Source organism: Phycodurus eques, chromosome 21, assembly GCF_024500275.1.
Source record: "Phycodurus eques isolate BA_2022a chromosome 21, UOR_Pequ_1.1, whole genome shotgun sequence".
Lineage (NCBI taxonomy): Eukaryota > Metazoa > Chordata > Actinopteri > Syngnathiformes > Syngnathidae > Phycodurus > Phycodurus eques.
In genome coordinates this window covers 13,499,750-13,643,928 of record NC_084545.1, presented here as the reverse complement: position 1 = coordinate 13,643,928, position 144,179 = coordinate 13,499,750, and the positions used below count along the sequence as shown (strand labels likewise).

General features: G+C 41.9%; 6 protein-coding genes across 11 annotated transcripts; 4 read left to right on the top strand and 2 right to left on the bottom strand.

The window, feature by feature from the left end:
• The first annotated feature begins 55,852 nt into the window (after nucleotides 1-55,852).
• On the top strand, nucleotides 55,853-66,662 carry LOC133396625 (beta-1,4-galactosyltransferase 1-like). 2 transcript variants are annotated; one of them, XM_061666657.1, is made up of 4 exons: nucleotides 55,853-56,039; nucleotides 57,117-57,212; nucleotides 63,631-63,940; nucleotides 64,176-66,662. In XM_061666657.1, exons 2-4 carry the CDS (start codon nucleotides 57,169-57,171, stop codon nucleotides 64,836-64,838), a joined length of 1,017 nt encoding a protein of 338 aa, XP_061522641.1. In that variant the 5' UTR covers nucleotides 55,853-56,039; nucleotides 57,117-57,168; the 3' UTR covers nucleotides 64,839-66,662. The 2 variants fall into 2 exon arrangements, with proteins under 2 accessions (XP_061522641.1, XP_061522640.1); XM_061666656.1 differs by lacking the exons at nucleotides 55,853-56,039; nucleotides 57,117-57,212 and having other exon boundaries at nucleotides 63,483-63,940.
• Nucleotides 66,663-68,052: 1,390 nt separating this feature from the next.
• On the bottom strand, nucleotides 68,053-72,488 carry amer2 (APC membrane recruitment protein 2). 2 transcript variants are annotated; one of them, XM_061666655.1, is made up of 2 exons: nucleotides 70,406-72,488; nucleotides 68,053-70,271 (listed from the first exon to the last, which is right to left on the bottom strand). In XM_061666655.1, the coding sequence occupies exons 1-2, from the start codon at nucleotides 72,377-72,379 to the stop codon at nucleotides 70,224-70,226; spliced, it is 2,022 nt and encodes a 673-aa protein (XP_061522639.1). In that variant the 5' UTR covers nucleotides 72,380-72,488; the 3' UTR covers nucleotides 68,053-70,223. The 2 variants fall into 2 exon arrangements, with proteins under 2 accessions (XP_061522639.1, XP_061522638.1); XM_061666654.1 differs by lacking the exon at nucleotides 68,053-70,271 and having other exon boundaries at nucleotides 70,282-72,488.
• Nucleotides 72,489-80,355: 7,867 nt separating this feature from the next.
• On the bottom strand, nucleotides 80,356-91,045 carry mtmr6 (myotubularin related protein 6). Its single transcript, XM_061666834.1, has 15 exons — nucleotides 90,678-91,045; nucleotides 88,758-88,889; nucleotides 87,116-87,278; nucleotides 86,110-86,267; nucleotides 85,144-85,272; nucleotides 84,187-84,321; nucleotides 83,525-83,657; nucleotides 83,324-83,433; nucleotides 82,955-83,080; nucleotides 82,814-82,863; nucleotides 82,510-82,603; nucleotides 82,320-82,426; nucleotides 81,870-82,004; nucleotides 81,668-81,794; nucleotides 80,356-81,014 (listed from the first exon to the last, which is right to left on the bottom strand). The coding sequence occupies exons 1-15, from the start codon at nucleotides 90,699-90,701 to the stop codon at nucleotides 80,658-80,660; spliced, it is 1,980 nt and encodes a 659-aa protein (XP_061522818.1). The 5' UTR covers nucleotides 90,702-91,045; the 3' UTR covers nucleotides 80,356-80,657.
• A 118-nt stretch (nucleotides 91,046-91,163) lies between these two features.
• Nucleotides 91,164-111,997, top strand: nup58 (nucleoporin 58). Of its 3 annotated transcripts, XM_061665989.1 has the most exons (14): nucleotides 91,164-91,563; nucleotides 91,817-91,956; nucleotides 93,368-93,403; nucleotides 94,914-95,192; nucleotides 95,272-95,437; nucleotides 97,465-97,530; nucleotides 97,843-98,017; nucleotides 98,209-98,288; nucleotides 98,359-98,477; nucleotides 98,556-98,638; nucleotides 100,482-100,683; nucleotides 107,641-107,724; nucleotides 108,174-108,272; nucleotides 110,893-111,997. In XM_061665989.1, exons 1-14 carry the CDS (start codon nucleotides 91,484-91,486, stop codon nucleotides 111,060-111,062), a joined length of 1,779 nt encoding a protein of 592 aa, XP_061521973.1. In that variant the 5' UTR covers nucleotides 91,164-91,483; the 3' UTR covers nucleotides 111,063-111,997. The 3 variants fall into 3 exon arrangements, with proteins under 3 accessions (XP_061521973.1, XP_061521974.1, XP_061521975.1); XM_061665990.1 differs by lacking the exon at nucleotides 107,641-107,724; XM_061665991.1 differs by lacking the exon at nucleotides 108,174-108,272.
• A 241-nt stretch (nucleotides 111,998-112,238) lies between these two features.
• ropn1l (rhophilin associated tail protein 1-like) lies at nucleotides 112,239-121,697 on the top strand. 2 transcript variants are annotated; one of them, XM_061665993.1, is made up of 7 exons: nucleotides 112,239-112,345; nucleotides 112,658-112,747; nucleotides 112,826-112,958; nucleotides 114,740-114,863; nucleotides 115,945-116,106; nucleotides 116,821-116,990; nucleotides 119,184-121,697. In XM_061665993.1, exons 3-7 carry the CDS (start codon nucleotides 112,828-112,830, stop codon nucleotides 119,263-119,265), a joined length of 669 nt encoding a protein of 222 aa, XP_061521977.1. In that variant the 5' UTR covers nucleotides 112,239-112,345; nucleotides 112,658-112,747; nucleotides 112,826-112,827; the 3' UTR covers nucleotides 119,266-121,697. The 2 variants fall into 2 exon arrangements, with proteins under 2 accessions (XP_061521977.1, XP_061521976.1); XM_061665992.1 differs by having other exon boundaries at nucleotides 112,239-112,747.
• Nucleotides 121,698-124,747: 3,050 nt separating this feature from the next.
• ankrd33ba (ankyrin repeat domain 33ba) lies at nucleotides 124,748-142,187 on the top strand. The gene is made up of 6 exons (XM_061666168.1): nucleotides 124,748-125,482; nucleotides 134,960-135,089; nucleotides 135,369-135,509; nucleotides 136,610-136,751; nucleotides 136,837-137,035; nucleotides 140,090-142,187. The coding sequence occupies exons 1-6, from the start codon at nucleotides 125,108-125,110 to the stop codon at nucleotides 140,630-140,632; spliced, it is 1,530 nt and encodes a 509-aa protein (XP_061522152.1). The 5' UTR covers nucleotides 124,748-125,107; the 3' UTR covers nucleotides 140,633-142,187.
• Nucleotides 142,188-144,179: the final 1,992 nt, after the last annotated feature.

Here is a 144,179-nt window from a genome sequence, read left to right as displayed (position 1 = left end):
TTATTTACATTTTACACAACATCCCAGCTTCATGGGAATTGGGATTTGTATTTTAAAGATGTATGAACATCCGCAGACTCTTTAATCTCCCCCACACTTCTATTATCCTCTACTCATAAAAACTTCCTGTAGGCTTATACCGTATATCTTTTAAACTCTTAAACATACAGTAGTGCAGAGTATACATTCTATTATTTGGAATATGTGTTTTAATGAATTTTCTTTCTTTTTTTTTCTTTTTTTTTTACAGTTTTTTATGTTTTAGGCTAGGAAGCCTTTATTTAATAATAAAAATAAATAAATACAGCATACACTCCAAATCCCACGATATGGGTAGTAATGTCTAATATAAATATGAAAAATATAATCTACAATGTACTGAATCGGCAATAGGTGCACCGTGAGGGAATACTGTATACGATTTTATATCACAGAGATATATTTCTGCTTATGAGAAATAATCCATCTTTTGTTTATATAAAGAACCTCGGCATCACCTTTTTACGACATAATCACTCATTTGTCGAGTAAGAGGAATCGATATGCGGAATCGCTGGGCACGTAAGTAAAAGATTCCTCTCAATCGAATTAGTGAAAAACAGTTCTCAAAATGAACTGTGCTCACAAATTAGCAACATTTCTTTTCTACTGAGTGAATGAAGTGTCCGAACAATAAACCAGAGAGTAAAAAACTGAAATGTGTGCTGCTTTTCACATATCTGTTTTGTGATGAAAAAAAACGTTTTCCTTTTTATATTTTAAAATCTCAGCGGCTGCATTTTATTTTTGTTAATTACCTGTAGCTGAACCGCTGTCTTTTTTTTTTTTATCAACAGGGTCTATATAACAACTTTTTCTAAAATCTTCCACTCCCAAATATCATTTTGAATTAACAAAATAGAAGAAATTTGAAGTTCCATGTTTTGTCATGTTTAATTCAGCTGCTTTTACTGATGTTTTTGTTTTTTTCCATGACATCGTTTCAGTATCAGTCCCGAGGTATAGTATCAAAGTAAGAATTTTGTAATTGTGACACTATTTTCTTTTCAAGTGTTTTGATGGCAAGTGCTTTGACACTGAAATGAATTATTCTAAGTATAATTCATCTCTATGGGAAAATACATTTTTAAAATTGACCAAATCGGAGGTCGGTTAGCATCTTAAAATTGAGGCTTCTGAGGTTCCACGGTATTGGAAAAGCCCTTTGACAAATTCACTCATGCACCTTTTTTCTCTCTGGCAAATGCTGATTGTCTCGGCCTCCCTCGTTGCCCTCAATTCACCCCTCGACTCCTGCAGCGTCTCCTGCCCTCCTCCCCCCTCTGCATTTGGAAACCATCCCTTCTTCATATTTCCTTTCTTTGCCCATCAAATCTCTCCTAATACTGCTGCTCCAATGTGCTATGCTTTATTGCTTTGTATTCAGTATGAAGGTCAGAACATATATGTTTATGCATTTTACCTCTGTATGCGCGCATCTTGTTAATTAATGTTTGAACATGTGCGCTTTTGTGTGCATGTGAGGGTGGCAGGGGGCAGGAGTTCACAGATATTGTGGTGGTGCGTCCCCTGGCTTAATGCTAGGGTAATTAAGGAACAGCTTCAAGGTTGCATGGACACAAGACAATCCGGGCCTAATGAAGTATTGATCGGCCGCATTGGGGCCCATGCAAGACGACATTCATTTACAGCAGGGCCACTACGGGGAGCGCAAACACATGCATGCAGCCCGGACACATCACAAAGGCGCTCTGATGACAATATAAGAGACTCAATAGCGCTGGGTTTTAATCACAAGGGCAACAATGAAAAGACTCATTTAATGCCACCGGGTGGATCTGTGTGCAATGTGTGTGTGCAGTGTGTCTGTGTGTGTGTGTGTGTGTGTGAGCGTGTCCATCTTTCGATCACCTCATGAGTAACTAATAGGAGATTCAAAGCAATCTCCCACTGAAAACAGTACTGAATATGCGAATGGTGATTACGGTGGTGATAATGATGTTCCTGCCAGTCCGGTCATTACTGTCTGCCGCATATGAAGAAAATGTGTCACATTGTACAATCGATGTCATCACCATTTTATTTCAACAGAAGCATAATAGGCCATTTCACACTACCGCCACAGCGGATTAGATTTGCATGTTAATTCTGTCACATTAAAAAAAAAAAATAATAAATAAGTGTGCCAAACTCAATTTATGCTGCAAGAGATGTTTTTAGTTCAAATATACATCTGATATTGGCCGATGTAAATTATTTTTATGATGCCTATGTGACATTATATTGTGTGAATTATCCATCCATCTAGTTTCTCCACCGCTTATCCTCACTAGGGTCGCGGGCCGCTGGAGCCTATCCCAGCTATTTTCGGGAGAGAGGCAGGGTACACCCTGAATCGGTTGCCAGCCAATCGCAGGGCACATAGAAACAAACAACCATTCGCAATTTAGAGTCTTCAACCAACCTACCACGCATGTTTTTACGATGTTGGAGGAAACCGGAGTGCCCGGAGAAAACCCACCCAGTCGCGGGGAGAACATGCAAACTCCACACAGGTGGGGCCAGGATTTGAACCCCGGTCCCCAGAACTTTGAGACAGATGTGCTAACCAGTTGTCCACCGTGCCACCTGGCAGGTCGGAGTACCCGGCAAAAACCCATGCAACCACGACGAGAGCATGCCAACTCCACACAGCAAGCTCAGATTCAAACCCTGAATTTCAGAACTGTGAGGCCTTAGGCCACCATGCTTCCTCCGCAGATCAGATGAGATTGGGTCTTCTCAAGGTAATTCTGCTGTTAGCCATTTTTGAAACTCCTATGAAATCCTCACATGAGTAGTTGAGGATGGTGTCCAATAAATATCTTTGATCAAATCTGATGAAAATTAAAGAAAAATGTATAGGTTGATAGTTCTTTAATACATGTTTTTTGGGACAGGAGAAGTTTTCTCTGAATGTTCTGAACATATTTCCAAGTCAGCACTGTATTGAGCGGATTAATGCTGCCTGGAGGAGCTGTGCCATGGCAGAGGTTGTTGTGACGGTACCTTAACTTCCCATGACTGCAGCTCTTAGAATTACAGTTTTAATTCACTTCCACCGAGGAGCTTTTGTTTTTGCCAGGATTTGTTTTTCGCATGGGTCCATCATTAGCTTAATACATTGCGACGAAATCTTCTACCCACTCCCCAGCTCAAATAGATTCGACACAAACTCAACGGTCAAAAACAAGCATTGCAGACTGTCCTTTGCGTGAAAGGCATCAAAGACCACCCGTTTTATTGTATTTATTGTGTTGTATAAGTGTCACTGAACAGAGGATTCTGTTGCTTCCAACTTACTTGAATATGGTAATAGTAACTAACTAGCATACTGTTTTTGTTGCTCATCTCTTAGGGAAGTAATGTATAATTGGCCTCTGTGAAAAGTTTAGGCACATTTCAGTCTAGACAAGTTGGTCTGGGTGTGTGCGCGTGCGTGTGTATGTATGTGTCCAGCAAGTCCACTATGTCAGTTCCCACCTCAGCCAGGAGCTGGGTGATTATTGCCTCTGATTGACATATGCTCGGATTCACATCTATTGGCCTACTTCTGCACTGACGTCAGATGCACATCATCATCCTCATCTGCATCTTCATCATCACCTTTTCAGAGGCTGTAATGGTCAGATAATCAGAGTGACACATGCAGACGACACAATGAACTGAGTGAGAGACAAAGACGACAAGATGAACATGAATGATCCTGATTGCAATGGCTCTAAGTACACTTTTGCAGATACACTGAGACAAAAACGCACTATAGTCCCTCTTTTGCCTTCTGCTTTCGCACACTGCCTGTAAAAGACAGCATTTACCAGCATTTTTCTATCAACCTAGGATTTTTCCTGCCTTTGGAGGTACAGCAGTACAGTATAAGAGCTGTAAAGTGGCAGGAGTTGTTCGTAACGCCAGGACCAGTGTATGACGTTTAACACTCAGTCACTTCCCCTGCCCTGCTTCGTTGAAAGCAATTGTTGCTGTAAGTATTTTACATCAGTTGTGAGATGCCGTCGAGCTGTGTGAAACTGCACGCAGTCATGGCAATATTCCACCTCGCTGGTTTTCGTATAAAGCAACGAAGGATAAATGGCTGCTCTACTCTTATGGCTTCAATGCACCGGTTTTGCAGGATTTCCGACGGAAGACGCTATTGGCTTTTACATGGTTGTGATGCCAAATATCCTAATCTCTGGAAAGTCGGGCTACGTCTATGTGTCCCAAGTTCACAAGTAGGTTCTAGTCGGAGGTCAAATATTTCCCACTTCACAGTTTTCTGGAATGCGGCAGCCATTTCAGAGACGAATGTGGAGGACCCAACCTTATTCAGTATTTACTGGCTTCTTTGTATCTATTAAGATAGGAGAAGGTAGCACTTGTAGATTGATGTAAAAAGGGCTACAGACACACAAACACAAAGCACTACGAGTTCCAGAAAACTAGGAGCATGACATTCTAATTAAAGCCCTTACTATTGCATAAAACAGCACTCTTTGTACTTTTCGCTCACACTGCAACAGCCATTCATGCTCAGAGTTTGTTATTCCCCTTCCCTTGTAGTTAAATGCATTTAAATGAAAACAGTTCAGACCCACTGTGTTCCGGCAAAAGCCAACTCATGGTAGAAGCTATGCAAAGACGGGGCCAACTTCCATCTGTTACCACAATTCCGAGGGTCTAACTTCACTCTGCAGTGCAAGCAACTTTGAAACCTGCCGTTAAAAGCGCTGACTTCATATTACTATATCAGCCTCCCCCTTTACTCCCGCCATGATCTGACGGCAAACTGTGAATTTTTGAACAGCGCCAAAATGGTCTCATTGGAACCGATCACTCCACTCACATGCAAATGTGGCAGTAAAGGTGGGGGATATTTTCCACTGGTAATTGGCGGCTTTCTCATGGAGACTCCGGGTGTCAGTTGGAAGTATGTTTTAAGCCTTAATGGGGTTTGACGGGTCACATCAGAAAGCGCCTGGCGTGCAACTGTGTATGAATTTGTGTGTGTGCTTCCATGCCAAAACCTGATGCATTTTTAAACAGCGCCAATTACCCCACATAGTGAGCTTTGCTGAAACATTTTTATTGTGTAATACCTGTCACGTATAGAGACATCAGCCAGCTCAAAGGCATCGCCAAGTGATAGCCAAGGTAAGCCTGAACAAAAGGGGAGAGCGGCTCAAAATGGATGCTAAACGCAACTGACTTGTCAGGGTCAAATATAACCTTTCATATGCTAATCACATGCACTCATGCCCAATGCATAACAGTCATTTCAGATGTCTTATGAAAACAAAACAAAAAATAAGGAAATTGGATCTGAGTGTTTTGACAGGTGAATGGGTTTTATGGTTTCAAAAAGATTTATATTGAAAGCAGGTTCAGAGTATGTCTTATGTAACTATCGAAGAATGTGGGTGAAAATATGCAGAAATATACTGTAAATTAATTGTGATACAAGGGTTGGTCTTTATTTCAGTGCCAAAAGTTAAACAGCCATGGCCTTACAATTCTATCACTTTGCCACATGATATTCAGCAATTAATCATTTCACACGGGGAACATTCAGTGTCTCATTACTATGCATGTGTCACTGTCCCCGCAATTTAAAAAGCAACTTATCATTTGGCTCGACAATGAAGGTGCAGCAGAAGCACCAGATAGTGTTGACACTCCAAGTGCTTTTAGATTTATTGTGCATAATAAACACATGAGCAGGTTTTGAATGAAATCGTCCGATGCATCTACATCTAGTTTTACTTTATCTGCAGCCGGCACATTTATAAACCAACGCTTGAGCATACACAGGTGCTTTGGCATGCTGATAGATCATAAATCACGTGAATTATAAATCACGGTTTGTTTGGACGCACAGCGGAGGAGTCAAATTGCTGTCCAGTTTATGAAAAGTTTGCATTTATAAGAAGCGACCCTCCTGGGTGGTCGTAAACAGAAACATGAGGTGGAGGTCTAACTAAGAGACGCTGTCTGCTAATGTTTCTTCAAACGGCATCACTGAATGGAAAACACTCCTGTCTTGGATTCCAAATGATGAAGTGTCCTTTAAGAACATCAACCGTTGTAGGACATTACAAGGTGGCTTAGTAAACTTTAATACCACAGTCAGATTCTCCAAAAGTGGTACAATCTGGAGTACAACCAACATTTTCTGGTAAAAATATGCCTCAAAATTCAAACTAAATATGTAATTCAAACCATCAACATCTGCGATGTCACACGGACACTGAGCTTCTTACGCAGGAGTGTCGTTCTTGTAATTTTGGAGTATAGTAGTGTAGAGTATGTGCAGTATAGTGTATAGTGTCTATTTGTATTTTGTGATTATTTTGCTATCAGTTGGCCTGTTATACTGGTGAAACCACATCGATACAGTATATAATCAGCAGGGGGTAATGGCATGCCCCAACATCACGGTCCACCTTAGTTTTAAGTTTCCGGTTTTGTTCACATGGGTTACAGTCAGTAAACAAAAGGCAACAACAATTACTGATGTTTTGTGTAAACAGGAACAAAAATAAGAACATTGAAAATGAAACAGCAACAGCTAAAATCTTTTATATTTAGAAAAGTGCAACAATAGTTTGGCTTCTTTTTAGGAAATGAAGGATGTAGACACTTGCAACAATAACAGTTTGAACTGTGTAAAATATAGCATACAAATGCAAATAATGGCATTTGTTCCTGCTTTGGCTCCATCTGAAGAGCTGGGGAGAAGCTGTTTAAATGCCTCTTAACAGCGTTTGTACTTTTTGAGCTTTTTATCCTCTTGCCAGAAGCTGCGCTCCGCTCTCTTTGTTTACTGACTACGAGTGTTGCTAGAATGAAGCAATGGTAGTGCAGTGCTACATCCTGCTGCTTTTCACTCAGACCGTTCGGGTTTGATTCCCGGTCGGTGCACCAATACCCAACCACTGCGGGGTCACATGCCTGGAAAGAAAATGGCATAAAAACTGTGCCAAATAAATCAGTGACCCCTGACAGGAAAAAGCTGAAAATCACTTCTGCAGTGTGGTTAGAGTATCAGGTAGTTTCACTTCTTGTCCCTTACCTACAGTAAAATGTTCTGTGCGGGAGCCCTAACACTCGCTCAACTATTATATAATTGGATAAGTTATTCACATTTTTATGGATAGTTTTTAACAGAATTGAATGCAAAAATGTGGCAAGGCTTTTGCAGGCCACATTAAATCATGTGGAGGCCTGGATCTGGCCCTCAGGCCTTGAGTGTGACACCTGTGTTCATCTGTGATTAACCTTGGGCTTTTTTGTTATGCCGCTACAGTGTTACCAGTGATGACAAAGTGGAAAACCGTAATGACAATCAGGAAGATGTAACTTACTGCAAGCAAACCACAAACAACAATGCGTATCTAATATGCTGCTATATGACGCTTTCATGTCCCGTCTCCATTATATGTCTGCCAGACATCTTCGTAGCATGAAACATTTAAATTTTATTGAGTCTTATTTTACAGCGTCTAACTTCTCTTTACAGGTGTATGAAAGTAAGAAATGTTTAAATGTTACTGGCAGAGGTGGGAGGATGGATGGATCTCAAGTCAGAAGCTTCAAGTTTCAAGCAAGTCCCAAGTCACGGTTGGGGGGGGGGGAAGAAAATCAAGCAAGTCGAGTCAAGTCCTTACTATATTCGCAATTCACGTCATACAATCTTGTTCCAGTCGCAACATTTATTGGAAAGGTAATAAAATCTTTTTGGACAATTCCCCCCATATCACAAAAAAAGCAGTTTACACCTTATCACACTTAAAAGAGCAACAACTGAGATTATGATTGATTGAATTGAATGCACTAAATTGTTTTAAAGTTGTATTTCAAACTCGATATAACATCTTTATTTCCGAACAAACTATGCTGTGTACGTTGTGGTGACAGCCTTTTAACTCCTATGGTTCTTAAGAGAACACCATTAAACAAAAGCCAATAATTTTTTTCTGTTGGTCAAATACAATTAGATGTGCACCTAATGGGCTAATGATGAATAAAAGAGATTCATCAGGAAGGGAATAATACATCAAATAAAAATGAACACGTTCAGTAGCACGTTCAATTTGTATTGTACTTACTAATAGTGGAACGCATTTCTTTGTCAACGACTTGTTTATCGCTGTGATCGTAATCCAAAGTGAGGCAGACCTATAACGCGCCTGGTATCTTCTTTCATCATGCCCGCAAATGTCGCCACCATATCCATAACTGACCGCTAGCAACGCCGCTGCACTTCTTCCCCATTCAGCGGTTTGCATAATATTTTAGATGCTACTTTCTGCTCTAGCATGGGCAGCGCTTTGCCTTACTAGTTAAACGAGAGAGAGAAAGAGAGCGGGAGCTTTGCTTGCCTATGAACAGAAACGTAAGGTTTGGACAATTATCATAAACTGTCCCACCCCTAGTTACCTTACTTAGTTGTACTAAAACATTCACAAACACACCATTTTTATTTTTGATCTTCCCAAGCCAGTCTATGTAACTTAATGTTTGACCAGCTAGCTAAACTGTTAAATTATCTTATCTGTCTGTAAGTTCGACGTTGTTGTTGTGTTTTTAATGCGCGAGTTGCAAGCCATACAGGTTGCCATCCTCTTTTTTGCAGACGTCATCGACAACATAATCGCTGAATCCAAATTTTATAATACTTGGAGATCTTTCCATCGTTGGTCATGCAGGTGGTTACGTCACACTCAAGTCCAGTCTCTTGGCTACCAGGTCTAAAGTCAAGTCTTTCTTAAGTATTTGGCAAGCAAGTCGCAAGTCATAAAACTGGCAACTCGAGTCGACTCAAGTCCGCAGTCCTGCCTCTTAATATCGACATTAGAGACTGGCCAGTAATAGGATGCGCTTTAGATACAGCATGTTGTATGGATTTAATGCACAATGTAAAGCAACCACACACAAAAAAAAACATAACATCAAGGCGCTTACTTTAATACAACTTTAATGGCTTCTCAGCAATTTTCAATTTATTTCAAATAATGGATTTGCTGAAATAGCTTCACTGTTGACTTGAAGAGCTTCACCATGACATAGTTGTCGTGATTTGAAAAGTGGCTGTGAATTAATAAAGATTATCAGGAAAGTTGCAGAGGAATGCAAATATCACGGTGTGCCGTGAGCAGCAATCAAGGCTCCATGTATGAAGGAAGAGTTTTAAAAAAGAATATATTTAGCAGTACTTTGCTGAGCAAAAAAAAAAAAAAAAAAGTCCATGTGAATTTATGCCCATTTAGAAAAAGTAGGACAGCATAATCCTGTAGCACAAACCCAATCTCAGAGATCTGAAGAGTACCTGATTAATTCTTTGGTATTAATCATGTAATTCTTTCATATAAAACAAAGCTTAAGCCTTATTTGCTAAGATATTTGACCTTGACAGAGAGTTAAGACATTACAGTTTGGATTTAAAATGCATCTAAAGATTAAAAATGATGGTTCACTATTACCAAGGATTATAAACCCAAGGAAAATTGCTTTTCTATTTTGAAACAAAACTGATTTTAGAAGGGAGCTCCAGGGTCAGGTGGTATATGAGGTGACAATTTGAAAAGGGAAGGATATGACACTTTTCTTTCAGTAAAATGAATTGTGTACCTGCATGTTTTCGTACTTATTTCTCATAGTGTGCACCCCAGATTCTTCCCTTTTACCCAAACACAGAAATTAAAGTAACACCTTTGTCAGAGAAACAAGATTTGTGGTAAATTTATGCTTGGCTGCTTGAAGCTACAAGACACCATAGACACACACAGTTTATTTGATCTCTGCTCGTTGAGGGGGAAAAAATCCTTTATGACTATCAAATGTGTCTCACCCTTTCACCGTGAATCTTGTTTACCACTGCTGCCATATGTTTATCTGTGAATGAAAATGACTCTGGAGACACCATGCACTCATTTGCCCCAACAACAACACATTTTTCTTTCATTTCACAGTCTTTATACAGGAGCGCCCAAAAGTAAAGTGAAAGTACAAGGTTGTTTTCAAAGGTATCAGTACATGCTCGTAAGATGCAGGGTTCTTCCCAAATATTTTATTTAAATTCATTGGTCAAACTCTACAGGCAGGCTTCAATGAGTCCATTATAAACAGATGACACTCATCAAACGCTGTAGATAAATTAATTTCCTCAGCAAAATCATTTGAAAGGCTCTTTTTACTAGCTCATGCAATATTCATTTGTTTCTTTTCAATTCCCTACACATCAATGTGCCAGTCATCAATATTACAATATAGCACGGACACATAAACACACTCAGAAACGACTCCACACACACCTACAGGCAATTTAGAGTCTTCAATTAACCTACCATCCATGTTTTTCTAGGATGTGGGAGGAAACCGGAGTGCCCGGAGAAAATTAGCAATTTTTAGCAATTAGCAGTGTTTAATTTGTTTGACAAGAATGTTTAAAAAAAAAAAAAAAAAGTGGGCTGGGTACCTTTAGAAATGGTGGGAAAGGATGCACTGTAATTCGTAGAAAGCCAACTTTGAGATGATGATCTCAACTTATATATTAACTGTTGCCTGTTTTAACAATGTATCAGTCTAATTGGTCATCATGCAAGTACGTGATCATAGTGGCCTCTCATTATTTATATGTCTATTTTATTGTTACAACTTTAGACAGTGGAGCCTCCAGCAATTTTATATCCGAACGGATTTTTTCTAAAGTAACTTGATGGGCGTTTTGATGTCGTGGCTACAGTTGTGAGCTTCCTCCCTGTTGTTCAGAGCACCTATGCGTAATTATGTGTGGGTTCGGTGCCAGATTAGATCAGTCAGCAACCCAACTACAACTCAGTACCAGTCCATGCTATACTCTGAGCTGACTGCAGGCTTTATTTGACAAGATCAGACATACCTTCCTGCCCACCTCCTGACAGTGGCTCAGCCCAGGCTACTTGACATTTATGACTGTGTGCTTTAAAGCGCCTTCAGCCGCGCAGACGGTCCTTCATCAGCATCAAAGCCTCGCATCGCACCTTCTTTCGCCAGTGAGGCCCTCGCCATCATTCCTGACCACATGCTGACTGTCTCTTAAGGTGTGGTGGCTAATGTAAGTAGAAAACAAAATACTGACCATTACCATGTATACACCGACGACAACAAACAAAGTATGCATGACCAACTTGAATTCGTCTGTTATGGGGGTGAACTCCAAAGAGTTTTGAAACAATCTTTCTGATAGGAAATAATGTATAGTGAATTAATTTGTTTCAAGCTGTCAGACTGTCACCGTTATAACTGTACAGGCAATGTTTTAAGCCGTGTAGTAACTAGAGTAACTAATTACATGAAACAAGATTAGGGAATTTAAATCATTACATTACTGGGAGAAAATGTGTAATTAAATTGCAGTTGCTCCATGATTACAATTTTGGTTAAATTTAAGAAAATAGCCCCAAAACCCCAGCTTTCTTCTCATATCACTTCCTCCTCCGAAAGCTCTCTTTGGTCATGTGCCATTCTGCCATGGTCTCAAACATGACATTATATGATAGTTTCATCTTTATAATTTGGGATTTTTTTTACGGAACATTAACTTATCTGCATTACCATATTAAGTGCTATTGTCTTAATATTGCACATTTGTCATTAGGTCAACATGATATGGTTTGGTGGTTTTCCACCTCCTGTACATTTACAATGCAACAAAAATGTTTTATTTTCCATCCATCCATTTTCTACACCGCTAATCCTCACTATGTTTTTACAATTTGTCATGTTTTGTTATCGGTTTATTATTTGTGTAAAGAAATGATTGGGTATAAAAGGAGCTTCCCTCAATTGCTCAGTCACTCACAAGCAAAGATGGGGCGAAGTTCACCTCTTTGTGAACAAGTGCGTGAGAAAATAGTCGAACAGTTTAAGGACAATGTTCCTCAACGTACAATTGCAAGGAATTTAAGGATTTCATCATCTACGGTCCATAATATCATGAAAAGGTTCAGAGAATCTGGAGAAATTCACTGCATGTAAGCGGCAAGGCCGAAAACCAACATTGAATGCCCGTGACCTTCGATCCCTCAGGCGGCACTGCATCAAAACCCAACATCAATGTGTAAAGGATATCACCACATGGGCTCAGGAACACTTCAGAAAACCAATGTCAGTAAATACAGTTCGGCGCGACATCCGTAAGTGCAACTTGAAACTATACTGTGCAAAGCAAAAGCCATTTATCAACAACACCCAGAAACGGCGCCGGCTTCTCTGGGCCCGAGCTCATCTAAGATGGACTGATGCAAAGTGGAAAAGTGTTCTGTGGACCGACGAGTCCACATTTCAAATTGTTTTTGGAAATTGTGGACGTCGTGTCCTCCGGGCCAAAGAGGAGAAGAATCATCCGGACTGTTATGGACTCAAAGTTCAAAAGCCAGCATCTGTGATGGTATGGGGCTGGGTAACTTACACATCTGTGAAGGCACCATTAATGCTGAAAGGTACATACAGGTTTTGGAGAAACATATGCTGCCATCCAAGCAACGTCTTTTTCATGGAAGCCCCTGCTTATTTCAGCAAGACAATGCCAAACCACATTTGTGTTACAACAGCGTGGCTTCGTAGTAAAAGAGTGCGGGTACTAGACTGGCCTGCCTGCAGTCCAGACCTGTCTCCCAGTGAAAATGTGTGGCGCATTATGAAGAGTAAAATATGACAACTGAGACCCCGGACTGTTGAACAGCTGAAGCTGTACATCAAGCAAGAATGGGAAAGAATTCCACCTACAAAGCTTCAACAATTAGTGTCCTCCGTTCCCAAACGTTTATTGAATGTTGCTAAAAAAAAAGGTGATGTAACACAGTGGTAAACATGACCCTGTCCCAGCTTCTTTGGAACGTGTTGCAGCCATAAAATTCCAAGTTAATGATTATTTGCTAAAAACAATCAAGTTGATCAGTTTGAAGATTAAATATATTGTCTTTGTAGTGTATTCAATTAAATAGAGGTTGAACATGATTTGCAAATCATTGTATTCCGTTTTCATTTCTGTTTAACACAAAGTTCCAACTTCATTGGAATTGGGGTTGTACATTTCCAAAGTAATTTTCCCACCACTGGTTTTTAGTAACATATTACCAATAATTTACTCTGGCATTTTTGTCAACTAATTTCTGCCGACTCGTAACCGCAGCTCTCCAAAGTGTATTCCTCTCAGGTGTTCACTCGGCAGCACGGCAACATTTGCTGTGAGAAAAAGCAGGCGGTGGCCTCTGAAGCAGCTGAGCCCAGGGGACAGCTCGACACGACAGTCACAAACAACTTGTGTTGACCTTGGGGCTCACGGAAAAAGACCTTCAATGTGTATGCAAAAGCTCAAAATGAAGGCTCTACGTTTGAAGTGAAGCATGTGTGTGTTTGTTCGTGTGTGTGCCTGTAGGTGGGATGCGGCATGCATCCTTTTCAAAAGCAACCGAGGATACCCATCGGGCTGACTTCTATGAGGCTCTTTGATACACGTGTTTATAAGTACAAACAAACCCGATCATGGTTAAAACATTGCTGGAGAACAGAGTGGGTGGGTGGATGAGTGTGTGTATGTGTGTGAGTGCATGAACTTGGCATTGCAGAAGCAGCAATAAGGGTGGCCTTAAATCTCCCTTTGACATCATTGGCTGGAATGACATACAATCACACCTGGAAAGCTGACACCAGACATGTCTCGCAGCATGTTTATTATGTGTGTGCGTGTGTGTGTGTGTGTGTGTGTGTGTGTGTGTGTGTGTGTGTGTGTCTGTGTGTGAATGTCCCGGTCATGTTTCAAAGGGAAGACTAATCCTCAGAAATGAGGCATGAGATCAATATTCCCATGTTTAATTGGATGCTGACTGATTTGCTTCTGAAATAGCCAGCACGACATCCCCCTGTCACGGCTATACAGGCGCAACATGTCTGCCAATTTGAGGCAGGAGGAGAGTGTGGAAGGGGGGAAAAAAGGGGGGAAAGGGGGATAAAGGGGGGGCTGGTAGACAGACAGGAAAAGTAAAAAAGAGAGGAATTGGGAGCAGACTTCAAAGTGTGAGGACGTTATGATTGCTATTGCCATTTAAGGGGTGCTTGGGGAAAGAGAAAAACCCTCAGGGGGTCGTCCCATCTTCATATGCCCCACTTGCCCCTGTGATTTTGTGATTTTTGTCCGGAAGCCATGTTTTGAGAGGAACAGGAGGGAGTTTGTGGAGGGTTGGTTGGTTGGTGGTGGTGAGGGAGATGCTCTGATGAGAAAAGAAGGGAGGCAGAAAAGGACAGGAAGAAGATGGGAGGGTGTGATGTAGTGTCCGGGACCACTGTCAAATGGTTGAGGTGTTACCATGGCGACAGTCATGAAGGGTCTCAGGACACCCCGGGGGGATAGGGAAGGAGGAAGCCTGACCAGGGAAGGCAAAGAAAATGGTAAACTGGAGCGCGAGAAAATATAAAAGAGCTGCAGGGTTTATTTCTTATATTCTCGTACAAACAAACTATGTTGACACACATTTACGCTACAATATTGTCACAGAAATGTGCTCTATGCTGTTGACATTCATACATAATTCTGTTTAAACTGTTCACATGAAGCATTACGCTGTATAGCAGCCTAGGACATTTACATAATAACATACTATTTTTCAAACGAGAATGAATAAAGTAATAAATTAAAGGTGTTTCTTGGGTGTTTTTGTTTATAGTACAGAAACGCATATAGTTAGGCTTAATGCTCTAATTTTGCTCTTGAAATATTGTCTACAATCAGAAAACAAGCCTGAAGATAATACACAAACACAAAGATTACAATATCTACAATATGGTACTTATGCATTGTTGCAGGGAACTCTGGCTCCAGAGTTTAAATGGTCCATAATTCAACCCGCATGCCAAGGGTTGGTAATGTGTTTTAATGAGCTTGCTATGCAAAGTGCTGGACTAAACTCCCACTTGGCACGTGGGCTAAAACCTAAAACTAACAGGTGACCCCACATAGGAGCGAATAAAACACTTTCGGCCTATGTGTTAGACTCAGCAGCACATACTGGAAGCTGAAGAAGCGAAACAAAAATACCAGATCGTGGTAGAATCCTCCCAACTATCTTAGCGGCTAGTGCAATACTGTACCTAAGAAAGACGGCACAAATTTGTTCTGCTGTTAATAATAGTCTTAAAATAAACATTTCTGAGACCAGTTGTCAATTTCAACAGTCCTTAACCGTGGCCAGTAATTATGTAACTAACTAACCTACTTCAACTTCATGAACTAAACGAAGAAGACGCCAGGGCTCGAAGTTAACTTTTCAAGTTGGGAAAGTGCCCTAAAATCTTTGCTTGCCTATGGCAAACTTGAGCTTGGCCTGTTTGGTCAAGGTGCACTCAATCGTTTGCTATATCTCACAGTTCGGGTTTATCATGGTATTATAATACGATAATGATTGTGGTATTGTGGGAAAGCTTACGGTATTGCAGGAAGCTTGACACTACAGGTGGCAAAAGAGGTGAAAAGCTGGAATAGCTTTCTGTGTCCTTCTCAATAGGCTTTGGTACTTTCTATGCGTTTTTGTGAAAGACATCTTCACATCATATATTACTGTGCACTTCCATCCCTGTCCAGCCAATGTTGACATTCGTATACAGTACCTCCAAAACCTCTTTTCCTCCGCTTAGTGACATTGTAAAATGATTTATTTTTCTGAGTAGCCTCTGTGATATGTTTTTTATTTAAAATGTAGACATTACATTTAAAGAGAGGGAAGTATGTAAGGTGATTTATTTTTGGAGCGATATGGAGTGGATCTATTTTATTATTTCATTTTTGGGACCAATGGAATGTAATTGCGGAGGTATATGTTTTAGCGGGAGTTAGAATCATTATTTTCTCTCCGTGTGATGTTCATTCACTCATGACTTTCGTTTCACTGGTACACCACTAAAGAGTGATACTGTTACAATATCCTTAAACAATTCGGTAGAGGAGAGGGCATTTATTAACAATCAACAATTATTTTATACCAAGGGAAGGCTCCGACGATATCGAGGCACTTTTAATTTCGCGATATCGGGAATATTGTGACATCCCTACACACGACAATGTTTTTTTTTTTCCGTACGCTTGCCCGATCATTGTATGTTTTGCTTGCTTGCCCGTGACTATTTTTGGCTTGCCCAGGGCAATCGGGAATCGGTAAACTTCAAGCCCTGAGACACAAAGACATCTTCCACGGAATCAGATTTCAACAGTGACAAAAGAAAAAAGTTACTTAGCCGACTCCCATCCCGTTTCAAGGTTTTGTGTAATTATATTTAGTAGGTGCACAATCCTACACAGAAATGAACAGAAACATCCTTCTCACTCAACCGCCTTATTGCAGTTGCATGATTAGTGGATCAAAACACTCTTGATAAACAAAGTGGAATTATATGGCCAATCTCTCATTTTTGGGATGAATAAAATGTTATCAAATCTGGAAGTTCCATCAACATGATATTGATAGTAAAAAAAAAAAACACAAACCAAGCAAATGATGATGCCTATTGATATAAATGCACAACTCTGATTTATATTTCCCACTTTTTTGCACCACCAACTATTGATCCATTGGCCTGTGGATGAGTATTAAAGCTGCTGTCCTTAATAAAGTGACATGCAAGGATCAGTAATATATCAAAGAATATCTGTCCTGGAGATAAATCTACTTTACATGTTTTAAGAACTACATTTCTCTTGGTTTGAGACACAATTGCTTGCAATAATAGCCCATTTTAATTGATCCACTATAACCAGATAGGCATTTAATAGTACCTGTAAAGCCGTCAAAGAGCCAATAATCATACCCCGAAGGTGATCTTTAGCTGAACTTGAGCTCATCTCACTGTAGTCTCAGTGAAAGTCTAAACCCTCTGCAGTCTGAGATCTTTCATTGCTCATCAATAAAGCGATCAATATGCAGGCATGTGCCTATTGACTTGTGTAATGATGATCGCTCTACAGTCACGCAAATATGGAAATGCTGTGAGTCCACACGTGCGGACTGCAGCTCTTAAATGCTTATGCAAATGCACACAATCAACACATATGTTTTCAAAGTGCAAACTGGGAGTTAATCAAAGCACAAGCAAAAGGTCCTTTGCATGCGCATTTGACTTTGCGTGTGCGTGCGAGCATGAATCTACATGTCATAACAAATAAACTGGACTCTTCTTCTCTGTGGTTATTATAGACTTTCCAAGGCAGCGCTTTATTTGCTTGATGGTGAATCTGATACGGCAGTGAGTGTCATCCATCGACTCGGCTGACCCAGACTTAGACTCGCACCATAAGACGACGCACTATTTGACTGTGTCAGTCACTTCTCCCCTGCTGTAAATGTATTTCTAATACATGCATTTATTGTGACAATGTCACATCACTTCAGTTTGGGACAAAAATATAGGTCATGGGGCAGCTTCTGGCAGGTCCCCCACTAGTCGGCATTATAGGCAGTGTTGGAAATATTACTTTGGAAATGTAGCTGCCCCCGCGACCCGACCCCAGATAACTGGAAGAAAATAGATAGATGGATGAAAACTGTTCAAAATGTTCTTTTATATGTTCAAAAGTGTCACTGTGAGTCCTCCCTTAATCTCAGACCGACGAATAGATTGCTCCACGAGGTGGTGCTTTGAGGTCATATTTCAAAATACTCCAGCAGAAAGGCAGACGACCGGACAGCCATTGTTGACTTCAATCTCACCTGTTGGGGCTATTTTTATTGCAATCATGGAAATTTCCAAAAGCAATTACAATTTGACCACACATTTTACCCCAGTAATGTAATGGATTACAATTACATACATTTTGTAATTACATTACATAATCTAGTTACATGCAATTAGTTACTCCCCAACACTGATAGCAGGGCAACCTCCGAAGTGGAACGCCCCCAGAAAAAATATACAGTATCTCACAATAAAAATTTGAGTTGTGTAACGATAACCACAGAGCCAGCGCCATTTTGGAATGACATTTTAAATGAGAATTTTTTTTAGATTTGATCTATGCTAAACCAATATTTCACAAAGCAATGAAAGAAAAAAATAGAGGTAGCTATAAAGAGGTCAATGAGTTGTCTTTGATCATGGTAAAATGTGTCCATAAATAGGACGATGCCCACAAAGTCCAGAGAGAGGCACCTTAATTCATTAAAATAATCTCCGCTTGTCTTGATGTTGCTTTGAGCCGTGACACACATCAAGGCATTGTTCAGGGAGCCTCAATAAAAGCAACACTGACTTAACAGGCAATTGTGTCTGTCTTGCTGCGAGTGCACTCTTAGTCACGGACAGTGAGTTTATTGGGCGGATCAGTGTCAAGAGCACACGCGTGTACGGGCACGGGCGCACACACAAACACACATTCAGCCTTTAATAAGCCCCCACTTTAATTTAGGCCTCGTCACTGCAATGAGGCTTCCAACATCAGACAGCAAATTGTTCTTGTTCAATGGGGGGAAAAAAAAAAAAAAAAAAAATCATGTCTTCTTGTCTGGATGGAAAGGCAGCGGGCAAAACAAAAGGAGGGGGAAGAAGCGAGGGAGAGGAGAAGACAATGTGTGTGCAGCCAAGTGTTGTGTGCCTGTGTGTGCGTATGCGTGTGTGTTCGTGTGTGCGCGCGTGTCCTCGGTTGTATACAGTATATACTTTGTATATGACGGGACACAGACAGGGTTTTGAGCACGTTGGACACCGCGGTAGTGCTGCTACACAATTATGTGCAAATTTCCAAATAGCAGGCAGGTGGGAAAAGGGGGGTCTTGGGGGGGTGCTCAATGTCTCGACAGCCTCTTGAACATGTTGGGTTAAATAAGCCGATTGTTCTTTAAAAGCTTAATCAAACCTTCATTAGCATAGCTGTAATTACACTCGCTTGGTGGCTGTGGCCCATTGACATGAATTCCCATGTTAATTATTGTAATTGCCTTGCTAATGCTATGAATACTTCAAAGTTATGCAAATACTGATGATGCGTAATCCACTAAGTGTTTCAAATGGCCATCATTATGCGCACATGAACACATGCACGTGACAAGCTGATTGTGAATTGCTGAGTGTGTTTCTGATGGGAACACTCATAATTGAGATAAAGACACACACACACTCGCGCGCGCTATCTAACACCTCCCACAGCCAATCGAACTCTCGGATCAAAGTGTTACATCATGAAGATGAGAAGTGCTCAAAGAGTTGAACACTTTACGCAGGGTGGTGGTTGTATCGGCACAAAGAATTAATGAGGGTATGCAAAAACACTTGCACGTACACACATACAGAAGCAGCACACTATTCTATCGTGTAATGACCCTCAGTTCAGCTCTATTTTACACACACACACACACACACACACACGCACGCACGCACACACATCTATGAAGGGCTGTTGACTGCTGTAATCCCATGCTAATACTCCAGGGAGTCAAATCAATGTGACCCCACAGTCTTTGTGCATAAGGCTACACTATAATGAAGTTGGTGTTGGAACACACACAAACAGAAAAGCACTTGTTTTTGCAGAAGGCCGACCTCTCACAAAGTGAGGATTAATGAGACACGAGATGAAGGGTCTATTTCCCAAATGAACAAAGGTGTGCTTGCAAACAGCAAACAAATGCTTTCTGCTGTGTTGAATACATTTGTTATTTTATATTTTTAGAATTTTGCCAGGTGAGGTGTCATGAGAAGCTTCTAAAAGGAATTTTGAAGCACCACAACACACAGAGACAAGTGGCAGAGAGATGGCACCTCTGACACATGCGCCGAGCTACTGTTTGTGATTTTCTTATGTTTTTCCCGTCATTTTAACGCTGGTCTGTATTCCCACTGTTTGTACTTGAGCTCAAGTGAACCAAACTGCCTCAGAATTGATTTGCAAGCAGACACAGACCACCTTTTCAAGCAGTCTCGGTCCGCTTGATGGAGCGCACCAGATTTCAGATGATCACGTTTATACAGACCAATCTCAAAATAATTTTAACCGAGCCAAACAGGACAAGTGTGAACAAAGCCAAAGACATTACAGTACCGTTTTACACATCCAAATCAGCTGTACAATGTAAGAATTACAACCGTTTGTATATATGCCTCATATTTGTGAAGGGAGCAAACATAATGGGACAAATTAAAAGAAAGAAATTATCAAAAGTCAATACTGCGCATTATACATAGGTATAGGGGAAAATGGAGAGAAAAAATCTCACATTTTATAAATGTATCCCGCCATCTAGAGGTTATGAAAAAGCTGTACACTTTCATTCCACTATGACAGGGGTACAGATAACTGCATATATGTACAGTTGTGCTCCTACGTTTACATACCCTGGCACAATTTGTGAAATATTTTTGTTTTTTTAAATATGAATGATCACTGAACAAGAACAACAACCATCATTAATTTCTTTATGGTTATGTTTTGTTTGATGATAAATTAAATTAAACTGTCAAGCATTTTCTGAAATGCTTGACAGTTTAATTTGAAACCCATTCAAATAAAATTAAATATGTTTTGCCTGGCACTTTAAAGAATTGTACCCATCTTACAAATGATGCATGGGTAATCAAACATATGAGCACAACTGTGTGTTTTCTCATTTACTAAATACAAGTAGGGCTGTGAATTTCAAAATAAGAGCACGTAACTAAAAAAGAAAGTATTAAGTGTTCAAATAAAGTACTTAATTTTAGAATAATTCATTGTAAAAAACTAACAAAATACAGATAATACTTCATGTTTCGATCATATGAGTAGAAGCAAAATTATGCATTGTAAAAATGCATTATACATAGGTAGAAGGGTTTTCCAGAATTTTGAGGGCAACTTTGAGGGTGCGTATTATACATGGGTGCACATTACACACCAGAAATTACGGTACATCCAAATTAGGTGAATGGTGTAGGAATTACCACGTTTTCTAAGTGCCTCCCACTTTTTTTTTTTTTTTTTAATGGGACAACTGGCTGTTCATCTGTTCCATGTCCAGGTGGGTTAAAAAAATAACTTTTTTTTCATCCTGTATTTATTAAAACTGTAACTATGACCTAACAGCAGTCGTAAATGAGTAAAATGAGCTGTGAAAAAAGTAAGCCATCTGATTTGATTTGAAAAACAACCAGTCAGAGACAGAAGTCGACTGACTAGGTCTCAATCATTTGCAGTTTACTCGCGGGCACAATCATGGTGGGCACACCTCTGCGGCCTCACACTGACCTCGGGATTTCAGGACCTTTGCTGGAACTACGGCGGAATATCCACCTCTGGAAAATAAAAAAAATGCCCAGCCCTCGTTTGTCAACAACTAGGCATAAGACTAGTAAACAGAAGCAGAGCTAAGGGACCTCAAGCATCGAAGAGGATTCAGAAGCTAGGCGAAATTCCACAATTCTGCTCGATGGATAGGTTTATCACATCTTTTAGATTTGTAATTGATTGCACATTCCAAAAAAGCACAGGTAACATTTAGTGTTATAGTAACACTCCATTATGAATAAGTCATGTAGTAGCTGTGGCTAATATTGGACTTGTGGTATTGCTAGCACTGTTTTTTAACACTGCAGACTCCATTTAATGGCTACATCGAAGACATAACAGGTGATCATGTGTCGGATGGAGGCAAACAATGGTATATATGAGTGCTAAGTGGGAGACTTGTCCCTCGCCCCACCAGTCTTACTGTGAATAAATAGTAGGGCTGATTCTCTTGGTGTATACATATATCAAATAAAATGCATTTACTCATAAATTTAACCACTTCATGTGTATGCATCAAAGTGGACAAAAATCCACACTGAATAAGTGAAAGATGCATGAATTTGCTTTTCCCTTCTACTGAAATCCAGCCTTACTGGTAAAAGGAGAGCTTCCAAGTATAAAAAAAAAAAAAAAAAGGAGAAACAAGCATTCAAGCAACAACACAGTACAGTAAAAAATGGTTTCTTCTTTCGTTATCAACTGACATGATTCACTAGTCAGAGAGTCAGAAATGCAAGTGTGGGCTTTGCTTGTGTAAGTATTGTCACATATTAATGCAGAGAACGAAGAGTGTGCAGACATAAATCTACAATAGACACAATCATATATTCATGGTCACATGCAGTGTGCTTACAGACACACACACACACACACACAGCTCCCAGGAGAGTGCCACTACAACTTCCACCACTTTATTATTGGTCAATTTGGAGGCTTCTTTCACATGGGTGACATGGCTTAGGAGATGTCACAGCCCAACCAATCAATACCACTCTGAAAGCTCGGGACCTTACGTGTGTGCACGGTTGTGTTTTCGTGCACGTGCTGTGTGTGTGTGTGCGTGCGTGTGCGTTTGTGTGTGTGTGTGAGAGTTGTTGAAGGCTGCAGCAGCTGGACTTTACCCTTCTGACCTGTTTACCGGACAGTAATTACATGGGAAGAGACGTCCGTCCAGCTCCTGCAGACCAGCTAATGAATTAACGCACAGGCAGACAAGTCAGGGAAACCTGACAGACGGACAAGACTGACAGATTTAGCAATATAAATGTATTTTCTGACTTAAGCTTGTGCAAAAAGCCTGTGTTTTTTTCCATGCGCACTTAGCGCATTGTCTTGCCGTTGCCTTCGGCAGGATAGGCCTGACTAGTGGATGAGCAAGCCTCACAGCGTGTAAGCAATCCCAAGCGTGAGTTTCCCTGACAAACTTATTGATTCTATGGATTTCCACCCAAAGTTGTGATAATGATACATCATGGGCAGATTTGTCGGGACAGACTGCTGGGGGAAGAGGTGGCAAAGCAATTTGCAGCTGCTCTGATTGCTAATACCCCCAATGAAACAAAGAGAAAGGGAGAAGTATATCCCAACATCTCTTTGCCCATTCCTCCATCCTTCTCTCCTAAGGAGTCTTGTTTCCTGGTGTGTCGATATGGATGTATGAATGTGTTACCGAGGGATCTGGCACAATAGATGGGGTTTGCTGCTTTGTTAAGGATGAGGGTGAGCGCAGGCGCCGTGGACTTTGCCGTGTTTGGCATGTGAGCAGCAAGAATGAAGCTCAAAAGATAAACCTTTTGTATGTGAGCAGTTTTTTTCTCTCCTCCAGGCTCTGAGTATCTTATCTTAGCAGCTGAATCCTGGGGTGTTTTGTAATATTAAAACTATCTTTCACTGTGTGGCTGAAAGGTATTTTAAATAAATGTATGAGTTCTTCTTTTCAGGACAATGCAGCATCACAGATCAGCTGGAAGATTTAAAAGACTATTTGGAGTTGAGATTGCTGAGTGATGCAATATGTTGAGAGTTACAAACAGGCTCCTCGAGGATATTTAGATGAGGGTTTCCAGGTATTACACATGAGCTGCAAGCTCCATGCTGTATTATACCCTTTCTATGCAATGGCTTGGCTAGCTGGCATTTTGGAGACGCAGGCAGCTGTACTACAATTGCAGATGGGTTATTCTGAGATTTGAATGTCACTTTGTAAAAAAAATGTTTGAAGAATAAACCCCACGAGTGAAAGTATACCCCGACCACTTTTAATTCAGCGTTCCGGGACACAAAAAAACAACAACAATTTTTTAAGCCTCTTAAAATTGCAGGAAAAAAATTGATTTGTGACGTGCCTGTGCATAAACACAAGTTTACATGAAAGGCAAAAATGTATGGCCTATATTTCACTCCGATTAAAAACCCAAGCAGTGATTACTGAGACTACTCAGCAATCTTCTCTGACATTAAGGCATGTTTTTGCCCTCATTCTAATCCACTACATTATAATTATCATTTCATGAGGGTAAATAATCATCTTTTAGTTATGTGAATGATTAGGGTAATGAAAAGGCACTCCTTTGGCAGATGGCTGCCATTTAAAATGTTAGGTATGTGGTCATTTGGGGTTTTTCTGTCACGAGACACATCATTGATTTAATGAAATGTGGCTTGGAGGGGCTGTCTTAAGAACATACAATTCAGTAGTTCCACAAATACCAGCTTTAATTAGAGTAATGTATTGTCACTGTGAGATTGTGCGTGTGCTTTATTGAGGCTGGAATTCATCCATGACAAATTGTACATGTCAACACGAGTGCTGTTGTATTTTATTCATCAGCCATAAATATGTTTCATCACATGCTGTTATGTATCTGATTAGAATTATTGATGTTAGATGGAAATCATTCATCTTTCAACATTACCTAACAATGAAGCTGAAGTTATGTAAACAAATCATCATACCCTTTCAAAAAGCTGCGGTAATTAAACTTCATACAATTGAGTTTTTAGTATCCGTCTAAAAGCGACTGATCCTCCCCTGTCAAATTGGTAACACATGTCGAGATTAGGCTTTACACAATCTGGATTTTTGGGGCCGATCACCGAGTTTAAAATAACGATAATTGATCACCGATCCGATCACAAGATGGAGCAATGCGTCTATTTAAATGACGCTCATTTACTTAATTGCTCAAAGAATTCTATTGACAATAAATATATCTTTGTTCATCTATTTATGTCAGTCAGGCATAGTGACAGACAGAACAAATAAATGCTCTTCTATTAGATGGCAGGAAATACATACTGTAATTTCTGTTTGTTGGTGTGCTGTGAGAGTTTTCAATTGTAAAATATGTTCCTTGCCTCCATAAAGGTGGGAAATCACTGCTCGAGTCAGATCGTGTATTCTAATCAGTCAGCTCAAACCAACATTAGAACATGACAGAAATAATGAGTGCTAACTTACTGCAATTAAATTACATTATTGTAATTACATTACTGAACGCACACCGGAACTTTAGAGCATGATCAGACAGAACGCTGGTACAACCGTTAGTGCTAGCACTAGCTTGCTAGGCTACATAACGTTTGTTGCCTGCTTGCAAGCCGTATCGCATTAAAAGTATGTGAACATACCTCAAGCAATCCTTGAATTAAAGTCCCCTCCCGAGCACCGGTGACCACCGACACACATTTTCCCCCATTTAGTTCTTATAATACACATGACGCAATCGATTGTTGTTGTCGTGGCTGTGGTAACGAGTGTATCCGGTCCCGTTTGAGTCGATAAGATAAAGCCCAATGATCATAAAAAACGTGATGCGGTGGTATCGGAATACAAGATTTTATTGCAGTAGTCTGACATAGTGCAATCGTGGAAGATCAAATTTGTCTTGTAGTCTGATCCATGCAATACGTGTTGTCTGCCCTCAGTCTTGTTGTCTGTCCCACACCGCCAACGTTTTTTTTTTTTTCCCAGACGATAATTTTATTCACGAAGGTATAGCACATCAGCTCCAACTCCCTCTCCAACCACTCTCGTCTCCCAAAAAGGCCGAGTCATATCGCCTGTCATCCACCAAACATTACGACTCACCTTGCTTATTTCTGGCAATCACCGCAAACATTTTTTCATTATTCCTGAGACCCCATTAGTCCTCGGAATTCCCTGGCTGAAACAACATAACCTTGCCATAGACTGGACACGCTTATCCATCACTGGATGGAGCCCTCACTGCCATTCACACTGCCTGCTCTCTGGTATACCGCCCTTTGGAAACCCACCACCATCTGCCACACCAGTTGACCTCTGCCGAGTCCCCAAAAAATATCATGATCTCTCTCCAGTGTTCAATAAAGCCCTGGCCATTTCTCCACGTCCCAGAAACTTCATCCCTGTGCCTTTTTCTCCCGTCGCCTGTCCCCTGCCGAGAGGAATTACGACGTCTGTAACCGAGAGCTGCTAGCCATCATATGGGCATTGGAAGACTGGAGGCACTGGCTAGAGGGGACTGAAGTACCGTTTATCATCTGGACTGATCACAAGAACCTCTCTTACCTCCGTTGCGCCAAACGACTTAACCCCGGCCCTCTTCCGAAGCCGATTCAATTTCAGCCTCTCCTTCCAACCTGGATCCAGCAACAGTAAACCTGACGCCCTATCACGCATGTTCTCACCCCCCACCAGCCCTGCTGAACACGAGACTATCCTGCTTCGTTGGTGCTGCCTCATGGAAAATAGAACGAATTGTCAAACGCGCTCAACAGACTCACCCTGACCCCAAGACCGGACTGACGAATCGTCTTTTCGTACCCGATTCCGCACGCTCTGACGTCCTTCAGTAGGCCCACAATTCCAAGCTCACGTGTCATCCCGGTGTCACCCGCACAATCCAATTCATTCAACATTTCTGGTGGCCCAGCCTGGTCAAAAACACCCGGGAATTTGTCCAAGCCTGCTCCGTCTGCACCCACGGGAAGGCATCACACCTGCCTCCAGCTGGTACATACATTTTCTCCAGTCTCAAACTACCATCATCATAAAACCTTTATCAGATGTAAATGCATTATTTTCAGTAACATTTAAACGTTGCTACCTTTCATATAAGTAAAGAGAAGTTAATCACTGTATAGTACAGTAAATCTAAACTGTAGTAAAACGGCTCACCCTTTGATAACACCTGTCAGGTGTAATACAGAGGAAACTATTTGCTGTGCGATATTGTTTTAGTGCATTTTATAGGTTTGTTACTAATAAGGTACCCTGAAATTTAGTACCCTATTTCAAAATTCATTTGTGTATGTAATTGATATCTCATTAATTGTTTTAGATTGATTTTTGTACTGAGTACCTAGATGCTTTCCTTTGTCCGAGTAATTTCCATTTCTAGTTTTATGGTTATTATCACACTTTTCACATCTTCCATGGTACCCGTTTGTGGTAACCAAAACACAAACAGTCCTTGTCCTTGAGATTCTCATGAAGTCACACACAATTTGGTGATATCACACAAAGGATGATGATTTGAAGTCCAGGTTTTGTTTGACTTGACGCATAAATTGTTGGAGGTAAATTGGAGGTTTTCGACGACGGAGTTTTCACTGTACAGTTATAATGTAGCTAAGTAGGTAAGTTGCCAGACAGGCTAATTATGGCGTTCTCCTAACTCATTTGCGCTTGAATAGTAAGTGCATGAATGCGTTTATATATACATATATATAAATATATATGTGTATATATATATATATAGATATAGATATATATACACACACACACACACACACACACACACACATGCACGCACGCACGCACACAGACACATAAGCACGCGCGCACACACACACACAGTGGGGAAAAAAAGTATTTAGTCAGCCACCAATTGTGCAAAGTTCTCCAACTTAAAAAGATGAGAGAGGACTGCAATTTTCATCACAGCTATGAGAGACAAAAAACGTCCAGAAAAACACATTATCTGACTTTTAAAGAATTTATTAGCAAATTATGGTGGAAAATAAGTATTTGGTCAATAACAAAAGTTCATCTCAATACTTTGATATACAGTGTATCTGAGCATTTGGTTGATCCAGAAGAGGACTTTTATACTGATAACGAGTTCAAACAGGGCCCATTAATACAGGTAACGAGTGGAGGACAGAGGAGCCTCTTAAAGAAGAAGTTACAGGTCTGTGAGAGCCAGAAATCTTGATTGTTTCTAGGTAACCAAATACTTATTTTACCGAGGAATTTACCAATGAATCCATTAAAAAAAAATCTGACAATGTGATTTGTCTGGATTTTTATTTTTCATTTTGTCTCCCATAGGTGAGGTATACCTATGATGAAAATTATAGGCCTCTCTCATCTTTTAAAGTGGGAGAACTTGCACAATTGGTGGCTGAGTAAATACTTATATATAAACACACGCACACGTACAAATATAGTTTTGAATGCAACACTTGATACCACCGCATTAGCTCCCCACTCCAGCTATATTGATTCACAACACACATCGATACAGCCTGGCTTCCTCTTAATACGTTTGTACGCTAAAAACAGCAATATGTCAGAGCTACTTGACTGTAATTCTTCAGAGTAAACACTTGGTCTAAAAAAAATAAAATAAAAAATGATGACTGTCTTTTAGCACTCTAGGGTTCGGCTTTATTCGGGCTTGTTGTTAAGTGACCTTTTGCCGAGTCGTATTTAAGTGACATTCATTCTTTGGTCTCATGGTGCACTTTGTTTTTGTTTGCTTGTGTTTTGACTATTTAAATGCCTGCGTTCCACATGCTTCACACGATCCTCGAGCCAATCGAGTCCACGTGCTCTGCGTTAATTTTGAACACAGACTGAGGTACGATCAAGGATCAGATCTGTGCAGATCTGTTCACCTTACAACCGCAAACTTTGTTTTTTTGAATTGAGATTTTATGAGATCAACCAACACTAAGTAGCACATAATTGTAAAGTAGAAGCGAAATTATACGTTTTCAAAATTGGACTGGGCGATCTGGAAAATCAAAACAAACAAAAAAAGAACAATAAATGTTTTTCATATCATCCGATTTTTAAACTTTTTCAAAATGACAGTTTTAATCATCTATACTGAAAACTGAAGAAGCGCCAGAGTAACTCAACATTTCTTTGTACAAGTTAATTTGTATGGCCCTTCATCGAAAAAGTGTCTCAACGGGCTTCACAGGCCCACAGTTGGCAATGATTGAGGACATCCATCCATTTTCAGAATTAGAATCAGAATCAGAATCAGAATTAGAATCATCTTTATTTGCCAAGTATTTCAAAAACACTCAAGGAACTTGTCTCCGGTAGTTGGAGCCGCTCTTGTGCGACAACAGACAGTCCAGAGAATACTTTTGAAACACAAAGACATAAAAAACAGTGATTGAACAATAAAAGGTTACGAGTATTGTGGTAATGCCGGTACAATTTATTAATTTTTTTGTGTGTGAAAATTGTGCAAAAAGATGCGGTCCTCTAGCAATTAGAGCAGTTTGAAATGACTCATTTCTTAATTTCCTCACTAGGGTCACGGGTGTGCTGGCAACTTTAGAGTCTTCAATTAACCTACCTTGTGTGTTTTGGGGATGTGGGAGCAAATCCGAGTAGCCGGCGAAAACACACGCAGGCACGGGCAGAACGTAAACTCCACAGAGGTGAGGCCGGATTTGAACCCAGGTCCTCAGAACTGTGAGGCTGATGTGCTAACCAGTCGCCCACCGTTCCACCTCATTGCCCAGCCCGTTTTCAACATTTTAAACAAATACTAATCACAAAAAGGTGTGCATTTGTATTCAGCCTTCCGTACAGCTGCAGGTCTCTTGGGATCTGTCTCCGCCAGCTTTACACATCCAAACACTGAAATGTTTGCCCATTCGTCTTTGTAAAACAGCTCAAGATTGGATGAAGAGTGTCTGTGAACAGCAATTTTCAAGTCTTGCCACAGATGTTCAATGGGATTTAGGTCTAGATTTTGACTGGGCCATTCTAACGCATGAATATTCCTTGATCTAAAACATTCCATTGTAGCTAACATAAAGGCATAATGTTTCGGTTGTCTGTCTTGCTGGAAGATGAATCTCCTTCCCTGTCTCAAGTCTTTTGCAGCCTACAACCGATTTGTTTTCATTCAACGCCTTCCCATCAACTCTGACCAGCTTCCCTGTCCCCGCTGAAGAAAAGAATCCCCACAGTGTGATGCTGCCACCACCATGTTCCACAGTAGGGATGGTGTGTTCAGGATGATGAGCAATGTTTAGTTTTCCGCCACACACAGCGCTTTGTATTTAGGCCAACAAATTCAACTTTGGTCTCATCTGACCAAAGCACTGTCTTCCACATGTTTGTGGTGTCCCACACATGGCTTGTGGCAAACTGCAAATGCCTTTCTTACAACAACGTCTTTCATCTTCTCGCTCTTCGATAAAGGCCAGATTTGTGTAGCGTACGACTTCTAGTTGTCGTGTCGACAGATTCTTCCACCTGACCTATGGATTTCTGCATCTCCTCCAGAGTGACCACGGGCCTCTTGGCTGCTTCTCTGACCACTGCCCTTCTCGCTCACTCTTGTCAGTTTAGGTGGACAGCCACGCCTTGGTAGGTTTGCAGTTGTGCCATACTTTTGCTATTTTGAGATGATATATATATATATATTTTTTTTTCAACATAATCCTGCTTTAAACTCCTTCCCAAGTTTATCCCTGACCTGTCTGGTGAGTTCCTTGGCCTTCGTGATGCTGTTGTTCTCGAACCAGCCACTGTGGCCTTCACAGAACAGGTGTATTTAAACAGAGTAAATTGCACACAGGTGCACTCCATTTACTAATTTGGTGACTTTTGAAGGCAATTGATTGCACTGGATTGTATTTAGGGGTATGAGAGTACCAAGGGCTCGTTACAAAATACAGATATATAATTGCTTAAAATTTTGAAAACCATGTATCATTTTCGTTCACTTCACAATTATGTGGACTTTGTGCTAGTCTTTCACCTGAAAAAAATCTAAACAAAATCCTTTCAAGTTTGTGATTGTAAGGTCACAAAATGTGAAAACGCTCAAGGGGTATGAATACTTTTTCAAGGCACTGTATATCATGGTGCAATATAAAAACATGTACGATACGGTATAAGCATCTACCGTTTCTAACGTTATTTTGTTCTGTGGGCGTTATTCGGATTCCCACACAGTTTCTAAGCAGGGCACATCCAGCTCCAATATTACTGTCTCCAGGACACATGCTGCTGCACTATGATTGGCTGTTGCGTCCCTGTAGAACACGCCCTACTGCTTCCAGATGGGAAAAGAACTATGCAACTTTTTGTTTCCCATTAACCCTAACCCACCCTAACCCCAACCTTAAACCATCCTGAACCGCCTTAAGCCCCGACACTAGCCCCAAACCTAACCATAAAAACGTCTTTCTTTTTATTTCGTGCAAATGGGATACATGTTTGGGATGGTCATCTCGTTACTTCCGGCGACGCAGGGGCCAATCGTGTTGCAGTGGGGCGTGTCCTGCCCGGAAACGATGTGGAAATCCTAATAACGCAACTGTTGGGTATTGGGTTAGCTCTGCTTACACTAAATGTAGCTTCCTGGACGGTAACACAACAACAGCTGCCTTTCTATTATTTCATCTTTGTGCCTCATTCTCCAGGCATGACTAATCGATTCATGCTCAATCCAACCGTTACAGTCTTGTAACGGAGTCTGTGCAGTGTGCATGCACCCCAAGCAAGTATGAGTTAAGGCGTTTTTGTGTGAAAAGAGTGAGTTTAGACGCCCCGCACCTCGAACGCTACACTGACATTGTACGAACAATGAATGAAGGTTATGTAACTTGAGCAACGTTGCTACTTTTCAGTCGAGGAGCGTGGAGGAAAACAACATTGTGCATTACACTACATTACAATGCACACAACAGCAGTATACATTCCTTGAAAACCAGTTGCTCTACCGGATATTTTGAATGGTATTTTTCCACTGGATGTTTCTCTTTTATTGTATTTATTCACTAATTTCATGTTGTTGTTTTTTTGTTTTTTAAAAAAATATGAAATGTGTTTTATGAATACAAGGAAAAAATGATCAGAGAAAATTGCCAGTAATGTCATGTAATTTTAAGAAAAAACACTCTATTGGGATGTGCAGTATATCGTTATCGGGATATAAAATGACCAAAATCAAGGTATAACATTTTGTCCATATCATACAGAACTACGTTAATTAAGTTGTAAAATAGCGTATACAGTAAGAGCAATGCATCTGTAACATCATGAGCTCATCATAAGAAACATTTGCTCCATGTGTGCTTACATTAAATATGCACATACATCATGAAATGAGAGATGAACATTTCTGCTGCTAAATCTGCCAAATAACTCTTGTTTTGGACAGTGACTATTATTATGGAAATATTTTGAAATAAAAGTGCATTTTTAAAAAATGAAATTATGTAAATTCTTTGACGATTCTAATTTTCAATCTCCACTTGCGTTGATACTACGATGTATCGCGGCTGATGTTCTTCCAAGCGCATAATCACTTTCTCGTGATTTTATCATTGTCGCAAGTTACTTTACGGTTTCCACGCCGACTGAGGACATGGCTCTGTGGATGAGTGTGCGTATGTGTTGCTTTGGGGGCTAGTCTAAACTCTGTCATGTTGATTAGCTCGAGGTGTTAACACACTCGATACTGCCTCATCTCATTCCCTCCACGGCTGATCAATGTCACTCTGTGTCTCTTAGTGCTTCTTTCCCCCCCCCCCCCCCCCCCCCCCCCCCACCACCACTCTTTGTCTCCTAATTTTGCATTTGATATATTCAGCTACTTAATGCTTGGAAATGTGTTAGAACTATGACTGAATGTGATCAAATAAAGAGTAAACCTTTATGTAAGTTCAACAGGATAGTCAGCTTGTTGCTAATTGCTCCTCCATATGTTGCAGGTGGCTTGTCAGCATGCAGCAGCCATCAACAGATTGCGGACTCTCAGCTGCCAGCCTCCAACCAACTGCCTTTGTGCCTCTGCCACTTGACATCTTCATTTGCCATGTTTGATGATGTGAATAATTGCACTCAATTAGCACTTAATTAACAACGCTGAAACAAAAGGACACGTCCCTGGGCGCAGCTCGTCTCTCGCGCGCAGCCCCTCGACACACATCAAGAGGAAACAAAACATGTCAGCTTTTGACAATGTGCCATCTGTCCCCGGGCCAGCAGATAGGCTTAAACGCACGCTCGCACACAGCCCCCCACAGCACTCATAAGACATCCAGCAACACTAATCGGCTCCTTAGGCAAACCATGTTAATTACCTAACAATTAGGAGTTGTATTTACAAAAGGGCCAATCAATGAACTAGCGAATCCCGTGTTAAGTTGCCAGTTGAGCCCTTCCGTTTACACGCCAACACTCTATGCACACATACATATACAGAACATGAGTAATGCATACAGAATAAGTGGATGAATTTACACTTTGCCCCAATGATCTTGTTTTAGAATCCCAAGGTGGACTGTTTCACACTTTTAGCAAAGCGGAGTGGTAAAGAATTTAATTTTCCCGAAATCCTCAGGGCAGCCATTTGAAATACAATGCAAAATAGGCTGAGGGGAAATATTAAAAATATAATCATACTAGCAGAAATTGAACAAAGTGTGTGTCTTGTACTGCTCTTTGTCTTTGTAATTCTCGCTTGTTATTGAATGAATAATGATAATCCTCGCCTACTGTGATGCAAAATATAAATCTTTATGCCAATTTTGATTGGAAACAAATTGGTGAAGCAGGTGCAGTGCTGAGACTAATGATCAATAAAAAAAATCTCATATTTCATCATTTTCAGGAGAAAGCACCCCCCCCCCCCAAAAAGTTAGCAGAATAAATGAAAAATGTGCACCCTTTAGCAGAGAAATCATCCATCACTGCTCCTATTGAATTTTCCATATTAAACCTCCAATATGGAAGTCATATATAGGCTGATAACACAATCAGATTGAAGAATGAGAAAAAAATTCCCTTCCTGCCGATAAATGTATATCACGGATTAGTGCACTTGGATGGTTGCTTCCTAAGGGGAGAAAATGCTTTTTTTTTTTTAATTTTTTTTTTTTTTTTTTATATAAAATCTCTTGCAAGCAACCTTGGACTTGCTCCTGTTGCTTTGAAGCCATGTCAGATAGTAACCACGCGTGACATTACATTATGTATAATTGATCTTATTGATATGTTTACCTCTCTCATTAGTATTTGTAGTAAATCCCATATAATACATAGCTATTATAATAACCTTTCGCTTCTTATATTACGTACATTCATCGTGATGGCTTTCTCTACTTCTGGCCTCACTCAAGGTATGAGTGGCAATGTTAATTTCTAATTAAGGTTAGAAAAAACAGATGACAATCCAAAATGAATAGACTTTCTTTCCAACTTTCTTTCTGCCAGCATCCCCATCACTGACCACTACTCCCATGCAAGTCCTGGCCACAGACAACTCTCTAATAGGCTTGTCTGTCTCCTTCTTAATTTGCTGAAATTGCAAAATCAATAGGTGGAGTCGCAGCCACCCTCTCCCTGTTTTAGTGGGAAAAGATCAAGTCTATGGGAAGGCAATCTTCACTTTCAATTTGCTCCCTGCTCAGCATTGAGGCCAGAGTGCTTATCACTCTACTTAAAGAGGCCGGATGGCTGCCTCATGCAAGCCAAGCTTTCTTTGGTTGAATTTACACTGCAGGTTTAAGTGCTCAATTTCGGTTTCGTGCCTTTTTCCAATTTTTATATTTACATATATGTTCAACAAACAACCCGTATGCGCACACAGGAAAAAAAAAAAAATCAATACAAAACGGAAATAAACTACACAAGTATCAACAGTGGGCGGCATCAACACAGAAATAAATAATAATAAATACATTTTTTTTTAAGAATAAAAGGAACCACCAATATATCGGTTCATCGATCCCACCCCACTATATCGCGAATTTGAAGCGACCTCAGCACTGCAAGAGATGTAGCATAATTCAGAACAAGAAGAGAATGCACTGTCAGTGTAATGCAGTACCACGTGTTGTAATTTTAATATTTGTTTGAAAATGCCACGTCTATCAAATCAGCTTTCGAAACAAATAATACATTTACGGATATGAAGCAAGATCTAGCCTGCTGGCGCCAAGGCGTTCCAATACAGTATAAATTAGGCTTTACACGATCAGGATTTTTGGGGCCGATCAGCGAGTTTAAAAAAAACGATAACCAATCAACGATCAGCGAGTTTAAAAAAACGGTAACCGATCACCGATCCGATCACAAGATGGAGGAATGTGTCTATTTAAATGACCTGTTTATTTACTGTATATACTTGTGTACTTAATTGCCCCAAAAATATATATTTACAATAAATAATGTATCTTTGTTCCTCTATTTATGCGGGTGAGGCATAGTGACAGACAGAACAAATGATAAATGGTCTTCTATTAGATGGCAGGAAGTACATACAGTAATTAATGTATCCACTTTTTGTGACATTTTTGTTTGTTGGTGTGCCGTGAGATTTGTAAAATGTTCTTTTACTAAAATACGATCAGCATAAATTGCTAAATATCGGCCGATACCGATCAGCCCGATAAAATCGGTGTAAAGTCTCGTGTAAATGGTACCTATGTTGTGTTTTACAATAATACTTAACTATTTCTACAACTTTGTACGCACCAGTGGCTAAAAAGCGAAGCGTTTAGAGTCTGTTGCCAAATTCTAATCAAGTTCAGTAAAAAAAAAAAAAAAAAGTATTTGTACTCCATTACAATACAAGACTCAGGAAAGTCACAGTTAGAGTCCCACTGCAGAGAAACGTTGTTAGAGAGTTGCGAGTCTGCTTTCTGACAACTGCCGAGGTGCCCTTGTCAAAAGCAATGACATCCACTGCAACCCTAACTCAAGAGGTGCAGCAGTGTTTGTGCACCTCGCGTACCTGTGCGCAACATAGACTATACAGTGAATTTTTCTATTAATTAAAACTAAAGTCAGTGATCAGCGTCGCACTGATGGCATATACGGTATCTGCAGTCTACTTTGCTTTCTGAGTTGGATCCGTATTTGAAAGTGGCCCGATTCTGAGGATATTAGATAGATTAGATAGTGAAATTCCAGCCTTTAAAACTCATGTGCATGTTCTACCTGTCACGGGCATCAAAATAGTGCATGTTTATGGGAAAAAGAGACGACAGAGCTGCTTTCTGGAAATTGTTTTTTTAAAAAGTACGGTGTGTCTCATTTATATTGTCAGTAAATTTTGCATTTGTGGATACATGTACATACCTCCTCCTACAAAACAGCTGTCAGCATGCGGAACTCAAATACCTATACTGTTAGTAGCTCAAAAACGCACAAGGATTATGTGACAACATCTTGGCTAAATCCTTGCGTCCTGTAGCATTTGTATGCTGCTTTGTCACTGAAGTTTTCCTGAAGAGTGCTAATTCAGGGGCACATCTGGACTATTTTAAGATTGTTTTGATGCATGACTTTTAGGAGGGTATGCCTCAGTGATTTTACACATGCGAGTCCACATTTGCAAATCAGAATGGATTTACATTGTGTGCGCGTGTGTGTGGGGGGGAAAAAAAAAAAGTGTGCTAAGCTGCTCTTGTCAGTTGGATCTTTTGTCTCAGGGAGCCTGTTCGTCCTTTCCTAATCTCCCCTTGATGCTGCTTTTACCCATAATCCTTTCTTTCATTAACTGCCCTCCTTGTACAGCGCCACCTTTATTGCAGTCTTTCACTTTCTAATTGCACAGAGACAAGCACCGGGGAGGTATGTGTGAGTGTTTGCAGGTGTGTTTGTGTGTGTGTGTGTGTGTGTGTGTTCGGGGGTTATTGCGTTCATGCATTTTGCATTAGAAATTGGGTTTGTGGAGGCCAGGCTACAATCGCAGGCAAAGGGGAAGGGCAGCGGAAGTGGGCGGAGCGGTCTTTGTGCTTGTTTGCGCAAATAATTTCACATGTTGAAAAGGGTTTAGAGAAAGACATTTTAATCTGGATATTAAAAACATTATATGACAAAGTTAAATGGGTCATCGCTGCGGATATCCTCAAAAATTATAAACAGGATTTTTTTATTTTTTTTAAAATCTTAAAATGAGAGAAAAAGAGAGTGTGCTGTGCATGTTTACCAACACTGGTCAATAAATTCTGACCAACTCCAGGAATTTTCTAATTACTGTGACTTCAAACCATCTCTTGTGCAACATTGTAACACAGTCATGAAATGTACCCAAAGATGGTGTGGGGTGGATGAGTTGGAGGGGAGAAAATTAGAAATGTTTCCAAAACATCCACTGATGTGTTGAATTTAAAAATGGTTGTTTGTGTTGTTAGCGCAAAGCGAAAAGAAGGAGGGAGAGGAAACAGGGGACAAGTTCAATTAGGAAAACGCTCATAGTGATGCATATGTATGAGCGTGCGTCACAAATGCACTTTATGATGAGGCAAAGAATGCACAGCACACATCACAGACATCAAATTAACATATTCTATAAGCAGAGTTGAACGCCTTGTTTGCCGATGCGATGCCATTCCACAATAACCCATCTGACAATACTCAGACCCACCCTCCTCTTTCCAGCCTCCCCACCTGCCACCCCCCCCCCCCCCCCCCCCCCGTGGTTCCTCCAATAAACGGCAGCCTCAGAGAGGCCGAATACTTTGTTACACACTGGCCCCTATTGGCCGACTTGTCACTTGGTCAAATCAGGATGCACAATTGAATTTCTACAAATAGTTCAGCTTAATTTTCCGTTTCAAATTGATTATTTACAGACGTACTTCAAAATATAAATATATATATTGTAACAGTTTTTTTTCCTGTCAAAGTCCATGTCAAAAAAAGAAAATGACGGACAAATATAACCAAATTATCGCTGTTGCAGAGTTCTTCACAATTATGCATTTGTTTTGTTAAGAGGTGTTAAAACTTCCTTAAATGTTGGAATTGTTTTCCTTTATTTTCTCCCTTATTCATCTTTCTCTCTCTCTCTCCCCTTTGCATCCAGACAGAAACATTTGTTCAGGTCTGAGGGTATGAATATCCCTGTCAGAAACATGGAAATTGACCTCAACAGTAATATCCCTCAATTAATGTCGTGAGTTTTCTTTTTCCAGGGAGAAACAGCCCGCTGGTACATTTTTGCAGCTAAATACATGATTACACATAAGCCCCTGCAGTTAGCTGCATTCAATTTCCACACACTAGCACAAGGTCACACTGAGGAACGGTAAAATGGAGGACAGAGTGAGGGATGAAGGAATTTAGACAGCACAACCACATTTTTGTTACATTTTCAAGAGCAGGGGTGTGTAACCAGGATCCGTTTCAGTTGGTATGTCCTTCGCGGGGCCATACTAAAATTTATGAACAAACAAAAAAAAGTGATGCAATGATTGAATTAATGCTTATTATTATATACGAAGTGCATTTATGGGTTAAATGTTTCTAAAAAAAAAAAAAAAAAAGTTCCGGCAGCTATTTCATTCTAAAAACAATGAAATGGCCACATCACTTGTTGTCATGGGATGTATGGCCCACGGGCCCTAGGTTCCCTAGCCCTCTTCAATAGGCAGGATAGAAGGACGCTTTTAACTGAATAATCGAAATCAATCAAAGATGAACGCATTGTACAAACAAAGTAGACCTTTACCAAGCAAAAGACATAAATGAAGAAGCTTCACAAGACAATGTTCACTGAACTGAAGTAGATTAGTCTTGGTTAAATTCATCGGCACATCGGGGAAAATTCGAAGAAAATTCAGCATGATGCTGAAATGATTTGAGTTGATGTTTTTTTTAAACACTTAAATATCCTGTCATCTTCTAACTCTCTGTCCAAATTGTTCATGTGCGACAAAAGCAAGCAAAGCGGTGAGATTGCATCCGTCGTCATCACCATCAAAATAAAAAAAAATAAAAAATAAACAACCCAAAAAAAACAAAAAACATCAAACGTATACGTCAATGCGGTCATTTATTTGCTTTGCTCTGACAGCTTTTCAGGAGTTACTCTTCCCTATGCAAACGAGCTGACTCTCTCCTCCTCCTGAAGTGATATGAACCGCTGAATATAAATGACGGGGAGTGGGGGGTGATTGATAGACCCTCCCACTTGCCGCCCTGCTAGACAGATTGAGATTCAGACAGACAAATGCATCCCTCTGCCTTATACATTTCTTTTTGTCTGTCTCGCTTGCACACCCGCCACCCCTGTTAAATCTAATCAGCGGTTGATCAGTCATACATTAGAAGCCAATAAAAATTTCAAAATAAAAAAGGGGAAATTTAAGGGCCTCAGGTTAAAGCTTTCAGTATATCAGATTAATAATCTGTGCAAATGTATGAATTGTGTTATGTTCTGTTATTGCAATTTAGAAGTAAAGCCTTGATGACAGCACGCTACCTGATGGACAGAAGGTGACCGCGCTGCATGAATACAACAATTCCAATAAGTTACTCCAGCCATTTTACATTCCTCACGGTGTCAACTCATCTCGACTTCCCAGCCTCAACGCGTGACAAGCGCCTGCAGAAAATTCCGGCTAACCAACAGCCTGTGCAATGTGATGATTGACAGCGCAGCTCACCTCCACGTTAGCGTTGGACTGCGGCACGCGAGGAAGAGACACGAAGAAACACAAGTAAGAGGGCCGTGCTCAAGCAGTGGCGACATATGCCAGAATTACATTGCGTTTGCGCTCAGAAACCAACTAAAAAAACGAATACTAAAAAAGACGTAAAAAAATAGGCACGTCAAGGCAGACAAACAGCAAATGTATACAAAAGAACGTATTTACCGCGCTGATTCCCTCCGTTTGCCTCTCCCCAGTGCCCGTCTGGCCAGGTGTGTGTATGTCAGTGTATGTGAGCTTCTGTGTGCCATTTCTTTCAGACGGGAGACTGGAAATGGGGTAGAAGCCATTACGCTGGGAGAATCACCCAGAGCGCCCCGAAATGAGGGGCAGGGGCCTGTCAGCAAGCAAGGATGTGTGTGTGTGTGTGTGTGTGTGTGTGTGGGTGTAGCAGCAGAAAGGGTCCAGCCGGTGACCTTCTTCCAATGACCCCCCCCCCCCCCATGATTTATTTACTGTGCCCTTATCCAACTTCTCCTTGCACATACACATCCAATAATCAAATGTTTGAGAGATGAGATAGAATCTGCAAAAAGAACTTTTTTTGGTTTGTTTCTTTCTGACTCGGGACAGGAGAGAATGTCGCTTGGTACAAGGCGAACAGATCTGTCACTCCATCTTATTTCCCACTTCATTTCACTGCTCACTTGAGCGCCATCTCCGATACGTCTACCTCGCACCCTCATCCTTGCCTTCCCCTCACACGTCTTGATGCAAGCCACACTGGCGAGGATGGATGCCATCTCCTTTCTCAGTCTTTCCTTCTCTTCCTTGTTTCTCTCTCATTCGGTTGTTTCCTGTCGCCCTCACTTTCCACTCGTGGGGAGGGCGGGGTTTAGTCGCTGTGGAGAGAGATGGATTCCTGATTGCTGTCTGGTAGCGCCCTAAACTCTCATTGGTCAGAGGCAAAATCTTGAGAAACAGAAAGAAAATGATTTTTTTTCCCCCTTCATTGGGTGCATATGACCATAATTGCACCTCTCCTATTTCTCCCCCTTGGTTTGCGTCTCTAAGCAGAGCCGCAGGAGGCTATAATTTGAACCACCGGAGCCAATTATGCAGATTAGCTTGCCCCAGATTGACCAATGACCTTCTCCACCATTTACAATTGCTTACAATATGCACATTACCTCTGGGTTAAAGAAAATGCATTCAGGGGTGTCAAAACAGCACTGTAAAAACCACACAAATGCCTCACCCGTTACTCGCACACGCACACACACACATGAGTGAACACAGGCCCAAACAGCACAGCAGACACTCTTGTGCTCTTAACTTCTGACAACAACCTAACCCTCCAAATGTAAATGAGACACTCGCACCCAATTCTCTACATCCTAGCCTCCACTTTCCCGCCATTCCTATCTCTCTCTCCCTACCACGCATGCCCCCGCCCGCCTCAACTGTTGGTGCAGAGATGGAAGCTGGTCTGTCTAATTAGCCGTGTGGTTTACCTTGGCTCAGTGGGGCCGGGCTGCCTGAGCCGGGTTTAACCAGGGAGCTGGACGCCGTAACCGTAGACTGTAATTAGAGACTGGCTCACTGAGGGCACGGCGCTGCTGACACAGAGCCTCTGTTCCAGCGCGCACGTACACACGCAAATACACACGAGCTCTAAATGCATGATGACAAAAGGTTTGGGCATCAAGTGCTCCCATGCATGTCACTGTCGATGGAATAATGCACACACTTGGCATGGACTCTCCCTTATTCATAGTCACAGTTGTGCGGTTTATTGCAGCAAGATGTCCCCAAAAGAGTAGCAATTATGTCCTTTCCCCTCACCTCATCTATTCTTACTGCCTGCTCTCACAGTCTTTTTTTAAACGCCGCCTCTTGCTTTTATACCATAATGGTGTCCCTTGATTTATTACTTCTTTCTTCGGATTTTAGATCTCCCTTTTCCATTACCATTGTTAGCTTTGTGGCAGGGCCTCTTTCTATTTAGAACACGCCATAAAGCCAACTTGCCAAAGACAACATGCATCGTCGGTGCCACGCACGTCCACAGCTGCAAGTTCAGCTGTTTATTCCCCACAAAGTTAACTTCATCAAAGCAAGAAACAAAGAGATGGAGCCAATCAATGAAATTCATTAATGAAAGCTGAAATGCATTTTATTCTTTTCTAATTACACGCATTGTAGCTCATAATTGAGCGGGGGGAACAGAGATTACTGCGTATTTGTGTGTCAGTACTGTATGTATGTGTGTGTGCGCGCGCGCGCGTGTGTGTGTGTGTGTGTGTGTGTGCATTATTGCACTGTATGTGAATGTGTGAGTGAGCAGAGACAGAGACAAAGAGGCATACAAAGATGGATGGAAAAAATAGAAAGAAAGTAAAAGTGAAGGGATGGTATAGCGCAAATGCATCTTACATGGTATTACACTGCCCCCTTATGGTCATATAGCAAACTTCCTCGACTCTCATTCAGCTGAGCTTGTGTTGAATTTATACCTTTTGTCCCATATCTTTTAAAGGAACTGCATTTGCACATAACCAAACAAGTGAACTGCATCAAGACGACATGCACTACTTTGATTTAAGTTCATAGTTAGATAGTTATGACGAGATTTGTCTGACTTTACTGACATCCCCCCCGGGACAGATTTTGGCAGCGAGTTCAACAGCAAAGACAAGTGTTCTCACTGAAGAGAAACGAGTGAAGCCGAAGCAAAATGGACTTGATGTTTCCTATCTATTTATCTCTTGCTGTTTTATCTGTCAGCAAAAAAAAAAAAAAAAAAAAAAAGTGTTGTTTTGTCATGATTGCATGTCAGCACACCAGTTCTTTTGCGAAACGTCAATTGTAGTTGTTGAGATTAGAGCGGAGCGTGACAAAGAGTGTGTACTTACAGGTGTCAGTGTTATTATCTGTTGTGACAACACTGCCATCAACACTGAGGTTGAACACTGTTCCCCATATGATCAAGTGCACAATCAAAGCTTTAGCTAAGAATGACACTCAGGAGAGCACAGAACTCCACCAAGGCCCAACAATTGGATCTGCACCAGATGTTACACCTTCATAAGCCCCTTAACACTGCCTGTAAAACCTGGCATTTATGTGTGTTGTTTTGTATGAAAGGAATTGGGGGCATCATCCACATCATCATCATCATAATCTGCATTCTGAGTTAGTATCAGAGCCGTAATAGATGCAGAGAGGTGCCAGCGTGCAGTATAAGGGAATGTCAGAAAGGATGAACAGAGGATTGAAGTTTGACATCCAACACCGGGGGCATCACTAGGTTTCATGGACGGAGGAGCGTAGCCCCCGGGAGATGCACAGGGTGTGCGTGAATCCTGGTTAAAATAAGTTCGCTCAAAAGAAAAACTTTTCCGGAGTGAGAGGTGCCAAAATGCACCAACGTGCTCTCTTTCCGGTTCAATAGATGGGTTGAAATCATTGAATTTCAATTCAATTCAATTTAAAAAAAAAAAAAAGATTTTTTTTTTTTTCATTTGTTGGACTATGACGTCTTTATTTCAGAATAGTACTACGGGTAACGAATCGATTCAGATTTGGAAGTCATTCGTTGCTTTCAACACGAATAACAAATCAGGATTTGGAGGGCAAGTCCGAGCCCGAGTTATTAGTTTTCAATGTATTATTTATTCATCAGAAATAAAAAAATGTTTTCATCTATCTATGGCAGCGACGTATAGTGACAGGCAGAGCAATTAAATTGAATCGTACAATAGTGTAGGGGTAATTATTATTATTCTTTTCATCATCATTATCTAGTGACGATAATAAATCGAAGTTCACAATCCAAACTTTTTCAACGTTGATGTAAACAACCAGGAGCTTTGAAGTGCGTTGCACGCTAACTAGCTAGCTAAGTAGCATGGGAGCTGGAGCTAACTAATTGTTACCAGCAGCACTGATGACAACTTACTTTCTCGACAAACGTTCGCACGTTCATCCTTCGCGTTCTTCCCATGTCGCTTTTGGCTGCGCGCTACGTATTGCGGCACACACGTTGCGTCGACGCGGCAGCTCCCGGTGCAAGCTAGGTCGCAGACAAAAGCGTGGACTGGAAATTCAGTAAGAATGATTATTTATTTAAACTCATATTCTGGCCAATTTCTTCAGTATAAGTTATTTTTTTTTTTTTTTTTTGATTGTATTTTAAATTGTATTGTTGTAAGGAACGGTTGCTAAGCTATCCTACAAGTATTTGACGATTGACACGAGACACTGATGCCACGCATCTAATTATTTGATTGCGGGGTGGCAATTTCGTGGGCTCCCTGTGCAAGAGAGGCACATTGACACATTTTGATCCAATATAAAATGTCAACAGAAGTTTTATATTATATATATATATATATATATATATATATATGTATATATACCCTAGGCCCAACACAACCTGGAGACAAGTGTTTTTGCATCATCTTGCTAACCAAAACATGATGTGTAAAGAAATAAAAAAACGAAATGAATAATAATAATAAATAAATAACCTCCTCAGCGGAAGGAGTGATTGCAGAAAGGAAGCGTGCGTGTTCGAGTGAGCGCGCGATTGCCAGTGTGCGTGAGCAAGAGGGAATGGCATCTCATCTAGCTAACCTGAGCTAACTGCCCTGCAGTAACAAATGTTCCAGCTCTCTGATAGGGCAATTAAAAGCAGCAGGGGCACTGCGCTGACGGGCGACTGTGCGACATCCATCATGTGAAACAATCGGCCCCAGTGACAGTATGTCTGCGTTTGCGTGTGCGTGTGCGTGTGTGCACGAGCGCGTGTATTTGTGCATGCAAGCCAAGGCTGCTTAGTACACTGAACTCCTGCGACTCTTTAATAACTTCTTGACATCTGAACATACAGACATGGTGAAGAGGCAACGATTACATTCAGCTGTCACTTGTGAGCTGATGCATGTAAGTTGTGACACAAAAGTACAGGCTACATCACCAAAACTGTTAGGTTCACATTGAATCTGGTTGTTGCTGAAATATACATTCATATATTCGTTTGCCCCCCAAAAATTAACTACCTTCCTGCAATGATCCTGATCAAGAAAAGTGGCTCAATTTATCCCGCTCTCCCCTTACATAATTACATGTGAGAGTTTACCAGCTCGTCTTCCTATCGCTCAACCTGTGAATGAAAATATTAAAAAGCAGAAACAGTTTTCATCTCGTGTCAGAACAGGCTGACAAACCCATGTTCTCAAAATGCAACCTCACGAACAAAATGTTCATTTATGAGCATGTTTACTGGTTAAACAGTAGGCATGCACTACTGAAATTTTACTTGAAGCACTTTGTTCATGTTAGGGTACATATCTATTGCATTCCCTGAAATCAGTTGTACGCCAGATATTTTGATTGGTATTTATTTGGCCACTGGATAAGTGTGTTTTATTTATCTTTTTTGTTGAATTTGTTTTCATTTTATTGTGTTTTCTACATAAAATGTGTTTAATAAATATGTGGAGAGAATATATTTGATAGTTGATATTTCTATATCGCACAGCACTACCCGACAGGCAAATAATTTGAGAGCCCACCATTTGATGAGCTACTGTAAATTACGTGAAATGCATCGTAGAATAAACAGTTATTCATCCATCTTTTGTGGGCAACACATAAACGTTTCAACTAGGGATAGGCAGACATTCAACACTTAGCTACACAGTACACAACCGGGGTTCATTTCAATTGTGTAAACTGATTGTCGATTAATCGTGTCTTTTAAAGCGATTATGGAAAATGGAGTGCACAACTTGGCTGCAATTGGTAGAGTTGCTGGTGACTCACTCTCAACTAGTTTGCTGTCTAAAAAATGACATGAGCTATATCATTTATGACACAGACATTTGACCTATCATTCAATCAATCGTTTCCTATACCGCTTGACCTCATTCGGGTCGCGGGTGAGCTATAGCCTGTCCCAGCTAACTGTGGTCCAGAGTACACTCTTGACTGGTTGCCAGCCAAGACAACAACAACTTTTTTGGAAACAAATAAAAAAAAAAAAATTCAAAGTCAATACAATATACAATATATATATATATATATATATATATATATATATATATATATATATATATATATATATATAATTATTATTCCTTGCTGAAACAAGAATAGTGCGACAAGGACAAAATATTACGTGTATGCTATAACAGCACCTTCGCCATCAGGTTCAGAGTATCAATGACCTGTCAAGCATGCACACCATTCTGGATGGAAAATACATCAGGAACACTCACAAATAGCAAGGTGTGTTGCTTTAAACCAAATTGAATTATTGACAGATCCTGTCAAAAGAAGCCCAGCAGAGATAACCCCACCATCCCCCATGAATAAAAGCTGACCGCGCGGTTTATGAGTGACAGTCGTTGGTCACTAGAGTGACAGGGTGACATTGAAGAATGTCTGACAAATAATTGACATTCAGCAGTTAACTACGCGGTACACAAATGGAGTTCATTCGATATTAGGTTATCCATCAACTTGGAAAGTAGCCGACTCAAACTTTGAAAATGTCCTTCTCTCTTCTCTTGCCATTTATTTAGTTCATAGTGCTAGGTGTTGTTATGGCTTAATGCAAATTACTGAAGGAATTTTGATCAAATATGTTTATTTCCGGGCATTCAATTTTATTTCAACAGTCATAGATTGATAGAACGTGACAAGATAAACTGAAGTAAATGAGAAAGCACAGCTCCACATGAGAGCGAGCCGAACTCAAGCCAAAGTTATATACATTTAGTTGTTGTTCTCTTTATTTAAAAACAAAACAAAAAACATTTTAAACAGACATTTGTGAGCTATACATACAGATTTGCAGAAAATTCAATGTTGCCTTCAACACCGTCCACAGAGAGAATGATGAAGAATCTGAAATCAGTGCACTTGCTCACCCAAACTACTTTGACCCAAAAAAAAAAAACAGAAAAGGTCACTGCAAGTGGATGAGTCCTTATTATAGGACTTGTGCATGAAGAGAATTTGTTTCAAGAAAAAATAAACAGAAAGCCATGATATAAGGCTATACTACTAATTTGACAAGTTTTACATCTCTTTGGTATGCAAAATATATACTATATTTAAATTTGAAAAAAAATGTTTTCCAGATATGACGTTCGGCATCAAAGTGGAGCCTTATTCTTAGCTGTTGATTGTCTAAGCGCATAATTAATACTGCAGCTAATCCAACATGCCATCTAGCAACCCAGAAACGTCCAATCAAATTTAACGTTTCCACAGTGTCCACAGCTGAGCAGCTTTGAGACCGCGGAATGTGCCACCAACCATGACACTATTAACTCGAAAAACACTTGGAGTTAGTCACAAGAGGGAAAAGTTGTGATTTTTTTTTTTCACAGCGCTTTTGTTTAGTTAATTCCCAGTTGACAGCAAAGTGCTCCACTTGCCCAGAGAAACTTCCTGGTGCGAGAAAGATTACTTTTTATCCCTAATTAAAGCAGCATATTTGCATAGCTCACCAAGTCATAATATATGCTAATGTACATTTACATTGGAGATTGCTGCATGGGCACCTAATGTGGCCTAAATATGTCCATAAATACACGCTAATGGTATTTTAAGCCCCGATCGTCCATTTTTTAGTCTGTTCAATTTGACCAGCGTGGGTGTGTGTGTGCTCGCGTGCGTGCGTGCGTTCATGCATGTGAGATTATTAGACAACCTCTCAGGCCAATTGACCACTAAACAATTGAGTTTGAAATGGCACAATGAAATGAGAGCGATAATATGACACCATTTCTATAATGACAAAATGCTAATGTGATGCAAGGTTCCCCCCCCCCCCCCCCCCCCCCCCGAAAACTTGGCCAAGACAACAGGTTTGCAAGTTTGTTCATATTCATAATTCCATACAGACTCTCCCCATTTTGACTCAATCAGTGAGACTGGGCGAGTTCAGAAACGAAACGGAAATGCAGCACCAGCAGCAGCAGCAGCAGCAGCAGCATATGCATTTCAAGAAACACATTGCATTAGCAGCAAATGGTGATCTATTCTGCACACTTTCAGTTGAAGGCAATCATATATATGAGGCAAGCAAATTGGTAGAAAATCTATAAAAAGAGCTACCTTTCTAAATTAAAAGGGGGCATCGGAGAATTGCAGGTTGCTGATACAAATTGACTCATTCTATTCCTCCCTCGGCTTGGATTGTGGCTGCAGTGAAATACGTGCGAGGTCTATGATCTTTCACTTTTCTCTGGTCATTTGCAAGGCTCACTTATCCTTCCAGCGAGTGATTTCATTTGACGAGCGGTGCTTTTGAGGGAAAGAATATCAACAGATGAGGTCAACTTAAGAAACCGTGAGCCTCAGAATTTCATGCGCTTCTTCTGGATATTAAGTGCAACGATGTTAAAACAAGCAAGGCTCTCGACTGCTATCGGCAACGGTAAGAGCTGGGTTCTGCATTTAGGTTTTCATACAACCAGAAAGAGACACAGCGCGGGAAATGTGCCACATGAAAACACTAAGCACTTTTCTTTCAATATGAGCTCATGTTAGAGTGGTTTTCTTTTAATAGGGTTTTACAAAAAAAAAAGATGGGGAAATTGAAAAATCTAGAAAAGAGAAGAACTCGCCTTGATTTGGCAGGCGACAGGGACACGAGACCATCAGCCTCCAGTCAGTTTTCTCCTCAAGCGGTCTCTCGTATAATTACCCTGCCTGACCTTCACTTCCCTAATGGCCTCAAAGCAATTATTTCTTAAGCGTTCCTGCAGCTTCTTGGTTGTGTAAGGGATGCATCGGCATACATCCACAACTATACGCCTGCAAATGCTTCCAGGTTTGTCGATAAACTTTGCGACTAAGTTTGTAGACCACGGTCTCTAAAACACACAGTAGCACCATGAAATGAGTCACCCCTGTCGTCAGCTTCATCCCAGCAGTTCCAGCCTGCTCGCACACCTCGCCTAATGCATTTTCAGATACAGGTACACAATTTATTTTCAGACTTGACAGCCATTTCCCTTTGTTTTCACAGACGGGGATCCGTCACTTGACCGGTTTGCTTGTGTTGAGTAGGGTAAAATTCTGCAAACAAAAGTAGAGACTCTCAACCAGAACTTGATTGAAAAGGTCAAATGAGAGACTTTGTTCGCAGTTTCCCATATAGCGTTCTAAAAGGCAACACAGAAATACTCATTTTACTCTCCTTAGTGCAACTTTTGAATGTTTGTTGTCATAATCCTATTCATCGATGAGTTCCCTAGCCTGTGCGAGATTTTATTTGGCGCCCCCCACCATTTGCAATTTACAAATGTTTGAAAATGTTTTTTTCAAATAGTTGTTTTGAATAGCCTTGCTTTTAATCACCGATCCTCCCAAGGGTCACGGGCGTGCTGGTGCCTATTCCAGCGATCTTCGGGCGGGAGGCGGGGTACACCCTGAACTGGTCGCCAGCCAATCGCAGGGCACATACAAACAAACAACCATTCGCACCTATGGGCAATTTAGAGTCTTCAATTAACCTACCATGCATGTTTTTAGGACATGGGAGGAAACCCGAGTGTCCGGAAAAAACCCACGCAGGCACGGGGAGAACATGCAAACTCCGCACAGGCGAGGACGGGATTTGAACCCCGGTCGTCAGAACTGTGAGGCTGATGTGCTCACCAGTTGTTCACCGTTCCACATGACTATAACTTAAAATAGGAAGATGAAAAACTCAATAAGTACCGGTACGTTGTGTTTTTTTTTTTTTTATGCATGTTAGTAGTGTAAATTAAGCCAATGGAGACATCGACTGAGTAGGTTTAGGCTCCACAAATGATCTATAATAGTTAAGACACCTGCATGGCGCAATGCAAAAATAAAAAAATGGTTATTTAGTGATTAGCATGCCATGTTGAGGCGTTCAGACGCAAGCTGTCAAGCAAGTACACAGTGCTAATTAACTGGAGGTAGGGGAGCTATTTCCAGAGGTAGGAGCAACGTGAGATTTGCAAGCTAGCTACTGGGGCAAAAATTCAGCAAATCCAACTTGACTAAATTTAAAGCGTTTCTCGTCATTACTTGATTTAAGCGAGATGTAAATTAAGACAGTCACAAGATTAGTCACAACCTATATTGGAGTGATAATAAAAACAATTTTCACTGATCGTAATACAGAAAAAGTGTGTTTTTTCATTTAACCATAAAGGTTAAATGAAAAACAACAGAGTATGAAATAAAATATAGATGTTATAGACACAGTACTTTGTTTTTTTCCCGTAACATTTGCATGAGTGTTTACAGCTACTAATGCAGTAACTTACTGTGATGATACATTTTGAAATATTTTGTAGCTATATGGGAGTAAACATGGAATCTTCGGATTTGTTTGAAATTCACATACTGTGTTTGCTGTCTATATTTCCCCCCAAATATATTAGTATGTGTGAATGGCTGACACTGAGTTTGTACAGTTTGTACGTTGCCCCTTTATGAAGTTCCGACGGATCTTCCACATTAAATATGGATTGTTTGGGTTCTTCAGATGAACCTTATGTAACACTTTCCACCTTCTATACCGCTTGTCCTCATTCGGGTTGCAGGTAAGATGGACCATATCACAACTGACTTTAGGCGAGAAGCTAGGTACACCCTGAGCTGGTCATCTTTCAATCAGGGGATATAAAGTGGATTTCCACACCCCTGTTCAAATCCCAGGTTTATGTGATAAATATATATAAAAACATGTTTTTAAATGAGACCAAGATAAACCATTTCAAAACTTTGAATATACTCATAATCTGTACATCTTCAAACAAGTTAACGTGCATGTTTGTGGAATGTGGGAGGAAGTCTGGAGTACCCAGAGAAAATCCACACAGGGTGAACATGTAAACCTCGCACAGGAAGGCTGCAGAGTCAAGATTCAAACCCAGAACCTTAAAACCCCAAACCTGTGAGACAAACATGCTTACCACTCGGTGAATGTACATAAAAATGTTCCCGCTTTTTGCAAATGTGGAACGATACAACAAAATGTGGCAAAATGTTTCCTCGCAATCATTTCAATGTCTTGCAGAATTCATCCATCTTTGAAGTAATGTCTGCTTGAAATATAATGAAGGCCTATCTATCAGTTTCGACAAACATTGTGATTTTAATTATTCCATTTTCCTTTTACAGCATAGTACCACTACTCCAAGCAAATTGTAAGACGGTATTCTGGTCAGTATCAGGTGAGCTGAGACAAATTCATGTTGCAACCTAGCCATAATTTGACCATGATGTCCTACCGCCCTCGCCACACCACAGCGACAGTGTCTTCTAATTAGCTACAGAGCTCCTGACAGCATGGTGTCACCTCCATCTGGGCTTCACTTGAAAAGGAGCTCTACATCCTGAGGGTCCCCATCAGGCCCACTGCTCCGCGGACGGTGGGGACATATCCCCCTTTGACACCACCATTTTATTCTGATCAAGCTCAGGAAGTCAGCGAGAGACAGCGTTGTGTGGAAAGAGTGACAGAGTTGGAAAGGACGAGAATATAAGAAAAGAACACCAACTGGAGAAAGTAATAGGAGAGAGAGATGTTGATAAGACTGTTGTCTTAGCTGCCACGCTGTGCTTCATTATCTGCCCGACTCGGAGAGCAATGTCTTCCGACAACAGACCCGGGGGGCAGCCTGAATGCGATAACGCACATCTCATATTTTATTACGAAAATAGTGGATACGGAAAGTATTCAGACCCCCTTATAGTTTTCACTCTTCGTTATATTGCACGGCACGGTGACCGACTGCTTAGCACATCCACCTCACAGTTCCGAGGACCGGGGTTCAAATTGAAATTTCTGCAGATTTATTAAAAAGGAAAAACTGAAATATCACACAGCCATAAGTATTCAGACCCTTTGCTCAGTATTTAGTAGAAGCACCCTTTTGAGCTGATACAGCCATGAGTCTTTTTGGGAATGATGCAACACGTTTTTCACACCTGAATTTGGGGATCCTCTGCCATTCCTCCTTGCGGATCCTCTCTAGTTCTGTCAGGTTGGATGGCGAACGTTGGTGGACAGCCATTTTCAGGTCTCTCCAGAGATGCTCAATTAGGTTTAAGTCAGGGCTCTGGCTGGGCCATTCAAGACCAGTCACTGAGTTGTTCTGAAGCCACTCCTTCATTATTTTAGTTGTGTGTTTAGGGCCATTGTCTTGTTGGAAGGTGACCCTTCGGCCCAGTCTGGGGTCCTGAGCGCTCTGGAGAAAATGTTCATCCGAGATATCACTGTACTTGGCCGCATTCATCTTTCCTTCGATTGCAACCAGTGCTCCTGTCCCCGCGGCGGAAAAACACCCCCACAGCATGATGCTGCCACCGCCATGCTTCACTGTTGGGATTGTATTGGACAGCTGATGAGAAGTGCCTGGTTTTCTCCACACGTACCGCTTAGCATTAAGGCAAAAGTTCTATCTTGGTCTCATCAGACCAGCGAATCTTGTTTCTCCCCATCTTGGAGTCCTTCAGGTGTTTGTTTTTTTTAGCAAACTCCATGTGGGCTTTCATGTGCCTTGCACTGAGGAGAGGCTTCCGTCGGGCCACTCTGCCATAAAGCCCCGACCGGTGGAGGGCTGCAGTGATGGTTGACTTTCTAGAACTTTCTCCCATCTCCCCACTGCATCTCTGGAGCTCAGCCACAGTGATCTTTGGGTTCTTCTTTACCTCTCTCACCAAGGGTCTTCTCCCCAATTTTGCTTTAACCGTGGCAATACTGTGCTTTTCTGTCATAATACCATGTTTTCGAATTGGGGCAAACATTTCTGGAGGGTTTCCAATAGTAATGCACTACAGCAATGGCAAAACAGCAATTTAAAATAGCTACACAACAGTTTTTCTGTTTCTTTCTTTTTTAGGTTCACAGAGAGCAGGGTTAGGTCACCATACCACATGCAGAGAAACAAAACTTGTCACCAGCAAGACAAAAATGGTCGGTGTGTTTCTCTTTAATATGTTTATTTACCAGTCTTGGCATATACCATTATCAGTTGTGCCTTGAGAAACAAGTGACCTGACTCACCAGTTTTTCAGGATATGAGCCGTCGATCAGCCTATTTTTTTGCTTTGACTTGCGAGCGCAAACTTCAAGAGGCGTCAAGCTGTTTATGGCCACTCTCTCCTGAAGGTTACCATCAAAGTAAACATAAAACAAAGATAATTACACTTTTTTTGAAACATACATTTTCTTATGTATTCCAGTACACACGGTGACAACAGCACATTCGAGTGTGGTGGCGTTGCCATGTAGGGACGTTGGTAAATTTCAGTCCACTGACAGATAATATCATAATGAAATTGAAGAAAGAGATAGCCTTTTTGGCCCATGCTGAGCTCTTAAGTACTGTTGTATAGACACTAAACAATAATACGGTACACACACAAAAAGATCAATTTCACCGACAAACAACTACAAGCTCAATGTATTACAATCCAATACAATTATAGTGTCAACATTACTATATGATTTTGAAAAGACCGCATTCAAAATAGCTTCTAAAACCAAGTGGTACTTGAGGTATACAACTATCGGCACGACTGGGTTGTCAAAAGCCTTTAAGAATGCGTCATTTTGTCATTGGCCATGGTTTGTTAGCTTGTCAAGATTGTCATTGCTTCGCGTCACATCTCCATTAGCTACAGTCTTAAAAAAAAAAAAAAAACACTCTTAAAGCCAGTGTGTTCTACTTTAGTTCAGACGTTTTAATTCAAGGCTACCATAAATCATGTATTGCCTATAATTCTCAACGCTTTTTTACAGACTTTTGTCCTTTGCTGACAGCTGACTTTTGAATTTCCCTCAATTACCCTTCACTAAAGCTAGAGTTACAGAACGACACCAAACTGCAACAACATCCTGCAAGAGCAGAGGTATTTAGCGTGTTGTGCTAAATCTCCATGCCACACCACAGGATCTGTCTTGTAGTGTGAGGTGTGTCACAATCAGGCTAATTGGACAGGTGTTTGGAAGCCATTATGATGCTAAATCCTCATGTCAGAAAAAGACCCCCAAAACAGCACGACACCCCGAAAGAGCTGCCGAAGGATTAGCTCAGTCGTTTGGATGGGCGGGAGAGCTTTTGCATGTCATAGTTAAGAGAAATTTAGATGGAGGGTAAAAGAGAAAGAGGGGGCGCGAGATTAAAGAAGAGTAGCACTCGCCGCATGTGGTAAGCGGGAATCATCTCTTGTCAGCCACCCCTGGTGGGACTATGTGCCCCACACAGAGAAACAGAGACAGACACTGATGCGCCATCCACCTCACAACCCCACTCATTTACCCAAGGAAAGAAAGTATAGCACAAAAACAGCGGGGGACTGGCACTTGCTCCTTTTTCGTTAATGCCATGCAACTATGAGGTCTCAAATGCACCTCTAAAATGGGGTGAAGCTGCAAAAATACACAACTTTCTCCAAGTGTGATTGCGTATCATGTAAAAGTCTTGAAGTGGGACACTCAAAGAATCGATGTGTATTGATTTCACCTAAACTATGAGTGCTGCAGAGCCACTCATCACCCCGAACACAGCACACACATTTTCATCTTTAAACCCGACACATGTACACATACTCACAAACACACCGTCCCAGCCACTTGAAGCTCTCCTAAATGACCTCATGGAGTAAAGTGACGCTCTTCACACAACAACAAGGTGGGAAACGGAGCACAGAAGCCCCTCATTGACTGGCCGACAGCACCCAAAGGTCAACAAGAGGGCATTCTGCGATGAGCTAGCGAGATACCCTTGATCATCTTGCACCAGCTGTACTACTTCAGCTATCACATTTATAACCATGCTTTTAAGATGGATTTGTTGCAAAAAATAAAATCTACTTTTTGCCATTTTTGTATGCCGCCCGAGTTCTGTATGGGTAAATGTCTCCCATGCTGAAACAGCAACGCTTAAAGTCCTATTTTCAAAAAGTTATGATGATTTTAAATATTGGCGTTTACAGTCAAAGGCAATCCTTATTGACGGAGCAAATGGTGGTGGCCCATTGAAATAAACAGACGATACTTTTATAACCATATAGACAAAAGTACATAACGGTCAAGACATAAACAGCCTCATAAAAACCAAAACCCATTGCATAAATGTGTTGCCCTTCAAACTCGGCAGATACAAGATCCCAACGACTCATTCAATCATTACACTGTTGTCTTTATACAATCGCAATAACGGTAAGGACATGCAATTGTTCTGACACTTGCACAAATTCATACATATTCATTCAATCTCAGAATTAACATAAACATAAATTATGTTGCTGTTGGCTATGGTGCGAATGCAACAAGGCTGCCTCATCCTGGAACTCTCACCAGTGGCATTAGCGGTAAAGACAGCATGAGTGGCAACAAAGGACTGTTTGTTAAAGAACACAAAAAGGAACTCTGAAGACTCTAAGATGCATTTGTGTTAGTTTTCATCGAAAAGGCATATTAAGCAATAGGAGAAAAAAGCCTATTCTGTACATCCAAAAATGGAATTACCATCTTTAAAAAACGTGTTGCAAATCTAGCCATCCATCCATCCATCCATGCATCCATTTTCTGAAGCACTTATCCTCACTCGGGTCGCGGGCGTGCTGGAGCCTGTCCCAGCTGTCTTGGGGCGAACTGGTCGCCAGCCAATCGCAGGGCACATAGAAACAAACAACCATTCGCACTCACATTCACACCTACGGGCAATTTAGAGTCTTCAATCAACCGACCTTGCGTGTTTTTGGGATGTGGGAGGAAACCGGAGAAAACCCAGACAGGCACAGGGAGAACATGCCAACTGTGGGGGAGGGGATTTGAACCCTGGTCCTCAGAGCTGTGAGGCAGATGTGCTAACCAGTCGACCACCGTGCCACCCATGTTGAAAATCATGAAACTTCATTTCTGGCACCTAACAGTAAATTAAAAAGTTTGGAAAATCTGACTTTCGAATATTAGTTATTCGTAGAAACCATTATGACCTTTTGATGGACAACAACTGCAAATGATTCAAATGCTCATCCATCCATTTTCTGTACCGCTTATCCTCACTGGGGTCGTGAGCGTCCTGCAGTCTATCCCGACTATCTTCGGGCGTCAAATACTCATATCAAAATGAACGGATTTTCAAAAGGAAATTCAGTGGGCCATGTCTTTACCATTATTGATCAAATTATTTGAAAATGACCCAGTACGTCACCAAATAGTGTACTTCAATGATGTTAAGCTCCATATCTGATCTTTGCATTTACGCTTAACTGGCATTGGCAAATAACTGCGTCAGATTTGATCACATTTGGAAGAGGCCTGATTCTGATCCAATGTGTTATTTTCTTTTACGCTGCCATGATGCATATCATAAGTGTGCCACTTGAGAGCAAAAACAAAATCTAAATCGTGTCACATGAACCGTACAATATAAATCCAGCCACAGACAAATGACTTCCTGAGTTGGCGTTGGAGTTCTGTTCTGCATTCACGGTGGTATTACGTGATATTTGAAGCAGGTATGATATTGAAGTCGTCATTTTGGTATTAGTAGTACCACACAGACAGCGAGGTGCTTTTGTTGAGCAGATAAACGTGTGCCTTCCAATTCACTATTTCTTCCTGGATTTAGATTTCATGTACAGTAAGTCCCATGATGCTTTCATTTCTTTGTGTACATGAGTGAGCACATGCAGAGGTATGGATGGGTACAGTGTGTGTGTGTGTGTGTGTGTGTGTGTCACTGGGGTAATTAGAAATAGGGAGGGTGAGAGTGATCAAAGGAGTCACTTTGCACACTTCTTTCCATTACAGTAGTGTGTGTGTGCATGCGCGTGCGTACATTTATGTGTGCGCGCGCGCGTGTGTGTGTGTGTGTGTGTACGTCCTCCAAGCTTTGATGCAGTAAGCTTCGTGAGTTAATGTACTAGGGATAAAAATACTACACCATGTAATCTGGCATTTATCCCTCGAGAGCAGAAGCCAAAATGTGACACACGTCAAGAGGAAGGAGGCAGGGAGGGGGAGAAGAAGAAGAACAAGTGGATGAGAAGAGGAAGAGTGATGCAGGTATGAGACCCAGCTTGTTCAAAATTGCCTACTTACCTACAAAATACCACTACACGCTACTACGAAGGGGGGGGGGGGTCTCACAAGGAGACCTCCAATATTTAAAAGACACAGCATATTATGATTTCTTTTCACCGTTTAAACATTTTGCCAGGCTTTTGTGACATGTTTTCGTCAAAGTGCCCCAAGGATCAAGAATTATATCAGACTCACTATTTCTCGTCTTGCTAAAAATAGCCTAAGGGAACCAAACTCTGGACCTCCTCCTGTATGCCAAAAATGCCGATGTGAGGGTAGCTCTTATATATTTTAATTAGAAAAAATATTTATTAATTTATTATTATGATTCGTAGTAGTAGTGGTAGTAGTAGATTCTTTATTTGACTTTGCACTAGGCCTATTGCACTTTAGCATCTCAGCTAACTCTGGGCGAGAGGTGAGATACACCCTGAACTGGTCGCCAGCCAATTGGAGGGCACTTATGGACAAACAATCACTCACGGTCACATTCACATCTACGGGCAATTTAGAGTCTTCAAATAACCTACTGAGGATGTTTTGGGTATGTGGGAGGAAAGTGGAGGCTTGAAATACAGTACAGCAATTTTTAACTTGTTAAGTGTTAACTGTGATGAAATCGTGATATATTATAAACAAATATGTAATTACAAGTGAGGAGACGTACCATTGGGTACATAACCCTCGTGTGACTATATTTATAATTGGGCAAGCAAGGGACTGCGTCAGGCAAAAACTCCATTCTTTTTTAATATGCATGAAGTGGAGAAAACCTGGCAGTACTGCAGAGCACACATTATTTTGCAGTAGAGAAAAGGGGACAATCTTTTAAAATGATTTCTCAAAATAAATGAGCATAGAAATTGTGCTGTGGGAAGAAGCTATGTTAATGAAGAGTGAAATCAGCTCGTGTGGGGGTGTTTTGAGGACGCAAGAAGCCCAGTGACTGTATGACACAGATACCTGCAGGTGGAGAAGCTAGTTTAGTCTGAAGAACGTGTGTCAGAGGGCTCTAATTGTGCACTTCTTTCTTTCTTCTCCTCTCTGACATCACCTCAGTGCCGATTGCCAGAACGCCAGCTTCACATCACTTTGGAGATGGGAGCAGTGGATGATGGTCGGCACTTCCCTTTCTCCAGCTTTTCGTCCCCTAAGGTATGACACGTCCAACTTTTCTGAAGCGCTAAAGTTGCCGTCTGAGGCTCTTCTTAACCACCGCGAGTGGCCATAGCCTGGAGGCTGGAGTAGCAACTAAACTGCTGGATCAAATGTCCGACAGGATGGAAAAAGCTCTGATGAACTTGAAATGAAGTTTGGAGCAAGGCTTAGAAAAAGAACTCTGGCCTGTTTTGTGTTTACTTTTCTTCTAACTGGAGATGCACGGACACCACTTTTTTTTTTTCCAGACAGAGTATGAGTACAAGTACTTACATTTGAGTAGGCTGTGCATCAGTACCGAGTAACAATACTTGATAATGCCATCACATCTTGCAATTGTGATTTAAATGTGCTTAATTTTAATCAAATATTGTTCAAAAACATGGCATATGTTTCACTCAAATATGACACCTAAACACCTAAAACACCCACCATCCAATTGCATGTTCTTCACATGTAACCTGTAATCCAAGGCATTTCAGTTGTGTGATGTCTCAGTCTGAACAATAGGGGGCACTATATAAAAAGAGTTCACTATACCTTGTAGCTCTGCCTGATAACAAAGAAAATTAATCCCATTTAAAAATACTTTTTAAAAAACCCAGAAGGAATGTCAGGACGGTGATGTGGTATCGTTACGTAGTATCCGAACATTTCTACAATACTGGTATCCCTATTAGTGCGACCCTTCTTCTAAGAACAGCGACAGAGCTTTCTCTGTTTTAGAATTGCTTTTGTCATCTGATACGAACAATGAGTCTGAAACAAACAAAACTATCATAAGATCATAAGACATTTCCGAACTGTACGGGCAATGTTTTAAAGTGAGCTCCGATTGAAATGACAAATACATTTAATTTTACAATTACTGACCTCTACTACTGAAATACAGTGGTATATATTTAGAATTCACTCCTGTAAATTAAAAAAACAAATATATATATATATATATATATATGTTTAGTAGTTGGCTAGCATAAAAAGCTAACATAACATAAAACATAAGTGCTCCTCCTTGTTGAACAGCACAAATAGATGGGCTCATATGCATGACACCAGTCACGGGGCTTCAGATAAGAGCCATATTAAGCCATTGTGATGGGAATGCAAATCAAGAAGCGACACCGCTAATCGTTGCTACGCAGGACAAAAACGTCTGCCAGGGTCGTCCACATGGATACAATCAATCATCTCAGACTACCATGGCACTGAAACACTTAATGCTAGAAAGTACTATCATGTATTTGGATGCAGCCGGGGTTTATCTGCTGGAGCCACTTCCGTACTTTCAGAAAAAGGGTGGCAAAAAGCCAAAGGAAAGCGCAAAACACACACACACCGAGTTTCGCCTTTGATACAGGCTGAAATAAAGTCTATTGAGGTACTTCTCGTGTGATATGCTGACACCGCATATGATTTGAAATGTGTCATTTCGGGAATATTCTTTTGACAAAAAGAAAGAGCTCGACGATAGCAGATATGGATCAACTTATTTTAGTTAAGCAGTATTCATACATATCATCCATCAGTTGCACCTCCAGTGTGTGGTTTAGGAAAGCTGAAAATGTCCAGAAACAGACATTGGCAATGAGAAGCAGGTGGCGTGTACAGTGAATGCAACACACACACACACACACACACACACACACACACACACACGGGCACGCACGCACTGCTTTGTTCCCCCAGGTAAAGCCGTCAAAAGCACTCTGATTTTGAATTAGCACTGATTGGCTGTCATTTGCAGCATGGGCCATGCAGCTGAGACCACTCAAATCCACACACACACACACACACACACAGTCACGCATACACACACTTTTATGGTGAGAGCATCATGTTTCTCTAAACTGCTGAGTTCTCCAGGCTGTATAGTTGTTTTAAGAGTGGTGGTAGAGGATAACTGTTTGTGTGTCTGTGTGTGTCCATTTGCATGTTCACATCTATCTCTATGACTGCTGTGGTTGTGAACGTACCAAAAACATTTTTTCCGATTTTTGGGAACGGTGCGGGGGTGCGCATACTTTCTCGAGCCCTGTTTCTAATTTACATGAAATAGTGATCTGCAAATGTGAGACATTTTTGATGTGAGAAAAACGACAAATCCATTCTACTACAATTCTTTATACATAATGCTTGCTAATACTAACGTGAGTTGTGTTTGAAACGCATAAATGTCACAGTGATGCCACAAGTATGCGTGTTCAGTAAAATGTCGCCTCACCTATTGGCAGTGCTAACAAAAACTGGTGTGGCTAGGCCAGTGGGGATGACCTGTTTTGCCTGCCCAGTTTGGATTACAATGAACCTCAAACAGGCTTATGTACACAGCACCCTGCATGAATCAGGACAGTCCAAAAAATGTGTTAAAGAAACCTTGAGTTTCAATCAATATCTATGACATAGAATAATTCAAAAATAGTCCAACTGAGGTGTGCCACTGATGGCAAATGATATTTGTCAATGTACTGCACATAGGCCTACACATAAATAATAATAAAAAATTGAAACAAATCTTGAGCCTCACAGCATATTTGCCTTTCATTTTTAATTGGCTGTTTAAATATCAATTTTTTAAAATACCAATGCGTTTTATTTTTTTTCATTTTACAAAAAAAAAAAAAAGTTAAAAAATGACTTGGGCAACTGTACTATTAGGCTAAAGAAATATTTTAATGTTGCAAAAATGAGTAAGCTATAATGTACTGAACTACAAATGAGTCTAATGCTCATCGAAATTCTGAATATTGTCCTAGTTCTTTCTGAGGAATGGACAGAAAGCTTACTATTCAAAAGGTCTGCATTCATTATTGTTGAGCACTGTGTCTTTGCTTGCAAATGTGTCTCAATAAGCTTATGGCTCTCCAGCCCAATATGGCAGGAGTACCAGAAATGAACATAAAAGCAAACGGGGGTGTAACAAATTCAATTATCGTTTTCAGTCCAATTCCATCTGCAGAGGCCTCCCGGTTCTTGTACAAATAGCAGTCCATTTACGCAAAAGTGTGTGGTTAACTACAACAGGAAGGCGCGTGTGTGCGTGTGTGTGTGTGTGTTTGTGTGTGCTCGCGTACTTGTGTGTGTGTGTTGTTTCCCAGAGACAGAATAGGGCCACCGCTAAGTCTTGAATGATGGTGCATGCGTGCACTCCAGTGGTAAGATGTAAGATTGCAGTCGATGAGTCAAGTACTGGATGGTGCTTTTTATTAATAGAAATCCTTCACCGTCACTATGTCTTTCTTATGAATACAAGTATAATTAGTTTGAATGGATAAGTACTGGCAGGAGGAATTTTCAATTAATTTGAAGTCGATTTACAATCCTCATCCATCAATCCATCCATTTTCTTCCGCTTATCCGAGGTCGGGTCACGGGAGCAGTAGCTTTACCAGGGACGCCCAGACTTCCCTTTCCCCAGCCACTTCATCCAGCTGTACCGGCCAGCTGGCAGACATGGTCTCTCCAGCATGTCCTGGGTCGTCTCCGGGGTCTCCTCCCAGTGGACGTGCCCGGAACACCTCACCAGGGAGGCGTCCAGGAGGCATCCCTAATCTGATACCCGAGCCACCTCATCTGGCTCCTCTCAATGCGGAGTAGCAGCGGCTCTACTCTGAGCTCCTCCCGGATGACCGAGCTTCTCGCCCTCTCTCTAAGGGAGAGCCCGGACACCCTGCGGAGGAAACTCATTTCGGCCGCTAGTATCCGGTATCTCGTTCTTTCGGTCACGACCCGCAGCTCGTGACCATAAGTGAGGGTAGGAACGTAGATCGACCGGTAAATTGAGAGTTTCGCCTTTCGGCTTAGCTCCTTCTTTACCACAACAGACCGATACAAAGTCCGCATCACTGCAGACGCTGCACCGATCCGCCTGTCGATCTCCTGTTCCATTCTTTCTTCACTCGTGAACAAGACCCCAAGATACTTGAACTCCTCCACTTGGGGCAGGATCTCATCCCCGACCTGGAAAGGGCACTCCACTCTTTTCCGACTGAGGACCATGGTCTCAGATTTGGAGGTGCTGATTTTCATCCCAGCGGCTTCACACTCGGCTGCGAACCGCTGCAGTGAGATCACGGCTTGATGAAGCCAAAAGGACCACATCATCTGCGCCTAGTAAGGCTGTCCATAAAAGTTATGAACAGAATTGGTGACAAAGGGCAGCCTTGGCGGAGTTCAACCCTCACCGGAAACAAGTCCAATTTACTGCTGGTAATGCGGACCTGCCACGGGAGCTGTCGAGGCAGTTCTACACAGCGATCATCGAATCAGTCCTGTGTTCTTCCATCACAGTCTGGTTTGGTGCTGCTACAAAAAAAGGACAAACTCCGACTGCAACGGACAATCAAAAGTCCTGAAAAGATTGTCAGCACCCCTCCTACCCGCCCTTGAGGACTTGCACCCTGCCAGAACTAAGACAAGAACGTGCAAAATCCTCTCGGACCCTCCGCACCCCGGTCACCGGCTCTTTCGGCTCCTTGCCTCAGGTAGGCGCTACCAAACAGTGCAAACTAAAACCAGCAGACATTCCAACAGCTTCTTCCCTCTTGCCATCAACTTCTTAAAGAGCCAACTTACAATTCCATTGCAACATGCTGCCACTTTTTTGTCTGAGTTCGTTGTCACATTTCTGTGGGGCCAATTATGTATGACTCGTGCACTCACTGTAGTCGTCTCACCACGCTGCACTACTTGCATATCTGTTGTTGGCCACCCATGCCAGAGTAGCATCTGCCCCATTTGCACACTGACTGAGGAGTATCTGCAACATTTGCACAATCGACATTGTCCCAGATTATCGCACTACTCGTCACTTTAAACCGCGTACACTCCTTGAAGTCTCGGCGCCCTTTGCACAATGGTCATTGCGCCGGACTATTGCTATATTAGTCATTCAATCTGCTGTAATTGCTAGATGGTTTCATCATGCAGAATCAGCATGTGCAGTGCATATATGGTTCTGGGAAAACATGCAATTTGTGCCCATTTGCGATGACACGGCAATGTTGTTCAATTAAGCGTTTGACCCGAAACTGAAGTGCTGTACATAAACACGCATTATTGAGACATTTCAAAGTTGCATTGCTGATTTGTATTTTTTTTTTTTTTTTTTACCCTGGTGAAACTGTGTAGTAATGTTATCATGGAGTTTACTTCATAAAATGATCATTGAACTTTACTGGTAGCACAGGTCAACGTTTTTCACTGTCTGCCAGTTAAAACTATCCCAAAATTCAAATGAATCTTTTTGCTTCCCTCAAAGATTGAAATGTTTCCTCTGAAGTGATCCAATAAAAATTACTACTTCACTCTACTTATCTTAAAATACACCCTACGATTAACTTGAGCTATACTGTCATTGCAACCTTTAATTTAATGGTTAGAATTTTAAACTCTCTTCCACTGGCTCTATCTTCAAATTTATATGCCCCTAAGGTGGCACAATTTGCAGATCAATATGCCTCAAAAGTCAAATAGAACTGAACTAAAGCATCATCACGCCTGATGTCATGCAAGAAGTGAGAAAATCTAACGAGATCTCGTGCATCTAAAAGGATTAATGCCACAAAGTTACACTTTTCCACTGAAAAGTAAAGATGGCATATATTTTACTGAGCTTTAGCCAATGTTAGCTCACATAAATGTATATAGAAACATTTATTAATAGTTCTACCTCTTACATTCAAACTTATGAAAACACACCGCTTATGAATTTCCGCAGTACCCTATAATTAAAACAAAGCACCACTAGAGGACAGTATTGCTCAACTAACAGTCTGTTTCCTCTCCATGACATGTCTGTCAGTGGTCTTTGTAGCTTTTTGGTTAAATGTTGGGCATCTATACAAAACATTGTCTGCAGGCGTACAGTGATGAAAGGTTTTCACTTTACTTAATGGATTTCCACCAGCATCAGAGGACAAATTGAGGTGTCACCCTAATAAACCTACATGGTAACTTTATTGGTTGCAAAAAAGAAAAAAAGAAAAAAACAATAATTCCCTAAAAATTAGCCCCCCCTCCACACACCCTCTTGGAAGTTAACGCTCGTTGTGATCATATTTGCTCATTGTAGTAGGCAAGGTTTTTGTACTGCTCTATACGATTTATTTCTCCACTAAATAAATCTGTGTGAGTGTGAGCTGAAAAAAAGTGGGGAAAAAAAGGCTCTGATTAATAACTGTCAAAGGGTCCAATCAGATGAGGCGATAAACAAGGAAGCAACTTAAGGAAAACCTGTCTGGCTGCTTATTTTACACCACAATTGACTTGCAAAGAAGCATGCGGGAGTCACACCTGCACGGCCGCTGTATTGGAACCATTTCTGAGCCAAAATGATATCTAAGATCCTGAAAAAGGCATTTTACTCGTTACTTCTTGTTCTCATTGTAGCGTGCTTGGTATTCTTGTTCTTCAGCAAACCAAGCAGTTTGGGGAGTTTTACCATGTCGGATGGCGCAGTTTACTGGAGAGCAAAAGCACACCTGAAGGAGCTGCAAGAGATTGAACCTACAGTGAGAAAATCCAGACAAGGGGATAATGTGACCTCGAAGGCTATGGACAGGATTTTGGGAGTCTGTCCTGACACCCCTCCGGATCTTGTAGGTTCTCTGCATGTGGAGTTTGCTCGTAGATGGTCGCTGGATAAGGTCACAGAGGAGGTCAGCGCTCCTTCCCTTGGGATGGGGGGACGATACAAGCCTCCCAATTGTATCGCCACGCACAAGGTAAGCCAATGAAGGCAATGAAAAATATTGCATGGGTAAATCGACCGATTAAGCAAGTAAAAGACAGATACCTTTGTGGTTGTTTAGTCGGTTTGTACCATTCAAGTAATTGCACGCTCATCGTTTAGATGTTCCCATGTAATAACTGTGCAGAATTTTCATCCATGAAATATCACAGATTCAAGAGCATCACATCCTAATGGCTCACATTGTTTCCCTACTTATTTGTGTATAGGTGGCGATAATCATCCCTTTCCGCAACCGACACGAGCACCTGAAACAGTGGCTTTATTACCTGCATCCCATTCTGATGCGGCAGCAATTGGACTACGGCGTGTATGTCATCAACGAAGCCGGAGAGGGAGCGTTTAACCGGGCCAAGCTGCTGAATGCAGGCTTTGTGGAGGCCCTAAAGGATTACGACTATAATTGTTTTGTCTTCTCCGACGTTGACCTGGTGCCTCTGGATGACCGCAACCTGTACAGATGCTTTGACAATCCCAGGCACTTAGCTGTGGCTATGGATAAATTCCATTACAGTTTACCCTACAACACCTACTTTGGAGGTGTCTGCTCATTGTCCAAGGAGCAATACTTGAGGATCAATGGCTTCCCAAACACTTTCTGGGGCTGGGGCGGCGAGGATGACGATATGTATAACCGAATCATCTTCCGAGGGATGTCCATTTCTCGGCCAAACGTGCTGATTGGGAAGTATAAGATGATTAAACATGATAGGGACCTGCACAATGAGGTCAATCCAGTGAATCCTGCCAAAGTGGGACAGACCCAAAAGACAATGCATCAAGATGGTTTAAGCTCGCTTAGTTACCAAGTCAGTGGCATTGAGAGGTATGCATCCTATACTTTTATCACCGTTGACATTGACGCTCCATGAGCTAAATGGGGATGAAACGTCGAGATCCATTTGTGTAGTTGTGTGTGTGTGTGTGTGAGTGTTCATATTCTTGAAATTACTTGGAATACAGTCCATCAGAAGTATAATATAACATAATCGTGTAAATGCCCTCAATGTTTTGAATATAGCATTTCTAACTATTGCGCCACAAATGATAAGTTAGATGTAGGCAGAGTGTCCGAAAACCTATGAAAATGATTGAATTGTTTGTTTCTGGTTTTGTTTATCTCCCCACGTGAAAAGTATACTCTTGACTGGTGAGTTTTAGAATAATAGAGGCTGAAATAAATACCTGACTATCTCGTCACATTTCAAAAGGTGCCAACACAAGCATGACTGTACATGTCCCTTCTGGCCAGGCCAACCCTCCTTATGTTTTGTTGCTCCCCTAAAAGAGGAGCGAGACAAGCTGTTGTACAGGAGGGATGGTCTCATGTTGATTCAGATTGTTGATATCGATATTATTGATATTGATATTAAGGTTGTACAGCAACAGAAAATGCTAATTTATTGGTAACAGGCGATACAAGTAATTTGACCTCCTCACTTATTATTTTTATGTCACTTTTTGTTTGTTTTTTTGAAAGCACCATATGAACCATTTAAATGTACGAGTGAGCCATCACAGGCAGTGAGGATTGGGCTTCAAAGTCACAATTAATTATTGACAAGTGGGTGCGTTACAAAACGACACCCGAGAGCCTCTCCAATAACAACTGTCACACAGTGTGACAGCTTGCAGCCCTCTTCCTGCCCAGGCCTCTCTTTTCATTGGTTGACCTAGTGCAGTCACCATGGGAACCAATTTGCAGGGACTGCCATCCAAGACGTGGTCTACAGTTTTTGAATGGTACACACACAGACAGACACACATAGTAGTAGCTTAGGGGAAGGAGACCCCAACACATACTGAGAGATATTTTTGGAAATATCAGCATAGCATATATATATATATATATATATATATATATATTTACTGCTACATCTAGTGTACTGAATCATATTGGAAATTCTTCATAATGATGATATCCCGGTATCAAGTAGCAACTCGGAGATTTCGTACATTCTTATTAAAGGCTTTCAAAAAAATCTCCATAGCCGGAACGGGATTAATAGTTTGACAGCGTCAGTCAGGAATTACTCTACAATTTGTTGTCAAATGTATTACATAGTGTACACTTTGATACTATCTCATTACATTCACTTTGATGAATGTAATGAGAAATGGTAGTACCACTGCTTATAAAACCCATCTTGCATGAAAATTATAATTGTCATCTAACAGTGCTGTTGATTTGTACTGCAAAAGGTGTTACCATCCTTTAACAACAAAATGAAGTGAAAATGTGAACTTTTATCAATTTACAATTCTCTTATTGCATTTCCTGTGTGCATATTTGTTTGTTTATCTGATGGCATCTCATCTCATCTCATCACCACATATTTGCTTCCTTTGACCATCTCAAGCTTATACATCAGTCCTAACAGCTTCCGGACCCAAACACAACCTACAACTCCAATTCCAATGAAGTTGGGACGCTGTGTTAAAATAAGCAGGGGCGTCCATGAAAAAGACATTGCTTGGATGGCAGCATATGTTTCTCCAAAACCTGTGTGTACCTTTCAGCATTAATGGTGCCTTCACAGATGTGTAAGTTACCCATGCCATTGACACTAACACAGCCCCACACCATCACAGATGCTGGCTTTTGAACTTTGCATCCATAACAGTCCGGATGGTTCTTTTCCTCTTTGGCCCGGAGGACACGACCTCCACAATTTCCCAAAACAATTTGAAATGTGGACTCGTCGGACCACAGAACACTTTTCCACTTTGCATCAGTCCATCTTAGATGAGCTCGGGCCCAGAGAAGCCGGCGGCGTTTCTGGGTGTTGTTGATAAATGGCTTTTGCTTTGCATAGTAGAGTTTCAAGTTGCACTTACGGATGTAGCGCCGAACTGTATTTACTGACATTGGTTTTCTGAAGTATTCCTGAGCCTATGTGGTGATATCCTTTACACATTGATGCTGGTTTTTGATGCAGTGCCGCCCGAGGGATCGAAGGTCACGGGCATTCAATGTTGGTTTTTGGCCTTGCCGCTTACATGCAGTGATTTCTCCAGATTCTCTGAACCTTTTGATGATATTATGGACCATAGATGACAAAATCCCTAGATTCCTTGCAATTGTACGTTGAGGAACATTGTCCTTAAACTGTTCAACTATTTTCTCACGCACTTGTTCACAAAGAGTTGAACCTCGCCTCATCTTTGCTTGTGAATGATTGAGCAATTCAGGGAAGCTCCTTTTCCACCCAATCACGGCACCCACCTGTTCCCTATTCGCCTGTTCACCTGTGGGATGTTCCAAACAGGTGTTTGATGAGCATTCCTCAACTTTTTCAGTCTTTTTTGCCACCTGTCCCAGCTTTTTTGGAACGTGTTGCAGCCATAAAACTCTAAGTTAATGCTTATTGGCTAAAAACAATCAAGTTGATCAGTTTGAACATTAAATACCTTGTCTTTGTAGTGTATTCAGTTAAATATAGGTTGAACATGATTTGCAAATCATTGTATTCTGTTTTTATTTGTGTTTAACACAACGTCCCAACTTGATTGGAATTGGGGTTGTAGAACGAGAGTGGAAGCAGTCGTAGAAAAACAATGAGACGAAGCTGGTATGCAAATGTTTCGCACGCTCCGTCCTCTCTGTCAGCCTCACTCCAGTTTTGATCTGATGGGCTTTGTAGAAGTGAGTGTTATGGTCTTACGTAAGCTTTTTACATAAACCCCAGTGTGCTGAAACAGAGCGAGTGTGGGAGGGAGCCAGAGAATGAGGGATTGCTGCACCATTACAAAAGGGATTTGCACTGCACCAATTCTTACTCCTGCTGCAGCTACACCACAACAACAAAGAAACTTTTTAACAATAGCACCCGCCATTTGATTATTATTCATGAGTCACGTGTGCAATGTGCACATCAATCAGCTGGCGGGTTTCATTGGAGTGAACAATAAAAAAACATTGTTAACCTAATGTTGACAAGGCGAGCAGGAAGCGTGATGCCATAACAACAAAGTCACATGAGGAACTGTGAACAAATGCTGCAGGGGATTTTACTTCTACAATAAACAATGAGGGCCCTGAAAGTAACACTGATTTTAAAGAGCAAAGGGACCCATGCATTTGAACAAACACGTTTATTTGTTAAATATGAAAATGGAAAGATTTCACACTGTTGGCTGACAGATGGTCAAACAAACGAAGAGGAGAAGCTAGATGTGGTTTTCATTGCCACATTTGTAATGAAAGAGGACAGAAAATAGATAACTCCGTGGAACAGAGTTATTTTACAATATTTCATATATCATAGTGGAAACGGAAAATCAGGTGATACCAGAATGAGAAGACATGACTATATATACTATACGGACTGAAGAGTAATCACTCGTTGTAAAGTCACAGTTTGATGTGGCATTTATGGAGGGAAATTAAATGTTTTGTCTCTTTGTTTGATCTCAGTATAAATATCAATAAAATAAAGAACACCAGGCAACTGTCATCGATCCAAGTTATCACCACCCTTTCCTAACCAACAGTCAAATAACACACGTAAGGAAAATGCTTGCAAATTAAACCTCTTTGTACCCAGCAAAAAAAAAAAAAAAAAAAAAAACTTTCTTGCTGTGAACTTGGGATCAGGTTACGTTTTACCATCAGGGAAGTCAATGATATGTGAACCCGGAGCTGTGTCATGGATCAATAATTACAAGTGAGATGGAAGCATTATCATGACCGGGAAAGACCACCTTGTTGTTCGGAGGATAGAAAATGTGCACAGTCCCAAATGGCTTTGCATATAAAAGTACCTCTGTTTAACTGAGGGCTGAGAAATACCTGCTCTGTGTTGCACTGTGCCACTATTAAAATACATTTGGGGACTGTTCGTGTTGAGAACAACTTTGCTGATCGGCTCAGGTTACAGGGGAGGGATTAAAAACTGTACAGTCATTTGTCTTGCTCCTATAAAATCCTGCAGACACACAAAAATATATATACTAATCCTTGATCTACAAAGATGCCAAGCTACATTCAGTTTTCATAAACACCTGAAATAGCTCCTCGTTTCTACAGTGTTTACTTTTTCAGCAACACACAATGGCTTTTTTTTTTTTTTTAAACATATCAGTCCAATGATAGAATACAGTAGTTACGTACATTTTCATTTGAAACCCTTTCCTTTCATCTTTTTGGTGGGTCATGTGGCAGTCATATTCCAGAAGCAATTATTCCCATATTTAAACCATTTACAACAATTTTTAATTGGAAAGAAGAGATGCATTAGAAAACTGGAGCAGTCACAGTTTGAGTCCGTGCCGTATGTTGGCATATAAAAAGCTGTTTAAAAGAAAAGCACTACATGCAGAAATGTTATTTTTGTATGTGTTCTTAGCATAGAAAGCCATCCAGTGGAGCTGCAAGTACAAATTTTGAATGTGGGTGTGTTGATGTGTGTTCCCTGACCTTTGTGCTTTTCATGTGTAGCCCTGAAAGCAGAGGGAGTAAAAAGTAATGCTAGTGTTTATGCATTAATATATTGCCAATAGGTACTGACATTTCCAATAAGGTACAGTGATTTTTTTTGTAAAAAAAAAAAAAAAAAAAAAAAAAGATTGATGTGTCTGAACTTCCCATGGTGCAATTGGTTTTAAGGAAATTTGGGATGCAGAAATTTGGGATGCAGAAGCCAAATTGGAGCCCTCCACAATTGAAGTCTTTGTATGCAAAGTGCTAAAGTGGTGGGACCTTTCATGAACCATGTATTGCTTTCAAAATAGAAATGTATTAAAAGCCTTCACATCTCTGTGGCAATGATTTTTTTTTTTGTTTCACATGCAGATGTTTAATCGGGGTGCAAATCCATGATAAAAAAAAGCCTTGCATCCCAACATTCTGTTCCAAACTATTTAGGAATGATACTTTGGTTCTTAAATGGGGAGAATCAAAGGTCCTTTTGTTAGGGATGAGATGAGTGATCGTCAAGAGGAAATTCATTTAAATGTGTAACTTCATAAAAGATTTGAGAAAAACAGCTTATTTTTTCAGTATGCACTCATGAATTGAAGCTTTGAAATCCTCCAACTCGCAGTGAGGCCTTTTTGCAGGTAATTGAAAAGTGAACTTTTCAGAGTTCATGGATTGTCAAGGGTCAAGCTTCGAAGTTCCAGTGAGAGCTAGAAGAGGTTAACCCAGGTTTTTTGGAGTCTCCTTGCGACTTTTCTCAGGTGAACAAGCGCGCATTGCACAATTCTAGCCTTTTGGGAAGGAGAGCTTTTAAGATTCAAAAGGAATTCATGGGCCGTTAACTGCACAGCGCAACATTTTTCTTGGCGTAGGAAAACCTTTGGCTCTGTAAAAAAAAAAAAAAAACAGCACAGAGGGGTCAACCTCTGAAGTTCATAGAGGCCTGAGAATAAAGAGGAACTACTTCTTAGATGCTCTAGTTGCGGGGCCCGGTTTGTTTACAGAGCGACGCACTGGTACCTTGGATACGGGGATTCTGGTGCGAGCCGGAGGAGGTGCTTGGGTCTTTGGCAGCGACGATTCAGACTCCAGGACAGACGACAGCGCTGATTGGCTGGCTGACTGTGGCGGTGTCGTTTGTCTGGCGCTGACTGGAATCTTAGATTCCCGGGGAAGGCTGGCGCTGCCTTTTATTGACCGGAATGAAGAAGAGGAGGAGGAGGAAGGAGGGCTGAGTTTGTATTCGGTTGACAAGGAGGAAGAACTGTTTTGGTCGTCATCGTCCACTGGACCTTCTGGGTCATTGTAGAGGTCGTACAGGTGGTCACCAGAGCAACTATCACGTGACATATTGTGCCTTTGCCGCAGCCCACTTTCCTCAGGTGTTGCTGTAGGCGTCGCCGAGGGTGTGTCCCAGTAGCCTTCGTCGCTGAGTGGCTCTTTGTCCCCAGGTGACGTTGGATGACGACCATGAGGTAGGAGGGATTTTGTCGCTCGACTTCCTGCTCCACCAACCACTGGAATCTTACTGAGGCCCAAAGATTTCACCTGCAGCGTCTTACGATCCACACATACATTGGTTGAAGGTTGGTGGCAGCTGGCGGAGTTGAGGGTGCGAAGGGGGTAGGTGGAGGTGGGAGTGGTGCAGGAGGGTTGGTGTGCTCGGGGCAAAGCAGGGGAGTTGTCCCCGGTTGAAGGCAGCATATGCCAAAGCCCTTGCATGTCAGCATCGTCCACTCCCTCTGGACTCGCCATTTCCTCCCCGCCACCCATATAGGCCACCACCCCACTGCCCACCGGGGGTGGTTGAGGGGTGGAGGGCACCGCGGCACGGGCAGGAACTGAAGCCGGGCCAGAAGATGAAGTGAACAAGGGTTGTGTTAGCGTGGAAGATAGAGGAGCTTTCGAAGGGGAGCCACGATTTGCGGCGCAGGTGGCTCCCAGCGGCCTCCCAACACCTGATCCGCCTACACTCCCCCCTCCCCCTCCACCACTGCTACTGCTACTAGTACCACTGCCCCCATTACCCGCCGTCTCCTCATCTGCATCGGCAATGATGTCCCCGCAGCCGGTGAGTGAATCAAAGCTCTTGAGGGATGTGACGTCATTGAAGAGAAGAGAGCACAGGCGGTCCACCGAGGGTTCCGAGGGCGGGTCGGCCGTGCTGCAACACTCCAAAGGCGGTGTGGCGAGTGAGGGGCTGAGGCTAGAGACAGAGGCTTTGGCCTTGCTGGTGGCAGGGTACAAAGGGGAGTCACCGGGTGTGTAAGGAGAGGGGGAATCTGGCTCACCAGATGGGCCCGGCACGACCACACAGTGTGTGGGTGTCAGTGAAACACTGGTAGCGTGAGCCTCGGCCGCTTGGAGGTTACATTCGGCCTCTGTCTTCCCATGATCCTCCTGGTGATAATGTGCTGTCGGGTCAAGGGTAAGGGCGACATCCTTTGCCGTTTCAGGGTCTGCAATATCCACATCCTTCTCCTTCTGGGGTTCCAACTCTTCCCCGTCTCCCTCGTTTGTTTTGTCCTTACGTCGCCAACGGAGGCTACTGAAAAACCCCTTCAAGCCCCTCCCTCTTCGCACAAGTCCCGCACCGTTTTCACTTGACTTAAGACTCCCACGTCTCAGTAGAGAGAAGAAACTTAGCGATTTGCTCAGAGACCTCACAGTTCCTGTCTCCAGGACAGACAGCCCCTCCCCTCTCTGTCCATCAGCATCGTTGATGGACCCAGTGAGTCCATCGTGTGTTTTGCTTCTCACCAGCTCAACTGATGACATTGAACCATTCCCATTCACCGAATTCCCAGTGTCAGAATGCCCATTTGTCCTGCTCAGCGTGGCCCCTTTGTTTCTGAAAGAGAAGAAGCTGGCCATTCCGGAGCCGGCACGTCGCTTTCCGAAGAGCTTGAAGGCAGCTTTGTTGATCTTCCCGGTGGGCCGGGGGTCGCACGGAGGGGCCGCAGAGGGATCCGCACACTCCGTCTGCACCTCCATTGTGTTGCTTTATCGCTTCCCACTAGCACTTTGCTTCCTCCCTTTGGGCTTTCTCTGACTGCACATCCACTCTCCCTCTCTCTCCACGCTGCTTCCAACAACTCTTTCACTCCCACTCTGGCTGTCTTGATCGCCTGCCTGCAGCTTTTCTCTCTCTCTCTCTCTCTCTCTCTCTCTCTTTCGCTCTCCCCGTCTGTGCTCCTCCTCACTGTATCCATGGCAACAGGGTGGGCTAAGCAGCTTTTTGTCAATGTTGGCGTGGCGCCAGAGTCTGTCCTCCCTCCCCCCTCCACCTTCCCAGTCAGCAGTGGACTGTTGCTCCTTCCCCCCAAAACTAGTCATTAGTTTTCCAACCCTTCCATCTCTGTTTGTGTGTCACTGCTGTTAGATACTGGGGGGGGGGGGGGGGGGGGGGGGGGGGGGGGGAACGTGTGGACAGAAAAAAAACACCTTCCCAGAAAGATATTGTTTAGTTTTTGATTGACAGAGTCAGAAATGTTCGTAATTTAACCATATGTTTATGATTGTGGCTGTAGTTTGCGGTGGTGTTGTACCGCTTTGTTCTGAACCACTATTTTGTTTTGTTTTTAACATAAGGTTTAAAGGGTTTAGGATTTTCTGTGAGCGATAGAGACACTATGGGGAGTAAACAAAAACACTGTAGTCCCGGCAAAAAGCCTGAATCAGAGGTTAAAGGCACCCTCCGTGCTGCTGATCAACGGTCTGAGCAGGCTTATGCAGGGATATGGATTTAGAAACATTTTTCAGCACTGTTGGGCTCAGAGAAAGAGCTCAGACTTAGCTCTCGTACAGTTCGGGCCAAGCATTTAATATCGACCATATGGTCCTGAACCGTCCTCCATATGGACCCACAGAGGCAAGTGTTGGGGAGCACTGACTCATCAACACATCTAATCCCCTATTTCAAACAACGACATACACGTCTCTTTTTAGTATTATTTTTTTGTTATTTATGACTCCAGCTAATTGCCTGAACCTGTACTTCAGTAGTTCCGCAATGCTGTATCTGTCCATGTTTGTATTCCTGGAGACTGGAGCTACAGGACTTAATAGTGCTACCGAGTATGAATAGGTTTGCCAATTTGCTTTATTTCTCAATAATAGTTCTTTTTATTTGAACTTAACCTCCAGTAGATTGTAATATATTTTTTATCATTGTTCAATATGACGTTTTAAACTGTACTGCAATAAAAGTATTTATGAAAAAAGCACTAACAAGTTCTGTAGTCTAATGCCGATGGAACAAAGATTTTTATATATATATTTTTTTCCAAAACATTGACTGATCACTCCCATCGAGCTATTGTTGACAGGCCCATATGGATTTTGTTTCTGGACAAAAGTATTGGCACACCTACAGGAAGTAAAATGAAAGCAAATATGGACTTGTTCTCCTCTTTGCAAATTTGAGAGAGGGTCTCTTGTGTCGCAGTCTCCATTCTCATCCCAAAGGTGTTTGATTGGGCTGCTAAGTCCGGTTCTTCCACACCAACCTCATCCAAGCATGCTGTTACAGACCTTGCTTTGTGGACTGGGAGCAGAAAATCTCCTTCCCAAAACTGTTCTTGCACAGTTGGAAGCATAGATTTGTCCAAAATGTCTTTGTGAGATTGATATTGAATTGATATTCAGGAGCAACTAAGGCATCGAGTCCAACCTCTGATCGATTCATAATTTCATTTAGAGCTGCACTTTATTTTTATTTTTATTTTTTTTTACCAGTGTTCTCCTTTCAGGCCTGATCTACTGTGGGTGCTCTTTTATTCCTGATGATTCCACCCAACCCCCCATGAATCTCCGTGCTACACCGACCCAATTACAACCATCTTTCTCCTCCCACCCCTGCTTCTTTTCTCTCCTCCTCCCCTGTCACCATGGGCACTGCAGGCTCTCCTCTTCCAGCCCACTGCTAGCAAACAACGTCTGCATTCATGCAACCCCGGCGGCACACCAACACATTTTCCAAGGGCTTCCCCAGAGTGAGGCGAGGAAGCGCATCTATCTCTGACCCAGGAGGCATCATCGCCTGCCCACACTGCTGACTGCCCAGTTGTGCACAGGGCGAACATGCCGCTTCTCAGGTCGATGTTATGTTTACTTGCTGAAAGCCTCGCGGCCATGCTGGCAGGTCAGCTCAATGCTGAGCAGCAGATGGCTGATGGATTGGTGAGTGCTAACACAATGAAACAAAGGATTCTACTCAGGCCTCAGTGTTGTTGCAACTCTAAATTTCAAGTACGTGACTCACTACAGCTTGTTTTTACAGATTTAGGGTTAATAAAAACTATTTTGAATCCTGTACTGTACAGTACATACAGTATGTCACTGATAAAAATGCCCAATGCATGTGCTGCATTGTGACCGTAATTGGTTTTGTTCGGAATTTATTTGTAATTTTCCTCATAAGCCAGTGCTTTTTCTCCCCTAGGTCTAACTATAGAAAAGCAAGCAGACAGAAATGTGTTTTAACAAACACATTTCTTCCCCCCCCCCCCCCCCATCTGTCTGTAGGGTTCCCATTTCAGCCCCCTGAGTGAAGCTCAGCAATAAGTGGAACAGTTGGAGGACACTCAGTCTTATTTCGTGTTTTTGGTCGCATGAGTTTTTGTACAATCTGGCTGCAAAAAGCTCTTCTGCATTTAAAAAAAAAAAAATCTTCATACTGGCAAAGGGCCCTAAGATGCAAATATTGACATGTTGGTAGTGCAAGGGTGTGTGCATGTGTGTACTTGACAGACAATATAAAAGCATCAATGCCAATAATTGAGCACATTGTCTTGATGCGACCCACTTAACACAGTATTAGCCTTAAAACAAATAAAAACCATTATCAGTTCATCTGCATATGCTGTACTTTGCCACAAGGCAAAAAGAGGGTCATCCGAAAAAGTGGTATTTTTCTCGTGGTTCTCATAGAACTTTACTCTGTGTGTGTGTGCGTATATATATATATATATATATATACCTGCCTTTGTTTGTTTTTAGGAACAGACCACACATTTAGCCCTGCAGGGAGGTGGGGGTGCAGGAGGCTCAAGATTAAACAAAGCTACAAAGCTACAAAACGTACAGGCATGTAGTTGTGTGTTTCCGCGCGCACAGTGTTAAACTATCTGGGATTAAACCCAAATACCCAATGCCCTCTTTTTACGTTTGTAATCTATGGGGAGTGGTGCTAATTGTATGTAAGATCCCTAAATGGGAATCCCCAAACACTTTTGCATTCCTTGTAGCAGTATATGACTTGCAATTAAATAAAATTTAAAAAAACAAAGAGCATTGTTTTGTAATTCCCAAGTGTTATCAAAGCCAAGAGTAGTTTGCAGTAAAGTCTGCTCTGTTTGGACCAGAAGGACCATCTTCTATTCATATCTTGAATGCTCTGACAATGGTGAGATTAAAAAAAGGTCACCACGCCTTTACATGATCTTTTGAGAAAGAAGGAACAGATAAGACAAAATACTCAGTGACTCTGTAGCTGTAGTGAGTGTATATGTGTGTATTTACGTGCATGTGAGTTACACAGCTTGCATGAGTGCTGGCTGTATTTATGTTAAGCGTGACTACAACGCTCCATCCTTGTACTCAGGGGTGCCCGACCAGCATGGTGTGCAGCGCTCATCTGAATGATTCAGAGCCCACGGAGAGACTGCTAAATGTTTCATATGAGGTAATGTGGCACAAGTAGGCTAGGAGAGAGCCGCCACTTACAAGGAAGAACATTATTTAAAAAAATGGACTACAATACATACGTCCATTATTTTATTGATAAAGCATTATTAATAACATAGGCCTACTGACCATGTCTGAAAATGTTTATAATGTACCACAATCCTTTTTAGGACAGTGTAATCTCCAAAGTGATACAACAATTGATTTCGTGGCAATTGTTCACTTCCAAGTGGTTCACCGTCACCATCGTAAAAACGTTATTTTTTACATTGTCAATAAGATTTGAACATCGTTAACGGTCATAGAAGTATATAGAGAAATTAACTATTGTATAATAATATGAAAATAAAACTACTCGCCCTTTGAATATGCCTGGGAAGAAACAAGGGGGAACAGGAACGTGTTTGCAGACCGATACAGTCTGGAGTTAACCACTGTTATCTCTAACCATGTACAAAAAAAAAAAAAAAAAAAAAAAAAAAGGAGGCACACCACCCTTGTACAACTGAGGACCATGGCCTCAGATTTATGGGTGCTAATTATAATCCCAAGCTCTTCACTGGCTACTAGTGTGGACTGAATGGGTGGCAACAATGTGGAAATGAAATGCCAGTATTTTAAGGGTGATAGCCCGTCAGCAACATTGAGATAACAAAAAAAAAAAAAAAAAAAAGAACTATGAACATTTAGAACTGATTTCTGAATTATGAACCCAACTCGTTCCTTTTTGGAACGGTGAACTGAACTTTGAACTAGTTTGCGTAGAAACAGCAACACCCAACTACTACCACACTACCATGTGGTAGTCAGTGTTTCCCAACACTGACTACCACGTGGATCATGAGCAGTTCCTTTCCTCCTCAATACTCTTCTCTTCCCATCACTCTGGAACTTGATGATCGTTGTCTCATCTGTCTATAGGATGTTGTTCCAGAAGTGTAAAGGCGTTTTTTTCTTTCTTTTTTTTTTTTTTTTTTTAAGATGTTATTTGGCAAACTCTAATCTGGCCTTCCTGTTTTGGAGGCTCACCAATAGTTTACATCTGGTGGTGAACTCTCTGTTTTCACTCTTCTCTTGATTGTTGTCTTGGACACACACACACGGCTACCTCTTGGAGCGTATTCTTGATCTAGGTCAACTGCTGTGAAGGGTTTTTTCCTCACCAGAGAAAGAATTCTTCGGACATCCACCACAGTTGTTTTCCGTGGTCCTCCGGCCGGGTCTTTTGTGTGTTGCTGAGCTCACTGGCGTGTTCTTTCTCTTTAAGAATGTTCCGAACAGTTGATTTGGTCAAACCTGATGTTTTTGCTCTCTCTCTCTCTGATGTGGGAGATTCCAAACGCGAATAGCACACTTCAAATAAAATCCAGACCTTTTATCTGCTCTTTTTAAATGGGATAATGAGGGAGTTTACACACCCAGCAGCCATGTAACAGCTGAACAGCAAATTGTCCCATTACTTTTGGTCCCTTAAAAAGTGGGAGGCATATTCAGTATACCAACCGTTGTAATTCCTACACAAAACACCTGATCTGCATGTAAATACCTTCAAATTAAAGCTGAAGGTTTGCAGTTAAAGCACATCTTGCTCTTTTAATTTCAAATCAAAATGGTGTTTGTAGCCAAAAAGATGAGAATTGTGTCGATGTCCCAATATTTAACGACCTGACACTATGTATTTATGCATGTATTTATTTACTGTATGTATGTATCTATGTATTGTATGAACGAATTGCATGTATCGTATGTTTTCATGATATGGAAAATCCTAGTTGTTTAGAAATCTGCATCTGGAGATTCTACAGGATTGCCATACAATCACGGATTTTCTTGTTTCTCTGTTTCCATTCGAGTAGGAGGCGAAGGGGCTACGCAAGGCACATCGCACTATCCGCCTATCTTTATTGACAGTTGCTGCAGCACAAGAATGACTGTATTTGCATGAAGACACTGGCCTGTCTCAAAAGGCCCAAGGTCACTGCGTCTGAGTGTTGTGTGTTTTAGTGTGTCTGCATGAAAACCATAAAATTCCCTGCTGTTGTCAGTAGAGCTTTTCAATAAGTAGTTCATTTCTGCAAGCACACATTCAATTAAGTATTTAGTGGCTGGGCGAAACAGTGGAATGAACCGTGTGTTGTGCTGTGCTCAGCTGCCTTGGGAAGCGCTTCACAAATAAATCATGACTACTTTAATTTGCATGGAAGATGGCTGCACGCATGCCAAGCGTGATTATCCGGACATCTTTCAGGTTTTGCGATTTGTAATCTGATTGGGGAAAGAAATGGTGGCAAATCTGTGAGCTGCAATGTTCACAGATGCAATACTCTGAAGCCAAACAAAATGTAAATTCAAAAGTGGAATGTAAACCCCAAAAAGATTCAAAAGCCAATGTCCATGTCATGTCCAAAACAAAGTCCAAAGCAGAGGTTCTGTATGAGATTACTGGAATGGCTGCAAACTTCCAAACCCAAACAAACAAGCTAATTTGGATCAGCACCAAATGGTACACAAGTACCACCACAGATACACAACTGATTATGCCACTTTTTTTCCCATGCGTTATTTTTGAGTAAGCGCCATATTGTACTAAATTATGCTAACAATTGTGGAAGTGACACATGCACTCTTGATTTATCATCAATACTTTATGAGCGTAGTCAATACCCAATGGATACTCATGAGAGTGTCAATATAGCAATACCGCAGAATCAATACTCCCACGAGTAGAGACTACGAAGCTGGACCCGAACGTGGATTTTTATTTTTTTTTTTTCTGTTCCAAGTCACCGAATAAATATGCCTTTGCGGGTGAAGCGCAAATGGACGTTTGTTTACTCGCAGACGCAGGACAAAGTTTCAACACTGCTGCATAACAATACGTTGCTGCAGACAGGCTGGATTAGTCACATATTATTTCCTCCAAACACAACGCCAATTGGGCGGCACGGTGACCGACTGGTTAGCGCGTCAGCCTCCCAGTTCTGAGAACCCGGGTTCAATCCCCGGTCCCGCCTGTGTGGGATTTGATTGCAGTAGTCTGACATACTGCAATCATGAAAGACCAAATTTGTCTTGTCGTCTGATCCAGGCATTACGTGTTTTCTGTCTCAGACCTGTTGTCTGTCCCACACCACCAAAATCTTTTTTCCTTTCAAATAACTTTATTGGCGGTCAGATATTTACAGTACAAGGTCAAAAGACAGGCGACAAGCCTAAAAAAAAAAAAAAAAACTAACTGTTGGATTCAAATACACTGTACACGTTGGCAACGCGGAGTAAATGTCTTGCGGCTCGGATCGGCGAATTATGACATTAAAGCCGATCAGCATCCATCCATCCATTTTCTGAGCCGCTTCTCCTCACTTGGGTCGCGGGCGTGCTGGAGCCTATCCCAGCTGTCATCGGGCAGGAGGCGGGGTACACGCTGAACTGGTTGCCAGCCAATCGCAGGGCACATAGGAACAAACAACCATTCGCACTCACAGTCATGCCTACGGGCAATTTAGAGTCTCCAATTCATGCATGTTTTTGGGATGTGGGAGGAAACCGGAGTGCCCGGAGAAAACCCACGCAGGCACGGGGAGAACATGCAAACTCCACACAGGCGGGGCCGGGGATTGAACCCGGGTCCTCAGAACTGTGAGGCTGACGCTCTAACCAGTCGTCCACCGTGCAGCCCCGATCAGCATAAAATGCTAATTATCAGCCGATACCGATCAAGCCGATCAGATCGGTCTAAGGTCTAAGCACAACACTACAGGTTTGCCGAATGGTTGCTGAGAAGCTGTGTGGGCTTCTGTTACATTTGCAACAGGGACCCGCAATCAGGGTCACACGCCATTGTCCTGGCACACAGCGCCAATGGGATTTTGGGATCAATGCACATTAGTGAGTCTGCTTATCTGATCAATGTGAGATGTAAAATAGGATCAAATGATCAATGGTGTTGACAGCTGAGCCTCTTCAAGGTCTTAGGGCCAAAGTTGGCTTATCCACAGGCACCAGGAACAGAGTGGAATAACCACAAGCAGGGCCGACTTTTCTGGTTTGGTGTAATTTCCAGTTTGATGTTGTAAGATTAGACTGGCTGCGAGCCCTCAGTGGGGCAGTTTTGAATGAGAAAAAAGGGGAGAAAAGGATTACTGTCCTAATCTGGTTAAGGTCACATTCGTCATCAAATATCAGGACAGCATACAGGTCCTTCATGCATTCAGCCTGTTTTTGTTAAATAAATAGACCCTCATACACACTGAAAAACACAAGACTTTATCGTAAAAAAAAACCCAAAAAAAACGGGAACTCGGATTTTACTGTGGATGAATTTATTCACTTATTAGTTTCTCTATAGTGCGTCCTGACATTCATTTTTTAAAAAAGAAAAGAAAATGCGTTTCTATAGGTGCAATATATGACATGATATGAGGCTTTCCATTGAGATTTAGACTATACAGACATAGCAGATGACCCATTTAGGATCATTTTTATAATCAGCACGTAATCACATCAAGAACAACCACTTCTCCCCACACACTTTTCAGTAAATTGTTAGAATACGCCTGTACTTTTCTTACAACGCCTCCGTTTCTCAGCAGGTCATACGTGCCACTCCGAACTCCAAACTTACGACACCCGGCTCCTCTTTGGAAAGATCGTGATTGTACGTCCCTTCTAGCTCACCGTAGCTCTGCTTGCGGCTCTCAGTGCCGCTGCTGCCCTCTACTGTCCGCTCGGTGTCGGTACTCTCGGTGGCCTCCTCGCCGACCTCCTCGTGTTCGTCTTCCTTCTGCTGGCGACGCGCCTCGTTGTGATTGACGGGCGCCCCCAAGATGAGGGAGTCGGGGCGTGGTGGGAGGGGTTTGTCCCGTGAGTAATTATCCCTGGTCAGCGGGGCTGCAGGGAGGTCGGCGGTCACCGCTGGCGTCACACCCAGCTGGTGGAACCTCTACATGCAAAAGAAGGGGACAACAAAATTACTTTTATGGAACCTCCACAGTCTTCTGTTCCAAAAGTGGTACAATTTCAAAATATGCCTCAAAAGTCAAACAAAATTTTCCAGTTCCAACGCTAACGTAATTTAAACAATTCTTGCAAGATAATGCAAACACATTTTGATTCGCCATTGTCTGTCAGCAGTCTTGTACCTGAACGAATTCAACGAACGAAAGTTCATGAAGTCGGTCATATTTTGTGCGAACGTGAACTTAGTTAATTTCTGCTCGATGAACGGAAATGAGAACACGCATCGCCATCGTCGTCATGTTTTTGAGATTATAGGGTAAAAGCTGCTACTAGTGTGGACTGAATGGGTGGCAACAATGGGAAAATGAAATGCCTCGATTTTTAGGGGAAAACAAAACAAAAACAAAAACTAGGAACGAGTTCATTTTTGGAATGGTGAACTTGTGTACACCTCTTCATGTCATTTATCACATTCTGTTTTTATTTTATCTAATGCAAACAGCAGGAATAACAACATATCTTTGGGCCTATAACAATATGAAGCGCTGCTGTATGACGCAACAGGGGCTATGTAGTAAAAGTCATTCCTGTTTTAAGTTGAGTTTGGTGTTTTAGCATCAGTGCGTATTCACTTACACTCTCCAATGCTTGCACTTTGCTCTCCGCCTTGCGACTGTTCTCCTTCCCAGTCAGAATGGTCTTCAGGATGGACTGCCGGGGGTGCATTGAGCGATCAAACTGGTGATACATGTTTCTCCAAAACCTTGCACACACAGACACGTGAAAATCAGGCTGCTGGTAGCATGGCCGAGAAAAGAGCAAACAAGGTGTTACACACTTGAAAAAGTAGGGCAAGGTGGAGGGCTCCAGGACAGGGTGCATTTCAGCATACGCGGGGCTGTAGAACGGATTCAAGTAGTTCTGTTTTTCGCTCGTTAGATGTGCCCACAATGAATGAGTTCGCTCTCGTAGCCTGGGACACAAAAACACCGGACGAGAGTCACACTCAAATTCCCACACAGTTTTGTAGCTCCGCACAAAAACACCACAATGCCTATTTCAAAGTAAAGAGCATTATTTACTCTACGTGATATATTCCAGAACACATGATGAGGCTAAAGAACCCCACATCTATGAAATGTGCTATTATAATGGTCCGAGGGTGGTGCTTTAAATCTTTATTATTATTATTTTTTGAAACAATCTGTGCACTTTGATGTAGGCGCCATGTCATTGTTTGGCAAGAAGGAGAAAATCTAAGAGCATTGGTTCTGCGTCATGGACTCACTGAAGCTCTTCTCTCTGCCTCTGGTTGTTGCCGAGGAAGTTTCCGTACTGACACGAATGGACGTGCTCGTGGATCTGCAGCAGGAACCACTCGCTAAACTCAAATGCCTGGAGAAAAAAAACAAAAACAACAACAACAACAACTTGCAACAGTGTCTTACATGCAGAACACATACTGGACATACACACACCTGAGGGAACTGCTCAGATAGCTGCCAAACACACTCCAGGAACTGAGTGAAGATTGGAGACACTTCCTTTGGGTCTCCATCTAATTGGTCACACCTAAGTTACAGTTTACATTACAGTTACTATTCATTAATTGAGAATGCTGCTCAAATGTATATCTTGCCCCTCTCTTGTAGCTAAATAGGGTCAGCAACATTAGGAATACACAAAATACATTTATGTATAAAGGAAGCTTGCAATGTACCTTGAGAAATCAGTCAGCAATAAAACTCACTTAAATCTCCTGACGCGCAAAACATACTGTACCTATCTGCAAACTTGTGGCCGAAGGAGATCCAGTCTTTCTCGATCAGCACCTAACGGACAACATTACCAAAAAAAAAAAAAAAAAAGGTGAGAAAGAGGTAAGCAGGAAACCAGAACATCCAAGAAATATGTGAGTGGTACCATGAAACCCTTGATGGTGCGGTAGTAGGGGTCCATGAGCAGAGCCCCCAGGGAGCAGACCTGTGCTGTTCGGTCCCACCCGTCGGAACAATGGACTAACACACTGGTTCCTTCCCGGGTCACCGCCTAGTGGGTGGATGACAAGCCACGCAAGCATGCATGCTTTTATAAGCAATTATGCACGCCTGTGTTGTCTCAGCATATCAGATATGAAAGCAAAAAAATATGGCAGCCAACAATACGAATGTAGTTGTAGTCTTATTATATAGCCTAATGCAGTGGTTAGTGCCTCGCTTTTTTTTTTTAAATCTTCAAATTCTCATTTAGCCCGCAAAAATACGCATTCATTTTAGTTTTATACGAATCTACCTTAGCCAAGAAGATTGCTGCATCCAAAACAGCTTTGATATGTCTCAACCAGCCGCAGCTCTCCAGTCCTACCAGGTAGTCGCTCATGGAGAGAGACCGAGCTCCAATCACTAAGGGCCACAAACACATCGGATGGCTAAAGTTAAGAATGTCTGCAGAACAACAAATCAACTGCGAATGTTTAAAGTAGTGGTGTTGGACCTTCCAGCAGCTTCTGCAGGCTAGTCCTCATCACGTGGATGTTATCGATCCCCACAAACTGGAAGCGAATGTTGGAGTAATTGTCCTCGTTCTCGTAGCCTTTGCCTGCCGCTCGGTTGGCGAGGGCGTTCAGCTGCAAGATAGTCAGAGGTGAGATGAGGACGCAGCTGTGTTTAAAGGGAGAATTTATGGGAATGTTGCTTTTTAATGGCTTGTATACAAGTCGTTGGATCTCTGGAGTGCCTGCCCACACATCAAGAGTGAAATTAAACAACCAATTTAATATTTTGTTTGCTGCATCTTTCTAAAGCAACCCGTTCTGAAAGAAAATTCCCCCCCCCCCCCCCCCCCCCCCCCCCCGTGACACAACAATATCCATGTTTGGCGATTGGTGTTGTACTGCATGTACCACATACACAGAACCGCGCACTAATTGACAAGTGTAATCCAGTGGCTTGGTGATGAAATGCTGCCTCTATAAGTGAAAACACAATTTTTAAAAATACACTCTTTGTGGCGCTCGAGTGGACTTCACAGTTTGGACTCAGGTTTTGAGACTTGGGGCTCAAAAGGTACTCCCAAGCCTTGCACCTATTCATCCGAATAACCAAAGTCTCCTTGAAATTAAATAATAAATTGTTAAAAGGCAGGTACGGTCTTACTTTTGGCCTCGTGTCCATGACGTAAACAAATCGGCTGTTGTGGTTAGCCTTGCTGATGGCCTGCAGCATGCTCTCATCTTCTAAACAGCGTGCGCTAAAGCCAGAGAGAGGCTGGCTGCACCGGCACACTGCCGCCTGTCATGATGGACAAACAACATCATCACAATAAGAACAAAACCCGAATAAATACAAATACTACAAATGTATAGAGATTGGTGAAAAACTTGGTACAGTGCATGCTCCTTCGTGACGGCAGAAAAACACAACGGAACTAGTCAATCACGAACCAAATCGCTGCAACAGAAACATTGTGACCCCTGGTGTTTTGAGGCTCCACATATAATTTACTATTTTTTGATTTTTGATTTTATTGAATATCAAACCACATGGCACTGGTGTCAAGGAAGTAGCGGACTGCCCTGGCCGCTGTCGCTATATGATAATAATGTGAAGAGAGGAAACGGGCGAGAAGAAAGGAGAGAGTGTTGCTATTTGAGAGGCTCTTAGCAATGATCATTCAATGACTGCACTAACGCTTAGCTTTTTAGCCACAGCTACATATGAAATTATAAACACAGTCAAGTATTGTTGCAAAACACAAACTATATTACTGTATTGGGACTGCTTGGCAGCAGCCGGCTGATTCTGAAGAAAATACATTTTTGTTGTGAAAGCTCATGTGATGCGACACGGCATCTTTGATTGGCCATTACATCTGCGATGTTACGATGCCACGCATAAACTAGTTGCTGAAAGTCGGCAACTATTTGCAGATCCCTGCAAATTACATGATAGTTAGGTCGCATTCGGCAAAGTTTCCCTGTGTGCGGCGACCCTCATCTAAGCATAAAAACGTATTGTGAAAGGCTTTGGCGGATCAGTACAATGAAAAAAAAAAAAAAAAAAAACGTTTACCAAGCAGAAGCTAACAAAAACAGCATTAACTACAGTATGTACCTTCTTCTCTTGGTAAAAGTAAGTAAGCACTGGAAAGCGTCCTTTGCTCCTGAACTTGGAACTTCCCACAATAATGGGTTTACTGGCCGTGATGGGGACATACAGGTCACGTGGATATGTCTCACAAACCTGTGAAGAAAGGCACACATACTGTATTTACATAATTTTTTTTAACACGTACAATTAAATTGGGAGTGATGATTCTCTGTCGACACTTCCACTGCTGTTAGCACCACAGTAGGAGGGAACAGGAAGGAATAAAACAACACTAAAAATCGGCTAGGTGGAAACGGGGCTTTATTTCAATTTATTCAAACTTCCATCAATCCATTGTCTATACCGCTTTTCCTCACACGGGTGGTGGGTGAGCTAGAGCCTATCTCAGCTGACTCTGGCAGGGTACACCCTGGACTGGCATCCAGCCAATCGAGGGGCGCATATAGACAAACAACCACTCACATTCACATTCACACCTATGGACAATTTAGAGGCTTCATTTAACCTAACCCACGCAAGCATAAGGAGAACATGCAAACTCGATACAGGAAAGCCGGAGCTGAGACTTTAACCAAGAACGTCAGAATTGTGAGGGCAAAAACGCAGCCCTGCTCCCCGTTTATTCAAACTTTTTAGATTAAATTCTTTAATTTTCTTCAAAGATGATGAGTGAAAATTAATTCAGGAATATTTTATATTACATTTAGAATAACATTTCATAGTAAATAGTAGGCGTGGCACTTTTTAAACAATATTTGAAATCATTTTGGATTACAACGTTTCTTTTTAACGTCAATGTTGAAGCATTAACGCCCCCTTTTGGACCAGCGTGCATAACACCCTGAATGGTATGTTCCCTTCCGACATTCAATTTTCTTGCCAATCACATAAAAAAAAAACTTAGCAATACAATCTATGACAAAACAGTGTATTCTATGTCACATTTTACGAGACCAGAACATCATGGACCTTGTAGTCTCGGTTGACGTCAGTGAGTTGCCATTGGTCACAGGGGACACCCATTCTCTCGAACTCTGCCCCTAAATCGATGAGCTGCCACCCTTCCTCACGCTGCTGGTCATTCTGTTTGGGATTGTAGGAGAACGCGTAGAGCTCATCGTACGACTCTGCACACAAGGAAGGAAATTGTTAATACAGACACAGTCGAGTTAAGCATATGTTTTATATAGAGATTACAATAAAGAAAGTGGAAAAAGGTGGGAAAAAACATCCATCCATCCATTTTCTGGACCACTTCTCACTGGGGTCGCGGGCGTGCTGGAGCCTATCCCAGCTGTCATCGGGCAGGAGGCGGGGTACACCCTGAACTGGTTGCCAGCCAATCGCAGTTTATGTCATACAAATTACCATTATTTTTCATGTTCTAATATGTTCCAGATGCAATTATTATAGACTGTGAACATATTTATGTCAAAATACTGTTACAACATAATTTATCTATTGTTGTATTACAAAACAAAATAAATTATATTATTATTATATAAAATATATTATCACAGTGTGATAGTAGTGTTTTAACTAAAGCATTCTGATACAAACAATTTTCCTTGTAATCCATTTTTACAATGATGTACTGTATAGCAAAAGAACACATTCAGTGTCATTCACGCAGTGTCCATGAACGCACATCGTGCACTTACAGCTACCATGTGCCTGCCTAGTTTTATTCTGAAGCGCAAAATAGGAAATGCAGCAGGCGTACATTCTTTCTATTAGCACATCTACACAGGTTTCTCGACTGGTCACTTTTAACATTGCAGTTGATTCACTGTATATTCCAGAACACAAACATCACAGTAAGACCCTGCGATGTGACTATTGCGCACATGTACATCGCAACATATCATCCAACCCTAGTCAGTTATATAAATAAAAATCTGTATAGATGTGCACGGGTCAGAATTGGTGCAGCAAATGGCTACAAGGCCACACAGTCAGACACACTGAAACCCACCGGGCCGCAGAAGGCGCAAAAGCGAGCTGTAGACGTCATGGCAGTCACGTTCTCTCTGCACCACAAAGTGAACCACTCTGAAGTTACGACATTGAATGACCAGTGGACAGCCCGAGGTGGTGAGTGAGAGCTTCTCCACGGATGCGATGTGGTGGTGCAAAATCTGCAAGAGGAAGTGTGAAGATCGAAAAACACTTCTTCATATTGTACAAGGTCAAATATGACAGATACCGTAACACGCAAACACTCCAGGATGCTTTCGAACTTGGCTCCGTAAAAGCATCCACGGATTGTGCTGTAGCTGGACCTGACACACTTATGCATGTACCTACACAAAGCATCAAAAGGTTAGAAACGGGAAAGTGTTGTATATTTCTATTTTGCATGCTGAAACTGTGTGAATTCGCTCCACTCCGATCAGACAAAAAGCGGCAAAAGCAAATCTTCTGTGTAATCGGAATGCGATTCCGATAACACTGACGCTTCATACACGTTTATCCTTGCTCTTACATCAATTGCCACCGTTTGTTTTACTTCAATATTTGTTTTAATTTTGTTTACGCAAAGTTGACCGGGAAGGGGCTCCATACCACACTGATATCCAAAGTGCTGTTATAAAAGTCAAAGGTGCTGCAACAAAGTATTAGTTTGAGGGTGTGGATATTTATGTAACCAGGTAATTATATGGTTTCTTCCGTTTTTCTATTTACTTGGACAGGTTACTGGCATTTGAACAGGGGTTTGTCGACTAAATATGGTCAATGGTATATTGCACTTTGGGGACACCCTGTATTATGGTTCTTATTATACAGTAAGTCCTTGTTTATCGCGAGCGTTGCAACAGACAAAATCCGCAGAGCAGCAACCAAGTATTTGAGGTATTATTCACATATAATTGAAAGTTTCATGCATACATTTCATCACCGACCATCAACACAGTATATGCATGTGAGCTCCTGGTATTATTTTTGTCCCCTTGGGGCCGCCATCCACACATTCTACACTGTAGTCACAATGACTGTGAACATGTGTATGCCTTCAAAAGGCAGATTTCCTCTGAGTGAGGTGGAAGAGATCTAACTATTTGTGGACATACTATTGGACGGCTATTTCCTGGGTATAATCTTTGTCAACGTGGTGTATACTGACGGTGCTATGGAGGCTACCGGCAGGTGGGCTTAGAATGTGCTTTTAATTACTGTATTTTGTTACCATTTGTTTAATACAGTGATTGAAAGAGCACCAGCGGCTGTTTACATCCTCCCTCCATACCTCCATACCATCTGTTATGGATTACAATTTGTTATAATGAACGGTGGGAGGCTATATTCAATTAGCTATTAGCAAAGTTTATTTTACCGTAGACGTGCAGTTATGTTACTGAACTGTACTGTAAAATAAAATCAAAAATCTGAGATGCACTGAACCTGAAACGTGATATAGTGAGGGACAAATTTATCATGATTAGTTTGCAAGAATGCAAAAATGTCTCAATGGAATGGGGACCGTTTCTATTACCCACGGAAAAAGTTAAGCCAAAACAAAAATTGGACCATTTCAGTACCAACTTTAGGCTAAAAAGGTGACAATTCAGCTGCATTGGAAAGTAACGCGGGAATCCAGAACACTGAGATTCACTCACCCAAACCTCTTGCGCGGCAGATGTCGAGCTGTTGGAGCCGCTCTCCACAAAGATGAGGTGCGTCGCTGTGAGGTATAGTGTGCCACTGGTGGATTTGTTGCTGAAGCGATCCAACAGGCGCACCTGCTCCACCTGCAAACACACACACCAAAATAATCAGGATAGAAACACACACAAACAAACAAACACACACACACACACACACACACACACACTTTGAAGAAAGAAAACCTTCAAGACTGATTTTGCGAAGCATGATGCCAGCGAGAGCACCACTTAATCCTGACCATCTGGTGCTCACCATTCGCTACCACAACTGAACATGGGCTGAGGATTCAAGACAAATCCTCATGCGTCCATTTTCTATACAGCTTCCTCTCAGTAAGGTTGCAGGTGAGCTGGAGCCTATCCCAGCTGACTTTGGCCGCCAAGCGGGACATACCCTGGATTGGTCGTCCGCCAACCGCAGGGCACAAAGACAAACAAAACAATTCAATTAACCCAACATCCGTGTTGTTGAATGTGAGAGGAACCCAGAGCACCCTGTGAAACCCCACACAAGGACGGGAAGGCCAGATCTAATATTCGAAACTAATACAGCCTTTTCTCAATAATCTTAATTAGAACGGCCTCCTGCATGTAACCGACAGTTTTGTCATTAATATTTTATACATTATTCAATGACCCATAACCATAAAAAAGGCCTATGCTACAATATTTCATGTTTTTATTGTATATACAATGTTGTACCTGCTAATCACTGGTAACCACTGGAGACATAAGATAACATTATATATACTTTTTTTTGTTTTTTTTTAATTGGGGGGGGGACTCAAAATAGTCCATACGTGTGAATGTGAATGGCTGTTTGTCTATAAGTGCTCTACAATTGATTGGCGGCCAGTCCAGGTTGATACCACATCTGTAGCGCAAAGCAAGCTGGGATAGGCTCCAGCTCACCTATGACCCCAAACACAGATAAATGTAGTTCTTTTGGATAAAAATGAAGGGAAAAAAATAAGTTGTGTGAAATTTACTTCTCACAAAAGTATGTCACCATGCTCAGGGCTTTGAATCGATCGCAACTGGACTGAGTGGGAACTTGAGATTTCCCCACACAGCATTTTTTTTTTTTTTTTTTTTCCCTTTTCCGACATAATTCTTGTCGACTAAGACATTTTTCCCCGGTTTCCTTTTTCCTGTGCTCGTCACAGACCAGTGCTGAGAACGGCTTCACGGGCTCGGTGGCAGAACATGTACATTTAGGTGGAAATTCGTTTCCCCCAAAAACAATGATGCCAATTGTTCTTCTGATGCACGTGGCTATTCTAATACAACAATAAATAGGTCGTGATATGATTATTACAAAAGGATTAATGATGTCTAGCAGCACATCTTTTTGCAATCACACAAATGACTTGAAGCAATCACCAGCGCCCCCTGATGGCCTCTTGTCAGTCTTGCAGCAGTCAGCCTGATCTTCATTCAGTGATTTAGACTGAGGTGACTGACGTTGACAATCCAATTCTGGGCCAGTGCTTTTTGTTTGGAAAGAATATGTATTTCTAGGCCTTTAGGGGAACTAATACACATCCACAATGTGCTGCAGGAACTCGCTTTCTGATCGCATGTTAATTCAATTTGTGATAAGCGCTTCGTTAAAAGTCGATCAACGCCATGAGGGTAAAAGATGCAGTGGTGCACGGAGGTGACAGAGAAGCGCTCACAGATTCTTGGCACGTCGAAAACGGACAAAGCTAGCCACACCTGCCCGACGTGGATGCACTTACAGCAACTACAGCCTACGCAGCATATGAAATGAAACACAATCTCGTTTGTTTTCCAAAGGTCGCTCCCGTGTTAGGCCCAGCGACTGTCTCGCGTTGCATCCGCAGCAATTAGCTAGAAATTGTTAGCTACCTTGGGGGTTCGGATATGTTCCATGTCTCCGGGTCGCAACAGCTGTCACCGACTTCAGCGTTCACGCAACGCCTTCCGCATATGACTCTATCATTGATACAATCCTATTCAAATGTGCAACGCAATCAGAGAGTACGATGTCAAAAGCCTTGACTTTTTCAGTCTGTTTATTGCCAATTACTTTACTCCCGCATCCGCGTAAAGCGCTTGATAATCACGCCTATGCCGAAACTGCATGACTTTTCAGAAAAAAAGCCAGGAGGGACTATCAACCGAGGTTTAAACAAAGTAAAACCCCACAGCAAATTAATGGTGATACTCATAAGTACTTGTTACATTGGACGTGAACCGTGACCGCTATGGCACCTGCATTCTTTCGCTACATATTTACTTTATCCTTATTTTGAAATGTAATGCTCACGCGGTAGGAAAACGGCATGCTGGGTAATGTAGTTTATCAGTATTATACCCAAAATGCAATAGCACTCGATTAGCAACAGGCGGGGAATAGGAAAATCCAAGCCATGCGTGGCTATGTCCTTCGATATTTGTCCGTTTTAGATGTCTAAAAGGGATACTTGACTTGGGCATGCAGTTATAAACAACTGGATTCCAGAGACGTCTTTAATTCATGTTGTATCTCAAAACAATATTATTTTAAACTAAAATACTGCGGCTCCGGCCCACACGCGCGCATTTCTGCGAAGCTAGCTAGCTAGCAGGATAGTGGCGATGCTGTGTTGCGAGCAGCTATTCTGCTGATGTACAAAGAGTTTGGCTTGAAAGTGTTTCATGCTTAAAGTGCAATGTCTGGATTTAACTTCGGGACGGGAACACTCGGTTCCACCAGCGCTGGCGGAGGATTTGCATTTGGAGCAGCAACCAGGTAATGGAAACTAATACGACTTGACTAACGTTAGCATAGCGTAAGTAGACAACATTCGCCTAAACTAAGTTGTTACAGCCACCTTGTAATATATCAATAACCCGTATCACGAGAGATTTACGAGGCAAACGTCATTGTGTGTCGTTAGTTTTTGACTCATGTGAACTTAGTCTAACATTAGCATTTGTCTTTTCAACGTAGCCCCCTGTCTGTCAATAAAACGTGATGACTCTTGTCATTGTTGCTTTAAAAGTGCACCTGCGGCCAGTACTGGTGGCTTCTCGTTTGGTAATGCATTGGCTGCCACCCCTGCCTCTACCACCACCACCACCACTACCAGTCTCTTTGGTCAGAAACCTTCTGGAGGGTTTTCATTCAACACGCCTGCCCCAGGTAAGTCACACAACTGATAAAGTGTGTATTGGGAATTGTATTGCTTGCTGGATTCATTAGGGCTGAGTGATTAATGTAAAAAAAACCACACAAAAAAAACCAACAACATTTAGAGCTTCTAACATATGGAGAGCCCCCTCATCCCTTCTAATTATCTCTACTAATACACCCCCTTAAAACACACTACTGGTTTTGTAGTTTACGTGACAGGTTTTGCAAAATGTGAAGACTGCCAGAAAACCAACAGGAAAAGTAGCCACATGATACCGTCCAGTCCGCTATACTGAAGCGTCATGGAGGAAAACACAAAATAACAAGCCGAAGGTAAAGCAGAAGCAGCTTGTAACCCAAAAGGAATTATGTGCCAGTTGTTTGGACACACTAGTTTTAATAAGTATGACGTTGACCAAAAAGTAGTAAAGTGCAAACCCCACGGAATAATAGTTTCTGTGTCCAGTGGTCACTTTTGAAGCGCCATCATGTTACCGAATATAAATAGTGCATGGCACAACAAGGGCCACCATAAAGTAGATGCCATTAACAGAAGCAGTTACACTTGCCACACAATATGAAATGGACTCTAAAAGAGAAACTGATGCTTCAGACGACATTACAAAAGATATGGCACCTTTTACCAGCTGTTGAGCAGAGTGGTTTTAAGCGCCTCTGTAAGACCCTCGGCCAAAGATATGCTGTGCTATCGCAAAATAATTTATTTTCTATTGTGCAAGGGGGACTTACAATTTTAGTTTCCCCTTAAAAATGAATTTCTTTTTTTAATTAAGGTGAAAGTTACTTTCTACATTAACACAGGAGTATTGAAATTCTGCATGCAAGAAATACAAGATTTTTATTTTCTCCCGTTAGGAAATTTTTTAATTTTTTTTCACAAAACATTTTCATTCTAGCTGATGTCTTTTCAATTACATTGTTTCACTAATCCTTAATTGTTCATATATGCATGTTCACCTCTGTTAGTTGTTTCAAAATTATCTAAATGTTTACAGAATAAACTGAGTTGAGAGTGGGATATTCTTGCATTACCTGAAATCGAAGAAAGTTAAATTAGCATTTTCATTTTTGCACTCATCGCCTAGCCCCATTCTCTTCATTAATTGATTTTATGTTGCTCCAACATTGACATCATATCTATCAAAACCATGAATGTGTATATAAATTGTCTCCTAGGAAATGGAAATGGTGTCTCACACTGGCGAGTCGCTTTGTGGCTCTGCATCATGATAATGCATAAAATAATAATAATAAAATACGATGATGCTTAAAGCATTTAAAAAAAAAAAAAAAAGTGTGTTTCTCTTGGATGAGTAAAGTGTCTGTTGTCACAGAAATAATGGGTGTATTATAATTTAAATCCTACCTGCAGCAAAACATTTTTCTTGATGTTGTACAGGTGCTGCAGCCGCTCCGACTGCTGGACTAACTTTAGGTGAGCATATGTTTTAAAGGAGACAGCTCATGCATTTGATAAATTACAATTAGAAACAGTTCCCAGGGGTCTTATGGTAATTGTTTTTAGTCAAAATACCCCAAGGATCAAGAATTGTAAAATACTTTGCACCCCCGATTTCTTGTCTTGCCAATATCTGCCTGTTTTTAGGCTATTTATTCATGCAAGTGAGCCTGCGTTATCACACCCCATGTACTGCTGGGCCAGTGGCAAGTCTGGTGTCGTTGCCGTGATGACCAGGGTTGGAGCTTGAGCTTTGCGACTAGAGTGTCTTCGCAGGTTGACCCGTCATTTCACTGACGAGATTTAGCCTGCTGTTACGGATTCATTTGCTGGCAAGATGTGAGCCAGCCTGTTAAGCCTCTTTAGTCAATGTATACCAGTTGGATGTTGCTGGCAACTGGATGCTATGGCTGGTTGCTTGCTTCTACTTACAGAAGCAGAGGCCAGCGTGTGGAACAAGCATGGACAAGTAAAGACAAACGCATTTTACAGTGGGACAAAAAGTATTTAGTCAGCCACCAATTGTACCATTTTGCACATATTTCCATAACACCTGCTCTGAGAGAGTTTCCTCTGCTCATGACATGATCAGCTAGGGTGGGCAAAGACTGACGACTGCAGGTAAGTAGAGCTGCACTGAGTTTTGCTGGATGCACAGATAAGCCTTCACAGTGTTGGCAAGCTACCTGATTGTTTTGTGAAGTTGTGAACACGGTATATGAACTACTGTCGCCATGAGTTACACTGGGGCAAAAAAGTATTTAGTCAGCCACCTACTGTGCAAGGTCTCCCACTCAAAAAGATGAGAGAGGCCTGTCATTTTCATATTAGGTATACCTCACCTATGAGACAAAATGAGGGGGAAAAAAATAAATAAATAAAAATCCAGAAAATCACATTGTCTGATTTTTAAATAATTTATTAGCATATTATGGTGGAAAATAAGTATTTGGTCAATAACAAAAGTTCATCTCAATACTTTGTTCTATACCCTTTGTTGGCAATGACAGAGGTCAAATATTTTCTATAAGTCTGAACAAGGTTTTCACACACTGCAGGTGTTAGGAAAATAGAGTGCAAAAATGGCTCACTCAGCGACACATTTTCAGGCAGATAGCAAAATATTTACGTGGTTGTTTGATTTCACACTTGATGGGTAGGCAGGCACTCTAGAGATCCAACAATTTGCTCAAGACCATAATGTCATAAACTATGCAAGTGGGAGTCTGCTACCTGTTTTCCGGGTTTGGTCACATGACATTTGCAACGAAAGCGTGAGAGCTGTTGTGATGTTAATTTTGGTCGACAGCAGAGGGCTATAGTGCTAAAATTGATTGATTAATTTATTTAATTGTTATTCCACGAACGCAATATTAAACAATACCGGGTTTAGATTAGTGGTGGCGCATGCAATGTAATTTCACAAAAAAAAAAGGTTCCTCTCTAAGCCACAATATTATAAATTGTAATTCTTGCGTGTGTTCAGGGGCCCCAGCTTCTACAACAGCCTCACCTGGCTTCAGCATTGCCTTCAACAAACCCACTGGCTCAGCTGCCCCGTTCTCCCTCACCGCTGCTACCACCAGCTCTGCGTCTGTCCCCACTGGGACAGGTTTAACATTCGGCTCTGTCCTGACGTCGACGGCGCCACAGCAGCCCACGGCGACAGGCTTCACACTCGGCCTCAGCGGCACGACAACCACGGCAGCTGTCCCAACGGTTCCTTCACTGGGCACGGGTCTCTTTTCCAGTACCGTGGCTACAGGTTGGCAAACATGCAATATAACAAAGCAGAAAAGTATTAATAATGTTACGTCAGCCCATCTGTTCACTTTATATCCCAGGTTTGGGTCAATCCACTCTTGGAGGAGGAGGGTTAACATTAGGTTCTTTATTAAGCACTTCAACAGCAGCAACGGCAGCCCCTACTCCCAGTATTGGCTTGGGTGGGGTTGACTTCAGTACGTCCTCTGAGAACAAGAGTGATGCCTCATCTGGAGCCAATGCACAGTAAGTCATGTTGATCAGTGTAATTACACTCTGGCCTCTACTCTACGAGAAGCTTGCTAAACTGATAAACTGTCACAATTTACCAGTATGCTATGATTATGAAACTAATACAATATATAATGTACATTGTTACAGTGGAACCTCCAAAGTCAACCACACTCCATTCCATGATGCTCGTTGTTATCCAAGTTCTAATTTGTAAACACGAAATAAATTGAAGTGATGCACTTTCTTATTGTTTTTAGCGCAGGGCCATTTATTAACAGCCATAAGCAAGTCCCTTTTTAGACTCCCGGATTATCTATACTTATTATTACACTTTTCCTTATAAGACTTGCTTATGTCACACAACCTCAATGATAACAGCATTTATATCATTAAAATAAAATTAAAAATTAAACACCTGGTGCTCTCTGAGCTTGAGTAAAAAACACACAGGCTCTATTTGAGGAAATATGCAATGCACTGCCAGTGACTGTGCAGAGGCTCTACTGTATACTTACAAAAGTGAGTACGCCCATCACTTTTTTGTAAATATTTGATATTTTTTCATTGGACAACACTGACAAAATAACACTTTGCAGCAATTTAGTCAGTGTACAACCTGTAGAACAATACATTTACTGTGTTTAAAAATAACCGAACAGACAAACAACCATTGTCTAAAGTCGCAGCAAAACAAAGTGCAGAGCCAAGTGTAAATGTCTAAATTGTGCCTAAGGTGTTGTTTTTTTGTCTGGCCAACTGACCACCATAATTTTTCAACACTACCTCAACCTTCTTGGGGATGGATTTTATCAGAGCTTCACAAGTCAGAGCTGTTGGTGGATGTTAGAGTTTGAGGATGCTCAAAATATGCTCAATAGGGTTTGGGTCTACAGAGACATGCAAGGCACTCTACCGTAACACCCCGACTGGTGGAGGGCTGCAGTGATGGTTGACTTTCTAGAACTTTCTTTCTTTCTAGAACCTACCATGCATGTTTTTAGGATGTGGGAGGAAACCGGAGTTCCCGGAGAAAACCCAAATGTCACAAATGATTATTTATTGTATTTTCTTTACAGAGAAGTCTGGAAGTTATAGTGTGGGAAAAAAGTGGAATTTTATTTATCTTGGTCTCATAAGACCACAGGACATGGGTCGATTAATCCATCTCCTGTGTCTGTTTGTCTTCACCAAACTGTTGGCGGGCTTTCTTTTGCATCATTTATAGAGGCTTTGTTCTGCGATGACAGCCATGCTGACTAATTTGATGCCCTGTGTAGCACATCATGGTTTTAGGACCAACAGTTTGACACCCAACCCATTTAACCACTGCAGCAACGCTGGCAGAGGTCTACTGTAGTCTATTTTTACTGATGACAACCTCTGGATATGACCCTGAGGATGCTTTGGTCGACCATGATGGGGTCTGTTCTGAGTGGAAGCTGTCCTGTTAAACTGCTGTATGTTCTTGGCTACTGTGCTGCAGCTCAGTTTCTGGGTCTTGGCATTTTCTTATAGTCCAGACCATCTTCATGTAGCGCATCAATTCCTTTTTTCATATCCTCAGCTAGTTTTAAACTTAAACTTCAAGTGACCATTAAGACAGTGTGATAGACTGATAATGCCAAATTGAACATACCTGCTCCCCATTCACGCCGAATGAATTGCAAGACTAACAAGACATGTAACTGAGAAGGGAAAATGGCTAATTTGGCCCAATTGGACATTTTCACTTAGGGATGTACTCACATTGTTTTGCCAGGGGTTTAGACTTTAATGGCTGTTGTTATTTTAAATTTACACTATTACACAGGCTGTAAACGTATTCCTTTCCATAGTAGCATCATTGTTTCTCTTGTGTTGTCCCATGAAAAGGTATAATAAAAAATCTACAAAAATGTGAGGGTTTTTGAATGCTACTTTTCTACGTGACGCCTGATACCTCAATATGCGCTGCAATGGATTGAGTTAAATTTACCTGTTTTTTTTTTTTTTTTTTTTCGCCCCCATGATGAACACAAAATTATTTTTCTCCTTTTAAGGGACAGTAAAGCTTTAAAGGATGAAAACCTGCCTCCAGTTATTTGTCAAGATGTTGAGAATTTCCAGTAAGTGTGAATCAAAATTGCATCCACTGTGCTTTGTGATGAGTCTTTGACACTTATTTGCCCTCTGGAGTTTTGGTCATGTTTTAAACACATCATTGCTTCCTGTAACTTCACGGAGTCTTGTGCACCTGTCAACAGCCATTTTAGCCCACTTGTTAGGCCTCATTCACAAACAGTGCGTACGCACAAATTTGAGAATTTGTGCTGAAATTGTCCGTACGAACATTGATGTATACAAGTTATTTCTTTTTGAAAATAGATATTATTTAAAAAATATCTGTTTCAATGTTTTTTTTGTTGTTGTTTTTTTAGAAAGTTTGTCAAAGAGCAGAAACAGGTTCAGGAAGACATCAGCAGGATGTCATCCAAGGCAATATCCAAAGTCCAGGATGACATCAAGACCCTCAAGCAACTTCTCTCCGTCAGTGCTAGCGGTCTGCAGCGTCAGGCTCTGGCCATTGACAAGCTAAAGCTGGAGACTGCACAGGTCGCTACAGTCAGGCATAACTTGTTGCACTTGATCTCAGAGGCACTCATTACTCGTACTCATTAAACCAATACGACAAAAGTACATTTTAATCTGGTCAAACTATTAAATGTCTTTGTCAGTGTGCTCAAATCCCAATCTTTTACTAGAATATGTCCAAATCTTTTATTCACGTTCGTTTCCGAATGAAGGAGCTGAAAAATGCTGACATAGCACTGCGTACACAAAAGACTCCCCCTGGACTTCAGCATGAAAACACTGCTCCATCAGAGTGAGTAGCCTATCACAACTTCCTTTTAATCTTTTATGGACAAAATTAAAAAGTTTACTTTTTTGCTTAGTTATTTCCGCTGCCTGGTAGAGCAGTTTGAGGTGCAACTGCAGCAGTACCGACAGCAGATTGAAGAGCTGGAGAACCACCTAACCACACAGAGTAGTGGCTCTCACATCACCCCTCAAGGTCAGAGGCCTTAAAATGCACTAATAACTAATCATTTGCTTTTTATTCTCGAAAATGTTTTAAAAATCCTGTTCCCAGACCTGACCATGGCCATGCAGAAGTTGTACCAGACGTTTGTTGCCCAGGCTGCTCAACTCCAGTCTGTCCATGAGAATGTAAAGGTCAGCACAAAGTCTATAAAAATAAAATTACTGATTCACCCTTGGTAACATCCATCCATCCATTTTCTTCCGCTTATCTGTGGTCGGGTTGCGGGGGAATTCCCTTTCCACAGCCACTTCATTCAGCTCTTCCGGGGGTATCCCGAGGCATTCCCAGGCCAGCCGGGAGACATTGTCTTTCAAGCATGTCCTGGGTCGTCCCTGGGGTTTCCTCCCAGTGGGACGTGCCCGGAACATCTCAACAGGGAGGTGTCCAGGAGGCATCAAATCAGATGCCCGAGGCATCCAATCAGATGCCCGAACCACCTCATCTGGCTCCTCTCAATGGGGAGGAGCAGCGACTCTACTCTGAGCCCCTCGCGGATGACCGAGCTTCTCACCCTATCTCTAAGGGAGAGCCCGGACACCCTGCGAAAAAATAATAATTTTGGCCGCTTGTATCCGGGATGTTGTTCTTTCGGTCACGACCCACAGCTTGTGACCATAGGTGAGGGTTGGAACGTAGATTGCCCTGTAAATTGAGAGCTTCGCCTTTCGGCTAGCTCCTTCACCACAACGGACCGATACCAAGTCCTCATCACTGCAGACGCTGCACCGATCAGCCTGTCGATCTCCCGTTCCATTCTTCCCTCACTCGTGAACAAGACCACAAGATACTTGAGCTCCTCCACTTGGGGCAGGATCTCATCCCCAACCCGGAGAGGGCACTCCACCCTTTTCCGGCTGCAGACCATGGTCTCAGATTTGGAGGTGCTTATTTTCATCCCAGCTGCTTGACAGTGAGAGTTGGAGATCATGGCTTGATGAAGCCAACAGAACCACGTCATCCTATTATACTAAGACCTTTATGCAGACATGCTAAAGGCAAGAAATTATCTGATCTGAGGTATTCTTTCATATGCTTGATACCTTTGTTCAGATTCTGAGTGAGTTAAACGCTTATGTTGCATTCACACCAAACGCGAAAGTTTGCTGTGCCTCGCCTCCCTCGCTTGAGTTTGATCATGGTAGTAGAAAATACACATTGAATGCGCATTTGCTTTATTCGCGCTGTAAACGCGGAAGAGGAGGGGCTTCTCCTCCGGGAGGTGAAGACAGTATTTCCTCCTGCCATGCACGAGCAGCAATGGATGACGATTTGACCTGTATTGTGGCTCTGTACTCGTTGTGGAAGTCCAAAAGTCTGTAGAATGTCAACAGGATGCTGTGTGTGACATTGTCCATTCTTGACTGATTGGCTGTCACCATGCGAATGTCGCTCGTAATTCAACTCTCCCAACGCCGAGCGAAATTGCAAAGAAGGTGAATCAAAACGCATCCAGTCACAATCTGTTTTGCTTGGATCCCACAGTTTTACTGTCAAAGCACAATTTTCCCATAGCAAATTCATTCCTTCTAGAGCTAGGCCATCGTAAAACCTTAAGTATACGAGCACTGTTTTAAGTAACATTTTAACATGCTTAAGTAATGAAGCTGGAATTTTGTCATATTGTAAAATGAGTATGTGTATTATATTGTTGTGTATTATGTGTATGTGTATTATATGTATGTGTATTATATTGTTTAGTGAATTGGACTTCTTGTATTGTACTAAGCAGTGAGCTTTCGTGTTGTACAATGTTTATTCTAGTTCTGTGATGGCGTCACAAAGGGAGAAAAAAAAGAAAACGCAAGACACCCTTGTGGATTTGAGCCTATTGATGCTGACGACTGAGCTGAATTCTTATGAGATTTGCTCACATGATTGTTGTATGAACTTTTGAGAAAAGAAATTACACTACTGTGCAGCCCCTTCCACTGTATTTTAAGTTTTGTAAATATAAATACCTGCTTTGTATTTTAGATCTTGAAGCACCAGTACCTCTCCTACCGCCGGGCCTTTTTGGAGGACTCGACCGACGTTTTTGAGTCCAAACGGGAGTCGAACAGGAAGTGGCAGAGCACGCCGCGCGTGACAACTGGTCCGGCACCATTCTCAAGTGTGCCAAATGCTGCAGCGGTTGCCATGGCAGCCACACTGACCCAGCAACAGCAGCCAACTCCAGGTCTGACTGCCTACAAGTTTTAGAAAGTTCTCGCCTACTTTGGAGGGTTGAAAAGAACACAATTTAATTAATATACTTCATACTGATACTGGTGTAGGAAGAAAGGAAGAAAACTGAAAGAAAAAAATGTTGCAGAGCTCTTGCTTGCTATACTTGTAGGAAATGCATGATGAGGAAAAGGAAGGAGAAATAAAACTTTCTCTTTATACGAAATGGGTTTCTGCCTTATCACGTCTGATGCATCACTTTATGGCCTGGATTAATTTAATTTATTTAATGCGCCTTGTACAATACTAATAATTGGATAATTGTAGTTTTACACAAATGGATATTGAACTGACATTGAGCCCACCCAATCCGTATCCTTATTATTATTATTACAGTGATGTGAAAAGGTGTTTGCCCCTTCCTGATTTCTTTTTGTTGTTGTTGCATATCACATTAAACAAATTCAAATAGTAGTCAAAGACAACACAAATAAACACAAAATGCAGTTTTTAAGTTTTTTTATTAGGAGAGAAAAAAAATCCAAACTTATATGGCCCTGTGTGAAAAAGTGATTGCCCCCTAAATCTAATAACTGGTTGGGCCAACCTTAGCAGCAACAACTGCAATCAAGCGTTTGTGATAACTTGCAATGAATCTCTTACTGAGTGTGCTCTGGTGGAGTTTTGGGCCATTCATCTTTGCAGAATTGTTGTATTTCAGCCACATTGACGGGTTTTTGAGCATGAACCGCCTTTTTAAGGAGATGATAGGATTCAAGTCAGGTGTGTTTTGGATCAGCCATTTAGAGGTGGATTTGCTGGTGTGTTTTGGATCTTTGTCCAGATGCAGAACAAGTTCGTTTAATCTTGAAGTCACGGACAGATAGCCAGGCATTCTCCTTCAGGATTTTTTTGGGAGACAGCAGAATTCATGATTCCATTCCAAGTCTTCCGGGTTCTGAAGCAGCAAAACTGCCCCAGACCATCACACTACTACCACCATATTTTACTGTTGGTATGTTCTTTTTCTCAAATGCAGTGTTACTTTTACGCCTGATTTCATGGGACGCACACCTTCTAAAAAGTTCAACTTTGGTCTTCTCAGACCATAGAGTATTTCTCCAAAAGTCTTTGGGATTATCAACATGTCTTCTGGCAAAATTGAGACGAGTCTTAGTGTTCGTTTTGCTGCTTTCTTATGCTGGAGTCATGAACACTGACCTTAACTGAGGCAAGTGAGCCCTACAGTTTGGATATTTTTGTGGGGTCTTTTGTGACCGCTTGAATGAGTAGTCGCTGCACTCTTGTGGTAATTCGTGCAGCCGGCCACTCCTGGGAAGGTTCACCACTGTTCTACGTTTTCACCATTTGTGGATAATGTGGTTCGCTGGAGTCCCAAAGCTTTAGAAATGGCTTTTCCACATATAACCTTCTCCACACTGATAGATCTCAATTACTTTCTTGCTGAATTTCTTCAGATCTCAGCATGATGTGTAGCTTTTGAGGATCTTTTGGTGTACTTCACTTTGTCAGGCAGGTCCTATTTAAGTGATTTATTGATTGAGAACAGGTGTGGCAGTATCGCAGGTGGCCTGTGTGTGGCTAGTGGAATTCAACTCCGTTATGCTCAACCACAGCCATGCAGGTTTGGATTTTTTTTTCTCACTTACTAAAAACTGTATTTTGTGTTTACTGGTGCTGTCTTCGACTGGTATTTAAATTTGTTTGATGATGGGAAAAATGAAAGTGTGACAAATGTGCAAGAAAATAAGAAATCAGGAGGGGGGGGGGAGAAAGCTTTTTCATACCACTGTATTTGGCTTGTTGACTAATGTGTGAGTGATACTAATATGAGTGAATATGGATGTAAACTCCACACTGTGTGGCAGCTGCTTTAGTTTAATTTTCCTTCATCTGTGTTGTCACTGACATGACTGATTTTAATGTAGCTCTTGATTGTTTCCAGTAGGAAAATGCAGGCTCTATTTTCTAAATATTGCTGTACATAAATATGGTGATTCTGAAGCATGCCTCTTCTGCTGTACAGGCAAGTGGCACTCTTTAAAAAAAGAAAAGAAAAACCTCTTAATAATTTACAAAAAAATATTACCTTGTATAAAACAAGCAAGGTCTATTCATTAGCAACGTGTTGCCACATGTCGTCACACCATGTCAGTCATTTCATTTTCCACTAAACAGTTAAAACAATATCACACTATGTAATATGATTCAAACCGCTTATAGCCGGCATACACATTTAACTGCAAATACATTCATGGGGCTTATATCAGAAACACAAATAACCCAAATGTAACCTCATACGCTATTATATCACGTTTATACATATTGTTCCACCAGCTGAGCACTTGATAGTACAACCTCACAAGTGAATCCACTTTCAGCACATCAGGGCACACTAGTGTATGTTTGTATGACTTTTGAATATAATTTATGGTGAAGAATCCTGCAATCAGGGTGCAGGTTTTAGAGCATATATGTCAAACTCAGGCCCGGGGGACCAAATTTGGCCCACAAGACCATATTAAATGTGTATTAGAGCTGGCCCGCCAGTATATAGGACATGCGCCACTAATATTAAAAATCCCAGAATGCTTTGCTTGGTGTGTTGGCCCATCAGTCTAGACCGGCGAGCGCCCCTTCCCTTTCTGTTGCAGTCGTTAGCAACTATGCTACCAGTCTCCTCGAGCAAATTTACACTTCCCCTTCCCAAAAATGGCCAAACGTAAGATGGAAAACAGTTAATTTACATCAAAAAGCAAGGTAGTTGGAGATAGATAAATAAAAGATAAAGAGACAGAATAATTCATGTTATTTAAATACAAAACAATAAATACAACTGATGTCTTTTATCGCAAATTTTATTTCCCGCGTTTATAATAGTTTGTTTATTCCAGATTTAATGTTTAAGCAAAATTTAAGTTTGTTGTCAATGATAAACTTTAACGCTACATTTCTGCAGAAAAGGGAAACATGCACATCACAGTCATTTTTCATTAAATATTGAGTTTGGGCCACGGCGTTGTCCCAATTTTTAATTTTGCCCCACCGTGAATTTGAGTTTGACACTCCTGTTCTACAGCAATATTCCACTTGGGAGGGTTTAGGCAGAAGCAGGCTTTGTTCATTGGTCAGACACTTGATTTAGTTTTCAAATCTTTGCAGCCAAAGCTTACATGTTCCAGTGAAAAATGTAATGGTCTAACCACAACCAAACTGTTAATCTGATGATGTGTTCAATGATTTGTAGGAACCTTAACATACCTTTTTAGTAACTTTGCACCATTGTCGTTACACATGCCAAGTAGAAACATCTTTCAGCTATTCTTTTTTGTATTTTAAATGTTAGAGCACTTTGAGTTCTGGATTGCTCATATAAAATATTGGAACATGTTTCTTTTTTACTGTCATGCTTTTGTATGGAGGCCAAAATATGATTAATACAAAGTAATAATTATTTCCATATTTTTAATTTCATGGTTCCTGCTAGTACATCATGAAATCATCTTATCCGTCATCTTGTTCCATCAAACTCAGTGGGCGGGACTAGTGCTGATCCAGTCTGTTAGCACTGAATAAAGTAGGGACATGTAAAACATAAATAATAAACAATACAAACAATACAAGGATTTGCCAATCCATTTCAGCTTATATTCAATTGAAAACACTACAAAGACTAGATATTTAATGTTCAAACTGAGGAATGTTATTTTTTTCCTGTGCAAATAGTCTCTCATTTTTAATTTGATGCCTTGCGACAGCCATCCATCCATTTCTTTACCGCTTATCCTCACATGTTCCAAAAAAGCTGGAACAGGAGCAACAAGAAAAAAAAAAGTTGAGGAATGCTCAAAAACACCTTTAGAATATTCCACAGGTACATCATACAGGTTTTTGAGCAACGTATGCTGCCATCCAAGCAATGTCTTTTTCAGGAACGCCCCTTCTTATTTTTAGCAAGACAATGCCAAGCCACTTTCTGCATGTTCAAACTACAACAGTGTGGCTTCGTAGTATAAGAGTGTGAGTACTAGACTGGCCTGCCAGCAGTCCAGACCTGTCTCCCTACAACAAAGCTTCAGCAATTTGTGTCCTCAGTTCCCAAACATGTTGTTAAAAGGAAAGGTGATGTAACACAGTGAAAAACATGCCCCTTTACCATCTTATTTAGAACTTATTGCTGGCATCAAATTCAAAATGAGTGAATACCGGTATTTGCAACACACACAAAATTATGTTTATCAGTTTGTCTTGTCTTTGTAGCACATTCAATTGAATATAGTTTGAAAAGGATTTTCAAATCATTGTATTCTGTTTTTCACAATGGCCTAACTTCATCAGAATTGGGGTTTGTAAAAAAAAAAAAAAAAAAAATATGGCTGACAATACCAATGAGCTGGTATTTATTTTTAGAAATATATATTTTGATTATTAACAGCCTCGGACAATGACATTGTCAGACATCTATGTGAAAGGTGGATAGAAATAGGTACTACTACATTCATGTTGTGAGGGATATAGCCCGCCTTTGGTGGATTGTGTCTCTTTGATGTGCCAATTTTGCGGGATCACTGTATGAAGTCTTTTAGTTTGTGTCATGCTGTTATGATGTCAGGTATGTTGCTCTATAAAGTCAGTAAAACATCTATTTGTCCCCAGTTTGCAAGTAGGAACTTCAAGCAATATTCTGATAGTTATGGTGACTGTACAGTTTTATGGAAAGCAGCATGAGTTGTCATACTAGACTGTCAACTAATAGACTTTCTTTGGACTAATAGGAGTATTCAGTATTTATTGACTTATCTGTTTACATGTGAAATGGCATCACTGGTGCTGGCCCAAAGCTGCTTTACATTTGTGCCACCACGTGTAAAAGTCAAACGTGCCAAATGACTCAGGGCAACTAACAAAAGCTGTTTTGTTGGCTAAATTGTGAAACACGGTTGTTCTACATTTACTTAGCACGAGCTTGAAATTGAGAGACGTTATGGTTGTGAACTATTGAAACTTAATGTTCACTATTGAAACTTAATGTTCAACAATAATTAAATTTGATGCATGGTCTTCATTTTAAATAGATATGGTTGGTTCAATACTTTCACCTAAGGGCTACAGGATCATTTTACATTCTCCTCAAAGAAGTGTTTTTAAAGTTTGGAAGCTTGGAATTTAATGATGTAGTAGTTGGCATTCAGAGGGGTCTGGACACTGAAGTTGTGTCCTGACAAACGTTTTATTTTATTATTTTTTTTTTTTTTAAATTCTAGTTATCTTTTTAACATGCGTCTTCCACACCTGTACTTGGCTTGACAATTACACTGGTCGTATTAGTGGTAACACTGTTTGGTACTTGAACTCAGTCGTCGCTAATGAGAGTGCAGTACATCTGAGAGTGTCTGGTCTTTTTGGCTGTTCCAGACTGTTGAGAGTGTTCCTATTCCTTTATTCTTTGTCTCCTTCTTTACTACCTTTCTCTATGTGGCTTCTTAGAGGCCTGAGTCAATTGACAAGAACTGTTGATACATTTTAAGACAAATGTGCATGAACTGCACACAAGACAGGCAACATAACTTGTAAGTAAATGCTGGTAAAGATCCATCTATTCAGTGGTTTAAACTGCTGGTTCGATAACTTGCAACTACTTCCACTCTAGCTCATCACTGACTAGTTTTAGAAGTTTACAGTGACGGGCAGCCCTGAAATGCCAAATCCTGGTGTCTTATCGAATACTTCAGTGCTTTGACTTGTATTTAAACATATATAACCAATGCCTGTTGATACAGTATATTTAATATATAATATGGTGTGCCTTTTTAAACTATATTCAATAATGGTGTGATGCTTTTTTTTTTTTCTTTCTTTTTTTTAACAAGCTAGTTCATTCACTCTGAAATCTTGAATCTTTGGAAACTTGTCAAATGCAGTAGCAGTTATTAATTACTACCGATTATGTTCTAAACGTGTTTGTTTGTGTCTGTAAATTGAGTTGCATATTAAATTGACAATAAAAAAATTTTTAAACAAAGAAACAGTTGTCCTGGTTTATTTTCAACTGAAGCTAATTTTTTATATTTTGATGGCATAAGAGCGAAAGAGAGAGAAAAAGACAAGTTTTGGAGTGAAAGAACTAGCCGCAATGTTTTAATATATCCCCCCCCCCTTCACATCAAGTCAAGATACGTAAATCATCCTGGTGATTTCTTCAGCAATTGTAAACTCCGGTGGAACTTCCAAAGTCACTCACCCAAAAAAAGAATAGAATTTCTCCTAAATTCTCTGGGGTGGTGGATGTGCCGCAAAAGCCAAAGATTGAGTTGAGTTGTTATGTGGCAAGACCTTAACCTCCCAGACTGTCCGAAGTTTTCTGTGGCTTAATTGATTTTGTGATGTCACCACAGTAGGGGTGATAATGATGGCAAAGAGAAAAAGTGTGAATACAACAATTACAAATGGATTATACATTTATTTGCTAGAAGCGTAATGGCTAATGAATTCAATGTAAACTACCAGAGTAGCTTGCTAACAAACAGCACATTTCTATTACATGCAGGCCATATTCAAAGGTGAAGTAATTTTCAGTTTTAATATAGCTATTTACTTGTCTTAACGGCTATTTTTCAATGCTGAGTAATGTTACTTAAAAATCACCATTTTTATAGTGGAGAACAAATTGACTTTACCTATTGGAAACGCTTCAAAATTACTTAGTCAAACGGTGTCATGGGAAAGGTTCTACTTTGGAGGTTCCACTTTGTATACATAAATCATATGAACTGTACCTTTTTAAAATAAATTAGAAACCAACATGTATAAGAGGAGTGTCGATTCATGATTGTCATCAATGGCAAATTTATTTGAGTATTTTTGTATTATTCATTGGTAAGTAGGGTAAGACGTTCTGTCTGTCAAAGGAAGGTGTAAAAGGAGTAAAGAATCTCTCCGTGTGCCATAGGGAACCAGGCACCCTTGGGAGGAGGGTTTGGCAACCCCTTTGCCACAGCAGTGGGCACTAGTTTGGGCTCGACCACTTTGGGAGGTATTGACTAAGCTTTTTTTCTTTCCCCCCCCCCCCCCCCCCCACCCCCACCCTCCAAACGTTTGATGGCATCTAAGTGAGGTAGCATTGAGTGTTGAGTCTGGGCTCGGCTTGTCACGTTCGCCTTTGTGTATGGCATTATGTGCGTTCACACCACCAGGAAGCTGCTCCTCTGCGTGTTTTTATGCATATTCGGCAGCTTTGGACTGTCGTCTATTCTAAAAGCACGCCCCATACAATACAAAACAAAACAGAAAACACTAACCTGAAATGGAAAGTGGTCTGAACGCACACCAAGTGGAGTCTGTTAAGTTCTCTTTTCCTCCCTTTGGCCTTTGCTTTGCCATGCGGTGTGCTGTCAGTACATTCCATATTACCTCGCGCAGGTTCACCGGGTTAAAGCTGTGCTCCAGGGTCTGACTGACTCCCGTTGTCTCACTCTCCCACAGGTTTTGGCGCAAGGCCAGGATTTGGTGGGGTGGGGACTGGGGGTACTTCTTTTGCCTTCGCCTCCACCACTAAGCCCACAGGAGGCAGTCTGAGTGCAGGTACATGTGGATTGTAACTCCTCATGCATGATTCGCGAACATGAAGGACTCAGGCTGTGAGCGTGTGTATGTTTGTGTGTTATTGAGGATGTAGTTTTTATAATTCTGGATCACTTGAGTGCATAAAATCTTTTAAATGCTTAAATTGAATTGTTTGAAAAGAGCTAGAACTTTTGGATGAAATTCTTTGTGCTGGAAATGCCAACTTTTTGTCCGCAAATAGCTGGCTGAATACTGCAGTTCATTTAAATGAACTATGAAAACGTGATTTTATTTGTTTTACCACAGAATTACAAAACAAAAGGTTGTTTACAGCACAATGCCATCTCTTTTAAACTAAAATAATTTGAGTATGTACTGTATAAATAGTAGCCTCTGCCCTTTAAACAACACCGTCCCTTCATTAACAATTTAAGAATGATCTCTGGATTGCACTACAATGGTCAGTTGAGGACGGCTTGTGTTGGTGTTAACATATTGTATTTCCTCAAATTGGGGCCTCCACTCTAATATATACCGTAACTACTTAAATTATTCACTCGATGTGCAGTCCTCTTGAATCAATAAGCGTCTGACCTGAAATAAACATGCTCCTTGCCTTGTAGGCATTAAGCATTCAGGCCGATTTATATATTTTATATACTCACAATATGCGAGTACAATCTACTAAACTTATAACACCTTGTTACAATATATTATGTCGAAAGAGGCTAAAATTGTTGTTAAGAAAATGGTCACTGAAATACCTTGAAACTGGCAATGTTAATAATAATATGGTAATTCATGGAGGAGGCTCTGTTTTGTTCTGGAGCTGCTTTTCTGCATCCGGCACAGGGTGTCTTGAATCTGACAGGGTACAATAAAATCGAGACTGTTTGAGGCATTCTGGGACTGCTCAGTGTCTGAAAACTTGTGCTCAGGTCCTCCAGCAATATAATGACCCAAAATGCATAGGTAAAAGCACCCCAAATGCTTAAAAACAAACATACTATTCTGAAGAGCATTGAACTAAAGCCTATTGAACATCTGTGGAAGGAGCCAAAACATGCAGTCAGGAGAAGCCATCCTTCAAACCTGTGTCGCCTTACACTGAGTGGACCAAAATCTCATGTGTGACTGAGTGTTACAGAAATTGTTTGAGTGCAGCGATTGTATATATATATATAAAAAAAAAAAAAACAATTCTGGAAGAAAATAGTAAGATGCCATCATTTTTGACCAGGCCACTTTCATTAGTTTAAGATATTGGACAAACGAATTGGAATCAAACTCAATGATGAACAGCTAGAACATGCAGGTTTTTGTAGCGGTTGTAATACTATGGACCACATACAGACAGTTCTACAAATAATCGAACGGCACAACGAGTATGAAATGCATCTGTATGTAGCCTTCGACTATGAAAAAGCGTTTGACTCAGTCACCACCACTTCGATACTGCAGGCGCTGGTAAATCAAGGGATAGAGCCAACCTATATCAACATTCTACAATCAATATACAGCAATTCTTCTGGTTCAATACGAATTGATGATGAAAGAGTGGAAATAAGTCTAGGAAAAGGTGTTTACTCCGCGTCGCTGTTGCGTATGGATCAGAAAGCTAGTTTATTTTTTAGCCTTGTCACGCGTCTACTTTCTACTATCTGACGGCCCAAAAGGTTTTTTTTCCCAATCTTGTCGGTGAAAAAACACGTCATCGGTCTGGGACTATTTTGCGGTGTCTCAGACGAACAACACGTAAGTTATTTGCGGTCTGTGCGCAACTGAAGTACGTCGTGGGGAACGTCTTCTAAATGCTTCAACAACACATTTGAACACCCGTCCAATAAGCTGGGACAGTGAGAAAGTTAGAGTAAGCATGTCATTAACAGTAATTTTATAACAGTAAGTTAGCACCCATTATTTCTGTCATGTTGTAATGTTGATTTGACCTAAACTTGTCAGTGACCAATCCTTGAGTGCCCCCTAGAGGTCATTGTTTTAACTTTTGTCTAAAATTCTAGAGAATACTTTTAAGATACTTGGTATACAGTACACAAGTATATACAATAAATGAACAAGTCATGTAAATAGACACATTGCTCCATTTTGTGATGTGATGGGTTATTGTTTTTTTTTTTATATAAACTTGCTGATCGTTGATCGGCCCCAAAAATCCTGATTGTGTAAAGCCTAATAACCCTGAACTGGTTGCCAGCCAATCGCAGGGCACACATAAACAAACAAACAACCAAACACACTCACATTCACACCTACGGGCAATTTCGTCTTCAATTAACCTACCATGCATGTTTTGGGGATGTGGGAGGAAACCGGAGTGCTTGGAGAAAACCCACTCGGGCACGGGGTGAACATGCAAAGTCCACACAGGGCAGGCCAGTTTGAACCCGGGTCCTCAGAACTGTGAGGCTGAAGTGCTAACCAGTCAGTCACTGTGCCGCATACATGTTTTGTAACATATATTGAATTATCAATACGTGTATCTATAATATTATGGAAGTGTTTTTACAAGAAAGGCTGCCTCTCTAATAAATACCTGATGACATGTTTTCTTAAAAGGTGCACAATTTTATTTTTTATTTTTTGCGTAACTTTTACATTCACTGTTTGCTTTTTCCAGGTTTTGGAGGAAGCAACACCTCTGGCTTTAACTTCAGCAACCCTGGCATTAACCCCTCGGCCGGACTTACCTTTGGGGTATCCAACCCGCCTGCTGCCGGCTTTGGCACCGGGGCGCCCCTGCTGCAGCTCAAGAAGCCCCCTGCCGGTAATAAACGGGGCAAAAGATAGAATCAAGACCAGACCCAAAGAAGCTTCAAGTTCGGGTGTTGTAGCTTTCTTTTTTTAATTTTTTTTTTTTTTTTTTTTTTTAAGCCTGCTTTCCCAAAAGCATGCAATCACTGGACAAACTTTAGGGATGCTGGTCTGGGATTTCCTATCCATTATTGTTCACTGCCTTCCATTCCATTTGATTATAACGTACTTGGTCTTTGGTCTATTAGGTTGATACCAAAATGTGCCACACATATGGAATCATCGTAAGAGGAGAATAACTACATAATTATTTATATAAAGATGCATCTATAATCAAGGACCAAAACCATTTTAGACATTGACTTTGAGAAAGTGTTCCATATGAGAACATGCACCTCATTGCTTTTGGTAAGGTCAGCTCTGGCTGACTGACCCTGGCAAATTCTTGTGAAGCATAGATGTCTTCGCCCCGAGTTCCGTCCAGAAAATTGAGTTAGGGTTTATAGAAACAGTCCTACTAGTTGGCCATTTAAGAGTCCGGCTAGGCATACTTTTATTTTTATAACAGAAGGTAAGAGGTAAAGGGTGAAAAGCATCATGATAGTGAGTCTTGATAACTTGTTTTTGGTTTTTTTGCTTAGACGTACCAATTTATAATTTCAGTTAAGTGGTTGGCTGTGTATCTCAAGATAATTCAAATCTTTTAGATCCACTGTACCAAGAAGTCATGCTAAACGTTTGTCCCAAGACTGCTAATGTGCATGCGTACAATTGAGCTTTTTCTGTTGGTCTCTTTTTTTTCATAATTTTTTTTGTTTAATTTTTTTTGTCAGTCAACAATTACTGGTTGTTGTACTTTTATTTTCTAATCACGATCTGTACAACTATTTTCAAAAAGTTGTTTGATAATAAACTTTCGTATATGATGCTTAGCCTGTTTATGGCATCACTTCAATAAATGTTTGCTAGAATCATTGATTCAATTTGAATGTTTCACTTTGCAATACACTGACTAATATGAATTTACAAAAGCCTTTTAAAAGTAATTTCATTGCATAATTGGTGCAACTTGTCGCCAAGTCCATTTTACTCAAAGGGGAAGTCTATTTGCAAGACGCATTACTCCTCTTACCAGCAGGGGGCGACATTGTGTCGAACTGAACCTGGCGAGAAGAACACAGCGTGACCCGTCGCTAGGCAACTATGCTGCAAATGAAGAATTGGCTGAGCAAACCACGACACGTTCTTTCCCTTATGTGAAGGATTTCGAAACGTTTTGTTGTTTTCTTGTCAACATTTCCCGCTGAACAACAGCACAGGTCATCTGTCCGCTCTCATATTTGGCATATTAAAACGTTTAGTTGTATTTTAGCACTCGTTGAGAGCTTTGTTTTAGCCAGCCGTACGGAATCTATACTTTAAAGTGCTTTGTCTTTTATTGTCGCGAGTTCAACTCTGCTCTGGCAGCAGGCACGGTTCTTTACTCGACGGCTTAAATTTGTTCAGCCGCCTGCTTATTATCAGTCGTCGGGGTTACTCAAGTTTGGTAGACGCGTGCATGACCTCACTGACGAAGTGTTGTTTATCAAGGTGTTTGTATTGTCGATTAAAAGTATTCCATTACGTCATAGCGAGGCTGTCAACCTGCACGCCTACTCCACTGAGGCCGCTGCTATCCGTTTCAATTGATAGGATACAATTGCGGCAGCACAACGCTTTAAGTAAGTTAAGCACGCCCCGTCTTAATTGTGTTAGCTTGCGGTGGTCGTCGCTCACTGGAATGCGTTTTGTGTTTGCAGCCATGCCTCCTCCAGAGACGATGTTCTGTTCCCAGCAAATCCACATCCCCACGGGACTGCCAGAAGTCCTCAAGAACTTCACTAAAGCGGCCATCCGAACTCAGCCCAAAGACCTGCTGATGTGGTCTGCAGCGTGAGTTCATCTTAAATGCTGTGTAGCTACAGGGTGCTGTCTGTTTGATAGAAGTGTGTATCTCTCTCTCTCTCTGTGTGTGTGTCCGTGTGTGTCCATGCAGCATCACTGCACACGAAACAAAAACAAAACGCCATTTTTGACCTGGGCATGTCTCCTATTTGCATTGATTGGCTTAATTGGATCCCAGGAGCTTCCTTGTCACTGCACATCTGACTTCCCTCCGCATTTGAAAGACCGAGAAAGAATATGAATGAATGTGGGTAACCCCTCTGGTCCATAGCTGGCCAATGAAGCTCAGCCGTGTTGACAGAAATTAAAATGAGTGGTACAGGGAAAACAAACCAATTGTCATGTGTCCTGGTCAAAGATGTGTTTAAAAAAAAAAAAATACAAAATAAAATAAAATATAGTTGCAACCAACTAACCCACGGATCCTTTGTCACTGGCGCTCCAACACTCTGGAACTCCCTGCCTCCCCCTTGACATCCAGAACGGTGACACACTCCCCTTCAAAAATAAACACAAATCAGATGTTCAAGATGGCCTACACCAGGGGTGTCAAACTCCTTTTTGTCGCGGGCCACATTGCAGTTACGGTTTCCCTCAGAGGGCCGTTATGACTGTGAAACCATAAAAAGCTTTCATCGCCTCATCATATTTACACACGAAATGTATCAACTAGTTTTGGAATCAGAAATCCAAGTGTAATGGGGTTTTCAACTATTATTAATCTTTGGTAGCACAAAAATGCTTACAATATCTCAACATTATCATTTAGGATATATGAGGATTTGAAATGTTGGTACAGATTTTAACCAGAATCACGGAAGTTGACACACATGATTTTGGCTTTACGGGCTCTGTTTTTTTTTCCAATTAACACGTCAAACACACCAACATTAGGTGTGACACGGAGGATTTGTTTTCGCCGCCGTTTGTCCGTCCGGCAGCGGCAGTCTTCGCTTGAATAGCGAGAAAACTTGGCATATGTGCCTCAGTGAATTTATTATCATCCTTCCTTTTTGAGTCTGGCCTCGAGTGGTGTTCTGGCCGATACGCAAACGTGAAGACAGCCCCACGTAGGGCGTCAACTCACGACAGCACAATACCTCCACTACGCTGCCTGTTACTGGGCCACTCAGCGTTCACCGCTGTGAGTGGATTTATTGACGTTCACGTTGGTTTCTGGAGAAGTTCGCATTTTGATACTTAGCCAACTGTAGGAGCCTAGATTGCACGAAAATGCCGTGTTCCAAGTTCGCTGCTTCAATAAAAGTGGACAGTGAAATGAAGCCCCTGAACAATAGGTTATAAATACGTTTCTCTGTAAGCTGAAATCATCCAAATAATAAATAAAGCCAAATATAAAAATAAAATACGCAAATACTGTATTGTACATGAATTTTTGTCTTTCCAATTAATTCAGATACACCTGTATTTGTTTTGGATTCCTGGCAGGGGTCAGGTTTGATTTGATCGAACTATTTGAGTTCGTCTCAAAATGGAAAATATTTTTTGTTGTTGTTTTGAATGAAACGGACATTTTGTTTTGATTACAGTATCATCAAACCTGGCCTAGCAACCTCAATAAATGGACCTTTGACTCATTGCAAAGGATTCTTTTTTTTTCGGCTCTTTTAATATTTGTGTTTTAGTCCCGTGACAATACAGTACAACATCTGACCATCCTCCTATACACCCCCATTTGCAGTTCATCTGAGCTCATGCGGTATTTGCAATTTACATTTTGGTACTAATCACATGCCAATCTTTGATAGCTATTTTGAAGCACTGGCTAAAGGAGAGACTCTGCCGGTCAAGGAGAGGCTAGAGATGAATTTTGGCAACCAGAGTAAAGATGCTATGCTGACTCCAGGTCTGCTAAAGACTCTCCACAAACAGGTAGGTTCATATTATGTTTACCAAGGCACTTATAAAAGTATTAAGTCTTCCCATTTTTTTCAAGAAGAGGGGAAAAAATATTCCCCGGAAAATTCAATTCCAAAAACTTTCCCCAAGGTTTTTATTATTGTTTTTTTTTTTTCATCACTATACATATTATATTACAACACTGTACTGTGTATGATTTTGTTTTCATACTGAAAACAACAAAATTATTGTGATCTTTGCTAAAAAGAAGACAACTCAACATGTGGAGGTACATGCTTTTTTTTCAACAGCAATGCTATTTTTCATTTAACTGTCATTTGTGGAAAAAGTATGAAATGATCGTAGTTATCTTTAGTTCCTTTCTTCCAAATAAAATAAAGTAATGTACAAATGCATGATAAACACTAATAAACGCCTTGTCGCTAATTGACGCCTGACACTCTACAGTTCACTACATAATCATACAAACTCACAGCGTATGCAAATATGATGGTATTTTGGCCATAAAAAATGCAATGATATCACGTTATTGTTTTCATTCATGAGTTGGAAGAACTTCTAATCAATTATGCACGCGGTGTTTAATTCGCATTCGGTGTAAAGAGGCTTTAACCTCCGGTCGGCACGGAGCACGGGAAATGTGTTAAAACTCAAAACAGAGTTAATGCTGAACACAGCGGCACACCAGAGTGTTGGCTGGTGCGTTGTCTTTGAAAAGTAAAACCTTTTTAATGGCATTTTGACCTTGAAAAGTACTACCATCAAACTATAAAATATACTGAATCGACCACACTAACCCCAGGTTAGCACACATTTAACAAAAGAGGTTATTTTTGAGTCAAAATTGCGTCCCATTAAGCTTGTAAAATACTGACAGCAAAACCTGTTACAAAATAGCATCTGACGCTTAATGTGTTGCTGTGCAAAGAGTCTATTATATCCTGCTTGATCACTCCCCCAACATAAGACGAAACCACATTAGGTTAGATTAGCAACAAGCAGTTTCCGTACTCCAAGATGCATTTCTGCTGCTTATTATAATCAGCATATTTTTCCACGTGTATACTGTATATTTTTCTCCTCCAATGTATAGCTGTCCTCAGCGGAAACATGCGACCGAGAGGAATTGCAGGACAAATGGAAGGCTTTGTGTCTGCCCACGGAACAGCTTGAGAACATGTTGATACTGGGCAACTTCGGCATCGACATCAGCTGCATGGAGTTTTTTGCTCTGGGCTGCAGTGCTCTGGGAGATGTGAGATTTGTCCGTTATACTTTCTTTGAGACTTACTATAACCAGGTGTCACGTGGCACCTTTTTGCTTTTATCAGGGTCCCGAGACTCCGAAAATGATGACTTCACACATCCTGCTTCCATTAAATCTCTTATTTCAAGCTTTAAAAATTGACAGAGCAGCGGAGACCGCAGCGTTGGCCTCAGATCACATTTTACCGAGGGGTATTGGGGCGGGGGGCACATTCTGCCCACTCGGACTGGACAATGAATTCTCACACAGAGGTGCCAAATGTTATGCCAAGTTTGAAAGCAGTCAGCTCACTTTAGATCCCCGTCAGATGTGTTGAACATGCTCTTATTTTGGTTTATTCTTTATATATATATATATATATATATATATGAATCTCACTGTTAGTGAATTTGAATAAATAGATTACCCATTTTTTTGAAAAATATATAGTGTAGCACGTACAGGCTACACTGCCAAAGGCAGGGGGGGCACACAGTAACTCATTTGGAGTCACGACGCATGACGCCGGCAATGAGCGACAGTACATTTCAAGCTGAGCGAAGTCTTGCGAACGATGAGCTTAATGCCAGTTGAGCTGGAAAAAAGAGGATTTAAGAACATGCTTCTCAACACTTTGACCACACGGGGCCAGTCGCGCTCTGTATTCCCAATGCTTTGTTGTGTGTGTTCCAACGTGCTCTGTATACTGTTGTCTTTTACAAGTCTCTCAAGACCTCCCTCAAGGTTGCCTGTGAGATCCTGACAGAGGATGAGGAGGGGGGTGCCGCAAGGATCCCCTTTGAGATGTTTTCGTTGCTGTGCACCTACCTGGCCGACCTGGACTCGGAAATGGGCCACATCGGCAGCTTCCTCGCGAGCTTGGAGCCACAAGTGTAGGATAATTTTGTTTTGGATGTTTTTTTGCATGTTGTTTATAACGCCCCGTTGGATTCTTCTCAAAGTTTCACATCTCATAGAGTGAAACTTCGAAACTCGGGCAAGTTTTGATATACAGGTAAATTATGAGTACTTTTGCAGTGCCGTAGAACGGCACTGCATAGTGAGAGGTGTTGAAATATTGTATATTGGTGACTTTATTTGGTTACATGAAAATTTTTCAAACAGTAACATGCAGTGTAGTCCTCTTACCAATTTCAAACTACAGCCAAATTAAGATACTATATTAAGCAATAACAATATTAATCAATATTAAAACGGCTAGAAACGTTCTGCATCCTCGGCACAGTTCAGGGGTCGTGGGTTCCAATCCGGGCTGCGGCTTTCCTGTGGAGTTGGTATGTTCTCCCAGTATTTGCGTGGCTGCAAGTGTGTATTGGTTGGCGCCCAGTCCAGGGTGTACCTTACCTCTCGCCCAAAGTCAGCTGGGATTGGCTCCAACTCACCTTCGACCCCAATCAGTCAGCAGCATAGAAAAGGAATGAATGGATGGGTGAAGAACATTCTGCCCTAAAAAAAACGGATTTGTCCGAATGTCCTTTTGCTGTATTACAACTTGACAGCGGAGAACATTCTGACCTCTGTTTGGTCCACAAGGGCCCCAGTCATTTTGGGAGTTAAGCCCAGTTCCTGTGGCCTCAGATGGCGCTGGGAGATAGTGTCCTGACACCTCGCTCTCTCTGTCCCGAGAGCAAGAAGCAGACCAATTTCTCGTTTTTCTTTAGTTTCCACATCAGCAGGAAAGGTAGATCGAAAAAGTGAGCAAAATGACAGCGTTCCATTAATGGATTTGCCTTGTGGTGCTCCTTCAAGCACATTACCTCAAATTGCTCCCAATTACAGGTTATCATCGTCAGGCCTAGCGGGACTAGATTTTTTTTATTCACCGCTGCTCGGCTTTAAGTCAGGTTGGAGCCTTTTAATGAGCAGCAAGAGACATACAAAGGATCTATATACACTGTCAAATGGGCTATCCACAGTTCATTTATCAAATACACACAGCTAACCTCGCAGCTATCTCATTGAAATTAGCCTCTCTCTGAAAAATACAATAAGGTCCTGTCAAACATCCTTTTGGTGTGGGTGTGACTGAATGCGAAGTACAAATTGGCACCCAAAATGTGTGAGTTTACATTGAAGGTTGAAAAACACACCTACGACTTTTACTATGCAATGTCTGCAGTCTGATGTATTTTTGGTTACCAAATGCTCAATTGTGTTAGGCTACAAACGTAACCACATAGGCCGATGGATAACAATAAAGCATATGTCAGTCTTACATTACTGCTGCTGCACCAGCAGAAAAAGGGCAGCCAAAGACAGGTTACCCCAAAACGTATAAACAATGGGAGGGAAATGTACGTGAACCCTTTGGAATTTCTTACATTTGTTTCTACGTCGGGAAACATGACATCATTGCAACGATGTCAGCGTTTTATGAACTTCAGCTTGAGTGTGGACCTAGTTGCACAACCGCGACCATATTTAAAAATTTTTTTTTTTTTTTTTTTTTTTTTAAACTGCACATCTCCAGAGACATGACAAATGTGGAAATGTAGTCCTCCTTGGACATTTTATTTCCGAATCTCTAAAGTTCTGCGATGCATACTAAATTCCAAATAATTTCCAGAAGAAAATAATTTCAAGTGAATTCATTTGTTCCAGGCTCAATCTGTCATCATCATAAACATGAACTCGTGCAAGTTTAAAGGTCATTTTCACATAATTTAACCAACATTTTGCAATCTTTTTTTTTTTTATACACCACCTTATTTTTATATGGATAACTATCCCATGTTGAAAAAGACATGCTTAAAGTCCTATTTAAAAAAAAAAAATATTGGGCAAAAAAACAAAAACGTAGCAATTTATAGTAAAGGCAAATCGCTGGCGTCAGGCAGAATCCTCGTCGTTAACAGTAGAGACACCTTGAGTGACAAAGTAGGACAGTTTGCAAAAGAACCCAAAAAATGGAATTCTGAAGGCCCAAAGCTGCATTTGTGTTAGTCTTCATAGAAAAGGCATATTGTGGTAATTAAACAGGAGTGTGTTGACTTTTTATTTCCACTGTATATGTATAAGGGTGTAATAGAAGTGTTCATACATTAAAAACAAGTGTTATGTTGCAGAAAACTACAGCACGGAATGATCAAACCTCTTGACTTCATCCATCGGGAGGATATGAAGCCGCCCTGTGACTCATCGGACTAAAGGTTGAGCAAAACCGTGTCATGACTTTTGAGTGTGTTTTACGGAAACGCCTCCCACTATAAAATGAACGTTGTCTCGTTAAAGAAAAAATAATAATTGAATTGTGGAACTGGGTGAAGAACAAGAGGGAACCACTACTTCTCCCTTCTCATCCACCTGTAACCCCTCTAATCTTTTAATGGACCGACGATGTCATCATCCTGGCATATTGGAAGATGCTTAATGAATCGCTGCCACAACAACTCATTTATTCAACAGTTAATGGCTTATTTCCATGAATTCAATAACTATTGAGCTGGTGACATGGGCGTTATCATTCACTCTCATGTTGACACAGAGGTTTGTGTGTTTGCACATGTGCAGTCATGTGTCTATTACTCATCCAGCTTTAGGAAGATGCTTACAATAAATGAAGCTATTTAGATCGGCTGTACTCGGGAATTGCTTTGACGCACACTAACAAACGCCACTATAAAATAATAAAAACATAATCAAGGGTCATTGTTGGCTGATTAAAATTGGTTTATCGCTGTCTGGCTTACTGCCAGTGGACTAATAAATTTGTCCTTTTTCAGCTACCAGCTAAACTGAATAAAATCTTGTCCTTGCTTCTCACTAGGCTTTGCTGTTAAGTGTCTTCAGCGTAAATACTAGGAAGAGCTCATAAATCTTGAAATAATCAGCACCGTATTGCCTTCGCTAGAAAAGAGAAAAACGCTAACAATAGAATCGCCGAAGACGCAAGCAAGTCCGTTAACACATTGATTTCATCATTTGTGCGTGCGTCTGTCTGAGCAGGGGGACTTATCGAAGAGAGTTTTGTGAGGCCTCGGGTATGCAGCAGAAGAGACCCCGGGGTGGGCTGTTTTTGGCTGGGGGGGAGCAAGGTCATCTTTCAATGTCATGCTCCTCCTCTCAGCGTCACTTCTGCTGAGGAAAAGTGATGACGGTTTCACGTCTCAGTTCATTAGCAAATGTTACTACTGCGCGTTTAAAAACAACTGTGACATTTTGTTTATGGGCATTCGTGCTGAGAGAAGGTTATTAGGCACATTTCATTGAATCCAAGAACCCTTCGTTACATCGGCACAGTTGCGGAAGCGCCAATACAAAGAAAATGTCACTGTCGTCGATGATCAAAATGCATCCCACCAAATTTGTTCCAACTAAAAAGGAATTGTAGCCACACACCGAGTTTTAAAAATTCATTTTGGGCCCATATGAAGTTTGTTAGAAATGAAGGACAAACGGTGCAACTTCCTTTGTCAATCACAATTTCCAGTTTTAAATCGAATTTTTCCATACAGAATGATGTAAAGTGAATTTACTTGTTTCAGGCTTAAACTGTTAGCATCGCAAGAGTTTTATTTACAAGTGATTTGGAAGCAAATTTGTAACATTCCTGACCGTCGTGCAAGTGTGAAGTAACTTTGCTCGTCCTAAGCCATTTTGCTTTTAGGAACGTGCTCTTAGAATTATTCAATTGAAGTTTGATCTGTTGTATTGCTCTTATTGTACCCAGCAGCCAGAACATTTCCTGTGTCACAATTTAATCTCTTTCTGGTTTTGCGGTTATCATACCACTTTTGCTCTTTGCTGTCACTGCTATGCATCACAAGAAAAACAAATGGAAGAAGAGGCTGAATGTCTGCGCAGTGACGGTTTGAATTGTGTTTCCCTTTCAAAGCATATCTTTCCCCCAACATTTTAATTCCATTCTCCTTCCACTTCGGATATTTACAAGCATTGTTATAAACGCATAAAATGTGAACACTGTCCGTATAAAACTATGACGTGTCCACATAAAAATCTGAAGCACAACTTTAGATTATGAATAAATTATCTAGGATGCATGACAGTTTCAGTCATTCCATTTGTGCAGGTGAAGAAACTACGCAAAGAGTCTAACAAGATAGTAATTATGTGTGTCCACAAGTGATGATACATTGTTTACACAAATAGAACTGCTTGTGTGTTTGACTCTTGTCCTGAAAGAGCTTGTTGTTAGCCCCTATAATTAAACTACAACTTCCCATTTGTGGTTTGTTCGTAAATGGTCCGGAAAGTACAGTTCTGCAAGACAGCCATCGCATTTACAGCCCTCGGTGGCCCTCTGAATCATCCACCAAAGGACTTTGCTTTGCTTTGATTGTACATGAGAAAAAAAATTGTTGTATGTAAAATTGACGGTGTGGCTAAAGTTCTGTTAATTGCTACTTGTGCATTGCAGCATGTGTATAAAAACTTGTTTTCTTCCCTGTACACTCCCCCCCCCCCCCCCCAATTTACCAGGCAGTGTTTTAATGTCACTTTGTAAATAGGAATGTGGCAATATTTTGAAGTTTTGTATTTTTTTCATTTTTTTGTAATATTGTAACGTTGAAATTCATGAGTCACTTTTCATAAAAACCTCAAGCATTTGGAAATAAAAAGATTAACCAACAATTTTCTTTACCTTTATTTCTTTTCAATGGGACCTATGGGAAAAAAAAACCTGAACAAAAAAAAAAAGTGAGGGGAAGTGTGCAACACCCTCATAACTGGAGATGTCGCTCACATTGAAACGGACGCACAACTCCCATTTAAAGTGCCTCTAATTAACCCCAAATAAAGTTCAGAGGCTTTTCTTCCATCTCAGTTGTGTTTTACTACCCCTCTCAGAAAAAAAGGGTCATTAGAGTTTTATAGGTTATAGGTCACATTCATGCTGGAAAACGTTTTGAAATGATTTTTCTTGGTCTCATCTTTTCACACACACACAAACTTCGAACAGGGATGTGTAGACTTTTTATGTCCACTGCACTGTTCACCAATTAACTGGACACTTCATTAGGCAATTTGAATGTTTCCACACGAGCTGGACAAGACAAACCTCTCAACTATTACTAAATGGACTTTTGGTATTGATCTTGATGGAAAAAAATAAAATAAAAATTATATACTGTACGGCATATAAATATAGACATGCTAACAGTGACTGTCACCCGCACAGCAGCATGCCTGCTGGTACCGTAGCGATGATGGACGAGCCACAGGAGATCAATCCCAGCGCTCACCGGGGAGCTGAGAACAAGGTAGAATATTAATAGGCTCACACTGGGACTGTTACACACTTGCTTTTTCCGCTGGTACACGGTACATGGAAAAATCTCCATTCTAAATTAAAGTCCACAAATCTATAATTAAAGTAACAGAGAAACAAGGAAACCAAAATATTCACTCCAAGAAAAAAAAGAAATATTTGCAAAGAGAGCAAAAGCTACGAGTCGTCATGAGTCGTTCGCCCTTACTGAAGTGCCAGCAAAGAATCACCTTCGTTATACAGAAGTGAAAGAGACAGAACATCCATCCATCTTCTACTGACAGAGAACAAAAAGAAAGAAAACACCCCTCTCACACTAGTTCATCACCAGTCCTGAAAATTTACTTATTACTTACTTTATTTTCCGCTGCAATAACTCACAACACAATTCCAATCATCACCTAACGCATTTTTTTTAATTCTTTTTCCAGACCAAATGTCCACCGGCGGGATAGTTTCTCGAAACCTTGAAAAATGACAAATAACCTCCATCACCTTCTCTTAGGCCCCTGGCCAAGTTACACCATCCCCAGCCTACTGTAGATTTGTTCAAGAAGTTCCAAACTTCTCAGGTCACAGACCAAACATCTACAACATGGAACGCGGGGACTACATCCTCAGACATTTAGTAGTAGTAATTCTACATTGCAAGCTCGTTCAATTTTCAATTCGTTATCCCACGTCTTTTGCTGTTATGACAACAAACAAAAGAACACAAGAACCAACAGCGCTGAGAGATCCAGATCATTCTGTCAATATATTCTCCTTCAAAGGGATCTATCAATTATACTTCATAGTTGCATACATTAACCCCATAAGTGTGTAAATGAATGTCCGGTGGTGACTCGGTTAAATAACTAGCTTAAGCAAAGCAACGTGCGTCTTCATTGCACGAAAAGAGCGAGTGGTGGCGTCGGGTGCAAGTCGCGGTGCCGTCTGCGTATTACCAGTTAAGCGTCGCTCCGTCTTCGGGGCCGCCGGGAGTCAGCCAGAGGTCGGATGAACTTGGTCCCCCCGCCGTCGACCGCCACCACGAGCGCAAAAAAAGCTTTTTATTTGTTTTCCTTCGGACATTCGCCGATCCAAAGTCCCTTCTTTCCACATCTTCTCCCCTCCCTTGTCCACTATCCGGCCTCGACCTCCCACAAACCGGTTAGTTTTTTCTTGTGTCGTTTTTTTTGCACTTCCTCAAACAACCCAGGTGACGGTATGCACTGCTAATTATTTTTTGCTCTTCCCATTTCCAGTACCCGTTAGAAGCGCTTCTCTCTCTTTTTTTTTTTTACAATATTCGAACATCTTCGAAATTGTCAATGACTCGAACCCGGGTACTCAAACCCCACCAATGCAAAGTGGGGAGAACGATGACTAATAGCACTTAATAGAAAGACAAGATTGCGTCAAATACACCATATGCAATGGTCCAATTTTCAAGGAGTCAAAAATGTTCTTTACCGTAATTGCTTGTTTGGAGGACGACAGGTCCGTTTTGGATCCTGAGGTGAAAGCCGACAACCAGAGGCCCGGCAGCCCCCCTGGGCGGAGGCAGGACTCGTGCGTTGGACCTGAATGATCCATCGCTCCCCCCTGGATCGGTGATCAATCCTAGAATCCCACTTCTGACACCAACTGCTTTAGGAAATATTTTTCTGACAGAATAAGTCAGGAAGCAATCTTGTCTTTTGGGTTTTTCTTCCCAAAAAAAGAAGAAATCTTTGCAAAGGTAGAATTCGTCATGAGTCGTTACCCAAGCAAAGAATCGGCGTTACAAAGGAGGAGGACAAGACGAAAAGACCGAACGATAGGGCTTAGTGGGGGAGGGGAGGGGAGGCCGAGGGCGCCGGGAGGCAGACAGGCGGCGTGCGGGGTTCCCGCTGGGTCCCTTTGGGGTTGCTGCATTCTGTCAGGTTCGGGTTTTCAAGGAGATGGGGGCAATGAAGTGAAGGAGCCAATTGCAGCGAAGCAGGGAGTGCCGGAATTCCCCTCCCCCCCCCCCAAAAAAAGGATTTATTTACAAAAACAAGATACAGAGTTCAAAAATCTATAATCAACCTAACATAGTAACAAGGAAACCAAAACACTGACCGCGAATTAACATGACGGGATAAGGGAAAATTTGTTTGAGAAACGCCAACTCGCCAAAAAGCAGGGAAATAAATACAAAACTAATTGACGAGACAACGAGGAACACCTGGACAAGACGCGGGCGGCTGGAGGGAGCTGATTGGTTGACAGCAGGCAGAGGTTGACGAGAACAGGTGGACGCCATATCCCAACGAGCACACGAGACACCGGAAAAACAGGAAACAAAAGTAAATGTAATCTTGACCAAAATACACACCGTGACACTGCGTGCGTCTGTACTACAAATGTATGGCACGTCGCCGCCCAACGAACGGAACAACCCATCGTAAACCCAGGACAAACCACGTTGATGGGCGCCGGGAAGGGGGAGGGAGAGGGGCTTGTCCCGGGGCCCTCTAATCGGATTATTAGACTGCGTGTTGGGTTTTGCGTCTTTCTCCCCGCCCTGCGTGTCATGTTCGCGTTCTACACGCTCTCGTCGTCTCACGCGGACACTCGCAGCCGCTCGCTACGTGTTGCGTTCACGCGCACCGACGCCTGAATGCTGATGGGCGCGCAGCGAACTCACCCGAGCAACGGAACGTGAGTTTTCGGGCCGAAAAAAGGTCGGCGGACTCGGATCCATCCGGGAAGACGCGGCTCGTCCTATGCCAGGCGGCGCTCGCTCGGGGTTCGATGGTGCTGATCGCGGACGACAGGGACGGAGGAGTCGCAGCGTCGCTCCGGGTCAAGCGCAAAGCCGGCGCGGGCGTCCCTCAGGTGCAGCCGGCCATAGTTGAGGAGGAAGACCGCCTTGGCTCGTGCGAGGACGAGGATTTCCAAGAAGTGGACTTCGAGGACTTGGACGACACGAGGAGCATCGCGTCGGACGACTCCTTCTACCCGCCCGGTGATGCGTTCGCGGACTACGAGGGCTCTCCGTCCCCTCAGAGCCCGGAGCCCGCGTCTTTCTTCGGGGCGTGCTGCGCCAACAACGCCGCTGCAGTCCGGGTCATGTTCCGCCGTGGGCTCACGGAGGACGAGGTCCAGCAGACGGACCGGAACAACAGGGTACGCCGCTCTCCGATGAACGCCTCCAGTCCGGTATTTGCGCCAAGAAAAGTTGAATATTGCGCGACGTGTACCCAAGATAAGGTCGTCTGGCTCGAGGGCCACGTTTGATTTGCAAAACGGCTCCTTGCATTCGTAGACGAGATCAAGAAATAAATATGGCAAATGGAAAATACATTTCAATCATTCATTAATTCGTTGCATTGTAACTACCTAACCAATTGTGTGTGTGTGTGTGTGTGTATATATATATATATATATATATATATATATAATATATATAATTTTGCCAATATTTGTAATTGTATCTTTTACAATAAATGAATAGGAATAAATTGAATGACATTATCAAGAGTCTCCAAAACCTCCTGCGGGTATGTCCAAATTTGCCCAATTTCGACTGGCACCACTAAAAATAATAATAATAATAATAATAACCTTTAATACTAATGTTTATAGACACTATGAAAGCATCCCATTGCAGCACTGCCTTGCTCATTTCCCCGCATCCTGTCCTGTCCTTAATAGTTAAACATGTGCCATTGTTTTGGTTTCCTGAAACGTGCTGCTTTTGGAGATGTGAGGTTTCCGCCCGACGCCAGCAATATGTTGTATTCATCTCATGTTTTGTCGTCCCCCCCCCCCCCTAAAATTGGCAGATAAAAGTCAAATTCAAACATAAATACAGGGACATTAAGAACCGACTCAACCTGACATATAGATGAAAGTTGTATACTGGATAGTAGGACTCGCATGCTGCATCTCGCTGAGACGAGTTCACTTCAAGCACATCAGATTCTGGAGAGAATTAATTAAGCCTGAGCTTTGTGCAGAGGCTTCCTGAACTATTTTCAGGCCTTGCGAAAAGGATACAGTCTGACCTCCATGTAATACTGTATTGTACTTCAGGAGCACAGACTTAAATAAATCAAATCGAAATTACAGTGGGAAAACACCATCTGTTGTAATTTCCCAAACTTTTCTTCCCCATAGGACAGTGGTTCTCAACTGTTGTCACCCTGGGACCCGCATTTTCCTCTTTGTGCAAAGTCGTGACCCGCTTTTTAGAGAAGTTAAGAACAGTAAAGATACGTTTTGTTTAAAAATAGCCTCTGAAAACACTCGCAAGGTATATTATATATTTAAATGCGGTTTCCAAAGAGTCTGCTGTACAGCCAAAAGCATATTGCAAGCCACGATGTCCGCCAGCTGCAGGCTGAGCTGCACTGTGTTTGTCTACAGAAGAAACTAGTGGCTAGCGTGTCGCTTTCCTACTCCTACCTGATGATGAATTGAACACCTCAGCTTTGTTTTATTTATTTTTTGGGGCATATTTTTTTCCCCAAGAATATTTTAGTTGAACTGTAAATTCCTCAATTTGAAATGTGGACTTGTGTGCCGCCGTATATATACAGTAATGTAGATCAATTTATATAGAATAAGCAGGGTGTGAGTTGAATAATGCATTAACATGCACTGACCTCACGCGTGTGCGCACGCACACAATGTAGGTTACAAAATATCTGTAAAGCTCATCAGTGTGTGTGTGTGTGTGTATTGTAACAATGCATTATGTAACACAAAGAGCCAATTACATATTCATCACTGAAATACTGCAAACTAAAAACAAAACAGAAAGTTGAAGTGTTCGTACCACCCATGACCTAAACTCCAAATGAATCATAAAGTCAACACTCTAGGTATACGGTGCGTGACTGGAGGCATAACACTGCAGTGAGATGGGGGTTTCATTTTAAATCAGGCATGTGAATTCAATTTTCTTAGCTCATTAAAAGAGAGCGTGCCAGTCTTAGAATTCTCAGTGCAGCGGTGCCTTGAAATACGAGTACGTGCGTACACACCAAGGGCAGCGCAATGAATTGGATTGCAGCATGAAATCATCGTGCACAAACTGTTTAATTCTTTACATTCTGTTTAATTATTTCGTCACTGTGTGTTTTTGGAAGGTACAATATTATAGAGTACTAGTTTTTCTTGTTTGTTTTAGGAGGCTAGAAGGGATTAATTGCATTTATATTTATTTCAATAGGGAAAGATGATTTGAGATGCCATCGCTTTGGGTTATGAGCGTGGTCACGGAACCAATTTAACTTGTTTCTCAAGGCGCGTATTGTGATTTGACCGGTGTGACGCTATTGAGGCTGTGTTTTAAGCTGCAACGTCAGTGTTCTATCAATCTGCTTTGTGCACAACGTCACGTGACCAAACCCGGAAAACAGAATCGCAGACTTCCTGTGTCTGCCGTGGTAATGGGAATAACTCTGGGTTGCTGACCTGATGGATTGAACCCAAACATGCTAAAAAAAAGTTTTGCTTCATGGCTGTTGTCTTTGGACAAAAGCCTGTATATAAAATACCTGTATATAAAATATTTCTACATAATAGAGTGATATGATATACGCAAACAGGAACAAATCCATAACATCGAATATGGTGATATTTGGTACTTCCTGAAGACATTTTGTGTAAAACAAAAGACATTGTAGACGTTGAATATTTCTACAGTTGCTTTGTCCAAGTTTCCTGCCATAGGGCTCTGCCAGTTACAGTTTGACCTGTTTAGCCCAATGTTGGTTGCGCATAACCCCTGTTCTCATTTGAAATGCATGATGTCAAATCCTTTTAGGTCCGCCTTCGCACCCATTGTACTCAAATTGCTATCCTGATGTTTTTTTTTTTTTGTTTGTTTGTTTTTTTTTCTCGGTGAGGATTACATTTCTAAAAAAAAAATAAAAATAAATCTTTGATATAGACAATTTTTGACATCATTAAAAAAAAAAAAAAAAAGTACCATACCGGTGTATACGGGGAGTCGGGACATAGTGTTCTTTTAACCTCTTATGGGAAAGACTGCATCTTTGACTCAACATCTCCCTCCCGCACGCACGCACACACACACACACACACACACACCAAATCCATTCAGTTTAAATGAGACCCCTGTTCTTGTTAGCCCCCGCTCTCCTCCTCTCGGCCACATTTTCCAAACAGGGCGAGCTCAGGAGACAAGGAAGGACTAATACAGGTATGTTGTTAGATTGTGTGTGATAAATGTTATTGTAGGACAACACACCCCACCAGAGCAAGCAATATGATTGCAAGTAGCCCGGCTAATGTGAATGACTGGAAAAATCAAAGTCATGAACATGTGATTTGATATAGCCACAGATGGGAGTGTTAACACGTTCATTATCGACTGCAAACGGCCTCTGGTCTGATCTCTGTACTGTTACATCATTTACTTTTACTTTATTTAAATACACTTGGCAAAAAAAAAAGATTGGATAGATGAGTGAGATTATTCGATAAATTTAATCAGGAATTTGAGGTTTATCATGTTGTACAGTATGTCAGTCAGTGATACATAATTACATCTCTCTCTTCCTGTGAGCGAGAAAGATAAGCTGTTCTATTTCTGGCACTGTATATATCCCAGATTATTCAGTGTGCTAATAATAACATGACCACAAATCTTTTGCAAGTCCAACACACAACATAATGTCAGGACACTGATTTCAAGTAAGCAATTTTGTACGACAACTTTTTAATGCACCCAGTGATAAGATTTTGACTTTTTTTAATCAGCATTTCCCAGATGTCTACATTTACTTTTGTTTCTTTATTGTGGAATGTAGTCCAATCAGTGTTGTTTGGAGTATCAGTTAACACCATGCAACACACATGTGAAGCAGTTCACAAAACTCAACTTTTGCTATTTTTAGTTTAAGTGCTGTGCCCTGCGACTGACTGGCGACCAGTTCAGGGTGCAGTTCGCCTTTCGCCCGAAGTCAGCTGGGATAGGCTCCAGCGGCCCGCGACCCTAAACAGGATAAGCGGTGTTGAAAATGGATGGATGGATGGAAGTTAAGTGCAGAAATGAATCGCGAAAAGTTACATCTTTCAGGTGAATACTGGTCGAAATCAACGAAATCAATGTTTAATTCCAATTGTAACATAAAAGTGAAGGTCATTGTTGCTTTCAGCACTTTTCGTGACTCACCAGTGCAACAACTAGGCCAACTCCCATTTCGAATATGGCCATGCCCATGAAAATGGACTTTACCTCCCACAAAAACATCCCAGAATGTGAGGCTTCAATAAACCTTTCAGCCTCCGCTTGCTCCTGGGTCCAGTTAAAATCGTATCGTGAGACAATACTCTGGCTACCATGGACCCAGCGCTACGACAAGCACTCACCCTCCAAGGCGCCCAACATAGGGGAGACAGGCCAAGGCTCTTCAAGACATCATGGAATTCTTAAACTCCCTCACGCAACAAGTCTCCCTCCTTTCTTCGAAATTGCAATCCGTAAATCCTCCTTCCGAGCCCGCAGCCTCCGAGCCACCCCGCCTCCTGTACAAAGAGCCTCATGTTCCTCCGCCAGAGCCCTACTCTGGGGACTTAGGTTCATGCAGCCAATTCCTCCTAAATTGTTCCCTAGTTTTCAATTTACAACCGTTAAGTTATCCCACCGAACAATCCAAAGGTCGCATTTGTCACTAATCTCCTCCGCGGAAAAGCAGCGAAATGGGAAACCGCGTTATGACATAACTCTTTATACATTTTTTATTTAACTCCTTTTCCGCCGAACTCAAGAAGGTTTTTGATCATCCCGTTCAGGGCAGGGAAGCCACTCGTCGCCTCCTTACGCTCACTCGGGGCGCTATTTCCGTTGCCTCCTATTCTGTTGAATTCCAAATACTTGCGGGTGAATGCGTTTGGGATGACTACACAATTAACCTTCTGTTGGGAACCCCTCTTGCCTCCAGCCGTTTTTTCAACCTTTCAAGCAGTCGTTAACTGGCCCACTCCCACCAACCGCAAAAAACTACGTTTCCTGGGATTCGACAACTTCTACCGCCACTTCATCCGTAATTACAGTAAAGTCACTATTCCTCTCATTAGCCTGAACTCCACCAGCTCTCTGTTTCAGTGGACCCCAGCAGCATCCTAAGCCTTCGACCAACTTAAGACCCTTTTCACCAGTGCGCCCATCCTACGACACCCCAACCCCTCTCTCCAGTTTGTGGTGGAGGTTGACGCCTCGGACACTGGGGCAGGGGCCGTTCTCTCGCAGCCGGACTCCTCTTCCCAAAACCTTCATCCCTGTGATTTCTTTTCCCGTCGTCTATCCACTGCTGAACGGAACTACGACATTGGTAACCGACAGCTGCTGGCCATCATCTGGGCATTGGAGGAGTGGAGGCACTGGCTGGAGCGGACTGATTTAACATTTATCATCTGGACTGATCACAAGAACCTTACCTACCTCCATTCCGCCAAACGGAAGCTCACTGGGTCCTCTTCTTGAGCCGATTTAATTTCAGCCTCTCCTTCCGTCTTGGATCCCGCAACAGCCACTTGGAAAATCGAACAGGTGGTTAAAGAGGCTCAAAAGACTCACCCGGATCCCAAGAGCGGACCTCCGAACCGACTGTTCATACCCGATTCCACACGCTCTGATGTCCTTCAGTGGGCCCACAACTCCAAGGTCACGTGTCATCCCGGCATCACCCGCACCATCCATTTCATCCAGCAACACTTCTTGTAAGCCAGCCTAGTCAAAGACACCCGGGAGTTCGTTCAAGCCTGCTCCGTCTGTGCCCGAAGGAAGACTTCACACTTGCCCCCAGCTGGTCTGCTGCGTCCCTTGCCTATCCCGAGCCGCCCTTGGTCCCACATCACCTTGGACTTCGTTACCGGCCTACCCCCAATCGTTTTGAATTAATTATTATTATACCTGAATACAAGGTGGGTCAGTCCGTTTAGCTTTCCTCCCGTGACCTCTCACTCCAGACGGTATCCCGCAAACTCACTCCACGCGTTATTGATCCATTCCCGATCACGAAAATCATCAATCCCAAGTCTGTTCAACTGAAACTTCCGCAATCTCCAAAAATTCATCCAACATTCCATGTGTCACTACTCAACCCTGTCTCCACCTCTGACCCCCCCCCGCTATCAACAGCCATCAGGCCTTCACGGTTTCGTGCATTCTCGATGTGAGGCCCAGGGGGAGGGGTTACCAGTTTCTGGTAGACTGGGAGGGGTATGGTCCAGAGGAACGCTTCTGGATTTCCCCCAAGCTGATTCTTGACAACTCCCTCATTACGGACTTTCACACGGCTCACCCGGGGAAACCGGGAAGGACGCCAGGAGGCGTCCGTTGAGAGGGGTGTTCTGTCATGAGCCCTGCCCCGCAGTTCTTTTGTTGGAGCTTGGGTGGCGATTTGCGCCCCTCTCTCTCTTGTCCCAGTAATCAGCACCACCTCGGCCGCGCACCTGTCATCAATCAGCCTTCATCAACACCTGCATAAAACCCTGCCAGAACCCGGAAACCCTTGCCAGAGTATTAACGTTCTCCTGTGGTACACCGGCTCTCTAACCAACATGTCCTCGCTATCCTTCTGACCTCCGTGTTTTTCCTTGTCCTCAGTGCTCCTTCCGTGTCCCCCGCCGTGTTGACTTCTTCCATCACGCCGCCAAGCCATCCACCTGCTCACGCCACCGCTTGCCACACGTTCCCTGTCTCGACAACCCGCCAGTACGCCTCAAGTATCCATCTCTATATCCTCTTCAATAAACCTTTCACCACAAACCTCTCAGCCTCTGCTTGCTTCTGGGTCCAGTTAAAATCGTATCGTGACACAGAGTACCCAAAGAAATTCCGCACAGGCAAGGTTTTTTTTTCCCCTGAACACGTTTACATTAATATTCTTTATAGTACTTTACAAAATCAAATACACACAAAATAATGAGATCCCATACAAAACCTCTGCCTTTACCAAGACTTACATCATAATTTTCTTAAAGTCAAGAGTTTTCTTATTTTGAATTTCATGAAGTTGAGCAGGTATAACCTTTCACGTAGTAGTCTGAACGTCAATATGAAAGCAAGTTGGAACTGCATTAACGTCACGGATACGATTTGAAAATAGAAAGGTTATACGAGGTCAGCGGGAATCCGGAGAATTGGAACACATGAGATTAAAAAATCAGTGAGGATATACAGAACGTCCATCAACATAAAATAATGAAAGTCTTCAAATTGCTTTTGTCTTTAGTCTGCCTGGCTTTTTGTTTGGTCTCCATGAAAAATAAAATATTTCACTGTTTCGGTTTCAGGAGGAGCTTTCTTGTTAGGACTGCCTTTAAAATCACTATGAGGGCTATATATGATGTATGAAATTAGTTTGCAGAGTAAAATACATAACGTGCGTGTGTGTGTGTGTGTGTGTGACAGGTCTACATGTGTTCAACCAACCAGATCTGCGTGGATGACCAGAGCCATGCAGTTAAAGTGAACTTTTTTCCAGACAATCCACCAATTATTCCCAACAAACATTCCCCCTTTGTCTCCTCGAGGCTCCCAGGCCTGACAACACTAATGCGATTACGTGCACTCGGCTGACAGCCTGGCTTGTTTTAATAGTTGTTTGTTTTACATCATGTCCATTACACATGGGCCATAAATTCTGTTTTAAGTAGCTTGCACTCTGGGAAATACCAAAGATGTTGGTGCATTGGCGATTCCATTTAAAAAATATAGACTGAGTATACAGTACATAGAATTTGATGTTTTCTCAGTGTTTATTTTCATTTTAGGTTTTAAGAGATGATTTATGTTGTTGCTTTCGGACAACTCAGAGAGTTGCAGTGTTTCATACATTTGAGTTGCTGTGCTAAATACAGAACATGTAAACAATATTACATATTTTTAACATTTAACTCATTTTTGCATATTGCCATTTGAAGACTATCATTACGTTAAACATAAGATGTTATTTTTTTAAACAAGCTCAGAACCTGTAGTAGACAGTGAATGTACATGCAAAATACCAACAAAACATGTCTTGAATTAGACTACGGCGATACCGAACAATGTTTTCAAAAAGCTAATTGCTAAAGTCCGGTAATTTTTTTCAAAATTGTTTATTATATTCAATCATACAGTATCTACTTATAATTTATGTATTTTTAAGCAGCCACATATCATTTTTGTTTTTTGTTTTTTTTGCTCCAGGGCTTGCCTTAGAGTTGGGGAATATAATTGACATTTAAGTCGCTGCAAGTAAAAGTAAATATAAAGCGGTTATTCACAGATGAAACATTTAGGGATGTCGTATTCTACAATAGCATTTTAAAATCAGCATCACATGATCAGGATCAGAAGATAAATAAAATACATCAAGAATACCAATAAATCTAAAACAAAACAGTTTGTACAAGTACTCATTGGTCGACCAATATCATAACACCACAGAAGTTGTTGCCTTGGCAACAACAGTTGAGTACTTTTGTAACAATAATAAAGTGACACGATATTAAGGTCGGATCGTCATAAAGTTGCTTTAAATGCTTAAACCTTTGCGGTTTACATCAATGCTTGTCTTGCTCGGCTGTATGCAAATGAGGCTTGTGGCCAAACTAGGATTGAAGAATAAATATAGTGCTTCTATTTCAATTTGTACCAGTCAGAGGTCTGCCTCACATGCGCTCAGTATGCGTTCTTCTGAGTGTGAGAGAGAGAGAGTGTGTGTGTGTGTGTGAGAGAGAGAGAGAGAGAGAGAAAGGTAGAGGTAGAAAATGAGGTTGTCCAATTTAATTGCAACGTTGGATAGTGCACCACCATGCTAATTTGACTGGAGCTACAGATTGCGCCTGGAAAAGGAGATGAAAAAAAAATATATATATACAGAACAGCACAGTACATTGAGTCAAGTTAGTATGCAGAGAACCTCACGTCTGTGCACTAAAGCTCTATGGTGCGTTGATGTATGTGACGTGTGTAAATGTTTACTTTGTAAATGAGCTTCATAATTTCTGAATTTAATGCAACCATTGCCTTCCGAACAAGGGAGAATTGCTCCTAGTGGTGAACAATGCTGTAATATGCTAATTTAGATTTGTTCAATTTAAGATGTGTCACAGAAAAAAAATAATTATACTTCATCAAATATAGTCATTGTATTACTGTAAAATACAGTTCGATATATGGGCTTACAAAACAGAGCTAAAAGTGTGACCCTATGAACTATCAACTAAGAAGTAAACTTCAACACCCCCATCATCAACCTTGTTTGTGTTGGTTTATGACTGCCAGAAAAGTACCCAACTTTTACTTTCAGCTGAGTTTTCCTGGGTCATCGCTATGGCAAACATAAGCTCCCACTCCCACACAGAGCGACATTCACACATACGCACACAAACACAAACTCCTTTTCTGGCACACAGCATCAGACTGCGACTCTTGCTTACTTTTCCGCTGAGTTCAACATGTCTCGTTTTCTCGTGAAAACGTCATAATAATTCACAAAGGTCCATGCCGCCTATTGCTGCTATGCTTAAGCTTTGCTTCTTTCAGGGTCCAATAAGACCGCACTTTTGCCTCATCTTCTATGACAAATGTTGGTGCATTTCTCTCACTTAACGCCTTCACTTTTTTTGTCATCTCAGACAGGGCTGCTGGTTGCTTGTTACCAAGGTTATGTTGACGTTGTCATAGCGCTGTCTCAATGTCCGTATCTGGATGCTAACTGGCAGGACAGTGAGGGGAACACGGCCCTCATCACTGCAGCGCAGGCAGGTCAGTCGCTCACTCACTCACTATCGCACCTGCGCTCACACATACTCACTCACGCACAATCTCACACAGGCTCTCACACAGTCACATACATGCACTCTTGCACACACGCATTCACTCGCGCACACTTGCACACACGCATTCACCCGCACACTCTTGCACACACACTCGCTCGCTGCAAACACACACACACACAGACCCATTGATAAAGTGGTGCATTAAAAATGTCACCAGTCACGTGTGATTGATGGGTTGTTATCTTTGTGCCTGTGTTTTCTTTAGGTCACATTACAATCACCAACTACCTGCTCAACTACTACTTAGGCTTGGACATCGAAAGGAGAAACTGTCACGGCTTCACTGCTCTCATGAAAGCTGCCATGCAGGGCCGTGTTGAATGTGTGCGCTCGCTCATGATGGCGGGTGAGGGAATCTCTGTACATCAAGTCATGGAACACAATCAACTTTAAAATAGGAGTCCAGGAACTCAGATCGATATATATATATATATATATATATATTTTTTTTTTTAAAACACAAAACGCATCTGCCACTAAACACTACAAATGGTGGTCAGTACAATTGAAGCACATGCAAATGTTCAGTCCTAGCATGTGCTAGTGTAACAGCTTTAATTCTTTTGAAAAGGCTTTCCACAAGGTACAGTAGTGTGTGGAGGGAATGTTTGACCTCTCTTCCAGAAGCGTTTTAGTGATGTCACACAGTGGTGATGGACGAGAAGGCCTGGCTCTCTGTCTGCACTCTAATTCATCCCAAAGGTGTTTTGTCAGGTTGATGTCAAGACTCTGTGCAGGCCAGTCAAGTTTATCCACACCAAAGTCTCATCAGAGTCTTTATGGACCTTGCTTTGTGCATTGGTGCACAGCCATGTTGGAGCAGGAACCGGCCATCTCCAAACTGTTCCCACAAAGATAGGAGCAATCAATTGCCCAAAAGCTCTTGGTATGCTGAATCCCTCGGCGTTCCTTTCACTGGAACTAAGGAGCCAACATTTCGGACAATTCCATGCTCCCAATTTTGTGGGAACAGTTCTTCCATTTCTAACCTGGCTGTGCAACAGTGCACAAAGCAAGGTCCCTAAAGACATGGATCAGAGAGTTTGATGTAGATGAACTTGACTGGCCTTAACAAAATCCTGACATCAACCGGACAAAACACCTTTGAGATTAATTAAAGCGGAGACTGGGAGCCTGGACTTCTCGTCCAACATCACTGTGTGACCTCCAAACACGCTTCTGGAAGAGTGTTCAAAAACTCCCAACGCTCACACTTGAGGAAAGCCTTTCCAGAAGAATTAAAGCTTTCCTTACACAGTGACATCACAAACTACTGTCTGAGTTTAGTTGTCTTTCCGGAGTATATTTTACTTGACATTTTTGTCGAAGTCTTAGCTGTTCACACCCTGAACAACTGGAGTTCTGAAAGTGTAATAGACACAGCTTTGTCTCATTTCCTCTAATGGCAATGCCCCCCTTTCAATGACATCATTTTGTTCCTCTCAGGAGCGACTCTAAATGCACGAGATTGTGGCCGCCAAATGACCGCCAGGGAGTGGGCCTTGTTCACTGGCCGCTACGAAACTGCCTGGGTGATGGCCCGACTGATGGAACGCTCCACGCCGAAACAAATCTGTGACGCATACAGGTAAAAATCTATCCTTCCCTTTTGGTCTTGTGTAGTGGTTGACTTAAAGGGCAACTGCAATATTACAGTCATGCTGCTTTCTTAGTCTAGAATGGCCCCCGCTGGCATCCATGGTGGCCAAAGCCCAGGAGCCACGAAGCTGTCTGAAGCGCTTGACTGACACAGTGCGCGACATCTTCAACATTGCCAACGTCACCAACCCCGAGGACGCCGGCGTCATCGACCACCTGGTGTCTGTGACGACAGCCATCAGGAGCCCTTTCATCGCCCTGACCTGTCATACAGTGAGTGGCCATAAAGTAAAAATAAAAAATCAATACAATTATTTCGGATGTAGCAATTTTGTAAAGAGGATGATTTTTCGCTAGCCAATTTAATTTTATTTGGACCAAAACCAAGCATGATTCAGCACTGTTGTGGTGGTGCGTGGTGCATACAGTATCCAAAATCATTTCAAAGTAGTGAGAAGAACTACAAGTCAAAATTCTCAGAAAATTGTAAAACTTTTAAAAACTCACATATTTAGGAATTTATTTTATGTTGAAGTGAGTTGAGGAGCCCCCTCCTGGAGCCGTCACCTTATTTTGGTGGAGGGGTTTGCGTGTCCCAATGATCCGAGGAGCTAAGTTGTATGGGGCTTTATGCCACTTGTAGGGTCACCCATTGCAAACATGTCGTAGTTGGGCAACCAGAGGAAGCATGGCTCATAGAACCCCAATGATGAGAAAAACATTTGGACCTCTTTCCCCTTGCCCGGACACGGGTCACCGGGCCCCTCTCTGGAGCCAGGCCTGGAGGTTGGGCTTGATGGCGAGCGTCTGGTGGCCAGGCCTGCATCCATGGGGCCTGGCCGGGCACAGCCCGAAAAGGCAACATGGGTCCCACTTTCCATGGGCTCACCGCCTGTGCGAGGGGCCAAAGGGGGCAAGTGCAATGTGAACTGGGCGGCGGCCAAAAGCGGGACCTTGGCGGTCTGATCCTTGGCTACAGAGTCTGGCTCTAGGGACCTGGATTGTCACCTCTCTGGCAGGGAAGGAGTCTGAGCTGGTGTGTGGGATCAATAAATTCCTACTCGATATAGTCAGGCTCGTCTCAACAGACAGCTTGGACGCTGGTATCAGTCTTCTCGAGAGGGTTGGACTTTCTTCCATTCTGGAGTTGCCCTTGCTGAGAGGCGACGAGCAGGGGTAAGCATACTGATTGCCCCACGTCTCGGTGCCTGTACATTGGGTGCGGGGATGGGTCCTGACTGTTGTTTGTGCCTATGCACAAAATAGCAGTTCAGAGTACCCAACCTTTTTGGAGAGCACCCCCGCTGGGGACTCCTTTGTTCTTCTGAGGGATTTCCACGCTCATCTGGGCAATGACAGTGAGACCTGGAGGAGGGTGAGTTGGAGGAACGCCCCCCCGCCCCCAATCAGAACTCAATGATCAACGTTGTGGTCCTGACACCGAACCTGCGGCCACGTCTTGGACAGTCGGGTGAAGAGCGGGGCGGAGCTGTCAACCGATCAATACCTGGTGGTAAATTGCCTCTGATGGTGAGGGAATATGCCGGTCCGACCTGGCAGACCCAAGCAATTGTGAGCGTCTGTTGGGAACGTCTGGCAGAGTCCGCTATCAGAAGGCGTTTCAACTCCCACCTCTAGCAGAACTTTGAGCACGTCCCGGGGAGGCAGGGGACATTGAGTCTGAGTGAATCATGTTCCGTGCCTCCAGTGGTCAGGCGGCCGACCGGAGCTGTGGCCATAAGGTGGTCGGTACCTGTCGTGGCGGCAATCCCCGAACCCGTTGGTGGACACCAGCGGTAAGGGATGCCGTCAACCTGAAGAAAAAGTCCTATTGGGCCTTTTTGGGACTGTGGGACTGCACAGGCAGCTGATGGGTACCGGCTAGCCAAGCAGAACCCAGCTTTGGTGGTCGCTGAGACAAAAACTCAGGCGTGAGGCCATGGTGAACGACTTCCGGACAGCTTCGAGGAATTTCTGGTCCACCATCCGGTGTCATCAACACTGTGTATAATGGGGATGGGGAGCTGCTGACTTCAACTTGGGATGTTGTGAGTCGGTAGGGCGAATACTTCAAAGACCTCCTCAATTCTACTGACACGCCTTCCTATGAGGAAGAAGAGTGCGAGGACTCTGAGGTGGGCTCTCCTATCACAGAGAGATCACCGAGGTGGTTAAAAAGCTCCTCAGTGGCAGGGCCCCAGGGTGGATGAGTCCGCTTGGTGTTCCTAAAGGCTCTGGATGTTGTCGGGCTGTCCTGGATGACATGCCTCTGCAACGTCGTGTGGACATCGGGGTCAGTGCCTCTGGATTGGCGGACTGGGGTGGTAGACCCCCTTTTTAAGAAGGGAGGCCGGAGGGTTTGTTCCAACTACAGGGGGAATCACACTCCGTCCTGGCCGTGGAACTGTGGACCAGCGCTACACCCTCACAAGGGTTATGGAGGGTGCATGGGAGTTTGCCCAACCAGTCTACATTTATTTTGTGGACTTGGAAAAGGCGTTGGAACGTCTCCCTCGGGGAGTCCTATGGAGGGTGCTCCAGGTGTATGGGGTGTCAGACCCCCTGATAAGGGCTGTTTGGTCCCTGTATGACCGGTGTCAGAGTTTGCTCCACATTGACGGCAGTAAGTCGAATATGTTTCCAGTGAGAGTTGGAGTCCGCCAAGGCTGCCCTTTGTCACTGATTCTGTTCATTACCTTCATGGACACAATTTCGAGGCGCAGCCAAGGCGTTTAGGGGGTCTGGTTTGGTGATGTCAGTATTACATCTCTGCTTTTTGCAGATTCTGTGGTTCTGATGGCTTTATCAAGCAGTGATCTTCAACTCTCGCTGGAGCGGTTTGCAGCCGAGTGTGAAGCGCCTGGGATGAAAATCAGCACCTCCAAATCTGTGACCATTGTTCTCAGTTGGAAAAGGGTGAAGTGCCCTCTCTGGGTCGAGGAGGAGATCATGCCCAAGTGGAGTTGTTGAAGTAAGTTCACAAGTGAGGGAAGAATGGAGCAGGAGATCGACAGGCCAATCGGTGCATTTGCAGTGATGCGGACTCTATACTGGTCTGTCGTGGTAAAGAAGGAGCTGAGCCAAAAGGCAACGCTCTCAATTTACTGACTGATCTACGTTGCTACCCTCGTGGACCTATGGTCACGAGCTGTGGGTCGAGACGGAAAGAACAAGATCGTGGCCAAATTGAGTTTCCTTCGCAGGGTGTCCGTGCTCTCCCTTAGAAATATAAGCAATCATAAACCTTTGGGAGGGGGGGATTATTTTCTGATCTTTGCTTGCCTGAACAGCTTTAGGAAAGTTATGACAGTCACACTTGTATTTTAGGTGTGCCCTAACAGCCCCCCAAGTGTGGGCAAACGTCGCTATGCAGTTCCCGAGATCCTCCGCCATCAGCGCGCCAAAGAGCTCAGCGCCATAAATCCGGACAGGGTGGACACCCACCTCAAGCTATTTCAGAACTCGCGGGTCACTCTGGTGCCCAAGCCCTCAGCCGACCGGCGCGCCAGCCTTCAATCGCACAGAACGGTGCCTCGAGTCAGGAGCTCCAGCCTAGGAATGTTGTCTTATAACGAAACAGAGCTACGAAGGACCAGCCTGCTGCCTCTGCACATGTTGCTCAGAAGGAGCAGCGTCAGGCCGGGATTCAGCATCCCCAAGGTGAGGGTGTCCAAGGCCCCCACACCCACTTATGAGCCTGAAAAGATCCACAGGAAGAGCAGCACCAAAGATGGAGGCAGGCACCTGCTGCAGATCCCTAAGTGGAGATATAAGGAGCTCAAAGAGGAGAGGAGGAAAGCCGAGGAGGCTGAAAGGAGGAGGCTGGAGGCATTAACCGAGAGACACCTCACTGTCGGGATGAGGAAGTAGTCTTTTTTTTTTTTTTTAGCACACGATACAAAAAAAAAAAAAACACACACACAAAAAAAAAAGGTTGGACATTATTTGACTCAGGGTGACTAGACTTACCAGCAGTATTCCTATAACTCAAGACAATGTTGCTTTTGTATGATTATATGAACTTGGAGCAGATGCAAAGAGACATTAATAAGATTGCCGCCAGCTTTAGAAGTGCTCAGTATGCATTTTTTGCCATGTCCCATATGGATTACCCAGGGGTTTTGATACTTGAAAGTGTTTTTAGCTCTAACTTATTATTTCATATTTATTGTTCTTAAAAGCGGCAGCACGGTGAGCGACTGGTTAGCACATCTGCCTCACAGTTCGGAGGACCGGGGTTCAAATCCCGGCCCTATCGAGTGGAGTTTGCATGTTCTCCCCGTGCCTGCGTGGGTTTTCTCCGGGCACTCCGGTTTCCTCCCACATCCCAAAAACATGCGTCGTACGTTGATTGAAGACTAAATTGCCCGTAGGTGTGAATGTGAGTGCGAATGGTTGTTTGCTTATATGTGATTGGCTGGCGACTAATTCAGGGTGTACCCTGCCTCTCGCCCCAAGATAGCTGGTTTAGGCTCCGGCACGCCCGCGACCCGCGTGAGGATAAACGGTACGGAAAATGAATGAATGAATGTTCCTAAAAGCAGCCCGACTGACCACACCTCTCACACCTTATCGGAAAGGGGGAGAACACACTAATACGGTGTTTTGAAGCACAATAAAAACAGTCAATCATCTAGAAATCTAATCACATTACATTTCCACTAGAATTTTCTCCAGCAATAGACGTGAAGTGTCAAATATAGCTGCAAAAAAATGCACAAAGACGCTGTGATGAAAATACTGTATTTTGTAATAAAAAGTAATTTCTCTATCATTTTGAAGCTGTTATTATATTATCGAAAGTACATCCATTTTTTGCCCTTTACAGTACAGTGAACCACCGCACGGTTTAGCATTCACAAATTTGAAACGACTATGGCAGGAGTTAAATGGAAGCAAAAATACCAATTCTAAAAATAGCATGTTTTGGCCTGCTTTCCGACAACAAATTGCTGGATAACTAGTTTTGAAATCAGAAGCCACCAAAAAAATGATTTAACTATTATTCCATTTATTTTAAAAGGGGGATTGGTAATAAAAAAAATACTTGCAATATCTCAACATTATTAAATGCATCTTTTTAATAATGTATTAAAAAGTATACCAAGATGTTTGCATCTTGGTATACGTACATCATCACTGGTTATGAAAACAAAATATTACAGTATTTTGGCAGCATTTGCTAATAAAAGTTTGGATGTAAATGTTATGTATTAATACATATTTACATGATTTATTTTTCTTCTGTTTTTATTATTATTTTCATGTTTCACAGGACAGCTAGATGGATAGCAAGCGACTGAATGTTAGGTTTGCATATGTACAGGCCATATGTGCGCTACAGTCACATTCATACATGAGTGCAAATGTTTCAATTCAACTTTATTTACTTGGTGCCAATTCACAACAGATGTTATCTCAAGGCACTTTGCATCTGGAGCAGTTCTAGAACCACGCGCCTCACATTTCAAAAGCCCAACTGAACCCTGCATGGACAAGAGGCAACGCTTTTGAAAGGTACGTAAGAATAATGTACAGCGTATGCTCCATGATTGTACATTATACCAGAGTGTGGGACCGAGACAATCATATTAACCCTGAATACATGACATAATATTTAGGTCACGAGTGTTGCTGCACCAGCTGTTAGCTTCAAGTGTAACCCGAGATTATGGCATACTACAGGCACGCTCCTCTTCCTCCGCCCCCCTATATGACCCAAATCCCTCATTAATTCAGAGGCGGATAGATTTAATAAAGATGAAGCAGCACAGTGGATACGCGGTGATATGATAGCTTTTACAGTATGCATGTGTGACCATGAGAGCGTGGGGATTTGAGACAGCGTGACCTCATTCTGGATCAGCACTTTCAGGAGCGATGAGTGGGAGTTTTGGGTGGAAACCCTAATTGCAGCCCCCTGCTGGTTGCTTGTGGAACAGCACTTGCAAGGATACAATTTGAATGAGTCACACGTGACTGAACGTTAATTCTAATGGTGCTTTCGGCCCGCAGAACACGATGACTATCAGGATTGTGGAAGGTATTTTTCCTCACTGGATGTATAAAATGTTTGGTCTTTTTTTTAAATTCATTTAGAAAAACATAATAGCTACACTCATATCTAACATCAGGCCTACTGCAGGCTTTCCATTTTACCTTTAAAACAGCATGTCGCCAGTCTCTCACTGATCATGTTAACCATGTCTGAATTTTTACCACCTTTATTATTTAGGGTTGTCAATCAATTAAAATTTTTAATCGTGATTATTCACACGATTCATAGTTAACTTGCGATTAATGGCAATTTGATCACATAATTTATCTCTTCTAAATGTACAATGAAATGATGTTTTTCAAGTTTTTAATACTCTCATCAACATATGAGTGGACAAATATGCTTACCTTATGCAAATATATATATATATATATATATATATATATATATATATATATATATATATATATATATATATATATATATACACACACACACACACACACACACAACTCCAATTCCAATGAAGTTGGGACGTTGTGTTAAACAAATACAAACAGAATACAATGATTTGCAAATCATCTTCAACCTATATTTAATTGAATACACTACAAAGACAAGATATTGAATGCTCAAACTGATAAACTTGATTGTTTTTAGCAAATAATCATTAACTTCGAGTTTTATGGCTGCAACATGTTCCAAAAAAGCTGGGACAGGTGGCAAAAAAGACTGCGAAAGTTGAGGAATGCTCATCAAACACCTGTTTGGAACATCCCACAGGTGAACAGGCTCATTGGGAACAGGTGGGTGCCATGATTGGGTAGAAAAGGAGTTTCCCTGAATTGCTCACTCATTCACAAGCAAAGATGGGGCGAGGTTCACCTCATTGAGAACAAGTGGGTGAGAAAATAGTCGAACAGTTTAAGGACAATGTTCCTCAATGTACAATTGCAAGAAATTTAGGGATTTTGTCATCTATGGTCCATAATAAGGTCAAAAGGTTCAGAGAATCTGGAGAAATCACTGCATGTAAGCGGCAAGGCCGAAAACCAACATTGAATGCCCGTGACCTTCGATCCCTCGAGCGGAATTGCATCAAAAACCGACATCAATGTGTAAAGGATATCACCACATGGGCTCAGAAACACTTCAGAAAACCAATGTGAGTAAATACAGTTCGGCGCTACATCCGTAAGTGCAACTTGAAACTCTACTATGCAAAGCAAAAGCCATTTATCAACAACACCCAGAAACGCCGCTGGCTTATCTGGGCCCGAGCTCATCTAAGATGGACTGATGCAAAGTGGAAAAATGTTCTGTGGTCCGACGAGTCCACATTTCAAATTGTTTTTGGAAATTGTGGATGTCGAGTAATCTGGGCCAAAGAGGAAAAGAACCATCCAGACTGTTATGGAC

Coding starts and splice junctions, on each gene's coding strand:
- LOC133396625 (XM_061666656.1), top strand. CDS start 63,548: ATGATATCTAAGATCCTGAAAAAGGCATTTTACTCGTTACTTCTTGTT. Junction 63,941..64,175: donor ATTGTATCGCCACGCACAAG/GTAAGCCAATGA, acceptor ATTTGTGTATAG/GTGGCGATAATCATCCCTTT.
- amer2 (XM_061666654.1), bottom strand. CDS start 72,379: ATGGAGGTGCAGACGGAGTGTGCGGATCCCTCTGCGGCCCCTCCGTGC.
- mtmr6 (XM_061666834.1), bottom strand. CDS start 90,701: ATGGAACATATCCGAACCCCCAAG. Junction 88,890..90,677: donor AACATATCCGAACCCCCAAG/GTAGCTAACAAT, acceptor GTGTGTTTGCAG/GTGGAGCAGGTGCGCCTGTT. Junction 82,427..82,509: donor TATCTGAGCAGTTCCCTCAG/GTGTGTGTATGT, acceptor TTTTTTCTCCAG/GCATTTGAGTTTAGCGAGTG.
- nup58 (XM_061665989.1), top strand. CDS start 91,484: ATGTCTGGATTTAACTTCGGGACGGGAACACTCGGTTCCACCAGCGCT. Junction 98,018..98,208: donor TAAAGCTGGAGACTGCACAG/GTCGCTACAGTC, acceptor TTCCGAATGAAG/GAGCTGAAAAATGCTGACAT. Junction 98,289..98,358: donor GAAAACACTGCTCCATCAGA/GTGAGTAGCCTA, acceptor TTTTTTGCTTAG/TTATTTCCGCTGCCTGGTAG.
- ropn1l (XM_061665992.1), top strand. CDS start 112,585: ATGACCTCACTGACGAAGTGTTGTTTATCAAGGTGTTTGTATTGTCGA. Junction 114,864..115,944: donor TAAAGACTCTCCACAAACAG/GTAGGTTCATAT, acceptor TCCAATGTATAG/CTGTCCTCAGCGGAAACATG. Junction 116,991..119,183: donor GCGAGCTTGGAGCCACAAGT/GTAGGATAATTT, acceptor GTTATGTTGCAG/AAAACTACAGCACGGAATGA.
- ankrd33ba (XM_061666168.1), top strand. CDS start 125,108: ATGGTGCTGATCGCGGACGACAGGGACGGAGGAGTCGCAGCGTCGCTC. Junction 125,483..134,959: donor AGACGGACCGGAACAACAGG/GTACGCCGCTCT, acceptor TTGTCATCTCAG/ACAGGGCTGCTGGTTGCTTG. Junction 137,036..140,089: donor TCGCCCTGACCTGTCATACA/GTGAGTGGCCAT, acceptor CTTGTATTTTAG/GTGTGCCCTAACAGCCCCCC.